This window comes from Physcomitrium patens, chromosome 10 (assembly GCF_059467195.1).
Source record: "Physcomitrium patens ecotype Gransden chromosome 10, ASM5946719v1, whole genome shotgun sequence".
Classification (NCBI taxonomy): Eukaryota; Viridiplantae; Streptophyta; class Bryopsida; order Funariales; family Funariaceae; genus Physcomitrium; species Physcomitrium patens.
Window position 1 is genome coordinate 5777171 of NC_143419.1, and position 142449 is coordinate 5919619.

General features: G+C 36.2%; 11 protein-coding genes and 1 long non-coding RNA gene across 59 annotated transcripts; 3 read left to right on the forward strand and 9 right to left on the reverse strand.

Moving 5' to 3' along the window:
• Nucleotides 1-595: 595 nt before the first annotated feature.
• LOC112287919 (AT-hook motif nuclear-localized protein 21) lies at nucleotides 596-2765 on the reverse strand. Its single transcript, XM_024531548.2, has 2 exons — nucleotides 2530-2765; nucleotides 596-2384 (listed from the first exon to the last, which is right to left on the reverse strand). Exon 2 carries the CDS (start codon nucleotides 2146-2148, stop codon nucleotides 1285-1287), a length of 864 nt encoding a protein of 287 aa, XP_024387316.1. The 5' UTR covers nucleotides 2149-2384; nucleotides 2530-2765; the 3' UTR covers nucleotides 596-1284.
• A 9259-nt stretch (nucleotides 2766-12024) lies between these two features.
• Nucleotides 12025-16906, reverse strand: LOC112287457 (uncharacterized). 19 transcript variants are annotated; one of them, XM_024530449.3, is made up of 6 exons: nucleotides 14871-16906; nucleotides 14592-14709; nucleotides 14126-14407; nucleotides 13647-13861; nucleotides 13141-13443; nucleotides 12025-12901 (listed from the first exon to the last, which is right to left on the reverse strand). In XM_024530449.3, exons 4-6 carry the CDS (start codon nucleotides 13734-13736, stop codon nucleotides 12659-12661), a joined length of 636 nt encoding a protein of 211 aa, XP_024386217.1. In that variant the 5' UTR covers nucleotides 13737-13861; nucleotides 14126-14407; nucleotides 14592-14709; nucleotides 14871-16906; the 3' UTR covers nucleotides 12025-12658. The 19 variants fall into 19 exon arrangements, with proteins under 19 accessions (XP_024386217.1, XP_024386224.1, XP_024386223.1 ...); XM_024530456.3 differs by having other exon boundaries at nucleotides 14126-15380; nucleotides 15707-16906; XM_024530455.3 differs by having other exon boundaries at nucleotides 14126-15392; nucleotides 15707-16906.
• Nucleotides 16907-17252: 346 nt separating this feature from the next.
• On the reverse strand, nucleotides 17253-23900 carry LOC112287456 (uncharacterized). Of its 4 annotated transcripts, none has more exons than XM_024530440.3 (12): nucleotides 23009-23900; nucleotides 22201-22607; nucleotides 21960-22031; nucleotides 21613-21803; nucleotides 20929-21042; nucleotides 20767-20827; nucleotides 20405-20554; nucleotides 19922-20032; nucleotides 19549-19716; nucleotides 19278-19391; nucleotides 19113-19169; nucleotides 17253-18893 (listed from the first exon to the last, which is right to left on the reverse strand). In XM_024530440.3, exons 2-12 carry the CDS (start codon nucleotides 22276-22278, stop codon nucleotides 17502-17504), a joined length of 2508 nt encoding a protein of 835 aa, XP_024386208.1. In that variant the 5' UTR covers nucleotides 22279-22607; nucleotides 23009-23900; the 3' UTR covers nucleotides 17253-17501. The 4 variants fall into 4 exon arrangements, with proteins under 4 accessions (XP_024386208.1, XP_090109696.1, XP_024386210.1 ...); XM_090253570.1 differs by having other exon boundaries at nucleotides 21951-22031; XM_024530442.3 differs by lacking the exon at nucleotides 21960-22031 and having other exon boundaries at nucleotides 23009-23899.
• Nucleotides 23901-26047: 2147 nt separating this feature from the next.
• On the reverse strand, nucleotides 26048-28043 carry LOC141045842 (uncharacterized). The gene is made up of 2 exons (XR_012218350.2): nucleotides 27494-28043; nucleotides 26048-27018 (listed from the first exon to the last, which is right to left on the reverse strand). It is a non-coding gene; the product is annotated as an uncharacterized LOC141045842 (long non-coding RNA).
• Nucleotides 28044-30190: 2147 nt separating this feature from the next.
• On the forward strand, nucleotides 30191-34102 carry LOC112287898 (phospholipase D alpha 1). Its single transcript, XM_024531502.3, has 5 exons — nucleotides 30191-30389; nucleotides 30979-31097; nucleotides 31287-32589; nucleotides 32761-33333; nucleotides 33469-34102. Exons 2-5 carry the CDS (start codon nucleotides 30990-30992, stop codon nucleotides 33897-33899), a joined length of 2415 nt encoding a protein of 804 aa, XP_024387270.1. The 5' UTR covers nucleotides 30191-30389; nucleotides 30979-30989; the 3' UTR covers nucleotides 33900-34102.
• A 15868-nt stretch (nucleotides 34103-49970) lies between these two features.
• On the reverse strand, nucleotides 49971-57143 carry LOC112288028 (kinesin-like protein KIN-14O). 15 transcript variants are annotated; one of them, XM_073536978.2, is made up of 13 exons: nucleotides 56551-57143; nucleotides 55291-55640; nucleotides 54673-54986; nucleotides 54291-54374; nucleotides 53990-54154; nucleotides 53752-53858; nucleotides 53446-53624; nucleotides 53097-53258; nucleotides 52606-52821; nucleotides 52404-52441; nucleotides 52121-52248; nucleotides 51066-51963; nucleotides 49971-50467 (listed from the first exon to the last, which is right to left on the reverse strand). In XM_073536978.2, exons 2-12 carry the CDS (start codon nucleotides 55326-55328, stop codon nucleotides 51103-51105), a joined length of 2292 nt encoding a protein of 763 aa, XP_073393079.1. In that variant the 5' UTR covers nucleotides 55329-55640; nucleotides 56551-57143; the 3' UTR covers nucleotides 49971-50467; nucleotides 51066-51102. The 15 variants fall into 15 exon arrangements, with proteins under 15 accessions (XP_073393079.1, XP_073393076.1, XP_090109715.1 ...); XM_073536975.2 differs by having other exon boundaries at nucleotides 53097-53285; XM_090253589.1 differs by lacking the exon at nucleotides 49971-50467 and having other exon boundaries at nucleotides 50748-51963; nucleotides 53097-53285; nucleotides 54673-54789.
• A 7312-nt stretch (nucleotides 57144-64455) lies between these two features.
• Nucleotides 64456-73971, reverse strand: LOC112287221 (putative acyl-activating enzyme 19). 8 transcript variants are annotated; one of them, XM_024530016.3, is made up of 19 exons: nucleotides 73179-73762; nucleotides 71926-72495; nucleotides 71584-71780; nucleotides 71250-71450; nucleotides 70096-71019; nucleotides 69219-69946; nucleotides 68929-69004; nucleotides 68722-68808; nucleotides 68399-68442; nucleotides 68041-68149; nucleotides 67673-67732; nucleotides 67308-67389; nucleotides 67119-67183; nucleotides 66847-66906; nucleotides 66697-66741; nucleotides 66194-66312; nucleotides 65788-65987; nucleotides 65430-65460; nucleotides 64836-65021 (listed from the first exon to the last, which is right to left on the reverse strand). In XM_024530016.3, exons 1-19 carry the CDS (start codon nucleotides 73612-73614, stop codon nucleotides 64976-64978), a joined length of 4080 nt encoding a protein of 1359 aa, XP_024385784.1. In that variant the 5' UTR covers nucleotides 73615-73762; the 3' UTR covers nucleotides 64836-64975. The 8 variants fall into 8 exon arrangements, 7 of the variants coding, with proteins under 7 accessions (XP_024385785.1, XP_024385784.1, XP_024385783.1 ...); XM_024530015.3 differs by having other exon boundaries at nucleotides 65430-65463; XM_024530017.3 differs by lacking the exon at nucleotides 65430-65460 and having other exon boundaries at nucleotides 64456-65021.
• A 1433-nt stretch (nucleotides 73972-75404) lies between these two features.
• Nucleotides 75405-80006, reverse strand: LOC112287222 (ubiquitin receptor RAD23b). Of its 2 annotated transcripts, XM_024530021.3 has the most exons (12): nucleotides 79831-80006; nucleotides 79090-79251; nucleotides 78904-78954; nucleotides 78687-78775; nucleotides 78478-78510; nucleotides 77998-78175; nucleotides 77502-77645; nucleotides 77037-77102; nucleotides 76855-76902; nucleotides 76626-76738; nucleotides 76245-76323; nucleotides 75405-76045 (listed from the first exon to the last, which is right to left on the reverse strand). In XM_024530021.3, the coding sequence occupies exons 1-12, from the start codon at nucleotides 79894-79896 to the stop codon at nucleotides 75926-75928; spliced, it is 1149 nt and encodes a 382-aa protein (XP_024385789.1). In that variant the 5' UTR covers nucleotides 79897-80006; the 3' UTR covers nucleotides 75405-75925. The 2 variants fall into 2 exon arrangements, with proteins under 2 accessions (XP_024385789.1, XP_024385790.1); XM_024530022.3 differs by lacking the exon at nucleotides 78478-78510.
• A 3443-nt stretch (nucleotides 80007-83449) lies between these two features.
• On the forward strand, nucleotides 83450-84605 carry LOC112287569 (large ribosomal subunit protein uL6). The gene is made up of 3 exons (XM_024530675.3): nucleotides 83450-83875; nucleotides 84151-84273; nucleotides 84433-84605. Exons 1-3 carry the CDS (start codon nucleotides 83513-83515, stop codon nucleotides 84514-84516), a joined length of 570 nt encoding a protein of 189 aa, XP_024386443.1. The 5' UTR covers nucleotides 83450-83512; the 3' UTR covers nucleotides 84517-84605.
• A 1958-nt stretch (nucleotides 84606-86563) lies between these two features.
• LOC112287567 (dol-P-Man:Man(5)GlcNAc(2)-PP-Dol alpha-1,3-mannosyltransferase) lies at nucleotides 86564-90806 on the reverse strand. The gene is made up of 13 exons (XM_024530668.3): nucleotides 90609-90806; nucleotides 90114-90148; nucleotides 89775-89912; nucleotides 89519-89587; nucleotides 89223-89380; nucleotides 89018-89084; nucleotides 88796-88849; nucleotides 88405-88493; nucleotides 88117-88233; nucleotides 87870-87988; nucleotides 87667-87745; nucleotides 87503-87559; nucleotides 86564-87310 (listed from the first exon to the last, which is right to left on the reverse strand). The coding sequence occupies exons 1-13, from the start codon at nucleotides 90757-90759 to the stop codon at nucleotides 87142-87144; spliced, it is 1302 nt and encodes a 433-aa protein (XP_024386436.1). The 5' UTR covers nucleotides 90760-90806; the 3' UTR covers nucleotides 86564-87141.
• Nucleotides 90807-91015: 209 nt separating this feature from the next.
• Nucleotides 91016-93670, forward strand: LOC112287568 (uncharacterized). 5 transcript variants are annotated; one of them, XM_024530671.3, is made up of 7 exons: nucleotides 91016-91226; nucleotides 91584-91673; nucleotides 91846-91907; nucleotides 92312-92405; nucleotides 92834-92938; nucleotides 93091-93154; nucleotides 93245-93670. In XM_024530671.3, the coding sequence occupies exons 1-7, from the start codon at nucleotides 91167-91169 to the stop codon at nucleotides 93343-93345; spliced, it is 576 nt and encodes a 191-aa protein (XP_024386439.1). In that variant the 5' UTR covers nucleotides 91016-91166; the 3' UTR covers nucleotides 93346-93670. The 5 variants fall into 5 exon arrangements, with proteins under 5 accessions (XP_024386439.1, XP_024386441.1, XP_090109718.1 ...); XM_024530673.3 differs by having other exon boundaries at nucleotides 91846-92023; nucleotides 93091-93670; XM_090253592.1 differs by having other exon boundaries at nucleotides 91846-91999; nucleotides 93091-93670.
• Nucleotides 93671-93761: 91 nt separating this feature from the next.
• LOC112287566 (serine carboxypeptidase 24) lies at nucleotides 93762-97813 on the reverse strand. The gene is made up of 11 exons (XM_024530667.3): nucleotides 97681-97813; nucleotides 97159-97577; nucleotides 96786-96893; nucleotides 96371-96466; nucleotides 96100-96192; nucleotides 95812-95897; nucleotides 95441-95716; nucleotides 95092-95219; nucleotides 94816-94917; nucleotides 94573-94678; nucleotides 93762-94212 (listed from the first exon to the last, which is right to left on the reverse strand). Exons 2-11 carry the CDS (start codon nucleotides 97406-97408, stop codon nucleotides 94057-94059), a joined length of 1401 nt encoding a protein of 466 aa, XP_024386435.1. The 5' UTR covers nucleotides 97409-97577; nucleotides 97681-97813; the 3' UTR covers nucleotides 93762-94056.
• Nucleotides 97814-142449: the final 44636 nt, after the last annotated feature.

The following is a 142449-nucleotide window of genomic DNA, read 5'->3' on the forward strand; positions in this document are numbered from 1 at the left end:
CTCGATCGGGGAACAAGAGATTTTCTCGTAATTTAAATTATCGAAATGAGGCATCATGAGAACAGGCAGACCCTGCTCCAAATGCGGCTGATGAAGCAGTATCTCACTCTAAACTGATGAAAACAGGATCTCAGCGGAAGACATTTCCCTGCAGCGTTTCCCGCGCTGCCCGCTAGCAATAGTGCCATGCATGCAAGGGCCAATTAAAAAAAACAGGAAACGAAAAAAAACAAACAAACAAACAAAAAAACCACCACAAAACAAAACACGACAAAGCAAAACAAGACTAGTGGATTCATAATGCATAAGTTATCTAAACAATGGGAACCCGTGACACATGGCCGCCTGTAACGTTGAAACCAAGAGGTGCCAAACTGGTTAATGTTATTCGACCCCAAGTCGAATATTTATACATCCTTATTCGATCGCTTAGTAGACTTAAAATACTGAATCAGCACAATTTCCGTAACCAATAACTGACCACTCTGATCAAATAAACTGACAACCACAATGCACAGTACATCGAAAAGAGGAGTTCAAACAAAAATAAGGTTGTTCGGAACTTGACGGCATGCTGCATCATGAAGATTTGGACTCAATACGCAAAAATATCATTTTCTCTATTGAATAATGCAGTTCAAAATCAACAGAAGAAAAGCCACAGGCGGGAGCACTCCACACCAAATGAAAAACCAACTGTGAAAGCAGTGAACTAGCTTCTGATCATCACTTATACTGGAATATATTTTCTACTAAGAACTAATTGAGATAGAGAGCAGAATGGTCCATGTAAGGAAAGCAAAATGGCTGTATCCACAGCATGAACAGGAGGCTCGATTGCGGCTAAAGTTCGTCATTTGTACTGCACAGAAAAGAGTGAGACAAGAACCGTGCCTACATCGACCAGCAAAAATGCTTCGACAAGTACCTAGACGTAAGCTTTTAACGAACTCCAGAGAAACCTCCTGTAACTACAGAATCAGAAAAACGACACCTGGATGCTGAAGCTGCAGCTCTGAAGGCTACGCAAAACTAGCAGAGGCTCAGGCTGAAGAGGCATTGCCGTCGTCACTCTTCGTGGACGACCACTTGATCGCACTGGTAATAGAAGGAACGGATCGGAGTGTGGCCAACAACTGAATTACATCCGAATCTATCATCAGCGGTTATGGTCTGATCATCAAAGCATCTGCCCGTGAGAGTGATAAATCTTCCAGTTGATGACTATCCGATTCCTTCCGCGGCTGTAGCGAAGACTCAATGGATTGTAGACCCTAAACCAGTTCATGAGTATTGAGAGGGTCGCTGGTGATGACCATGACCTCCGTGGCCCCCGTGCGAATGGTGAGGATGACTACTACCTCCACCTCCGGCCCAATGACCCAACACATCCTGTGTGGACAATTGTTGGGCTTGGTTGTTAAGGTTGGGGTTCTGTGGTGTGACAATGCTGTAGAGCGATTGCAATCCCGCAGGGTAATTGAGCTCCGGTGCCTGGATAGCTAACGGGTTTTGTTGAGTAGAGCTACCAGGCCCCATGGTCAATCCATCATCATCGTTATCAAGAGGAAGCCGTTCATACGTAAGGCCAATAAAAGATGCTGCAATCACAAGGACAGGTCCTGCTGCCATTAGCGTCCCTACAACGCTGCCCCCAAGCACTTGTCCGGCGGCACCAGCAAGCGAAACTGTGAGCCCAGTGGTGGGTGCTGACGACGGATGCGGTAGGAATGCACCCGACAGCGAGATGATTTCAAAACGGCCGTGAAACGTGACTGTTGCCCCGGGGGTCGTCGGTTGCCGGAGCGTCACATTCGACACGGTACCACTGGCACCCATCACACAAATCCCTCTCTGCCTTCGCCGAGAGAACGATGCCACAGAGTCTCCAACATCGCATCCCCCCGCGACTTCCAGTATGTGCGGTCGCATCGCGTTTCCATTTTCTCGTGTTATGATCACAGGGGGCTTTGGTTTGTTCTTGGATCCTGGCGGCCGCCCTCTGGGTTTCCGCCCTGGTTCCAGTATGGCCAACTGATTTCCAGTCGGTAGCTTTCCTAGCTTCCTTCCCCGCCCGCTGCTTCCACTCTGCTCGTCGTCAGAAGGGGCGCCGGATGGCCGTGCTCCCACTTCCTCCACCCCGGCCATGAACACATACCCGGCACCAACCTACCTCCTCCTTCCTCATCACCCTTCACCCCGGCCTCTTCCTCTCGGCGTCCCCCCTCCTGCTGATGCTTCCTCTTCCACCTGTTCGCAAATCCTCGAAAACCCGCTCGATGTCCTCAACCCACATCACCCTCTTTCCTGATTCCTCTCACTTTCTTCTCCACCACCATCCTGCTCATCCCCTACTCTCCTTCCTCCCTACTTCACCTTCACCACTACAATTCTCACAGGTCGTATATCGACCACAACACACAATATCAGCAGCCACAACAACAACAGCCACGACAACAACAACAACAACAACAACAACAGCAGCAGCAGCAGCAACGAGAAAACCCTCAGTACTCCGACCTCACGCACCCCTTTCTGCTCCAGCTTGCTCCACCGTCAATCTGGTCGAAATCTACGACTGGCCTAAACACACAATCCTTTGTATACTGGCTCCCTCCTGCAAGAATGGGGAGGGGGATCATGCAGGTGCCTGCGACGAATGTTGGAAACTGCCGAGCCGAAGCAGCGGGTGAGGTGGGGTGGGTCTGGGTCAGTGTGTGTGTGTGTGTAAGGGTGTGGTTTTGTCCCGAAAGGGTCCCCCGCACACTCTCTATCTCTCTCGGTGTGTCCCTAAGTAAGTGCCAAGCTTAGTTAGACAAGACAAGACGAGGCAAGGCCATTCATTCAAATCTCTATTAAAATACTCATTCTAGTGACGTCTAGTGACCGTAGGATCGATTACCAGGGCCCCCCCTTCCCCGTCCACTCCCCATGCCTTGCCTGTATGCTGTCGGAGAGCCAACACAGCCCTGCGCTCGTGATCTCCCCCCCCCCCCCCCCGTTGCCCCCTCTTGAGATCAAAACTGGGTTTAATATAATATTATCTTAATCTGTTCCCACACCCTTTGGGGGTCCGTCATGCAGTCCAGTCAAATCAGCTCACATCTACCCCCCCCCCTTTGTGAACTTTGCCCCCACTCTCTCACCCACCCCCAATGTTTTGCTGCTACAATCCCTTCAAGTCTTCCAACTCTTGCCACTTTGTTTCCATATTTTTTAATACTTTGCATCCTCCGGGGAATTAGTTGCAGGGCCATTCTCCAACCTTCTCTAATACGTGAAATTTTACTGTGTCATGGAACATAATGTGGATTCATGTGTGTGTGGGAGGGAGGGAGGGAGGGAGAGAGAAAGAGCATTGTTTGTGGTCTTTTATATTTTCACTTGCTATATGAACACACACACACACACACACACAATAATAATAATAATAATAATAATAACATGGGGCAGGGTAAGGGAAATTTTTTTTGGATCATTGTTTTGACCATGATGCTTCCAAACCATCATTGTAATTTCACTTCAGATCTGGAAGGGGGGCAAAAATGATATGGGAAAAAAGTGATAATTGTTGTGGAATTATTCAGCATCAATTTTATTTTTGTATTTTTTCAATTCTATCCTGTAGTAGTGAATAATTATTCTTTGTATCCTTCCTGTGATCTAATGTTGATTTGTTTGGAACAGATACACAGAACTACCTAAAACATGAACTAGGAATGGAGTGGCCTTGCTCAATACTAATTGACTGGCCTGGATCAATTTGAAGCTTTTTGAATATTTATTTAATTTTAAATGAGCTTTGTCATGAGTACTTGGGATACAATATTAAGAAAGCATAAACCCATCTGTCAGTATCCACTTCTTCACATTGTTCCACTGTTCAAGTTCCCCTATTCAGTAACCCTTTAAAAGCATCACAGTGCTTAGACCTGGCACTGGGTTTCAGAGAGACACTTGCAGTTTCTTTACATAAAAACAGGAGTGAGTTTGTTAGAATCCTATGAAGCTGTGTCCACAGTAATGGATAGATTTAAACATATGCCTCAGGAATCAGAGCACTAAATCCTGGATCCAAAGCCTTTACAGGCCAGATCCTCTAGCAAACTCCACCATTTTGACTATTCATCAGCCTCAAACACAAACACACATCTAGCATCATACAATATCAGATACTGGATACTATTTTGGCAATGCTGTCTTCCTTCTTCTTCTTCTGATATGCAATGCCAGTTTTGGGTTGACCACAGCCCTCATTGTTGTGCACATTTGGTTGTTAAGTTTCATCTCAGTTTCTTTGGGCTTTTTGGTGTACGGAGCACGGGGCCCAGCATGGCCACCAACAAAATTTAGACTTGCAAGCAGCTGGTGGTTTTGGGTTGAAAGATTTCATTGCATTTTCTGACAGGATTTGATCACCTGGCAAAACATAAATTTTTTACATACAAAATGACAAAGCCACTGTGCTGAAGCACATGAGCAGCCTGTTTTAGCACCATGGCTTCAAGCATTGAGTGCCTGTTTTGGCTGCCTGAACTGCCATCAGCATTGAGAGCAGAGGCTAGAATGGAAGCAGACCAAGACTAGGGAGCAGCTTGTGCAACTTATAACTACCTTCACACTAGTAATTGGCTCCAATTCTATATATATATATATATATATGTATATATACATATGAAATGTCAAATATTTCCCTAAATGAAAACCAAGCCTGTAATAGACCTATTGCTTTGTATGACCAAGCCAATGAAGAGAAGGTAAGGCTTCAATGAAAGGTATGCATAACTGATGAGATGGGCTCATATTAGAATGTGAAATCTTTGAAGCTACCATTATTTTTGTAAACAATGTGGTAGATCAGTAGAAATAATTGAGATTGTCTACACAACAAACAAGGGCTGCATGATAACCCATTGCATTTATAGCCCAACAGTCAAATAATTCTTTTGGTAGTGTAATTGTGGCAACTTGTTTGAATCCCATGCATGGAGATTTCCTTCCTTCCATCCAGAGAAAGGTCACAATAATAAATTTTTGCAGCATTGAGGCATAGATATCCTTGTACGTCAAGTGGCCCCCTAGTACAGCAGATCAAAAGACAATGAGAAAATGAGTCTGTGGCCTTCACCTCAGCATGTGTGTCCTTGCAAATTATTGATATATAGATAGATAGATAGAAGAGGAAGATGGGGAGGAGGGGGTTATAGCTGGCATGAATAGCAAGTTAGCTGTGTGTGGGGGGGGGGGTCTGTGTGGTTTTGACAAAATGGGAGTGTCCACAATGGATCTGGCTAAAATGGGTCATTGATTGATTCTCCTCCAGAGCATGGCTGGGCAACAGACACAGAGGCAGACACTCTCTATCTCTACTCTCTGTATTTACACTCTCTTTACTCTGCTGCTATTCTCCTCATTGCCTGTTCTATTCTCTGTGCAGCATCATGTGGATGATGATCAGCTAATGGACCAGTAAATGGGGTGGGGGTAGCCATCCCTAGCATCATTATTCCCCTGCAACACCCCCTGCATTATTGCTATTCCATCCCATTTATCAATCCACCTATTCATTCATTGATCCACCTATCCACCCATTTTGTGTTTACCTTGCTATCTCTCTCTGTCTCTGTCTCTCTCTCACTCCCCATAGGAGAAGGTGAGGTTTTCACTAAAGTCATGCTTGGGTGGATTCCTAATGAAATGAAACACTGAGGGGGAGATGGGGGCGGGGGAGAAGGTGCTGAGGTGACGTTCTCAGTATACTGACATAAGTCAACTTCAGAGCACCAATTGCAAATACCTTTCCTAGCAGTCTACCCAAATGGGGTCATGTACGGCCTCCTCTCCACTGCACACAAAGGCAAAGGAAGGAAGGTAGGAAGGAAGGATCAACACACATTCACATGCACACACTCAAGCCCCACCTGTTCACCACCCTGGTCTGCCCCACCCCCACTGCCCCACCCCCACTGCCCCCTCCTTTTGCATCTTTTTCTCCTCCTTGGGTATTGACTTACTTGGTGGGTGAGGGGAGCAGAGCAGAGCTCAACCTCAGGCTTGGAATGGGGGAGTGTTCAAACTGCAAAGGGGGGGGGGGACACTCCCTTGGAGGAAAACAAACACAAAGCCCACAGTAGACAACAACTTTCTGTCACAAAACCCACACACACACACACAAACTAAAACCCATCTCTCTCTCTCTCCCTCTCCCTCTCCCCCTGTGCATGTGTGTGTGAATGAGTGTGTGTCAGTCAGCCCCAGACAAGATTCTGCTGTGTGTGTTGTTTTGTTTGTTTAGTTCAAAGACTGCCATTTGAGTTGAATGTCTTGTTTGGAAGATATATCTATGAAAATAAATAAGCAGCTAACCAACCAACCAACCCGGGGGGGGGGGGGGGGGGCTCAGTGGACTTGCATTCTTTCTTGCCCTCTGGCTTGGAAGGGAAGTTGGGTCCACTAGTGGCATGGCAGCAACATCAACAACTGTGCCTCTGCCCCAGCTGTGGGCAGCTGTGTGGTTGTCATAAGGAGTAGCAGAAGCAGCAGCAGCAGCAAGGCAAAGCAAAGCAGAAGAACAACAACAGGATGTGATTCAGGCTTTTCACAAATAGTAAGTTAGTAGTTGTAGTTGAAGCAGCATGAGAGATATTTACATCTTGTGATTGTCCAATATTGTCAACAACACCCACAACAACTCCACAAGTAAATTATGTTCATGTTAAACCTCTTTTCTTTTCTTTTCTTTTTAACAGCTTCTTCATAAAATAAAAATAAAAAACTACTAGCATCATCTTCCTGTTCTAATGTTTCTGATGTTTTCACTGGTGTTATTAGATTTATTGTTTGTTTTCTATTTATATTTTTACCTCTGCTACCATAACTATTATCAGCATCACCACCATCCCTTGCCTCTGTTCATTTTCCAACCCCTTCCCTCTCATTTTCACATCCAATCTCTTATATCACCCCCATTTAGAGCACAAGATTCAAGTAGAGCACAGCACAAAAGTGCATGAATGTTGTCTAATTCTGCTTCTCTCTCTCTCTCTTTAAAGCTGTATATCAAAAGCCTCAATGAGCCTGGCCACCTCTCTCCCCTTTGATCCATCCAGGCTGGCTCCTCATTAGTATTTTGCCTTGTGAGGGGGGGTCTTATTAGTGTCTATGTCATTGTGGTGGTGGTAGACATAGTTGTTGCATCTGCTCCCCAACAACAGATAGAAAAGAAAACACTACTTTGAACCCCAATAATATACAATGCACACACACACACACACATATACATATATACATATATCAATAATACTTGTGTGCTTTGGCACACTTCTAATACCTTTTTGACTCTCTTGAACAACTCATCACATTACTGAATGCTTTGATGATTTCAAATAAATATTTTACTGTTATGCAATCACACTTTGGTATGATTAATTTACCCTTGCATTTTTGAGATGAAATGTATGAATAATTCATTAAACAAATGAAATCTTCAAACATAAATCTCAAACCTTGAAGTAAAGAAATATTCAATGGAATGTATACTTGCAATTATTGTGCAACAAATGCCATTTTAATTAAGATGCTCATAGAAATATGAAAGGAACAAAATATAAGAAACATTATTTTCAAGGACTGAATTTTTAGCTTTCTGCACCAAATTATCCAACTCAAAAAAATGAAAAACTTTATACAGTATTCACGAATTGTTTTCTAGGCTTTATCAAAAACAGTATGAGTTTAAGAACCAAGAACATTGCCAAGAGCCACATTGTCACTATCAACATACATAATGATACTTAAATTTTTAAAAATTCCATATTTGTGACAGGAGAAACACCATAGTTTAACAATATAACACTAATCAAGAAAAATAAATTATCTCATAAAAAAAGAAAAAAAGAAAAAAAACCGAACCAAACCAAATAATTATGACATACCAAATAATTATGACATATAGTATGTAGATTTCAATTAGAATTTCAAAAGTTGTAACATCATCAAATAAAACTGTAAAATTAAGAAGAAATGATATATATATATATATATATATATATATACTACTACTACTACTACTAAAACAAAGAAAAAATTGGTGTCAAAATATTTTAATTTTTTTCAGTTTGATATTTGTGTAAACGTTTTATTAATTTGGATTTTTCTGTAATTGACTCCTTTTTTAACTATGTAAATGATTCCTTTAAATAATTTAACATGAATCTTGAGGTGGATAAAAATAAATATCAAAAGATTTATTTTGAATGAGTTTTTATTGTAAACAATTAAATTGACAATGTCATACTCTTTCTGGGAAAAGTACAACTTACACCTTTAAAAAACCATTGAATAAACCCAACAAAATTCTCAAAAGAATTATGGCAACAAGTAAATGTGCGTGTATATATATATATATATATATATGTGTGTGTGTGTGTGTGTGTGAGTTTAAATACACATATTATAAAATATCTATGTCACTCACTCTTTATACATCAAGCAATCAAATGAATGTGTTCTCATGGTTACAATCTACTTAAATCTGCACAAATAAATTCAGTACTCCAGCAAATAATTTCACAATCATAAAATCTTTAGATCAAACTTTTAAAAAATTGATTAAAAAAAGTTTGAGAAATTTCACATATAATAACAAAAATATATCTCTCCAATTTATTTTTTTGAATTTACTTTTTAGCCTTTAAGTTATAGGATCTATTTCTGTGTCTGCTTCATTGCTTACAGTGGTAGTTATATAAACATTCAGGCTCTGGATTGTTTTACGCAATTTACAAAAACATCAAGAAAATTAAAGTAATGTTTTAAAATCCAATGCCATGTAACTCGCTAATGAATTTCATTAAATCATTTCTATTTTCATAACAACTAAAATTTTGAGATACACCTATGTAACTCAAAATCTACTTGTTCATGGAAATGTGCAATTGTAAAAAAACAGTTATTAAAATCTGATGATGGTATTAATATATATATATATATATATGTGTGTGTGTGTGTGTGTGAGTGTGTGGGCGAGAGAGTGTGTGTCAATCAAACAAAACCACTTTGGCTTGGAAGAACAAATTAAAATATAATAATGATGTGCCCCAAAAATGCTCTGTTGAACCAACACAATATAAAAGAAACACAATAAGATGGTTGTGCTTGTAGAGTGTAATAATAATAAAAATAATAAGCAAGCAAGCAAACAAACCATTTCTAGGTGATGGGCCAATCAATCATTCATGAACATACAGCCTCTACATTATTAATGACAAATGATAAGCAAATGAGTTTGTGAAGATAAGTCATCAACTCCTTTGTATTGTATGGTATTGTAATACAACCAGACAGTTCCCAATAGTCATAGCCTGGGAATAACTACTGTGGGCACATCAGTGCTGCTGTGTCCAACACTGTTGGTTCATGGTATAAGAATTTTAAAATAACTTAATTTAGTGGAGTAATTAAAGTATTATTTACAACTTCCATTTCTAACATTTTTATATTATTTTAAAATGTTTTTATTTTAATTTTAAACCTGGGTGGTTATTTAGGATACCTGCACCAGATTATCAATTGACAGAGAAGTCTAGCAAGGTCCCAATTTTTTTAATACATTTATTTTTGAAGACTTAGGGAACATCTGATGGTTCTTATGGGTACAGGGTGGTGAACATCATTTAGGAAGAGATCCCAAGTTTTTGTTATTATTATTGTTGTTGTTGTTGTTGTTAAATTTTATTTTTAATATGTCCTCACCATAATCACATCACTTGCCAACCCTGCAAAATGTTTATTAATTTACTAGGGGACCAGGCCATAGAAAACCTAGAATTCACACAGACTGCAAAAACATTTAATGTTCTGAAGAGTGTTTGTGCCTTTTTTTATTATTTTTAATTTGCACACAAATATTTGATGGTATTGATTTCTGGTTCAAAGCTTGAAAACCAACAATATTGAAAAGCTTGAAAAAGTAGAATAAAATAATTGAAACACTTATAAATACCAAAGAAAAAAAATGGACAGAAAGAAGGAGGAGTAAATTTTAAAATAAAAATAAAAAGAGAAGGAGAGAAGGTTACAAGATTATCTTAGACCAGCTAACAACTAGAATTTTAATAGATGGTTGTACCATTATGAGTTGAATATTAAAAAAAAAAAAAAAAAAAAAACTTTGCATTCTTCTATAACTAATGCCTGAAGAGTTCTTTGTTTATCAAAACTAATAATAGTATGTGTGTACATATAAATAGAGACATACATACATTGATAATTTTGGAAGCTTTTTTCATATAGAGATTTTTCCTAAACCAACTCTTCTTAATTTGGAAATACATTTTTTTTGGATGTCCAAAAAACTCATTTCAAAACTCATCTTTAATCAAAGATTTTCTATATATATATATATATATATATATCCTTCTCAAGTTCTAAAGTCAAGATTTCATTCCCTTATAGACCATCAAAATACAAAATCCAAGCCCTAAGTGCTGGAAGTAGAACCAACTTGGTCTCATGGGGGGAAAGAGCACCAAAGGTTCAAAACCAGCTAGTGCCAGTGCCCCATTGTTTATTACATAAATTAAGGTTATTGTGTTTCCTTGGGTTGTTTTTCAAGGTATCTGGCACAAAGGAACAAGCAATTTGCTAAAGCCTGAGCCCAATTGAAAATGAAAACCCTGGATTACTGCAATGTATAAAACTAGAGTATACAGGTGCTAAGGGATCAGGCACAATAGCCACATGACTTATCATGTGCCCAAAGTCCCCCCCCCCTTGAAGAAATCCAAGTTTTGTAGAATATTTATTTTATAACTATTATATTTATTAAGTTATGGTTTTGATTTGTGACTGCACAGCTTTCATGATTCAAGTGTTACTATAGCAGTGAACATGGAGGAAGAAAACTCTGCCAAATGTTGTAGAATCATCTCATGACTTGATTGATAGGAAAGCAGAAGTTGCCCCTTTTGAGGGTTTTGATGGGAAGGTCAATGGACAAATACATGAATATATGGATAAGCAAAAGAATATCAAATAAAATAAAATAAAATAATGCAAAGCATATTTAAATGCATAAATATGGAGTGTTAAGGGAAATTTCAATGTATTTTATACTCTTGCAGTCTATCCTCCCCACCCTTCCTCCTCTTAATATAGTATTTTACAACAATAATGAAGAGATTGGTTTTTTAGTGAGTTTAAGTATTTGCTGGTCATATTGGCCACCTGCTCAGGTGGAGACCATTGAGCTTCCCTGGCTCCACATCCACTCAATCTAGTGAAAGGAGGGCAAAGGATACACAGATGCTTCAAAATCTGTCCCATTGGTTGGGGACCCATTCTGACAGTATGTATATATATATATATATATATCTCATGAAAGTTGGTGGTTATAAAAGTCAACACAAAAGATTTACTCATCAAAAACCCAACTAACCCTTGTCTACTACTTTGCAAGTATTTATATGACCAATTCATTTGCGTGATATGTATCAATGAAGATATGCAAGTTCGCTGAAATCCTCACAACAGGAAATTAGTTGCTTGATTAGAAAAGCAGGAAAAATAAACATAAAACATCAAATCATATCATATCCGTTAAATGAAGTATCATTAAACCGACAACTGAAAATGCCAGTAAATATGTATATGCATTCTCCAAGAACCTGGTTGGGGATAGGTCGCAAAGGATTTGATAATATGCTTGGTTAGCTAAGGTTCGATGTATTTATTGAACGACTAACATTAAAGCACAGTTGAGTGTATAATTAGCAAACATGCAAAATCCAGATTTCCTATTGACATATGTGGCGGGGTGTATCAAGAGCAGATGAGATATAGATTTATCTGTAAGTTTCCACGAATCAACAAGGATTTATGGAGCTTAAAGTCTACTCTGAAAAAACAAGCCATGAGATCAGAATCTAGTTAATGAGACGAACAGGTGGAATATAAGTGCTATTTTTAAACATCTTTTTATCCTGCTTGATAAACCCTATGATCAGTAAGCAGACAATAGGAAGATTTCGCAATCTTGAACGTTCGAGATTCACGGGAAAATCCAGACAAGTCCTGGTTATAGCAGAAAAATTCATGTTTGCCAATAACCAAGAGATCAGGAAAATGTGGGTTGATTGATTAAGTGTAAACGAAACTGGCATTCTATTTGTAATCCTTCACGAAAGTGGAAATGATTAAGTGAGAGGGAGGTAACAATAAAATAGGAAACATGACCCAATAGAAACAAAATGGAAAGGAGGTGGCAAACCGAAATATAGAGAGTGGGCCAAGCTGTCATTAGTCTAACGTCTATTTTTGACCCACTTTCCTTTCCCCTGTTATCCTAATCCGCCTCGTCGGTGGGTCTGTATTCCTGTGTACCTTCTTGTTGGAGAAAGATGCTGGTATCTTGTTGCTGCTGGTGTAAATTAGGAAGTGTCCAACTTTTTCTTTTCTAGAATTTCAAGCATCTAATTGTGGCAATCTTAAAAGTTACTAATAATGGTATGACTGAGTATTCATGTTATGACTATTGAATGTGTTTTTAATTGCGAGAACCGACCAAACTTCTCAACTTCAATCGTAGGCCTTACCTGGTCACTGAGGAGCGCATGTAGACTAATGAAATTCAGCAATGTTTGCATATAACTGTGCACTGTTATCCAGAGATCAATGAAGATCTTGTCAGGCCACCACCGGAATAAGAAAAACTATGTCGTTTCGCTGAGTGGCTTCTGAGTATGAGGACCCCGGAACTCGTCCAGATGAGCTTCAGCTGATGAACAGGTGCTGGTGCTGAGCAATGTGGACCGAAAGCTGCGTCAGGAGTAAAAATGAAGTAAAAACCTGAGTGTTGACTAGGTATTGTGTTGGTGACGTTGTTTGATGCTACCCTTTCCATCTGTACAATCATGGAAATGGGATGAATCTGAAACTTCGTTATCTTCTGCTTCGATGGTACAAACAGTTTGTCTTGCAAGTTACACAACATGGGCGAGTACCCACAACACTGCGACTCAAATTCAAGATGTCAATTCCATTTCTAGGACAGGGCTCAGTTTTCCTATTGTCTGCGTCACAAGCTGCTGGCTATACTTCAAATGGATTGGTAGCTTTAATGAGTAAAGGTTGAAAGGAGACCACTGAGCAGGGCAGCGCAGCGCAGGAGAATAACACCCATGAAGAGGACGTGCACATCACAGTAACTGTGCTGGGTGATACCTGATGCGCACATCGTCGAAGCTGCCAGCTTTCCTGATCACCCAGAGAGTAACACAGAATCTCAGCAAAAAGCATGTCTAACGTTTCCTTGTGTAACCTGAACATGAGCGTTAGTGACTCATGTGTTTGAGTTCGTAGAAATCTGACAACCTGAAACCGAACCGTTCTACTTTTTAACACATAAGAGTTAAGAAATAGCCTCCACGGTGTAGCTTTGGTGGTCTGGTGCAGCCAAGCATGAGTTGAAGTTAAACTTTTTACAGATCAAAACGTAAAAGCATTCGTGGTTTTGTGCAAATGAACCAGGTCCATATATTGTACCTGGTTGCCAGATTTTGTCGGGTTTCGCAGGATACCAGATTAACTATGCACAGTTGGTTGAAAGGCTTTCAGTCAGGTAGCTACAATTTAGTTACGAGGTCTACCTGTATGTTCTTGTACAGCGCTCCCTCTCTGCAGCGTGTGAGCACCCTCATGATCGAAAATGATGCGACGCTATAACTGATGTGAGTCATTCCAACTTTTTTGCGGTCACAAATGTAGAAGGTCGTATAAGTGCTTTCAAATACGCTTCACGACATTGTTGATGAGATGCAGTAGTACTTCCGGGAAAGCCTGATAGCGTGGCTGCTGAACCCAGCTGCAGAGGACATTTGAGATCATGAGTATTAAACAGTCTAATCTCCTTGTCTTGAAAGCACAAATTGAATGAAGAGGACTGAGATACGCATATAGCTCAGTCAAACGATACATTGAGGGAGGTACGATATACTTCTAAGCTCATTAGATTATACGATGGAAATCCCATCGTTCCTATAACGAAGACCTTAGAATGATAGCCCATTGGGACATGACAATCCAGAAAGGAAATTTACAGCAATATCATGCGGTGGAGCCAGCTCACCAAATCAAACATACAGCAGCTCCCTGCAAAAAGCAATGCAAGGGTACAGGAGCGTCTCCAAGTCGACGTATAGAGGCCTCCTGAAAGGGCAACTAAATGCAGAGTAAGGCTCCTGGATATACCGCAATCTCTTGTTCATCATCGTGCTCCACGACGATTGATTGGTACACAAGTAACACCATAGTTGCAGCAGAGTTGTACTTCAAGCTCATGAGATGTCCCATCCCAGAACCAATGCACACAATGAACACGTCATTTATGCAGGGACCTTCTTTCACGGTACTGCACATTAAGATTACAAGCAACAAGTGAGCACAAAGAAGACCCCAAACCGATTGACTTCTAAAACTTTTTCGTGTAAAGGAGATGAAACAGATGATGAAAGATGCTCTATAGCGCATCATCATTTAGTGATGTCACTTGAAAATCCACCATAAATTCTGGTGGCTGACGAGATTTCACCCACATTCGAGTTTCTGTGTCCTGGTTTGCATCCACCGTATTTCAGAAGCCTGTGTCCATGTCCATAGGAACGGACTGACACTGGATTCTGACAATACTGTAAAACCACGCTACCTGGAGACCTATCATACGGAAATCCATTGCATTTCAGTTATACGACACACAATTTTCATGGCCGTCAGTGATCAAGACCCGTTAAATTCCTTCCAATTTTCACAGACTCAGCATTCCATATTTCTTCTGCTTCACGATTCTAGAATTTGACAGGAGTGAAGAAGTACACCTGATGCCTTTATTGCATCTGCAGCTTTGACTCCCAATTCGTGTGCCGGGGATGGGAGTTGAAAGATGGACGACTTGGACGGACAGAAATTTAGCAAGGTCAACGTATTGAGCAGCAGGAATTTTGCAAGAGCTGGAGGAAGCATTTGATGAGCAAAGCACTCGTTCAACAAACATTTAACCAGCAACATGAATCTGTATACCTGAGAGCAGTGTGGGAGACTAAAGATCTGAGAGAACATAACTTATGTATGAGTCGCAGTCAATTGCTCTCCATAACTAGAAAGGATGTTGAACATCATGCATCCGAAAACGTCAGGCTTGAACGGATACCCAATAATTGTTACAGCCGTCTCCAGCAGCATCGCAAGCAGAACCAAATGATAGTCACCGGATTACGTAACTTCTGTAGAAAATGAACTTATCGGGAAATACTGTCGAAGTTCTTCTCCTGCTCCAGCATGTCGACGTTGTTTCGTTTTTGATGGAAGACAACAGTGATGCATGAAAACTGCACCAAATGCTGCACTTCACAGCATCAACTAAGACTTATTGTGAAACGCTCCATTGCCACAATTGTTCTACAGACGTAATCGGAAACGGAAGGTGAATGCCTAACGTCGACGTTGTTGAAAGGCTTGATGTGATCCTACTGTTAGTATTGAAGCAGATTATCCTGCTCTAGAAAGTGGCTATAAGTACTTTGTTGCTTCGCTGACTACTTTACCGATCACTACGTAAAGGGTGCATCTGTTAGGGACAATTGCGAAATAGAGTAGAGAGTTGTAAATCAAGACATCACAAAACACTCACTTCATGAGCTGATGATTCGCTCACCGCATCTCGATAATCTTCATGTGAGAACATGTTTTCCATGCGAACCTGCCCATAACAGTGCGTAGAAACTGGTGAAATTGTCGTAGTCGGTGCCTCAGCGACAATAGCGGAGACTTCGACACAACTTCTAGGTCGTCTAGGGCTTCACCATCTTCTCCTTTTCCCTAGGAATACATTGCCCTGTTTGTAGGGCACACATATGCTATACCCTAGCACAGATTAAAATAGTATATACTATTTGTCTGCATGTTTGCTTTCGGGGTTCCGCTCGATCGGTGCTTGCATATCGGCACGTGCGATTCTCGGCAATGATAGTATCTTCAAAATTAGTAATAATATATTTGGTTTACAATAAGTGAGGGAAGTTCAATTTGAAGGTGGCCGCGTCAATAAATCGTGAACTCAGGCACATGGGTCCAGAGTCAGATACAATTCTTTGAGGAGAAAGTTACTGAAGGATCACAATTCTAAAGATATCTTATTGACCATTCACAAACTCTCTTGCTTGGCGAAACGCTTTTCATCTCCTTTTCCATAATCCTCTCGAAGTCTTGCCTAAAGAATCATTGAACACATGGAAGAACTCTTTCAGAATGGCAGCATTTCGGTACTAGAAACTGGGGTTATTTTTTCTCATTAGTCACATCCCGAGATGCATTAGACCTCCATTGTGATCGGCGACGTTGATCGTATATTCTAACGTCGAGCATTAAGTAGGCGCAGGTAGGCAGAATTGAAAAGTTGTGGGTCAGTGACAAGCCCCTGACAAACATATGAGCTCCACATGAGCGTGTCAGGTTTTAGGTTGACGAGATGCAGATGCCCTTGCGAGCAATGCGAAATACTTTAGTAGTTTCATGTTGCCTCTTACAACACATGTACACCGGTTTTCCAATCTCTCAGATTCCCATGGTGCCTGACAAAAGCAGCAAATAACATTTCGTGGAGTTAACCCGACACTGTGGATAGCCTCCTTAACTGAAAGGGCACCTCACGATGTAACTTCGAAGGCTCTTGCATGAGCCCTAATAAATAGAGGAACCCACCAAGGACAAGTGAATGACATTGCGGCACCGTTTGGGTTGCTGAAGCAGAAACACGCCCTGGTTACTGTTTGGCTAGTACATCATATACAGATGCTTTGTCATCGCAGGACACGCATGTGATTTGGTGAGGTAGATGAATTGCAACTCGGTTACATATCAACTATGTTAAGGGTTGCTCCACCCATATCAAAGGTCTTGAGCACTGGGGTTTGTGTTGTCTGAGCTGTGAGATTGTTATCTTCTAAGTTGGTCCCACAAACATTGAAGTATACAGTGGATAAGGTTGATAGAGATTCAGGAGCTCAAAATAATAGATTTGAGTTCGCTAGGTTGAGTAAAGTATGCCCTGTTGTTAGCAGTTTGTAGTACAAACATGGACCTACTTAAACCACAGCAGTTAAAAGAGCAAAACACACCTAAAAAGCTCAACATTGTATTTGAGTACACGTCGCAATTGAGTCATAAAATTAGATGAGAATACATTGCAATTGTAATCAATGTGCTTGAATTCGGAAGTCCTGTGGCTCCCAAACAATTAACATGCTTAAATATTTAGAATGATACAATTTTGTGACGTGATGTGATAGCAATGTTGTGCTATTTAAGTGCTAGCCTCCAGAAACTAAATATCTACTAGGGGATTTGACAGAAAGTCAAGCTAAATCAGTATGGCCTTGCAACAAAGCGCCGATAGTTGAAATGAGGTCTTCGTATAGGACAAATTAGAAGAATGGAGAAATCGTTGCTTGTTACCTCTCCCTGTCCCGTATGTCACTTGACCCTTCCCTATTCACAGCACCATGGCTGGAACTATTTCGTCGTTCATTACTGTTATGTTTTCCCAAAGCCACCAGTCCTCGTGAATCATCCAAGATTATAATGTCTTCATCAAAAGAAAGGGTATGTTTTGGGCCATCTATGGCCACCCCAGGCACTAGATCTGGATCCACTGTCGGGCGACCATGTTTTATCTTCTGGGTCATCTGCGCATCTGTGGCTGACGGCTGTTTCCACAAATTGTCGTTCTTTGTGGGTGATGAACTTGCAGCACCCGCCTTAACTTGCGTAGTTGATGGCTGCCTCCACGAGTTATCTGAGCTTTCTGGTGGAGTTCTACCAAGATCTGCGCTACTTTGATTTTCGTTTTCATCTATTTGTGAAATATGTGGCTGTCCCAATGGACCATCTGTGCTTGCTACGCGAACACCTCCGTGTGTTCTATTCACTTTAAGGCTTAGTGATTGCTCCTGATGGTTATAGGTACTCGTTACGGACGCAGTTCCCAGAATTTCATCAGTCAGGTCACTGCGAACATTGATATCAATCTTCACAGAGGGAGCCGTAGTTTCAGCGTCACTCACTTGATCATCAGTCCCTCCTAGCGATGCAGTCTCAACACCTTCATCGCTCACATAGTCAAGACCAACGTTGTTGGAGTACAAATGTGGCACATTCTCCTCGGACATCTCCACAAGAAGCTCACTTGCTAGAACAGGAGTCACAGCAACTGGATGTTCTGTATTGGTCATTCCGTTTTCACTCTGCTTCTGTGGTAAACTTGTGTCTAAATGGGACCTAACCAACTTTGCTTCAGTTTCTGCATGAGTTCTGTCTCTAAGAATCGCATGTCCATTGGGCCCGGCGTCTCCTGTCAAGACTGACACCTGGTGAAGACTCCCTTCACGACTTGATTCTTTTGCGTTCTGTTGTACTATAACTGGTCTCTGCAGTGATCTAACTCTAACATTTCTATCAGCTGTACCTGCGTTTTTCTTCGATTCCTTGATATCGCTGGGAGATTCTGGATTGGTTTGCTCCTCCACTGATTCATCGATTTCACTTTCACTATCTTCAAAAACGTTGGTTCGCGCTGATTTAGTGGCTCTGACAACCTGTGCGAGACGTGATATGTCACCTGAAACAGTATCTGAGCTATATTCTTCCTCGTCGTCACTTGACGCAGGTTGAGGATTCAAAAGCAGCAAAGACCGCTGTTGATTTTGATTGACATTCCGCATGTCACGGAATGGAGAGCTTTTTGCCTCATTTTCATCAACAACACGTTGCACAGAACGGATTGGAGTTGCTAGTCGTGCACTGTGATGACTCACAACTTTTAACAAATCCAAGAGTATCAACTCCTGCAAGAGCCACGGTGTCATGCACCATGAAAGTGAATAGCTATTACATATGAAGAACATAAAATGGTCAATGATTGATAAATGTCATTATATTTGAGGTAGTATAACAACATCTTAGACTGTATTTGGCAAAGAAGGGTCCAGTATAGAGTATAAGAGAAGTGCCTTTCCACAACCACAGTAGCATTCTAAAAAAAAAAAGGTAGATGCACCACCAACCTTAACTCGCAGGTATTCTTCGATATGAGAAGTCTTTACGAAGCATGACACCAAGATCTGCACATGTGGTATTTACATTGTGAGTTCTATGTAATATTAACTGGTTAAGTGAAATAACGTAAGTCAATTTGGAAATTTTAATTTTAGAAAATATTGAGCACTAACCAACAAAGCTTGGTTCTCTGGATCGATTTGGTCAAAAAAGACACGGCGATGCAGTCGGTGCTGTTCAACTTGAGGATGCTTTGCCAGCACTTTCCGCATGTCGGCCACAATGAGCTGCCAAACAAATCCCGTACTCTCATAAAGCATTCGGATAAATCATGATGAATTCACTCTGTAGTAAGTTTTGTGACCAGTCAAACAGGGAGGCACTCTAGAAGCTAAAATACAGTAACAATTGTATAACTAAAATAAGTATGAATCTTCGACTTACTGTCATTTTGCCGACGTCAAGATGTCTAATTCCCAGATGTGTTTTGATACGCCAGTGACTCTTTTGACTCAAGTTACGAACTACGCTCACACTAAACTTGTGATTTGGAATGTGAACAGCTTCACGATCATCTCCTCGAATCACAGTTGGAGACCACCATCCGACATGCTGTGTAGATTTAAAATCAATTTTAAGTAAATCGAAATAAATATTTCACTATTGGTGTCTGATCATCAATATAGTTCGAAACTTGCGAATATCATGGAATAAAATAACCATATGTAAGTAGATTCCTTCTTTCAGCACTTGACAAATAAGTTCTCAAACTTCAACACAAACTTAATATTAAGAGAATTGTATGATATGAAATCACCTCAACGGTACCAGACACCTCTTGACCTTCGATCTTCGTCTGTATCCATTCATTTTCGACAAATGGTCTAGTTGCATGTATCATGATACTAGACAGAAAGTTGGTGAATATCTGCAATACACAAAATGTCTCAGTGATTTTCTGCACCTTCCAATAAACAATCATTTAAGTGTGATCCCTAAAGGTCACTCAGACCTCAACATTACGATTCAAAATTCATATACCAAAGAGCTAGGAACTTTGAATTCTGAAGGAAAGTATATCACGTCTTGGCAAACTTTTTAAAAAGGCTGAATCCGATCAACTTCTACTGCATGACAGTATGTTCACAATGATCTACGATAATTGCTAGTCTAGGCACTTCAAACTACATGTCCATTAGATATCTAAAAACACAAAGTTCCATCTTTTATTCGCTTCAATTCCAGTCCATAGGAACATGCTCTCCTACAACAAATAGTGATAAATGTTGAAGAGAATTACCTCTCGACCAGCAAGCGTGATAAGAACAGTTCCGAATCCTCCGGCGGTAATCCATTTTTGCGTCGAGAACCCCAACAACTCCATAAATAAGCATACTGCAGCTACCCAAACAGAAGTGTATACGGTGTTGCCAATGAATTGTACACCGACCTACAGATAACATGAGCTGAAATTAGTAAAAAAACCCCAAAACTTCTTATATACCATCCGCAAGTTCTACGAAGGAGATAATCGTTCGTGTATGCAATCGTGCCTTTCCTTTATCGGAAGATTTGAAAACACATAGCATTAAAATAAAGAAGAAGACCAAATGAAAAAAGTAACATGAAAATATTCCTAAAATAGGAAATGGAGATGCTTACATTTCGAGACTCTTCTGCATCATGATTCTCCATCATGAACCTCTGTACCTGCTGTGTCAGACTGCAACAAACAAGCCCATATGAATCAGAAGAGCTCACCATAACACCCTATCAAAGTGATTGAAGGTTATGAACAAGGATTACTCGATGAGATATCTCTACCTGGCAGTACAGAAGGCGAAAGCCAAGACGGTTGAAAGTGAACGAATAAAGTTGACAAAACGCTGTTTGATTGCTTGGCTCGCCTCTGTGCCCAAGACTACTGGATCAAATGCTCTACATCATGGATAAAGAGCAATGAGTGTCTAAGTTTCCAACTTAATCACAATGTTTGCAAACAAAGTCATTACAAAATTAGGCCTGTGATGAAACAAACTGGATCTTATAGTGTCATATCACCTCCCACTAACATTGCAAATACAATCATGAAATGGCCATTGAGTGCACAAAACTACATTCAAGTCCAATCCTTTAAACAATGTCGTGCCTAGATACTTGCTAAAACAATAGCAAGAGAAGAAACTGAATGGGCACTCACATTCAAAACTAAGCTGCGCAAACTTTTACTTGGATTTTAAATTTGTATGACTCAGTTTCCACGTCTATTGTAGAGCTTCACTCCGACACTTGGAACATCATTTGCAGGACCCCAAAGTACAACCAATACACATATACTCTTATATCTTCTTTAAAATGTCATATTACAAGAATAACGGTTATCAGAATGTAGCCATCAAGGAATACATGGGTCACATAACTTGATAATAGAGCTGTTACAATGGCAACACAAAGACCCAAGACAGTCGAACGACTGATTACGAACTGTAGAGATGAGAGAACTGACACCTTTTGAGAAGCTGAGCACCATAATTGACAAACATCACAGCTATGTGGTTGATGTCCTCAGTAGGAATAGGCCGAATAAGAGATGCCGTAACTGGCAAACGCGCAGCTCGCACACGCAAGCTGCTGTTCGACATTGAAAGATGACTCCATAACGGACAACACAATGCCCCTCCTCCAAGAAGGCTGCCCGCCTGTGGCCACGATATCCAGAGGTTAACGATGGGTTCGAAAGCAAGCTGCCTTGCTTAGTGCATGTGCATCACAATAAAGGGCAATAGCAGACAGATGAATTCCAGGATGGCATCGCAGTATGTTACTGTTTCAATCAACGTTCGTACAGAAATTACCCCGGGGCGAGACGCTATCCTTAAACCAGATCCCTGAAAAAGACGACTGCTGAATGCCGTTTTCAGGCATGCCTATCACAAAAATGTCAAGATTTCAATTCTTGTGCAGCACCCACGAAACAGTGCTTCAACTACTACAATGCCAACGTTAAACACTTAATCTTATGACCCAGACGTTGATAAAACTCTGGCATAAAGACATTTCACATTCTCACAGAGCTGTCCAGAACCGTGTACTTACAGAGACGGAACAAGGACTAGCATGATAGTCCTCCACGCCAGAAAAGCGCAGAAGCTGCAGAGAAACAAGAGTCGCCATCACGAGCCAAGCGCCTTCATTACCTTTCACAACTCCTGGTCGCGATCGACCAACCAGCCACGTAACTCACAATACCTCGACAACCGTGAATGTTAAGCTAACTTCTAAACTACGCTTTCAAACAACTCGGAGCTTTTCCTCGTTTTCACATCATCAAACTCCCTGTTGTAATTCACCGTTGGCGTTCTTTTGCCAGCATGAAATTGCAGATCAGGTATGCTCGGACGTGTAGTCTTGATGAGGTTTGCAACAGTTAAAATGCTGAATAATTTGTTTCACAATCTTTTGGGTCTCTGGCTGAAAAACATCAGAGCTGTCTCAGTAGCACACTGCACATGAAAATGATGTTCATGAGCTTGCTCCGACAAAGCCCGCATTTGCAAAAACAATGAAGATACAAGACTAAAAGTTTCCTTGTTCACGAGTATCTCCATATGTTCTCCCAGCATCATCTGAAGTAACACATAAACTTGATTGATCAACAAATCCACTCCCCAGAGAGTGGATCCCTGCAAATTTATTTCTTTTTATGTGATCATCAGAACATGAGTCAGCGGACTACGCCGCTACAGAAACCTCAGCGAAGGTTCAAAAACACTTTAGTTCTTGAGTATTTCAACAATCGAACAAGCACAAAGACCGGTGTCCTTCAGTCTGTATCTAAATCTGTTCCAACCCAACCTCATGATTGAAAAACAGAAGAACTGTGTAAGATGCGTAGTTTTCTTACGTGAGATCTACTCAAAATGCATCCCTCGAAATGCAGAATACAAAAGGAGTTCCTGTACACCACAATTCACTACGATTTCTAATGGCTGCTCCAAAGCTCCTTTGTCGAAATCCACGTTTCCAGCCTACGAATGCGCAACCGAAAGACTCTGCCCGCAGCCCTCTCTGAATATCCTCCACGGAAAATCTACAGCATCCTACCTGTCCGCCAATGCACAAACCCGCAATAGCCTCAAAACAACCAAAAGTCCACTACTCTCAGTCTCAAACCTCGGCCACCGGCAGGGATCCCCCCTCACCCCATCACCTCACTCCGCAAATACTCAATTCCAGTGGCAGATCCCCACAACTAGGCTCAATTGGAGTCGCCCCAACTCTACTCCACCGAGCTTTGAAGCATAGAGCTCCTCCACCCACAAATCAGCCTAAGTTAGCCCTAACCTACAATCGTTGCGTGAAATTGCAAGAACAAGCAGCCTCGAAATCCACCCAAAACTGGAATTGACATTGCCGAACGAATGCCTGTGCAGGCGCGCACATGACACGTAATAATCCACCACCCACGGCCCAAAACCTCCGAAATTTCGCAAACAATAAAAATCAGGCAGCCGGAAAAGGCAATCTCACGCGACCGACTTCGCTTGAAATTGGGATCATCGTCTTTTCTGGCAGCGACGTCGTGATTGCACGGTGGATCGCCACTCGAAGCAGCGGTTCATAATTTCACTGCTGCTAATCGATTTTATTTATATTTTTTCTGTGGGATGCAGACCCCGCCTCGTCCTCGATCCTCCTCGATCCTCCTCCGACGGACCTCGAAATGAATCTCGCCCTCGACACCAACACCAAGCCCGCCATGTCCACGAGGCAGGCTGCTGTTGGCTTTGTGTCATTTAGTCCAGTTTCGCTTCCAATGGCTGGTATCCACGTCATCAGAAAATCTGTTAGTTAGGGATGACGTGGAAAGGATCAACTGTATGAATCACACTTAGTAAGAAACAAATACACTAAACACAAAAATAGTTGCCTCATGCATGCAATCCACTGTGTTCATGATAAGAACCCTAAAGCATAAGACTCCTATACTCCAAGGTTTATTCATGGTTTTATGATATATATATATCTTTATTTATTTATTTATAAATGAAAATAAAATAAACAAGCACGTCCACATACACCCAAAAAAAACTCTTCCCCTCTCTTGAATTCATGAGGATGAAAATGTATAAGGAAATGAAAAATATCTAGCCAGTTCCCACAGCAGAAAATGGGTTTTCACCAACTGTTCCGTGATATTCTGTGTGTGTATTTTTTTGGATGCGGAACACTTGGGGAGTTGCAGCATGGGACTGAGATGAAGTTGCACGTAATGACACGTCAGTAAATAGTTAAGGTTTTAGGGTTTTGGGGGTCCCCAGTTGTGTTGGCCCTTTGCATCCGAAAGGTGTGTGAGCTTTTTGGTGTCGGGTCAATGCATTCATTCATTCACTGTCCCTTAAGGTAGTAGAGAGTGAAATCGGGAAAATATCCTGCCTGTGGTCTTGGCCTGCTTTTCCCCTGCCCTTGAAAACACCACACGACTCTGCCCACAAAATCATGGAAAAACTATCACAACATTCGGGTTATAGCATTAAAATTAATTTCTTATTTTGGAAAATATTTGTATGTGTTCTTAGATGAATGCTTGCACAGTCTCTTTGCAATTCATATCAATATAATCTTGGGTGTGTTGTTCATTTGGATTTTGAGGTGATTCAATGGTTGAAGTGATGGTAATAAGTTGATTGTTCTGTTTTTTTAATCCTTCAAACGATGGACTTGTTGTTGGACTGTTCAGTAACGCCAAAGGTGTAACATTTTTATAAGATCATTTTCACATTATTCATTGGTGGATACACATATTTTGAAGTGATGATGAAAAAGAATGTTTTCAAAAAGGCTTTGACTAATCTCAGCACTTCTCTTTGGATTTTTGCCACGCTTTATTCTTTTCTTTTTTTAATCCTTTTAAAACAACATCATCGTCAGATTCTTTTAAAGAGTAAAACAACACTTGTGCCATACCCCAATCCCACAAGGACCCAGAGTGTGAAGCTCCATGTGAAATCCAAAGCTGGGTGGCTGTTCTATGCACAAAAATCTGTAACAAAACCACCATCGCACTGCAACAAAAACAAAGAAGTCAAAACCAAAACTATGTCGGAGCAGATCATGGTAGAAAGAAAACAAAAGAATCAAATGAAAGAATATAATAAATCCATCAAGTAAAAGATTGTTGAGCGAATTCTTCTTTGCCGCAAATGCTTCATGTTCCCAAAGTCTGAAGGAATGTGAAACAACCGTGACTCTTAGTTGTAGTTGATTCTTCATCACACAGTCAGATGCAATGTGCCAAATGTTGGCACGCAAATAATTGTGTCGTGTCATCGTCACAACCCACCAATCCTGCTTTCCGGAATTGAGCTGCAAAGAGTGTGTGATATCGATTTTGATCGTCTGGAGATGTGATACTCAACACCGCTTTTGTTAGGGTACTAGCACCAAGTTCGCTTTTGGCGACACATTTCAACAGTGATGAGATTCGTGACACACGTAAGTTGTGCCCTTCACCAGTGACTTTGAATGAAGATTTCAAAAAGCGTGTCTGGGTACCGTAATTGGTGCTGGCTGATTGTAAGAACAACCCACTGCACTGCACGATATCAAACTCAATGCCTAGATCAATTCCATTTTTTTTGACACATGGGTGCATTACGTGGTCAAGCCCTGATATGTGGTCCTCACACCTGGTGGGTGCAGGATTTTCTTTCCTAACTTTGGTCCACGCTTTATAAGACAATGGCTGGTTCCGTGATTTTGCGATGTCAAAAACAATGAGTGAGTGGCATATTTTCCATGACTTTAAGGTTGGGTGAATTTCTGTGTAGCAATCAAAAAGCCAAAAATCCCGTGCCTCTCCCTCTGGCTGTGGAAAGTACCCAAAGGCATCATCGGTGAGTGCTGGATTCTTCTCCTAACATACTGCAAGAACACAATAGGAATCGTGTAAGCTCTATCTTTTCATATTTATCGTCTGTTGAATGATCTTCGTTCAACTTCTTAAACTATGTTCTTCGTTTAGCTTCACACGACGAGAGACTACAGCAGTAATCACGACATGCACAGATATTGCATTCAAGTTCATCGTCAGGGGAACTCTACTACTGATCAACGTTTCAAAAACAAGATACGATCGCTATTGTGACATGGCAGAAGTCTCGTTGGTGTTTTAATGATGCCCTGACTGAAGCACAGGCGGCGATGATCGACAGCGGAAATAACCGCAACCAGACTCAATCATCAACGAAGCTTGACTTCATTATCCAACCTCAATGCACTACAGAAGCCGAATCGATGTGACAAGAAACTACAGACACGACAGAGGCAATTCCCTACGATGGCAAACGCGGAATTCAGGGTACTATCAGCTTGAGAATCGTTGGTCGCGAAAATCACCGCCAACACCGGGACATATTGTTCAAATTCTCAACGGTCCTACGAAAGTCGTTTCATAACCAATCACTGGAACCACAACAAGAATTCGAGAATCTCCACTTCATACCGCGTTGCCAGGTACAAGGCACTATGGTGAAGTAACCCATATCTCCATGTCCACATTTTCTGGCGAGTGAGATAGGGTAACCCATGCTTCGTGCTTGGGGGTACAGTGGGTCGGGGCAGAACGGTCAGCCCCGACGTCTCCGTGGATGATCGTTCACAAGGGACGTTCATCGATAGAGCACTCCTCAATACGAGGCACGAGGTGATGCATCGCTTCGATTATCTTCCAAAAGGAACACGAAACCGTGCCATCATCATTGAGGGTTCCGCAGACAGCTCACCGACCACGGTGCTTTACATTGTTTCTGGCTCTGTTTGAAACATTTCGGTCAACTATCACCAAACAAAGCATGAAGCCGGATGATGCGCCACTTGTGCGCCACTTTAAAGGCAGTGGGGCCTTCCGTGTCTCTACAGTACCATTGGAACACTTGCTCATGTGCTATTATTTAGCTAGTTACTGCATGAAAATCAATGAACAAAAAAAACAAATACTCGAATGCGAAGCCACATCAAGATTACCACGAGCGGATAAACTCCTTGTATTTATCCTAGTCGTAGATCACAAACCAACAGCAGAAATCAACCCGAGCACGCCACATCAGTCTCCACTTTGACCAATATCTTGTCAACAGAAACATCCTTTAGGTAGGTACAATTTCATTTGGAAGTATATTCACATCACTGCTGCCGAACATTAAAGGATTGTTTTAATGCAAGGGAAATCACCCAACGCGACGTGAACAGTAACCCTATGCAGCCTTGAAAGATTTTAAAGGTCGGATTCCCCGGAAACAATGCCCTCGTCTCGATACTTGCATCAAAGTGGATCACGCTTCGTTGTGAACACGTATCCAGATCTCATGGGGAAAAAGGCGCAACATACCGGGTCAGAATCCAAGGTTGCCACCCCATCCCGCGGGGGTTACACGAGCAACATTTCCCATCGGAAAACAGAGCACGGCCTGCCTCGTGCAGCACCCAGAAAGATGCAATAATTCCCCGTAACGGGATTCGCACCCCGAATCGGAGCACCTCCTCCACCTACCAATTGAAACCCCAGATCTCGAGGGGGAAAATCTTCACGTAGCTACCAGTCGTGATGCACACACAGGACGGAGACATGCATTCCCCTTTGAAAGACGAGAACCCTCGAGAACCCTCTCCTCCTCTGCAACTGTTCCTGAGCTACTGATGAAGGCCAGATTATGCAGCTTTTTCCCACATCTAAGTTCTCGAAAAACGCACGAGGCAGTAAAGCATGATGCAAGGTACTACGAACCTGACAGGGACAAGTGGGAAGATTATTATTAGACAAAGAAGACGAAGAAGAAGAAGCTCCGTGTGAATCCGGCACAACTTATCCATCCACGCGGCGGGGTTTCGGCGTTATCCCACGTGTTGCACACTTGAGCGGAGGTCGGTTACCGCGAATCGTCATGAAGTGGAGCCAGTAACCGTGATTGGCGCGGTGGTAGGTGGGAACTATATTGGAAAATATCAGACTGTGCCTGACTTGGCATAATGAAGCGTCGGGGCACTGACTGGTATGGGCCGAGCCTCACACACAACCCCCCCCCCGCCTTCCGCTCCGGTACCATGCCTATTCCAGGTCCGGGTGCTGGTTCCGAACCTGATCCCACACCCAAACCTCCGATTATGTTTGGAGTCCCTGACCGGGCCTGGTCAACACCGATCTCAGATCCCCCGCCCGCCCGCTCTACTTCCCTCTTTCAAAAGCGTTTCCAGAGGCTCTTTTTTTCACCAGCTCTCATTTTAAGCCTGTGTTTGGTTCTTTGGAATTTTTGTGACAATATTTTCTAACGTGTTTCATAGGTGGATTGCAACGTTCGTAATTATCATGTGTTTTTATGGAAATGCTCTTGAACATGCGAGATCGGTAATGGAAACACCTGTTGATGCTACAATTAATAGTTCTACGTGTTGTCAGTTTGAAAACTGTGCTTCATAGCTGAAGATTTTTGTGTGGCACAACAAAAAACCTCTACATGAACTTCAACATTGTAAATTTAAAAGAGTAGGTACTTTAATTTTCTGCACATAATTCTGTTAATGCACTTCACATCTTCTGCATCACTTTATTTGTTTATGTTGTCCTCGTGGTTGTGCAAATAGTTTTTTCAAGGTATAACTAAAAGAACGACAAATGGAATCTTTTATTCAGAACACTTGTTGATAATATGTTTGATATTTCACTTTATATGAATTCACCTGAAAATACAAATAAACAAGATATCGAGCTTACAAATTCGTCATAAGTTTGAAATGTAACATGTTGATCTTTTTACAATACAGACAGGATTATTTGTGGATTTATTTTATTATTTGATTTATTTTACTAAAAAATCTTGTATCTCATTTATTTCACAACAAGTTATTTCACTATGAGTTGTTCGAGTGATACAATACTTCAGCTACGTCTACCAAGAGGAGATATACAATTCTATACCGATATGTTGTAACAAAGAACAATCATAAAAAATAAAAAACTAAAAAACTAATACAGAATGCTGCCAATCATATTAATATTTATTTGCACTCTAAAAAGCAGTTCAATTCTCAAGACATCAAATGACCACAAATATCTTCAAACCTTATCTTTCTGCTCATGTTACCTGAAATCCTTGCACAAAAAAAAGCCCGCCAAGCACCTCTCTTATGCTCTACAAAAGCCAAACAAACCTTGCATAAATTGTTATCCCCTTTACCACATCGCAATGTTCCATCCAGAGTTGTTACAAAACAGAGCTTTTCAACAACAATCAGATTATATTTACCTTGCAAAATGCTGTCGGTGCTTTATGGACTTTTATGGACCTTCGTAAAACAGTGTGAAGACCCCGATGGTTTCTGAAACAGTACATGCAATTGGCATCAACAGCAGAAACTGGAATCCAGTGAGTTCCTATTGCCGTGTAGATAAAGCGGATAGGTTGGATTTGATAAAATTTAGCTGGGAACGGAAAGCGAGTCGACTAACGAACGAAAAAAGCGAACCAACGAACGAACCAACGAACCAACGAACCAACCAACGAACCAACGAACCAACGAACCAACCAACGAACCAACGAACCAACCAACGAACCAACGAACCAACCAACGAACCAACGAACCAACCAACGAACCAACGAACCAATCAACGAACCAACCAACGAACCAACGAACCAACTAACGAACCAATCAACGAACGAACCAACGAACGAACCAACGAACCAACGAACGAACCAACGAACCAACGAACCAACCAACGAACCAACGAACGAACCAACGAACCAACGAACCAACCAACGAACCAATCAACGAACAAACCAACGAATCAACGAACGAGCAGAGGTGTGGCAGGGGGGATGACAGAGCGCGAATAAAGACGGGGCCGGCAGTTTTCGAGGGGCTGTGGGGAGTGGTGGGACCTCATCGTAATTTGCGAGATGTGAGATTAACCGCCGATCTTCGCACCCATGGCCACGATCCTGGTACGGGGTGCTCTTGACACCTGATTTGCGCCCTGGGACCTGTCCTACTAGTATCTCCACCCTTCCAGGCTACTCTCACCCCTCGTGGTTCCTCTTCTTCTCTCCCCTTCCTCCCTCAAAGACCGAATCGGTGGCTACTCCTCTTTGTACATCCTCTCACCCTAGGAGAGCTGCTGCTGCTGCTGCTGCTGCGTGTGTGTGTGTGTGTGTGTTTTCTCCGGGGTTTGGAGTCGCTTTCTCGGGTGGATCCAGGGGTAGCGGAGTTTGTTTGAGAAAGCCATCTTCGAGGTATGTTTGTTCGCCATTGTTTCAGATTTTGATGGGTTTCGGTGTGTGACCGCAGTCGTGAACCATGGGAGGTTTTTTGTCTCTGCTGGACGTGGCCTCCTTGCATGCGTTGCGAAGTATCAGATCCGATCACACGTGCGATTGGCTTCTTAGTTGAGAATTGGGAGTATATGAAGCGGAATCCGTGGATCCGCCTCTAGAGTAGATAGTGCCATACTTGACGGGTTGATTTATGGGTGTTTTACGACGTAGAACCTCACTTCCGGCAATGTTTCGACACCCCTGATTTATCTGGGAGAGTGTTATTCACGGTTCCACGTTCGGAGGAAATCATGCTCCAAGCTTCATGGTGTGCTGAGATGTTTTGTGAGGCAAAGTATCTGTTCATAGATGAATTATGAGTCTTTTAGATCGTGAATCAAGTGGAGTCCTTGAGCTACTCAGATTTTTAATGAGATCTAAGTTTCGAACATGTCGGTACTTATCTCAGATGTCGATGGCAATGGAGAGGTCGCGATTTCCTCCCTTTTAAGTGCCCCTTTCTCGTAGTCTTGCGGTTTCATTAACACACTATGGTGAATCTGAGCAGATTCTACAGTTATGGCGAATGTTCTATTGCACGGAACTTTGCACGTGACTATTTATGGGTGCAAAGGCATTGCTTCCCCTGTGCACCACGGAGGAGGATTTAGCAGCTTCTTCAAAAGCGTAAGTTCACACAGGAAGATACATGTGTCACTGGGAAATGATTGTGGAACTTTCGTTTCATGTTTGTCGGATGCGGCTTGCAGATCGATCATACACGTTTATTCCTAATGTTCTGCCACGTTAAAATACCACGGAATTTCTGAAAATGTATCCGTATTATTCTGAACAATTTTATTTTCCGCTGCACAGATTGTGGGTGCTGCCCAAGATGCAATCTCGGGAGATGACGAGTATTACGCCACAGTGGATTTAGGAACCACCAGGGTTGGTCGCACGCGCGTCTTGAAGGAATCAACAAGCGAGCCAGTGTGGAACGAATCCTTCCGCATTTACTGCTGCCATTCTGTGCCCGACCTGACTATTTCGGTCAAGGATGGTGCAATTGTTGGAACAGTTGTCATTGGCCGGGCCAAAATACCTGCGGAGTCATTGCTCTCCGGGGAGCCAGTTGAGGATTGGTATCAGCTGTACAAGGGCGATGAGCAGATTAATGAGAGTCAGATTCGATTCAGGATGCAGTTCTACGAGGCGTCCCACGATCCTCATTGGGGACTTGGCATTTCAGATTCTAGGTACAAAGGTGTACCATATTGCTACTACCCACAGAGGAGGGGCTGTAAGGTGACCTTGTACCAGGACGCACACATGGAAGACGGATTCCTACCCCCAATTTACCAATCAGGGGGCCAGAAGAGGCAGCCCACGCATTGCTGGGAAGATGTTTTTGACGCCATCATGGGTGCCAGGCATCTGATCTACATTACAGGATGGTCCGTTTACTGTGAGACTGTACTTGTACGTGATCCTCGTCGGCCGAAGGAAGGTGCAATGGGCTTGACGCTTGGGGAGCTCCTGAAGAAGAAAGCTAAGGAGGGAGTGCGTGTCAACATGCTGGTGTGGGACGATAAGACTTCTGTTGAGTTTATGAAGAGGGATGGTTTGATGGCTACTCATGACGAGGACACAGAGGCCTACTTCCAAGATTCCGAAGTGAACTGTTTTCTTTGCCCTCGGAGTCCCGATGATAGTTTGAGTAAGATTCAGGGACTCACCATTGGTACAATGTTTACTCACCATCAGAAAACTATCATTGTGGATGCCCCGCTCCCGGGATCAGACACTGGTCGTAGGAGGATCATGAGTTTTGTCGGTGGCATTGACCTTTGTGATGGTCGTTACGACAACCAAAACCATTCTTTGTTCAGAACTTTGAATGATGTTAATATGAATGACTTCCATCAACCTAACTACCCGGAAACATCTGCTGCAAAGGGAGGGCCCCGTGAACCGTGGCACGATATCCATGCTAGAGTTGAAGGTCCAGTTGCTTGGGACGTGCTTTGGAACTTTGAGCAGAGATGGAGAATGCAAGCCAAGGAAGATCGGTTGATTCCAATTAAGGAAATTGATACTATTGATCCCCCGTCGGCTGTTGCTGAACAGGACGATCCTGATACTTGGAGTGTGCAATTGTTCCGATCCATCGATGCAGGTGAGTGTTGAATGATCTTGCAGAACTGTTACGCATTTTGAGATTTCATGAGAAGTTACTATTCCTTACTCCAATTGTGATAACATAGAACTATTGTGATATTGTACAATGTCAGAAATTCGAGTCGTCCTTCTGAAATGCATGTATTTAATGTTTTTTTTCACATTGCAGGTGCGGCATATGGCTTCCCTGAGGACCCAGAAACAATAGCAAGAGCAGGTTTGACAAGTGGTAAGAACAACACCATTGACCGTAGTATCCAGGATGCGTACATCAACGCCATTAGACGTGCCAAGGATTTCATCTACATTGAAAACCAGTACTTCTTAGGGAGTTGCTATGCATGGAGTGAGGACCAAGATGCCGGTGCCTTTCACACAATCCCCATGGAGCTCACAAGAAAGATCGTAAGCAAAATTGAAGATGGAGAGAGGTTTGCAGTATACGTGGTGGTACCCATGTGGCCTGAAGGTATTCCCGAAAGTGGCTCCGTGCAAGCTATCCTAGACTGGCAGAAGAAGACAATGGAGATGATGTACACGCAAATCGCCAATGCGCTTCGTGCTCAAGGTATCGACGATCAAAGTCCAAGGGATTATCTTACATTCTTCTGTCTTGCCAATAGAGAGACCAAGGTAGAGGGCGAATATGAACCTACTGAGAGCCCAGAGGAAGGAAGCAATTATGCAGCTGCTCAAGCGGCTCGCCGATTTATGATCTACGTGCATTCGAAGTTCATGATTGGTAAGTCCCATTACTCAATGCTCGATTGCCGAATTTGGAGTGCCGTTTTCCTTTAATTGTATATATAATCCTCGATGAGTACATGTCTCAGTATCTGAGAATATTTAGAATGACGATTCTTTTTTGTTGTTGCAGTGGATGATGAGTACACCATCATCGGATCAGCGAACATTAACCAGAGGTCGATGGACGGTTCTCGTGACTCTGAAATCGCCATTGGAGCCTACCAACCTTACCATTTGAGCCGTGATCGTCCCCCACGCTCTCATATCCACGGTTTCCGAATGTCTTGTTGGTACGAGCACATTGGTAAGCTGGACAATGCATTCTTAAAACCTTGGGATCTCGAATGTATTCGCAAGGTGAATCGTATTGCAGACCAACATTGGGAAATGTTCGCTGGCGACGAGATTGTTGACATGCCCGGCCATCTCTGTTCTTACCCCATAGTTGTCAACGACGACGGTACCATAACCAACATTCCCGGATTGGAACACTTTCCCGATACCCAAGCTCCAATCCTCGGTACGAAGTCTGGCAATTTGCCATCCATCCTGACCACATAAGAGGAAGATGTCAAAAGGCAACCACTCTGGGTGTTTGAACACTGTACTGTGTACATTTAGTTGTTAAACTCCTGTGTGGAACCTCTTAGACCGCAATCTGGAGTTGTGGAGGATACTGGGAAGTCCTAAGCTTTCGAAAGCTTAAAGATTGTACAGCTTGAGGTTTGGTCTCTTGATGAAGTACAAGACTGCCTTTTGGTTTATGAGTGTTGTCATAATAAGTTTGACTTGCTATTGAACTGCAGCATTTTTAACGCTGTAATCAGTACTGGTCTTGAGATTCGTACGGATGTATTTGCTCGAAAAACTGCATCCATCTTTAAGTCATAATTCCCTCCCAATACGTCATATGCACTGCTTTATCTGCTCTTTACAGTTAAAGTTCTTGTATGAGTTTTTGTTTGCGTGCCTTGATCCTGATGGGATAAATGCCCTACTTGCTGAGCAGCCAAATCAATATTCACAGTTCGATTTTTAACCATTGTTCAAATGCGCAAGTCATTGGCCGTTTTGCGACGGTTGTAATTCTATCGAACTCCTGGTTTTTTTAAGCTTGGTTTCAAATTAGACACCCATTAATGTTGTGCCATTCAGCTGCTGAGCAAGTGAGGTGGTATATTAGGATTTTGTTAGACTGTGATTTATGACAACATAGAAATTGTTCCATACAAGCTCTAGTTGTGTTGAGCAAAGTCATCTCACATTATCTGTTGTTGGACTATGTTGATTGGAATTGCAACATAATAAACATGAAGCCCAATGGATTTTAGTTCTATGCATCTACAAGGAGGTGAGAGGCAAATTACCAAAACCATGCTTAACTTTGCAAGAACTGTTAAAAAAGTACTTATTAAATAAATTTTAGAGGTGAAATTTTTTACATCAATAGAAAGATATTGTTGGAATAGAGATTGAATTTCTGTCCTTGTGATAATTCTTGGTTGTGTATTTTAAAGGATTTTTTTATACAAAATAATGAGATCGGCTAATCTAATAAATTTAAATTTTATTCAATTTAATGTTTAAGAAAATAATACAAATTAGACTAATAAAATCCTCCAATACATTTTCTATTACTAGTTTTTGAGATGAATCTAAAAGTGAGGATTCTTTATTGTCTTAGAGTATAATTTATAATTTATTTTAAAATAAACAAAAAAAAAAAAAATCATTTTTTTCATCCATGTTGTAAATCATCTTGATGTCAACGGTTGGTCCTTGGTTTTGATAGATGTTATTAATGAAAAATAAAATCTATTTTTACTACATTTGTAATATTTTTAGATAATTCAAACATGCATGTATTAATATCCTATTTGTGCCATTGTACAAAATATTCTACTCTATCTAAAAATTGCCTCAAATACAAGATATGATTACAAACAAATTCATTAGCCATTAATCATCTAATAAATTATTTTGTTAATAAATAATATTTTTATTAAATTTATTAATAATTAATTTAAAATCAGTAAAATATTTTATATTTTAAAAAAATTAATAAATATATTAACATCTAGAGTTGTATTTAAATGGTTGGAATCTAATAATAAATTGTATATATATATATATATATATATATATATATATATGTTTTTTATTAGTATATATAAATTTTTAATCTTTAATTTAATACATATGGCTTTTAAACTATCCTATATGGATGCTTTGGCAATAAAACTTTATCTTTATATATAGTATTGACTACAATATAGTAATAAAAATCTTGTTAATGTAAAGAATAAGGACAATGAAGTCCTTGTATTTAGTTATAAAGTAAATATTATTAATCAAGCATTTGTACATTAGAAGGTAAACATTGCAAACTAAAAGCATATGAATACATATGATATATTCTATAATTTGAAGGAACTAGGTCAACAAATGATGTCACTATAGTATATTTATATATTATTATATTCAAATAATACTATTATCATATTTATATAATATTTACAACCATTTATAAAACCAAGAGTTTTTTATATTTAAAAATTACAAAGTTATACATTAATATTTTACATAGTTTTTAATGAATATAAAAGTCTTTCAAAAATAAAATTTGTATTTTATTTTATTACATCATATTATATTATGGTGTTAGTGTAAAGGACATGATTTTTAAAGAAAGAAATCCTTAACATACTCTTGTATCATTGAAAAGAATTAGAAAGTCACTCAAAAATGATATAATATTGAACAAGAATGGCTATTACCAAAAACAAGAAGACTAGAAAGTCTTGAAATAAGACTAAGGAATAGAAAGCCGTTGACAAGAGTGAAAAAGGCCTCACTCTTGCCTCTATATATACTCTTAACTAGAAGCTACTTGGTGATGCCTTGTAAGACTTCTAAAACATGTTGATTTTATAAGACACATATGTTAACTTATAAGGCAAGTTTTTTATGACTGTGCCACATAGTTAGCTTATTTCAAAAGCTATTAATACATGATTAACTTATTGACCAAGTTTCTAAACTACTAATCAACTATAAATACATGTAAAGTCAAAGAAGCATCTATAAAGCTTTTAGGAAGTTTTCATGGAAAAATATTGAAATAAATTTATTTTTAAATACTTTTATTTAATCATATTAGTAAATATTAGAATAAATATGTATGTCTGTTACACTATCCCTTCTTTTAGGGATGAGTTCTACAAGGAGCGGTCTTCATATGTTGAAGAAATCCAAAATGCGACAAATTGTGTTTGCTACATACTGTGATTTTTGTTCTCTTTAAAAATAATTCATAGGTCATCTCAGCCATCAATAGTGTCCTATTCCAAGGTGGAAAGACCACCCTATTATTTGATGCTTGTTGAGGCCTTTGTAACTCCTTTCAAATAAAATATTTGGAATAACATTAGGAGTTGTTTCAACCTCTAATAAAATCACCAAACATTAGAAGTTTCTTCTAAGGTTGTGATACAAAATACATTGTATCTAACCATCTATTTAAAGAAGAACATGTTGTTCTTGAAGATCATCTCAATTACATCGTCTTGAAAGTTATGACAATTGCAATGTTTTGTCTAGTAAATTAGTAAGTGAAAGCTCTTGAATTCAATTTGTTGGTTGTTGATTCTCCATCTCTTTAGTGTCACAAAAGTATCAAACAAGAATAGAAGGTAGAATGTTATCTTCCTTGGATCTTATTTCTTATATAGCAAAGATTTTTTATTCTTTATCTTGATTTTGATAGATGTTATCGATGAAAAATTTTAACTTTTTTTTATTGCATTTGCAAGATTCTTTGTTAGTTGTCATGTATGTTTACTAATATCATATCTGTGCTCATGAACAAGATATTCTAATCTATTTTGATGCCGCCTTAAATCTAAGACTTCTTCCATTTCAAATTCTTGATTATTATCCACTTCTGTAGAAGGAGGTCACATTTATCTTCTTTTTGAGATATTCATTATCTTATATGGCTCAAGAAGAAATATATAGAATATGAGATGGATCTTTATAGACTCCAATAGATGTAATCAATAAGCAATAAGATTGACTTATTCTCTAATAAGATAATGTCTAAGCCTATGATAGTTTAACTTGTCATAAGTGTGAAGTCTTGATATTGTGACAAAATAGCCATACCTTCTCACTCACATTGAATTGTGGTTATTCTTTGGAATAGACATCCACATTAATTTTTTGACGTTCTTAAATTTTCTTTAATTATACCTTCATTATTGTATGTAGCTTTAATAAATGATTTGTAAATTCTTTTGCTACAGGATTATTAACTTTTGAAAAGTTAAAAGTATCAAATCATGGATGATAACCATAATTGGCAAAAAAAAGTATTTGTTGAGTAGAAAAATTTACCAAATTATTGTATGTAAATTGTGCTAATGGAAAAAGAGTTGTTCAATCATCTTAATGATAATTAATAGTAATTCTCAAATATTGCTTAGGAACTTGATTCATTCATTCCGTTTACTCATCAGTTTGAAGATGGAAAGTTGAATAGTGTTTTATATTCATCTTTAGAATCTAAAAAAAGATTCTTAAAAAACTTGATATAAATTGGATTTTCCTATCTAATGTAATATCTTTGGACAATCCATGATAGCAATAGATATTGTCAAAACAAAGCTTTGCCATTTCTTCACTTGTAATTGATTTTGTACATGGTACAAAATATATCATTTTAATACAACAATCAACTATCGTGAATATAGAATCATATAAAGTTGAGATTGAAAGATCCATAATAAAATCTATAGAAACAAAACACTATGATTGTTTCAGAATGGATAATGGATGAAGAAGTTTATAAGATCAATGACAAGGAATTTTGGATCTTGAACAAATATCACATGATTATACAAAGTCTTTAATTACCTTTTATATTTGAAGCTACTAAAAATCTCTAGATATTAGCTCCAAAGTCTTATTGTATCCAAAATATTTGGCTATTAGAAAGTCATGACAAGCTTGAAGAATATGTAATCATGCTTTGTCTTCTGGAATGTATAATTGTCCCTTAAAGTAGAACAGATTAGTGTTGAAGTCAAACTTAAAAGTATCAAGATTTCAAAGAATTATTCTTAATATCATAAACAAAAGAATTAAAAGACATACTTGATTGAATTTCTTTGACAAAAGTTAAATCAATAATCAATGTTGATTATATTGCTTCAAGATGAAAATACTCTAACTTTAAGAAAATCACTATTTTTTGATCAAAATTTACATCTCTTTCTTTAGATGCAAGGTAAAAATATCTAAAAATGTCATCTAATAATCCTTATTATTTTTTGGATCTATAAGTGATCTTGAAATAAAAACTTAATAAAGACATACTCCAACTAGTTTAGTGACAATTCAAAATACATGCCAATATGAAGTACTTGATGTTCTTCTGATCTATATACTGTCATAGACATAATCATGTAAGCTAATAATTACATATACAAATAAGTAGAAGTAAGTAAAAGTAGGTAAAAATAAGTTAATTCTATAGTATTTAATATGGAAGCTTCCTAGAAGCTTCATAGATACTGCTTTGACTTCATAGGTGTCTTTAATTGACTTTTTGGATTAAAAACGTGGTCAACAAGTTGGCCATGTGTCACACATGTTGTTAGCTTGAAGATCAAGCTAACTATGTGGCCCACACGTAGAAAAACTTGCCTTGTAAATCAAGGCATGTGTCCTACAAAGTCAACACATATTGGAGGTTCTATAGAACATCGCCATGTAGCCCTTAGTTAGATAGTATATATAGAGACAAGAGTGAAGGCTTCTTCACTCTTGTTAACTCCTTTCTTGCTTCTAGTCTAGTTTCAAAGGTCTCTAGTTTTCTTGTCTTTTGGCAATAGCCATTCCAGTTTCTCTTTCAATATATATACTTGTTTATATATATTTTATTACCTCTCTTTGAGTGAAGGCTCACTTGTTTGAATTGTTTTTTCATCGAGTTCTTATCCTTGACAGATTGACAAGAGTACTCCTATAATATCAGAGCTTTATCTAATCTTGATTGAGAGTGGATTACCCCTTTTTCTTGATAAGATATAAGCATATTAGAAGTTGCGGATTACCCTCTTTTAAACTGATATTGTCTTTAGTATTTTCTTTGTTCTCAAGTCCTCTCTTCTATTTGTCTTAAGCAATATTAGACATCTTCTCTCTTCTAAGTGTTATCATGGCAGAACTTCTTGAAATGAAGATCTTCTTCTCTTCTAAGAGTGCAATGGCATAAATGCAAGAGCAATTGAGGGAATTAATGCTTGCGATGCATCAACTCAATTTACCACCACAAAGAGCAACAAGATTGGCAGGAAGTGAAGATATAGAAATGATTGGAGTTGCTTCAACATCTGCACCAAACCATGTCCTTTTTCCTATGGTGGAACGCCCTTCAAATGTTAGAGAACCAAGAATTGTCCTACCCGAGAAGTTCGATGGCACCAGATCTAAGTTTCAAGGATTTATCAATCAAGTACAACTTGTGATTGAACTTCAATCCCAAAGCTATCTAACTCCAAGATCACAAGTTAGATTCATTGGTACGCTTCTTTCAGGTTCAGTACTATCATGGTTTTCATCTTTTCTTGAACGACAAGATCCAATATTAGATAATCTAGAGGCTTTTTTGGTAGAGTTTCGATCCATGTACGGAGAACATGATGCAATTCGTGTTGCAACTAATAAGATCCATATTTTACGATAAAGCAATCGATCAGTAATATTATATACTTCATAATTTAGACAACTTGCAACTGATATCAAGTGGGATGATGCTGCACTTATTAGCCAATTTCTCTACGGATTACAATATGAGGTAAAAAAATTAATGTTCAACTTACCTGATCCTCAAACACTGAGTCAAGCAATTGACTTTGCTGTGAAGTGTGACAATCACCTTTTTAAATTTCGATCTGAGAACCGTACAAGTAGACCTCAACGTTACTATAATTCAATGGCAACACCAATACCTCTTCAACACATACATTCGAAAGTAGAGGATATGTAAATTGATGTAGTACGTTTCAAACCTCTTATTGAGCAAGAAAAGACTCGTTGTCGTCAAGAAGGATTATGTTTATATTGTGGAGAATCAAAGCACACTGCTCAACATTGTCCAAAGAAATGACGCAATCACAAAATGAAGAGTATGGCTATGAAAGAAGACAATATGTTGGAAAACAAGTTTGTCCAGCTACAATAGGGATCGTGTGGCTGGAACCTTGCACAACATCTAGTAAAGGTCCTATTCTCTCCTCAAAACCCTCTCTTTGTTTTACATTAAATATTATTTTAGGACCTAAACATTATAAAGTCTCTACCTTGTTAGATTCAGGAGCCTTAGAGTGTTTTTTAGATGAAGAATTTACTAAAAGACATAGCATATCTTTAGTAAAGAAAACTAAACCTATTCATGTAGAAGTCATAGATGGTCGTCCATTGTCTTCTGGAGATATTCTCACAAAACCCTTCTTATAGAAGTAATAATCAATGGTCATAATAGTTTTGTAGTATTTAATATCATTAGATCTCCCTCTAATCCAATCATTTTAGGTTTATCGTGGTTAGAAAAATACAACCCTTCAAATAGACTTGATTTCTCGAACTCTTACTTTCTCTAAAAGTATAACTAACAGTGTAGTTAATCAAGTAGAGAGTCATAAGTCCAATTCAATTAAACCCATATTTATAGGTGCAAAAGCTTTCTTGCATGCTACTATGAAAGAATCATCATATATTATTTATGCTACACCCGTTTCTACTAGTGAAAAGACTTCAAGTGGCATTCCAAGCCAATATCAAGAATTTCAAGATGTATTTGAAAAAAAGAATGTGGATACACTCTCAGAACATCGTCCCTATGATTGCTCAATTGACCTTCAAGAAGGAGCACAACCGCCATTCGGATCAATCTACAGTTTATTACAAAATGAATTGGCTGAACTCAAGGAGTATATTGAAGAAAATCTAGCCAAGAATTTCATACGCCATTCTAAATCTCCGGTAGGAGCTCCAATTCTATTTGTGAAGAAAAAAGATGGATCATTATGGATGTGTGTTGATTATCGAGGACTCAACAAGATTACCATCAAGAACAGGTATCCACTATCTTTAATCTGGACTTCTTGATCAGCTGAATCAAGCTAAGATCTATACAAAAATAGATCTTCGGGGAGCATACAATCTAGTACGCATCAAAGAAGGAGATGAATAGAAGACTGCGTTTCGAACTAGGTATGGACATTTTGAATACAACGTCATGCCTTTTGGACTTATAAATGCATCAACAGCTTTTCAACATCTAATGAATGATGTTTTTCGAGAGTTTTTGGACGATTTTGTAGTCTGTTATCTAGACGACATCTTGATCTATTCTAAGAATCCAGAAGAACATGAACTTCATGTTCATCGTGTGTTACAAAAATTAAGAGATGCATGACTCTATGCTAAGATAGAAAAGTGTGTATTCCACACTATCCAAGTCGATTTCTTAGGTTACATCATTTCAAATGATGGACTTATGATGGATCCTAAGAAAGTTCAAACTATTATAGACTGGAAGTTTCCAAAAATGGTAAGAGATGTCCAATGTTTTTTGGGATTTGCCAACTACTATCAGATCTTCATTAAAGACTTGTCTCAAGTTGCAGCTCCACTTACACGTTTGACTTGTAAAGACAAACTCTAATGGAATCAAGAAGTGGAAGTTGCTTTTGAATCTTTGAAGACATCATTTGAATCTGCACCAATCTTGTATCGTGTTGATTTTTCCAAAGCATTCTTTATGGAAACAAATGCATCAGACTTTGCTCTGGGTGCGGTTTTATCACAAATGGGAACAAATGACAAACTTCATCTAGTAGCCTTTCATTTAAGAAAATTCTCAGCAGTAGAAATCAATTATGAGATCCATGACAAAGAACTTCTTGCAATTGTGGATTCATTTCAAGAATGACATCATTATCTAGAAGGCGCTTCTAGTCCAATCACCGTGTATACGGATCACAAGAACCTCGAATATTTTATGTCAGCACGCGTATTAAATCGTCGCCAAGCTCGTTGGAGCATGTCTTTATCAAGATTCGAGTTCATCATCACTAATCGGCCAAGAAAACAACAAGGTTTGTCTGATGCTTTGTCTAGACGTTCTTATCTTGTACCAAAAGAAGGAGATGTAGCTTTTGAGCAACAAAGAACAGTTCTCTTGAAGCCACAGCAATTTCATCTTCGAGCAATAAAATCAACATTGACTGTTGATTTAACTTTTCTTAAGCAAGTCTAGTTAAGTATGTCTTCAGACCCTCTTGTTCATGATATCAAGAATAATTCTTCTAAATCTCATGATCGCTCTAAATTTGAATTCAAGAACAACCTACTCTATTTCAAAGGACGCCTATATGTTCTAGAAGGAGAAGTTTGTTTACGTGTTCTTCAAGCTTGTTAAGACTTCCCAGCAACATGACATTTTGGATATAATAAGACTTTGGAGCTGATATCTAGGGATTTTTGGTGGCCTCAAATGTGGAAGGTAGTTAAAGATTTTGAACAATCATGTGATGTTTGCTCAAGGTCGAAAACTCCTCGTCATCGACCTTTTGGACTTCTTCAGCCATTACCCATTCTAGAACAACCATGGTCTTCTGTTTCTATGGACTTCATCACGGATCTTCCAATCTCAAGTTCTTATGACTCTATATTCGTGATAGTAGATCGTTTTATCAAGATGGCACATTTTGTACCATGTACAAAATCTATCACAAGTGAAGAAATAGCTAAGCTCTTTCTTGACAATATCTATCGCTATCATGGATTACCCAAGGATATTATATCAGATATGGGAACTCAATTTGTATCAAGATTTTGGCGGACTCTTTTCGAGATTCTTAAAGTGGATATAAAACTATCTTCAGTATTCCATACTCAAACTAATGGACAAACGGAGCGTGTTAATCAAGTTTTCGAGCAATATTTAAGATGTACCATTAATTACCAATAAGATGATTGGACAACTCTTTTGCCATTGGCAGAGTTTGCTTACAATAACACGGTACATTCTTCTACAAAACAAACACCTTTCTTTGCTAATTATGGTTATCATCCACGACTTGATACTTTTGACTTTTCAAAAGTTGATAATCCTGCTGCGAAAGATTTGGCAATTCATTTATTAGAGCTACATGCATTGATGAAGGCGCAGTTAAAAGAGGCTCAAGAACAACAAAAGGTCAATGCGGATGTCTATCGAAAGGAACAACCATCATTCGTCTTGGGTAATAAGGTATGGCTACTTCGTCATAATATCAAGACCACTCGTCTTTGTAACAAGTTGGACTATCGAAGGCTCGGACCATTTTCTATTTCTGCACAAATCAATCCAGTTGCATATCGTTTACATCTATCGAAGTCAATGAAAATCCATCTAGTATTCCATGTATCTCTTCTTGAACCATACAAGACAGTGGACATACCAAGAAGACGACAAGCTCCACCTCCTCCTATAGAAGTGGACAATAATGAAGAGTTTGAAGTAGAAGAAGACTTAGATTCAAGGTGGTGCCGAAATAAATTAGAATATCTTGTCCATTGGCGAGGATATGGTATTAGTGAATGCACATGGGAGCCAATAAAGAATCTTGCAAATGCAGCAAAGGCGGTGGAGGCTTTTCATCGACGACATCTATCAAAATCAAGATGAAAACCTTCTTTATAAAAGAAACAACATCTAGGCAAGATAACATTCTACTTTCAATTCTTGTTGATAGCTTCTTTGTAGTAGTGACGCTCAGGAGATGGAGAACCAATAACCAACGGATTCGACTCAAGAGCCTTCATTTGTTGACCTGTCGGACGAGACATTACGATTGTCACAACCTTCAAGATGACGCAATCGAGATGAAGATCTTTAAGAACGACATGTTCTTCCTCGAATAGATGGCGAGATACAACGCGTTTGGTATCACGATTTGGCAAGGGACTCCTGATGTTTGGTGATTGTGCTAGAGGTAGGAACAACTCTTGATGGTATTTCAAATATTCTATTCGAAGGAAGTTACGAAGGCCTCAACAATGATCAAATAATTGGGTGGTCTTTCTTGCCCTGGTATGGGACACTACCGATGGTTGAGAGGCCCTATCAATCATCTTCGAAGAGAACAAAGATCAGAGTATGTGGCAAACACAATTCGTCACATCATAGATTTCCTCAACATATGATGATCGCTCCTCGTAGAACTCGTCCCTAGAAGGAAGAGTAATGTCACGGACATAATCATGTAAGGTAGTAATTACATATACAAATAGGTAGAAGTAAGTAAAAGTAGGTAAAAGTAAGTTAATTCTATAGTATTTAATATGAAAGCTTCCTAGAAGCTTCATAGATACTGCTTTGACTTCATAGGTGTCTTTAATTGACTTTTTGGATTAAAAACGTGGTCAACAAGTTGGCCATGTGCCACACATGTTGTTAGCTTGAAGATCAAGCTAACTATGTAGCCCACACGTAGAAAAACTTGCCTTGTAAGTCAAGGCATGTGTCTTACAAAGTCAACACATATTGGAGGTCGTATAGAACGTCGCCACGTAGCCCTTAGTTAGATAGTATATATAGAGACAAGAGTGAAGGCTTCTTCACTCTTGTCAACTCCTTTCTTGCTTCTAGTCTAGTTTCAAGGGTTTCTAGTTTTCTTGTCTTTTGGCAATAGCCATTCCAGTTTCTCTTTCAATATATATAGTTTTTTATATATATTTTGTTACCTCTCTTTGAGTGAAGGCTCACTTGTTTGAATTGTTTTTTCATCGAGTTCTTGTCCTTGACATATACTCAATAATTGGACTAAAAGCGTCTTTTAGATAATGATGCCATTCTTGAAATGAATCCACAATTACAAAAAGCTCTTTATTGTAGATCTTGTAATTAATCTTAGCTATTAAAAATTTCTTGGAATAAAAAACTATTAGATGGAGCTTATCATATACCTCCATTTGTGATAAAACAACACTTGTGGCAAAGTCTAATGCATTTTTTCTCATGAAAAATATCTTAAAATAATTGACATAATACAAAATTGGTGCAAAAATAAATATTGTTTTCAAGGCTTCAAAAGTTGTTTCAACTTTTTTTCTCTAGTTAAGTTTGTCTTTACATGTTAGATATATAAGAAGAGCTGCAACTTGAAAAAAATTCTTGATGAAGATTTGATAATAATTGGCAAATTTCAAAAATATTGTATATTTTTAATTATTTTTGGAACCTTCTAATTTTTGATATTCAAAACTTTTTTAAGATCCATGATTAATTCTTTATTGGAAATAATGTATCCTAAAAAATCAACTTAAGTAGTATAAAATAAATACTTTTCCATCTTGGCATATAATCTTACAATTCTAAGTTTTTGTAATATACAACAAACATGAAGTTTATATTCTTGTATATTCTTAGAATAAATTAGAATATCATTTTAATAACAAACAAAAAAATCATTAAGAAATTTATAAAAGATATCATTCATGAAATGTTTAAAAGTAATTGGTGCATTTGTGAGTTTGAAAGATATGACATTATATTTGAAATGTCCATTCTTATTTTAGAAAGTAGTCTTCTACTCATCCCCTTCTTTGATGTGGACCTAGTTGTATGCTCTTTGTAGATCTACTTTTGTATAGATCTTTGCTTCATTGAATTGGTCAAGAAGTCTTCAAATGAAAAAGAAGAGATACCTATTCTTAATAGTGATCTTGTTAAATCTTTGATAATCTATATACATCCACAAAGATTTTTTTTTTTTTTTTTTTTTTTTTTCACAAATAAGATAAAAGCTACTACTTGAAATTTTAAATGGCATGTGAAGTTCTTAGCCAAGTTCTTGTTGATATATTTATTTAGCGCAGCCAACTCATTTTGTAATAAGGTGTAGATTAGTCCAAATTGTAATTGAGCTTCTTCTTGTAGATCAATTGAACAATTATAGAATTGATGTTATGAAAGAATAATTATATTTTTTTTTCAAAAATGACTTAGAAATCTTGATATTGGTTAGAAATACCACTTAATATCTTTCTACTATGAAAAATGGATATAGCATATATAGCAAAAGATGATTCTTCTTTTGCTACATGCATGAAAGCTCTTGTACTTATTAGTAAGGATTTGGATGTACTAGGTTTATCTATTTCTACTTCACTATCAAAATTTTGAATTAAATTATAGGAAAATTTAAGGTTATGAGAAATCTAATTTATTTGAGGATTATATTTTTTTAATCACAATAATCTTAAAATAATTGAATTAAAGTGAGATCTTATCACATTAAATATTACTATACTATTATAAAATTTAATTGCTATATCTAAAAGAACAGTCTTATGAGTAATATCTCTAGAAAACAACAAACAACCATCTATGACTTCTATATGTATAAATTTAATTTTCTTGATTAAAGATATTTCTTATTTCTTGACAAAGAATTTATCAATAAAAAAAGTTGAGGCTCATGAATCTAATAATACAAAGACTTTGTGATTTTTAGGTCCTAAATACATATCTATTGTAAAATAAGGTAAAGAATTTAAAGAGAGAATAAGACCTTTACTAGGTATTGTACATGATTCCAATTACAAGGTCCCTATTGTATCTAGAGAAACTTATTTTTTTGATACATTGTCTTCTTTGGCAATCATGCTCCTCATTTTGTGATTGTATTGTTTTTTTAGATAGTGTTGAGTAGTGTGTTTAGCTTCTCTTTAATATAAATACAAACCTTCTTGATGACGTTAAGTCTTTTCTTGCTCAATGAGGGATTTAAAATATACCATATCAATTTGTATTGATTTCACCTTTCAAAAATAAGTTTTTGAGAACTTAAGAGTTGCCATCATAACTTGAGTTGTTTTTCTAACTAACTCTTTGTTCTTGATATCTTTCAAATAACCAATTATTGTATGCAATGTCTTGAACAATAAATCATTTGAAAGATTTACTTTTGGCATTGTCAATAAAAAAATCTTTGATATTATCTTTCAATGCATATTGAAATTAATTGATAAGTGTTTTGTCATTCCAATCCACATTGCAAGTAAGGTTTTAGAATTTAGCAGCATATATGGAAGTTAATTATGATCCTTATTGTAAAGATAAGAGCTTGGTCTTTGCTACTCTTTCTTAATCACTTTTTCCAAATGTAGCCATAAACACTTCTAGGAATGAATTCGATTTATAAAAAAGTCATGAAACTTTTTTAATTAATAGTGCAAATTAAGAGAGACCACTTCCAAATAGAAATGCACTTATAAAACTAACTTGAATAAATCCATTTGGATATTGGAACAGATGCAACTTTGGATAGAGCTTGACTTGTTGCAAAAATCTTCAAAATTTTGATCTTGTTCCATCAAATTTAGGAAACATACTAATTTATATCCCCATCATACTTGTAGAAGCAAAACTTCTTGGATTTGGTTGTGAAGTCAATCTACTTTCTTTCTTCAATTACACAACTTCTTCACATAGATTTTAAACTTCTTTTTTAGGCATAGGATTAATGTTGTTGTGATTGAAGTTGGTGATGTGTGAAATTTCTATTCTAAAAGTATTGACAAGTTCGTAAAGATCTGCAATAGTTGCAAATCTATTCTTGCTTCTATGAAGTGTAGCATCGATGATTTTTTTATTCTATTTCAAACAACTTAACAAATCCACAAGTCAAATTAGAGGAGGATAATCCACAACCCCTAATATTGAAGGAAAATTTCTATAAAGAGGGATAATCCGATGTCTTTAAGAAAAAAATCAATGTTAAAAAACTAAATAGTTTGTTTGAAGGTGAATAATCTATAACCTTCAAAAGACAACAATAGAAGTGGAATAATCTACTCATTTCTAAAACAAAACAAAAACAATAAGTTAGCACTCTTGTCAAATTTTCAAGGACATGAATCTCAAAGGAGGAAATCTTCAATATACTCTTGTGTTACTCAAAAAGATTAGGAAATTACTAAAGAAAGTAGTATATTGAACTAGAATGGCTATTACCAAAGACAAAAAGACTATAAAGTCTTGAAACAATATTAAGGACTAAAAAGGCTTTGATAAGAATAAAAAAGGCTTTACTCTTGCCTCCATATATATTCTTAATTAGGAGCTATGTGGTAATGCCTTATAAGACTTCTAAAACATGTTGACTTTATAAGACACATATATTAACTTCCAAGACAAGTTTTTTATATGTATGCCATATAATTAGCTTATTTTATAAGCTATCAATACGTGGTTAATTTGTTGATTAAGTTTCTAACCTACCAATCAACTATAAACACATGTAAAGTCAAAGTAGCATTTATAAAACTTCTAAAAAGCTTTTAAGAAAAAATATTGAAATGAATCTATTTTTACCTACTTCTATTTAATCATATAGATAAATATTAGAGTAAATATATATATCCATGATAATTAATGAAGTTTTTTATAATTTCAACTATTTTAAAAAATTTATATAATTTTATAATTTATATTATTTAAGCAAATTGAATTAAATAGAATTAGATAAAAATATATTAGGTAGATAATATCTATTTTAAGAAATATTGAAGAAACTTTTTAGGTACAAATTAAAACTAAAAAATCTTTGAGACATACTATGTGGCAATAAAAATTAATTCCAAAAGCTTAATATCTTGAAGATGGTCTTATTGAAGCAACTTATAACTTAGATACTTAAGCCATAAATCATGTGGTTTTTAAAAAGCTTTTATATGGCCTTTGTTCTTACAAAAAAATTACTTTTATTTATTTCTTCTATTTTATTTGTATTGCCTATTTTCTCTTAATTATCTTTCATAATTATTAAAATTTATATTTTTTAACAATACATAAAGTTATTAACTAAAATGTAATTTAATATAACTTTAAAATGATAACATGTGTAAACTTGAATATGTTGTTTACACCATGTTACAAGACGACCATAATCCAAGCATTTTATATATTTAGAAAAAGACATTAGACTTGTGATTATATTCACACAAAAAATACATTATAATAATAATTATGGCTAAAAAAGTCTTGAAATCTAATGTTACACTAGCCATGAAGAAAAATTAAATAAAAAAAGAAAATACAAATAATTATTTAAAATAAATGGTCAACATTGTAGATGGTGGTGGTAGCTAATGGAACTTTATACTAAGTGATATCTTAAAAGCCTTAGAAAGATTTCAATAGCATTAGATCGAATAGTTCTTTTAAACATGTTACTTAAATAGATGCAAGCTACAAGATAGATGTAAAAATTAAAGTGGATTTAAATTACAAGGTTAGATATTATAGTTTCACATTTTTCAGAGGAATATTGATGATCATTCTCTTACAACCTTGGATTACTATACAGAAGGGAAGAAGAGATTAATAATACCACATATGTTATGCAATAACAATATTGTAACAGTATTGTTACATTTCTAATATTACACATACAATTGCAAGGAAACATTTTGTAATATGACAGGATATTATGTAATATTATGAAATTGCAAATAAGTATTATGTAATTTTACAAGACAAAGCAATAGAATATTGTGAACAAATAAAGGCACAAGTAGTCAACAGAGTGAACATGAATAACATTGACAAGAAGACGTAATAAAGTACAATGTTTCTATAGCTTCACTTCGAAATCTTTTTTTATTCTTCTAAATTGGAGAGGCGAAAACTTACCAACACATGGAGAAATCTTACTAAATGAGATGATAATTGTTTTGCTTACCTTTTAGGGCGACTTCTACTGAGCGTAGAGGACGGTGGCGTAGTCTAGAAAGGGGCACTAATTCGCACATTGCCGTCCATATCCCTCACCGTCCCTCTTTGCGTATGTACACTTTAGAGCGTTTCTCTACAGAATTTGTAGTTCACGCATTCTGACAGTAAGCTATTGCGGGGAGAAAGGAGTAAAATGAGAATGAAAATCACCGCTAGCATGAGAAAATACATTGCTCAGATGCGCCCAGAGTGAAGCCACCTGCAGATGCTTTTGAGAATATCACTATCGAAGAGGCTTTGAGCACCGTGAAAGGGCTGGGGAGCCCCCAAGTAACTCCTGCGCAAGGAGAATCAACATTTTGAAATAGTAAGTGGACAACTTGAACATTTACAAGTAGCGTGGCATGGCGTTTAAACAGAGCCATGTGCATTTTGTCGTTACAGATTCAGATTGAGTTTGATTTAGCTACACACACTTGTAATCTAGTTATGTAACCGCATCAATCCCTGTGTTAATCGGACGAGGGAAGGGATTCACTAATGGGCTGTTGTGGTGATCTGAAGTTGATCTGATGATACATGACAAAACATTGATGAAAGACTTAAGAGTGAAAAAATTCGACAAAATGATGGGCATATAGCAGAATATGTATGTCCAGCTTGGCATTAACATCCATTTTCGTATAGTCTTACGTTATATTTGCAATGTAAGCACCCGAGCCTATTAACAACGGTAACAGAGTGAAGCAGTAGCTCCGAATAAGTGGTAAATCAGCGGAGGGGAAAGCAACCTTCCAAGTAAAAGTTCAAGTGTGTCGAGGCTTTTGATAGAGTCAGGATAGTCTCTGTACCATTGGCAGCATGTGTTTGCAATTGCATTTGCAAATTAACAACTAGCCTAAACTTCAGTGCCCATCTTATGAAGGTTAAAGTACCTGGAATCTTCTTGTTGGGTGTTATAATGTTGAATTTTTAGAACACGAATCGCTTTGTGGTTCCGTTCATGCTGCTGCAATCTAAGCTTAGTCTCCTCCGGCTTCGTGGTGATGAACCACGTACCGACGATGATACCGAGACGGCAAGCTTGGAGATAGACCTTTCAGCAGCAAGAATACGAGAGTAGTGCTCCTCGGTCACTTTTGAATGAGAAATTGGTGTTAATACATCGTTTGTGGGCAGCTCTGTGAATTTCGTAGGGGTAGGGGTCTCCTTGATGCCAAAGGTCTTGTCAACAGGACCCTCCGACGTCGTCGTACATACCGAGTTGTCTGCTGATTGATCTGGTTTCTTCGCAGTCGCTGGCCATGGAGAACGCTCCATTAATTTTCTCTTTGAATTTGTGATATCGTTTCTTGTATCTATCTTCAATCCCGTCCTCGGGGAATCGGTCAGCACGCCCCTTGGAGCAACAATTCTTTTGGAGTATCCAGATGTAAAGGTCATAGGTGGCTGTTGGGTCATCATGGGGTGATCACAGAGCACAATAGGAGATTTTTTCCCACGGCTGCTTGCAGTAGGACTCATGAATCTCGGAACCTTTCGGAGAGGGGATATAGCGCAGGAGTCCGTCTCAGGCTTCTCTGAATCAATGTTACAAGGTGAGAGTGATGGTAACGTATCCCCAACCGATACACCCTGCTGTGGATTGGTAGTGAATGAAGTATCTCTGGGCAGCATCTTCTCATTTTTCACTTGTTCGAGGCTACATCGCTTTTCTCCCAAGAGGAGATTCAGTGACTTGATTTTGTTGCAAAGAAGTTGACATTCGCTTTCATGAATGCTGTTCTGTTTAGACAGCTCGGACATAGCCGCCGCTTTCAACTTCTCCGCGTCCTGAAATGCTCCAATCACAAATTACAAAATGGACGAGAATCAAGTAAGGCCACTTCTCCATCAACTTTCAATAGGAAGTGGGACACAAGAATCGAGCAACCGACATTTCAAACGAAACAAAATACAGATGAAAGCAAGGAATGAGTAAAGGACATACTGCTGATAGATCATGGCCCAGATGTGTGCCTCGAACACGCGTTGCAAAGCTGAGTGAGCAGATCGTCTCTCCCAAATCCGTCTCCGTGGGGCTCACGTGTACGAGCATCAAGGTTTTTGAATTGTCACCTTTTGAGAAAAGAAAAAAGAAAATCAAGGTTCTCAATACCGTTGCAAAATCTTAGTCAAGTTCTTGTCAATAGGTCGACTTGTAAATATCCTATGCATGGATCAAACCTTCTGATTACTGTTGGTTGAAAAGTATTAAAGGACGATGACTATACCCAAAGAATCTCGAAGAATCTGTGTAAGCTTGCTATTCCTGCAGAGCACATAACAAAAAACAATCGATCAGGCGTCTAAAATGATAATTTTTTTAACCTCTACAGATCTACTGAGACGTGAGAACTTTGAATCTGTACTCATATACAAGCGACACGTACTAAGTCATCAATGATATCCGTCTATGAACAAAGCATTTCAAACCTGTAAGGAACATGTGGTCGACGCTTATGAAGTGCACTGATCACGTCCCCTAAAGCTGAAAGTGAAATATTGATAGCGCGTCCCTCTTCCATGGTCAATCCTTGCGCATTGGTTTTCAAAAGTCGCTCACTGCCTCCGAGATCGATTAACCAGAGCTTACTCATACGTTTCTTGTTGTCATGAGGCGATTTGCAAACGATGTTGATGCGAAGCAAACTGTCATTTACACACATTTCATGCCAAGCGATCACAATAGGTTTGCGGATTCACCAAATTATGTCTACAAAATGATTGCTGGAATTATAAAGTCTTTGTATTCTGATTTGATACAAACATTTGGCCATTGAAAGCTAATCAGCCTCAGGAATGACTGGGCGTAGTGATTTGAGTTCATGCTACCTGCATCTCAAAATATTGCTCAAACAGAGTTTGAGCAATAAACAAGCACACTAAAGGCCTCGAGAGGTGCAGCAAATAAGTAAGAAATGTACCAGTGTGATCTGCTGGATGTATCATTAGCGTTTGTCCATGCTGTTGAACGTCGTCGGGAGCCTTTTAAGTATAATCGGCTTGCTTCTTTAACATCGGCGATTGGTATTTCTGTCAAGTTCTCCACTTCAATAAATCCTTTCGAGCCCATTTGGATGGACAAGCTGCAAGTTCCCATCAACTCGAGCTGGCTGTCAAAGCAAGTTCTCTTGTACCTCTTACAATTCTCATGTGGAAACTCTACTTACAATTGTTCTGCTGTAATTCAGAATCCAAGTTTGAATTCTATTCAAGAAGTAACAGCACCACCTTATCAGACTTGCTCATGACATTTAATTTGTGATGTCTTACCATTTGGTGGCATCTGTGTGCCGGGTAGGTCGAGCTACCAGCAGATCTCTTAGCGAGCCTTTGTAAACCTCAAGCATACTTAAGGAATAAGAGTATTGTATGTTTGTGTCGTATGAAGCTTCCTCAAAAAGTCGTCGAAGAGAACGTGGTACTACACCTGGGTCGTCATTGGAGCCCTCCTGCACAATCACTCAACATAAGCGAACGTTTAGAATTAAAGGCATTATTTTATCAACAGTTGTTGGCCATGATCCTCTCGGTTTAGCTCTCTAGATTTAGTACTCTGAGAAGGTCTGTGATACTGACCATTGTAAAAGTTTTCCCAGAGCCAGTTTGTCCATAGGCGAAGATGCAAACGTTGTGGCCATCTAAAGCAGACCTGATAATCGGCTCAATTTCAGCGAAAACATCATCTGATGTCACACACAAGCTTCATTAATCCACATATACACAAGTATACATATAAATTTCTGACGATTTTGTACAGTAGAGCACATGATAAAGCTTCATTACGAACTGATTTTTAAGAGCACTCGACCAATACCTTGCACAGAATTAGGTTGAAACACTTTGTCAAACTCAAATTCCTTGCGGGAGTTTCTGCCCGAAATTTTCACCCAATTCTCACTGGCGTTCGTAACGGGTCCTGGTCGCGCATGCTTCTCAGCAGGTAAAAATGGCCTTATTCGACAGAAAACTCGAATGTTCCCTAAGATGGAGGTCATTGCCAACAGTCAACTGCCTTTCACATTCGTTGTACATTTATTGAATTATTCACACGCCAGAGGTTTTGGTGTTCTGATTAGAATTAATCGTAGGTATTGGAGTGTGAAGTAGAATAATACCTTTGAGATCCAGTATACGGTTAAGGCTGCTACGGCGGAGCGAGTTGGAGACTTCCAAGGCAGTCCGTAACACACTTAACTCTTCTGCAATTATCAAGGCCGACAACAAATTCTAAGTAGGACCAGCGTCGCCAAATAGTAATATTAAACGCTCGACACACACACACACACTCACACACACACACACACACACACACAAAAAAAAAAAAAAAAAAAAAAAAACTACGATCAACTTCCAATTCAGGACACTGAAATACGAATGACCTTGCGAATATAGCCTCCGCCTAAAATAGAAGGTATTACGCGATCAGTGCTTGATGAAAGAAGCCGGTCTAAGAGGAGCAGTTGCTCTTGGTTTCTAAGAATCTCGAAGTGTCCTCACCTTCAAGTTTACCAATTTCTCGATCAAGGCACTCTTGCCGATTGTGAGCATTGTCTCCATCGGAGCTTGAAGACAATGACACCGTGCAGCTATTGCACGTCATTGGTGAACCACATGCTGAATTCATGATAGAACGCACGGAATCAGCCCACTCGGTTGTCAAGGATGACTTTGAGCCTAGAAGTGAGTCAAGACTTTGGGAGAGAGAGAGAGGCGACATCTGCTTTACATTGTCGTCCTGCTCATCTGGAATTATGATCGTCCGCATGATCTCAGTACTGCAGTCCTCCCAACAGATTTCTCCCGATAGACTGCTGTCGCCTATGTGCATTGAGGTAAGATGCATCGACAAATTCTTTGGTTTCAAAGAAACCAAGAAAAGCTGAAAAAGGAAAGTATTACGGAACACAAATAAAAGCTCACTAGTCTGCTTTCCTCTCCCAGTTCATTGTCAAATGGAGTTGATTGACGCCCACAATGCTATCATTAAATATCATGTTGGAAAAGGAATTGAGTCTGAAGGATCTACATCCGCACAAAGTACTTGGGGAGAAAAGGTACCTATCCTTCACTTATTGCTTGAGAAGTGAACTATCTGCAACTTGTTGAGGAACGCACCAAATAGATACCAGTGCTGGGAACGTTGAGTACTTCATACATCCGTGAGCTCGCAATGGACGTTAACCTGGTCAACATGCATTCCTAGTGAAACATGCGGCCATTTGAACTGATCATTCTCAGAACGTCGGTGAAAAGAATGTTAGATGCTGCGCGTGAATGAACTCCATAATCCCCATTGTACTGTCAGGCGAAAGGGAGCGCCCTCGGATGAGATGGAAAAATCGTCTGGAGGGCATAGTTCACAGTTTCAAGGCAGCCTTCTGTACACCTTGCAGCGGAGCCGCATCTACCATTAATGGAGTCGAATCCATGTGCAAGCTTCTAAACCTCTGACTTACTGACCAGCCCTGCCAAGAATATAGAAATCACTTCTTCTTAGAGGTGTGTAGTGGCGGATGTACTGACTAAGAAACGCGTATATTCAGCGACAGCGAGGGATACCCTCGCAATCCGAGCTCGAAGCTTGTGAATGAGTAAATAAGAAACTCTACTAAAAAGTGAGCCGAACCGAACAGCTCGTTAGCCCACGCCCGCAAGCATTACGTGTTAAGGAAAAGCTTCTCCGCAGCAATTCCACAACTCTACAAGACAACAGAGTTGATCGAATTTCTGCACATTGAGGCAATGAAGCGTCCTATCTCAAGTGTCCAATTGCCTAACAATTCTTGAAGGTTGCAAACTTTCACCAAGAATAATGTCTGGTGCTCTTAGAGAAGCAGCTTACCACCTCATGGTTGACAAAACCTACAGTAGTTACGTTAAGATAACTGTAAGCCTCAAACCATGCCATTGCGGGGGGGGGGGGGGGGGGGGGGGGGGGTGTGTGTGCTCTCCGGGTGAAGTGAAAGTGTTGATCATGTCGCTCATGATACTGTAGAACAGGAGACAAATACACGCACTCCAGTGACCTTTCCCTCTAACGATCTCATACTGCTAAAACAAATTCAGGCATTAGGCCTTGATAGTTACTTAATTCTTACGTTGTAAGTACTGGCGTCACTGCTCGCAGTCCTCGAGAATAACCTCAAAAAAGCAGTTTAATACATGACGCGGGTTGAGCTTTCCCCTTGCAGATTGGACTCGATCATGAGTCAACAACAAAGACTGCACGCGTTCAACACTCCATGGCCTACTCCGACAAAACTCGACCTCAGAAGTCGCCTCTCTAGCATTTCGCCGCATTGGAAGGACAAGCAGGCCATGACAAAAATTTGCTTCGAAGACAATATGATGCTCCGAGATAAGAGAAGCTCTCACCTGTGCCAGGGCGATGATGATCAAAGTCGTCGGTCGCAAGCTCTCAGGGCTGGGTGCAGGAAAACGTGCCTGATCTGGCCATGGAGGACACAAATACCAGTTGGTGAGAGGGAGAGCGGCGTCGCACACAAGTCTAGACAGGCAGGCAGGCAGCAGTGCGACAGAGGTCACCAATGGTGCAGAGCTTTGACTCTGTCTTTGAATGCGCGAAGAGGCGGCTTCATGGTAGAATTCACCGCTCCTGACACAGCTGCCATAGCAATGGACTCCCTGTCTTCCATACGTCTTCCCGCAAAAATGTACCTTCCGGCCTCAACATCAATACAGACAGAAACGCAATCAATTGTCATGAACATTGCCATACTCCTAGTTTCATATCCTGAAGGATACAAGGCAATAAACACATTACCAAGCTTTCTCTCCAATTAATCCCTCCCATTCCACCTTTACAAAGTCCATTAGTAAACTTCTAGTGCGCTTTGGATTCGACATTTCCTAAGCACAACCTGTCCAGCAACGTGGTACAAGTGTTCGTTCTATCTTCTAATAGAACGCTGTACACAGTGTGGAGCATCTCTCTTGTCCTACAGGTAGTGACAAGCCCATAGGGTCCTTGAACGTATTTGTAGTACTTGCTGTACTGAAACAGGTTAAGTCACATTAACAGGTTCTCAAGCTTGTTTTATTGTATGACTCAGAGCACACATTCCAATGGTGTTAGGCTACAAGTTCCTGGCAGGAATTGCTGCAGCTGAGGTGTTTTTTTGAAGCATTTTAGAATAAATCCTAAAATTAAGGTACATGTGTACCCAATGGTGACCTCCAGTAACATCATCACAGATCAGTAGGTGGATATACTATTACCAATCTATTCAAGGGGTGGTGGTAGCCACCACTACTCATTGATAGTAACCTTGAAGCACTTTAGGGAGGGAGATGGAGAAGGGGAAATATGTCCATTTCATTTCATATCATTTTTATGGGTGTGGTTACATATGGTACAGCATTATGGCAGTGGCACATTAGTCTTATCTTATTTGTGTGATTATTTCTACAATATTAATGAAGGCAAACATTATTCTTGGTCATTATGTTGGGTCATCCCTCTCCCTTCCTAAACAAGTTTTGTGGCAGAGCTGGCTTGTTCCCTTGCTTGACTTTTATTATTAAAAATAATACTAAGTTGACAAGTCCAGATTCAACAGATTTGTGAGATCTATTCATGTTTTTATTGTGTGTGGGGGGGGGGGTGGTGGAAATGCCAAAAGGGCTTGTGTGTGTGTGTGTGTGTGTACATATATATATATATATATATATATACTTGTGGTTTTTCTGACTGGTTGAGGCAGATTGGTCCCAATTTCCAACAAGTGCCTATGACAAGTTCCAGGCAATCCAATCCACAAAGCCATTACCATGTTCAAGTGCTTTCTCAATTGACAATCTTAATGACTGGTGATCACAAATTAATGTCAATAAAATAAAATAAAAAGTAGGCAGAATCTGTTCCTAACAATGTCAACTAGTTTTATCTACAATACAAAGAAAATCATAAAATTTTCCACACAATAGTTTAGAAATTATTAGTAGTTATAAGGTAGTATATAATACATTGTACCGTAAGAATTAGTATATTTTTTTAACTCGGTGGTGATTGATTTTAAATAATAATGTACAATAATAGTAATAATACCAATAATTTTCCAATTTTGAATTCCAAAATTGAGAATCCTGTCAAAAATTTATAAACAATCTTTACAAATATGTGTGTTTTTTAATGAATGTAACTATACAAAAATCATATCATTAATCTAACTTATTTTTACATATTTGATGAACCTTGAAGGTTGAAAAACAATTAGTGTATATATATATATATATATATAGGCTTTGAATGTGGTATCAAATAATAATTTAATGTGAGATTTCATCAAATAATAAGTCCTCTACAAAATTTGTTGGAAACTTAAGTAAGAAAATCCCAGACATGAATCAAGTAATCTCATCAAGTTCTAAAGCAAATGAAAACAAATATAAGAAATTAAATTATATATATATATATATATAGAGAGAGAGAGAGAGAGAGAATATGTAACTTTAGTATATATTATTAATGCTTATTAAGGTGTAGAATGAACTTAAAGCAAGGTTTTGGAATAGTTTAAAAATCTGTCATTATAAATTCTTATAAAGAAAAAAATGTTAGATTGTAAATCTTCAATACATATTGTATTATATAAAAGTTTTATTTTTATTCATTTTTTATTAATAAAAATTAAAAATTAAAAGATTAATAAACATATCAAAAGAAATTGGATTGACTCAAATTCAACATCAATTTTTAAATAATTTATAGAAAATTAGTATTGTATCTTTTTATAATATATAAATGTCTAATAAAAACAATACAGAAAAAAAAAACAAACAAACAAACAAACAGACAAACAAAACAAAACAAAACAAACAAACAAACAAAATTATTAGAGTGTATTGTGTTATAGATATGATTTAAGCATAGTTAGGTTTTAAAAAACATAATGCTTTTTTTAATACTTATTTAAGTAAGTTTATTTTAGAATTGTTTATCCATTCTAAATTTAAAACTAAAAAGTTAATTTGGAGATGAACTTGTAACAAATCAATTATTTTATCAAGAAAAAAAATACCAATAATTTTGAAATCGTCTTCTTTAAAAAATCATACATATATTTCAGGAAAAAATATTAATGATTTAATATATTTTTGTTAACATAAATAAGTTCTTATTAAATTTAGAATAAAAAATTAAATGCTCTATTATGTTAATAAAAATAATCACATCAAGACCCTTGCAATTGATCTTTGTTACTTGTTACATATCTTTCAAATTAATTTATTGGAACAAGTTTACCATAATTTTTTATAAAAAGGCAGATAAGTATATACATATATACATATTATTTTTATAAGATTATATTTAAGTGTATTAAAATTTTAAAAAGGAATTGAAATTCTATATAAGAAATTTCCAATTGATCTGGCATTTGTAATCACTACCATCAAAACTCAAAATCAACTATTAAACAAATCTAAAAAAATGTTAAAATCTTATTGTTCATTCATTGCCAATATATATATATATATATATATATATATATACATAAAGTAATTTTATATTATCTAGTCATTTGGAAGCATATAAATTATTCAAACAACATACTATGTTAACAATTTTTAAATAAAGAAACAAACAAACAAACAAACAAATACAAGAATCATATGGCAACTAGCCTTGGAAGAAAATCCCATGAAAATTCTAGGTAAGCAACTGACACTGGCAGAGCTCTTGACATGGGCCGGATTCGAGGAAAAAAAGGAGAAAAGAATAGAAAAAAGGAAACTTAGAAATTAAGGTAAAAGGAGAAGGAGGAAAAAAAAGGGCAGCACTGAACCTCACTCACACTTACGTAGGCAGCCTCATCACACGGTGGTAGGCGTTAGTCCTTCATAGCAAAAGCCGGCCACGAAAGTATCTTTTGTAACAGACAGACAGACAGACAGACAGAGACAGTTGATAAAGGGTGAGGGGGTGCAATTGAGAACTGTCACCACCACAACCCGAACTCACCACACTACACCACGAAATAGTGACTTCTCCCCCATGACTCCTCACTACCAGTGAGACACCAGACAAACTAACAAACTCTCATCCATCCATCCATCCATTCATACACCCATCTATCCGTCGATCCATCCATTCCTATATTCATCCATCAATATTCGTTGATGAATGAGAAAGGTCTTGTGGATGAGGGAGATTTGACGATATATATTCATCTAGGAATGAATGGATGAATATTCGTCTCACTTGTTTAGTAGTGCCCCACAACCCCATGTGTGTGTATGTTTAGGGCTAAACATTTACACACACACACACATTCCAGAAGCACTCTCCCTCTCCTTCTTGACCCTGGAAATGAAACCCTAAAACGAACAGTTCAGTGAAACCAACCCTAAAAGTAGCACAGTTCCTCCACCACAACAAAGTGAGGCTTTTTTAGTTTTTGTTTCCATTTTGTGGGGTGTGGGGTGGAGTTGGTGAGGGGGGAGGGGGTGTTGCATTAAAGAGGTGACTCACTTCACAGATGTCCATAGGGTGGGATGGATGGATCAAGGGAATGATGGAAAAGCTTGTTGTAGTAGTAGAAGTAGTAGTGAATAAGAGGAGGGAGGAGGAGGGCTATCAATAGATAACCCTCCTCTTTTGCTGCTGCTGCTTCCACCTCCCACCCTTGTACTACCCTCATTCATTTTTATTTTGGGTTTTTCTGTTTTTTAAAAATAAGATTGTATATTAAAATTAGGTTATTGTTGTGTGATGTCTGTGTTCAAATCATTGAGAAGCAGACTTTGATTGGTCCCCTCATGATTCAATCTGGTTTTCTTGTGACATTGTAGGAAGGCAGATGGACTGGTGGACTCTTTGGGTTGAGTTGCTTTGCCTTTGTTTATTTATTTATATTTTTTGTTTTTTTGTTTTTTGTTGAATATTTTCTTGGACTATTTGAATATATTTCCTATATTACTTTCTTAGATTATTGCTTTTAATTATATTTTATATTATTTTTAAATTATTAAAATTCCGAAATGAATGTGGATTTTGAGGAACAAAAAGTTATTTAATCATGTAATTTTTTTGATGAATATCAATCAATTAAATTATTTCTTAATCCAAATATACTTTTTATAAATAAATAAATAAATAAACGTAAGAATGATCCTTCTTACCCAGTAGATGATACTTGAGTTTCAACAATGATTAATTCTTAAGCTTAGATGGTATTAAATCATATTTTTTAAATTAAAAATAAAAAATTATGTTTTGATTTTTAAAAAAATATATATTTGTATAAAAAGATGGAGAGCAAGCACTTGACTGGAATAAACTACTCGTATTTAAAACTGAACTGATTCAAACCTGGTTTAACTTGAGTAGTTAAAAATTGAAGGTATTGGTTGTTGTATAATTGGAACCGGATTAAATATGATAAACTTCATATTTCATGTTGAAAGGATTTTATTTATTTATTTTTTAATAAATGCGATGTTTATCATTTATACATATTTACCGTTTAATATAATGTTGACTTTAATTTTGGTGATTTTAAGCATATCACACGTTATTTTCAGGGTTTTGTCAGATTTTTGTCATGGAATTAAGCACGGCTGTTTTAATTTAACATGTTCAGCTGGCAAATTTCATAAATTGGGATTTGGACGGGTTAAAAGAATAATGATACTGATTATGATAGATTATACAAGTCCTCAGAATTGGATAGAATTTTAATTGAGAGAAGGGTCCTGCCAAAAATATATTGATAAAATTAGTATAGTGAAATCTTATTGAATTGCTGTTATAACTGCCAATCACATTATCAACTGCATTCTTTACTTGGTTGACAAACATTTCAATGCTCTGTCAAATTCTTATTTTTATTTTTATTGGCAAACAATTGGATCAAACATAAGACCTAAGAAATTATGTTCTTAGGTCTTATGCTTGCATATATCTTTAATTCAACATCATTGAATTAAATTATTTATCTTTGATTTGAAGGCCTCACAAGAATCAAATGAAACAAATAACAACACTAGATGCAATGTATGTAGCTGGAATTGGTTCCCAAAAACATTATTAATTTAATGAGAGTTAATAATTTTCAAAGGATTAATTATTGGTGGAATATATATATATATATATATATCCATTGAAATCAAAAGTGATTGTAAGCCTTGAACAAAATGAAGATTTGGTCATCACAGTAATTCCCAAAGACATTATATAAGAAAATAAAATAAAAAACTAAAACACCCCTCCCCCTTTTCTTGAGACCAATGAGTCTATGAATACAGAAACCAAGCCTCAGAAGCTGAATGTCATGCACATGGGAATTAATCAGTAAACAAATAAAGTTATATTTATTTTTGTTTAGGTTTGGATCGAAGTCTGCCTATGTTGTAATTTTTTTCTTCTTTTTGCAGTGTTGGCATAGGATGAAGTCATATATCCTTTTTTCAGCTTTCCTCAAGTAAAGTTTGGATGAATGCTGTTCCCAAGTGTAGTTTGTTCCCATGTGCAGGTAGTTCCCATCACCAGCACAGACCCATTTTCCTGTACAAAGCTGTGCCCCATAGTGTAATCTAAAGTTGCTCAGCTAGCTCCAAACTCATCTTTTTAGGGTAAATCGCATGAATAGATTCAAGTATGTGGTATTATGAGCTTTGAGGTGTTATTATTAGGACCTTTATATATGGTTACACTTTGTATCCCATTCCTTTTACCTTTTCATTCCTTTTATCAATTAATAATAATAATAATAATAATAATTTGGCATGGTTACTTCCCATAATACATAATTTATATCCATGCTTGCACTCATTTTTTAGTCCAAATATATATATATATATATATATATATATATACAATCAAATGCTTCTCATGTAAGAATATAGTAATCCAAAATTGCTCTATAATTTTTGCTCATATAGTTTATTGTATTATTTGGTCTTGTACAAAGCTATCATAATTTTTCTTTGTATATACATATTTTCAATTTGATTGTGATTTTTTTTAATAGCATGTTGTTAATGTGCATAAAATGAACATAGCTATTGCCTTATACACAACCCTATTTTTAATTCTAATTACCTTGCAACAATCCCAGACAATGATACCACACACACAGAACAACCATCTTGTAGGGAAATTCCATCCCATCCCACCTATTGCAACATTCATGAAAAAAGCAAGCAAGTGAGTAAAAAAGCCACAAAGTGAAATAATCCTTGGTAAAGAGACCATCATTCCAATCTGCAATGGCAGAGTGTGCTTTGGGGGCAGTGTATGCTTTAGTTATTTAAATTCAAACTAGCAGAAATGCATACCATTGGGCAAGGAAAAGTTGATTACAGGTAATAAACTGGAGGTCTTTTTGTGGGTTATGTAGGGCTTTCTGCTGGTTAACAATTTCTTTTGTTTCAGCCACCAATGAGAAGGCTTCTTAATCTCTTTGTCTTGTATGTAAGCTTCCATATTATATAGATGCTGGTTTATAAAAGGGGTGTGAGGGAGTGGTCACTTCCCCACTGGTGGAAGAGAACTGTGTTTCCACACTGTCTCCACTGCCTCAGGCACAGGGACCTGCATGTGAGACAGGGTGGATATGCATGCTTGCTTGCAGCACAACCTCCTTTCCCTGCATTATTCCATGTGGGTGTGGCTTGTGGTGCAAGGAGGTGGGAGGGGGGGGGGTGTGTGGAAAATTGCACAGCACCCACCTCATCAGCAGCTCAAGGCTCTTTTCTCCCTGTGGCTCTCACAGTGCTGAGCTGTGTCAATCCACTTTCTGCATTGTAAGTCACTGGTGAGTAATGCTGAAAAATGACCCACATAACAAAAGTGTGTGGATAAAAAGATACATATATATATATATATATAGAAATAAACACCCTGAAGGACAAGTTACTTTGAGCCACACATGCAGTATGCCCCTTGACAAATTCTATATGACATGATATGTGATAAATTCACATTTTACTGGTGAAGTGAATTACCCCAGATGCATTTGAAACACTCAAAAACATATATGTATATGTTTATATATATATATATATATACATACATACGTATTAATGGAATGGAAATCGACAAGCATTGAGATTTCTGAAATGCAGGAATTAAGTCAGTTAGAATGCTGATAGGCTGGTCCCCACAACACACCCAGCTTACTGTTTTTTGTGATAATATACATACATACATACATACATACATACATTTATAAAATGCAGATTAACTAGGATTGATTGGATGGGCAATCATTAGATAACTATATGCTTGGCTCATGCACAATGATAACCAGCTTGGTTCTTAGCCCTGCACTGCCCTGTCCCGTTTCCAAGAGGAACTAGTGTTTATTACAGAATCCTCCCAATAATGAACCAGGACCGTTGTGTGTAGCTTCTGCAGAGGTGCTGCTTGCAGCAGGTCCTCTGATCTTCTTGAGTTCCGTTTTGGAAACTTGGCAGGTTGGTTTCTTGAGTGGATTCTACTGGTATGCAAGCTTGCAGCTCTGCAAATTGGATCAGAGTTGCCAATCCTATCATGTTGTGGAGATGGTTACTCAGAGTTCAGAGACAACGGAGTAATTGCACAGCTATGTGGTCTCCAGGCCCTTGTGGTACAGCTTACAAGTTGCCCTCATAAGCAGTTGATTCAGGCTCGTACACAAGCCTTGAATCAACCGAGTATTGATGATGGTGTAGAGGGCAGGTGTACAAGGACACGGTGTAATAGTATATCCTACTAGGCCGTGCTGAAAAGTGCTTAACGTTTGTACAGAATAGAAAATAACTGATCGAGGAGGAACAGAGTTGCTACTCAATGGCCTCAAGACAAGCCGATGGCGAGGTACACCCGCCCATTCTGCGTGGTCCTATTGCACAACATGTCCACTCCGTCCTTAGATCTTCAGATGGGGATATCAGAGTGAAATCAATTGCGAAGTTTGTCCAAGTTGAATAAAACATTAGACTTCTGGTACAACTCTAACAGAATGAGATGCGTGATCACGTTCCTACCTCTGCCAGCCAACTATCAGAATTAAGTATACAATAGAGTATTTTGAAGTACACCGCTCGTTACGATTGCTCAAGAAATCCTAACAGCGAATGACCAACTGGGAGAATTTGGACACATTGCTAATAAGATGGCATGTAGTCACAACCGCTGCAATTATTGGCTTTCTTAGAGAGCTCAGAGATGAGCTGCTGGAAATACGTAGAACGCAATACTAGTTCACAATTACTGCTGACGAATTGAGCATCAGGCCAGTTGAGGATACCGTGAAGTGGATACGTGCAGCCCACCAAACTCTGCTAATCCCAGTTTGAGAAAACGAGAGATCAAAATAATAGCAAAAAGAGAAGACAAAAAAGATTGAGCAAGCAATCAGACTGAGCGTTGAAAGAAAAATATGTTACTGTAATAAACATTATTCGTGGTATTTAGAAGCCATTCACTATAATTTACGTCTGTAAAAATAGGTGCCAGGACTGGCAATGAACTTTGAAAAGCAGCACCCATATTTACCCATGGTATTAAGGTAAAATATTACATCAACTCCAGACAGTAAAGAAAATCATCTCGGCAACCAATAAAAATTCGCCCACTGATCATGACTGGCGATGAGAAAACCTCACCAGGCAGTTTTATGTCAGTAACCTCCTGAATCGGGAAAATGATCTTATCGAGGGAGGGCCTTTCGTTTAAGGCTGAGAAGAGCGACGGTGACTGCGGATCACTGAAGCAACTTTTGTTTTGTACCAAGCTCCTAGACGATATAGCAGATGGTGCACGTAACACATGGACTGTGCCAGAAGTAGTGGCAACGCATATGAGGCTGCAAACATGAAATAAATACACAAAATTCATATCACCGCTGTACAAAAATCATGAAAAAAGAAATCCAAATCCCAAAGGGAAATCAATAATGAGCATTGAATTCCTAGTTAACTTGCATTCCTAAAAATCGTAAAATTTGACATCAAGCATGAGCCAAAAATCAGGTACTCAAGTTGATCTTGTAGGTTGTTCCACAGAAGGTACCTCTCCATAATCTGATGCTTCTCGCTACGGTCTTGTAGCAAAACCAGGTCCTCTTCAACATAAGCAGAAGATGTAATAGGACCGCCTACATTGTACTTCCATACAGTACTGCCATTTTGCTGTATCCAGACAGGCGTTATTGACGTAACAAAACGTCAATTTGTTTAAAATAAGCACCAGAGGTCTTTGGTCTACCACACAAAAGGAATTCTAAAAAGGATTCCCAGGAAAGTTCATGGCCTTGCTTGTTTAGAAGAAAACATTGCATGATTGGCTTTTAAAAGTAAAATTAAGAAGTTCAGATCAATATAACGCAATAACCAACTCGACGACTGTAATTACCGATACAAAATATTCAATTAATACACGATCACGAAACTAATAAACACGTTTCTTCTCCATGAAAATATTGAGATACTTATATGTTAATGATCCCTTTCTGATGTTTCCAATATGATTTAACATCGTTCACGAGCATTCACTGGAGGCTCGGAGTGACTTACGAGGTTTATGCAGTACAGATGACAGTCTCCAGAACATACTAGCACCTGAACCGAATAGTGTCATAATATCATTACACCGAAAAGAACATGAAGCACGACATTAAGCTATGTGAAAGAGAAAAAATAGAAATATTTAGAAGATAGTTTTACCTGAGAGATGAGGACACGGGAGATAGTTGCTCCAGCAAAAATTGGACCCTCAGTTTTAGCCTACAACATCGATGTTTTAGTCTTACTTTCTCAGGATTTACAAAAATGGCTTGAGGTCGACAGTAAACCAGTGTATAAAAGAGATTCCAGGAAGCACCTTTGTCTAGCTAGAAGACGCTAAGAAATGAAAAACAATGGAATTTGTACATTCAGATTAATAACCAATAACATTTAGAAGCATGATTGCAATGAGTAGAAGACTTAAAGCGAACCTGCCACGCGGGAACACCATTGGGTTTGAGCGCAATCACACGGCCACTAACACTCGTACAAATAACTGCACTAAACATGACCACAACAGTGAACTTAATGCAACTCACCAAAGCCTTGTGACCTTAAAAAATCGAAACGGGTTAGCAAAACTGCCTTAGTATATCCAACGTTCCAGGTTGATCACTTACCAAAATCTGTGGAGGGGTCTAAAGCTAAAGATCCAAAAATTGGTGCACCACATTCATAGGTCCATGAAACAAATATTGTCGGCTGCACGTAGATTAAAAAGCGTGTCAATATTCACTGGAACAAATACTACTAGTAATAGTAAGTGAAAAAGTACTCTGCATTCATGGACAAAGTAGCATGAGCAAGTTGTAAGCCTAACAAAGTAATCTTACAAAAAAAGTGATCTGAAGACTGCACTTGAGCAAATCAAGTCGGAAGAAATATAACATTGAGGACAATCATAGAAAGGGAAAAGCGATACACAACACCACATCTTGTACAATCCGTTCCATAAGATACTACCCAAAAACATAATTTAGTTCACCTTAATCTGAATGGCAATAACAGTTCCTCTGGTTGTGCCAAAATAAACAGTCATGCTACCCTGCACAAACAATAGAAGTTAGTGAGTAATAATTCAAAAGGCCACTTTGATCATGAGATGCAAGTCGGGTATAGAATATTTCAAGTTTGAAACGTTCCAATTCATTGTACCTATCAAGTTCACGAAAATAATGTGACTAATGTTCAAAACCAACATGTGAAGGGTACGAGACAAATCTTACAAAACTACTCTTCACTACACTTCACAAATGATACATGTCACACGACTTGATACGGAATAGTGAAGAACTATTCATCCCACTGAAGTTTCAAGCTAGATTGAACAGGATGCTTCCCAAAAGTAAAGACCTCGTTAAAAGCGGGTGCGCCGAATATGCTTCCTCCACAGTCATGCCGCCAGACGCACATGTGAGAGGCTGGGTCGAGTGCATATATGTGATGATCATGTGATCCGCACCTGCCAAGGTCGAACACATCAACAGAATTTTATTTTAGTCACACCTGTCTGATATATCATAGTTGCCCACTTAAGTTCGTTCTAACATAAGGACAGCGCCTTCTTACAGATCATCTGACCCGAGATAAAGGAACCCCAGTGTCTAGAATGCCTATCAAATAAAACTTTCACAGTAACAGCGTTTATCGTATTTCTCCATGTCGACGAGAACACATATTTCATGAAAAATTGCGTGCGATTTGAACATACCATATTAATCCTGTCCAGGGGTCCAAAGCTGGTTGACATTTCACCTGCCAGCAGGAGTGATGTGTAGATATTATTACTGATACTTGAAGTCGCTGGTAAGATTATGATCATATCCTCAAATAATAAGAACTTTAAATCTACCTATGGCTTTTTTCTGTGATATTAAATTCACGATATACACATCTATATATATATATATATATATATATATATATATATCCTAGAGAGTATATTTATATGAGTAACTTCATGTCGGAAATATGTAAGATAAAAGAAAAGAGAAAAGAGATAAAAGAAAAGAAGTACACATTTGTCGAATATACCTGTCCACCAGTCTTGAAGTCCCACAGTTTCTGACCATTCCAAAAATCAAGGAAGTAAATAAATCCATCATAGCAACCAACCACCACCTGCAGGATAATACAAGTACAAATTCTCAGCATGCAGTACAAAGATACGCCCTGCTTGTTATGTCCATCTTAAAGCATAACTATTAGCGGTAGTACAACGCATGAAGGTTGAGGCGGTACTTGAGATAAGTCACGAGTTACAGCAGCGCTGGATTCAACACGCCCTCCCAAAGTGGCCTCCCACTGGAGTTTACCGCTGTCGCAAAAGTCATCACATCAATTGCAACTAATATAAGGATAGATGCTGAAACTATATAGCACCAGAAGCGCTTTTCGAATTCATTCAGTACTAAACCTAGCTCTATTGAAAACTGCCAGGAGCGTCCAAATTGTACCTAGAGTTACTACAGAACATCTTCAATTCAGGCTGGACAGTGAAAAGTAAGTGCCTTAAAAACGGATGAACAAACCTGGTAGCATCAAGACTGTAGAAGCTGTGAGAATGGGAACCGATGAAAACTCGAAAAACCTCACCATGAAATACCACTAAAGGTGAAGCATCTACACAAGCTTGTAAGGAGACTCTCCAACACGAATGCATACTCCTCTCCACCTTTGTAGTTTGGCTGTGTACCGTCAGTGTCGGTTCAACTGTAGATTTCATTGCCTTGACCAATGCACGTAGATTGACAGTTCTATTACAACGCGAAAAACTCAAAGATAAACGAATCTGATTAGAGGAATTCCATGTCCAACAATCTTCCTTCGTGGCCTTTTCTGACTCAAAAATGGCTTCATCGAGCTTCCTCTTTCTTGACAACAAGCTTTGATCCAGAGACTCACAGATTATGCCTTGGACGTTTACATTTCTAGGAAATTCATGATCATCAACATATTTTAGTACAGGAAGTACTGGGTCTTTTGTATTTGAGATTCTACTAACATTCTCAGTGTTGGTCAATACAGACGATTGATAGGATCGTCCCTGAGTTTGAGTAGATACAATATCACCCAGTGTGATCTCCTTTGTGTCTTCAATAGCATTATGAAGAAGAATGGCTGATGGATACATATACAAAAGATGCATGTCTATATTAAGAAGGTACGCAACATGAGCTGCTGATATAGATGTTCCACCTGCTGAGAAGAAATCGTCAGTATCTGAGAGCTTCTCTGCCTTCAGCACACTAGTAAACACCTGCATGACAGCGGATGCAATAGAGTCAACACTAATTATATATATATATATATATATATATATATATAAGGAGAGAGAGAGAGAGAGAGAGAGAGAGAGAGAGAGAGAGAGAGAGCATACTTCAATACTGACAACCTGAAGATCCTCACCTGTCGAATATGTTCAATTCCTAGTGACTCCGTTTGTTCTGCTGACTTGCTGTTCCGTTTGGCATCTTCAACAGAACTTCCGATCAAGTCAGGAAGTGAATCATAATCTACTTTGCCCGAATTGGTCAATGGAAGGGATACTAGTGGAATAAAAATCTGAGGGATCATAACAGAAGGCAGTTTTTCTGCCAGCCAAAGCTTCAACTCATGACTCAAATTCGAAGTGATCTCTTCATAAATAAGCCTATGGTTCAGCATGTCATGATCTTTGTCTAACAAGCTTGTCATTGCCCGATCGTAAACCACATAAGCCACTAGGTCCATGTCACTCTCAAGACGAGTGTGAAGAGTGACCACACAACGACTCACTTTAGGATGCATCTCTATGTAGCCTTCGATTTCTTCCAATGATATCCTATTCCCACGAATCTTAACTTGCCGGTCTATTCTTCCAAGTAACACTACGTTACCATCAGGTAATTTCTTTACTACGTCCCCAGTTCTAAATATGCGTTCACCAAATGAGGTCCAAGGCGGTAATCTCGAAATCCCAGACGCATCAGAGCCTCTGAACTTGGACCTTTGAGATTGTAATACTTTGGGTTGCATAAGCTGTTTGATATGCCTCAGAAATAGCGTGCGATCAGATTCATCATTTTGACTCGAAAGATCTATGAACTTTTCCCTTGTGCTCTCATTGTCATTCAAGTAAGATTGTGCTACTCCCACACCTCCAACCCAGAGCTCACCTTCTTCATTAACACCTCCTAACTTTTCACCGTCCACGACAATAAAGTGGTAACAACCGTTGATAGGGTCTCCAATGGGGGTAGTGCTCAGCCTGGAGTCCTCTAGAAGCTGAATACTAGTCGATGAAGCATCCCATAAACTGGTGCAATCAAAACATGAAGAGTCACCTGACACCTGTACCCTCCCACAGACCCGTAGATCAATAATCAGTATTGGAGGTCATAACACTATGACATGTTTCAGAATGATAAGCAAACAGTAACAATGGCTAATTGGATCTAGGATTTTACGAATAAAATTGAATAAGCTTTTACAACATAATCTACAAAATCAACAATATTCTTCCCTCAATATTTATTATCTGCAGTCCAAGCTCAAATAACCTCAACGCAAGGCTGCCCCACCTCAGTACTACCATAAAGGTTCAATATAGTGGTGTTCTCCAACACACAGTGGAGTTCTTGTTGTAGCTTTAATGATAGCGACTCTCCACTAAGACTAAGGATACGCAACGAATCTGCTGCATTCCGACACGTAGATTTTAATGCTGGAAGCAACGCTCGAAAAATTGAAGGAACAGCAGTTAGTCGCGTAATTTTATAAGTCTGCATTCAATAAAGGGAAACTTTCTCGTTAAAAACCACTAAATGTTGCAAACAAATACTAAAATAGGAAGAAGCATGGCCAATACAGTCTTATATAGGATGTAAAGTTACACACAGTTCAGTTTCAACCTACCTGAATATAATTCAACAGGATAAGCAAATTTTCTTTAAGGATCTCCGGAGAAGGTATAATAATAGGGATTCCGGCAAGCAGGGGACCAAGTGCTTCTGTGAGATGATCCACGAATCCAACCGATGTTTTAAAGCATCCCACATCGGTATTCACATGCGGGTATGCAGACTCCATCCAAGAAAGCCTGTTGATCAATCCTACGCACCATAGGTACATTAACTCGCTACACAATCCATATGCACATAAGACAGAGCAATAAAGATTTGAATTAAAAGACTTACATATACCCACGTCATAAGGCATCAGAGGCCTTAAATTTGAAGATATCTACTTAAGTAATACCTTCTTCTGTTCCACAAACTCCCTTGGGAGTCCCCGACGACCCAGAAGTATGAAGGATGTAGCAAAAGTTTGTCTGTCTGGTCGCACAAACACGTTCAACCTCGTACAAAGTTTCCCTCGCCGCCGTCTTCACAAATCCTTCTGGTATCCACATTAATTGACAATTAGCTGCCTCCAACGCGCTTATCTTTGCTTGCAAAGAGTTCTGTGAAGATAAGAAAGTGTGTCTGCAACCAAGAAGTATCGCAGGCTTTGCACTCTGCAGCACAGCTTGAACCCTACTGACTGGCCAAGATGGATCCATGGGCATGAAGACACCACCCACTTTAAGAACTGCAAATACCGAAACCAGATACTCTACTGACTGTGCTATCCAGATGCCCACCACTCTTCTAGGCAAGTGCAGCTTCACAGGACCTTTTAAATTATGTGTGAATTTTATGGACGTGGGATCCACTTTCTCTTGCAGCAGATCCATATCATTAGCCGCATTGCTCTTAAAGTCCTCATTCAAATCCTCCTTACCATTACTTGATGAGGAGGTGTCAAGTGAGCTTACATCATGCTTCCCTACCACATTTAAAACAATCAGAAAATTCATAAACAAGGTTAGATCCCTTCTCCGTGCATCTGAAGAATTAAGTCGTGGATGTAAATGGACCGTTAAAAAACGCCACTTACGTCAAGGGCACTAAACGCTCGCTATACCCAGAAGTTATGCCTAACCCGAGTGCTAAACATGCAAATTGCAGGATACCATGATCATAAGATGCAAGTATTGTTTGCTACATGAGATAAGCGTTATATTTGAATTCCTTTCATCTTTCAAAAATAGAATATACTCAAGTATTATCTCAACCTTGATCGTCTTCTACCAGCAATAAATGATATAAAACAGTGTCACTTTCGAACTTTCAATTACAAAGAGTTCAATTCTACCCGCGCTTGCACTGATGCAAGCCTGCGTCAGCTGATAGGAACGCGATAATAATTCCACCACTTGGTATTCTACTAATTAGAACACCTGAAACTAAGATCATAAATTCTTCGCACACAAAAAGACATTAATCATTATTGCATTCAGCAAACTGGCTCTCCACAATCGACTGGTTAAATGCCGTTCAAATGAGGGAGACATTCTAAAGCTTCAACAGCTATATCGGAGATGCCGTCTTGTCGAGCACCCAGACCTTTGCATACAGAACCTAAGAGAAAAGCCCACAACTGGACTCTAGCAAAATTCTATGACCTACCTGCAGTGTACCCAACCGATCCTTCTTCCTCTTTGCCGAGTACAACCGTCAGGAGGCGCGCAAGTGATACAACAGCTCCTTGTAGCTCTTCAAACGAATACGGGATATCCTCGGAGTGAACAAGTAACTCGTTTGTGTTAGCAACAATCGTCTTTGAGATGTCTTGCAATCCTTTCGCACCGGAACATACACCATCTTCATGTGCAGCTAAAGCATCTACACACGTGCCATTTTTCAACCGAGAATGCAACGACTCCTCACTATGGTGAACGGAAATTGCAGGTGAGGCATGGACGACGGCAATTTTTTGGGGGTTAAGTGCAGCTACTCTTTCAAATGTGTGCACGATACAGCAAGGACTATCCAAAAGAGGGGGGATCGGAGCCTCCTCCATCATACACAAACTTATGACCCATGTAAACCCATATTCAATCATAGGCTCTTATACCCTTGCACTAGCCTCAGGCAATACTCCCTAAATCTCTCAATGATCTGCAAATTATTACCACCACCAGGTGATGATCACAAGGGTGCCCAATTTGCTGTCCCGTCATGCAAAGCTAACAAACACTCACTTTCGAAATTCTATTCTCCGTAGCACAGAGGAATCACAAACCAATCGACCATAAAATCTTTTTGCAAATCCAGGGCGTTCGTCTTCATACTCGAAGGGCTTCAGGACGCAATGTGGCTGCTGTAAAACCAATCTGTCAAGAAAACAAGACGATCTCATTTCAGCACCTAGGTTAGACCAAGAGACGCGAGACTTTTGTTTTTTCCTTGAGAACTTAAAGACAAAAAGAATGATCGGGGGAATTGGTGCCCAAACTTGTGCCCTGTGTGAGACCTAGTTAAAAGTAGACGTGCTGGTGAAATCACTCGTTCCGGAAGAGACCCAATTCTAGACAGGTATGCACCGAATCCTCGACCTCCTCTAGGCTTACGAGACTCATCACAGTAGAAGCTCATCACAGGGTTCGTACCTATATGTGCATCAAGCATCTAAGAACTGGGTCAGATCATTGAAAGCTGAGAGATGGTTATTAGGGTAAAAACAGTGAAGATGATGAAGCTAGCAAATTACATCCAGATCGCGTGAAAGTCAGAGCAATTATTCAGGTTTTTGTGGGTTTTCTATAATTTGTTCTCTGAGACTTGGAACGGTAATAACATAAATACATTCGAAGTAGAATGTTGAAATGAACAAAACACAAGATTGTCCCATAATAGTTGAGTTTGGTATGATGTGGGAAACTAGTAAGATTGTTTTTGTAACCAAGTTGTTGAAAGTGATCTGACCAAACTATATCTAAAAATGATGTGGGGGATCTGAAAATGTTCAAACCAAAGTTCTACATCCAATTTCCCCATAGTGGTTTCATCGTTCACCCATCAGGTGAGGTGTTGGGAAATAACTCAAACGGAAAAAAAATATATATATATATATATATATACAAACAAACAAAAAAAAATAAAACATGACCCGCGCATGCTAGCAGTGACGGAGAACACAATTGATTACCTCTGCTTTTCATTTCTCTTTCAGACAGCTTCACAAAAGATAGCAAAACCCACCAAATTACAATGATTACTTTCATTCGCTCGTTTTCTGTACTCAATTTAAGTTTGCCGCGTAAGGAGATGGAATTAAATATATTGAGAGAGGGTAACGTATATGCAAGTGGCATCTTTTGCGTCCACACCGTTCACAATCCACGATCGGTGTAAAGTACATTCTGATAAACCTTGCAAGTTAGAAAGCCTTACTAGTCAGTACATCTTGTTAGTTCATCGAGAAATCAGTCTGAGATTATTGCCTCAACTACATTGGTTTGGATAGCTCACAACTACTCGTAGTGCCAAGGGAAACCCAAGCTTAATCTTAGATACAACCAGGTGATCTTCTGCTAATATAGGTGGACAACCACATGAATTAATTCAGTTCACCAAGTACACGCGAGTGAATGTTTATGTAAAACCAAAGAATTTCAACACGCCTGACAGGAGATCACAGGAGAACTTCACAGATAAAAAGCTAATCGATGATAAGCACCCCCTGTTTCAAGTGCACAAGTGCTACAAATCAAGAAAATAATAGGCTTGAGAACAATGCAGCTCAAGCAAAGCATGTGGGTTGACACTTGACAAATCGCAAGCCATCTTGACAAATCCTATAACTGCGACCTGAAACTGGTTACGTAGCAGTAAGTCCAGATGCGCTTTAAGTGAATGATAGATAACACAATTAAGCTGAATTAAAAGGATGAGCTACATCTGATTAAACACACATAGAGACCTTACCAGAGCACATTATTACCATGATTAACAATGTTATGCTCAAATTAACAGATTTCCAAATAAGCTCACCCTACGCTAAATTAGCTCTGGTAAAAATATCTGGTGATTGCACTGTCCCTGTGCTCAACTTCCTATATGAAGCCTAACATTACAAGCCCCTAAAAATTTATCAAAATTTGCATCACAGGTTCAAGAACCAACCGCCTGCATATAACAGCTCACAAATGATGCTGGATATCCAGCAATTCTACTAATTCCCAACTGTCTCACTGCATAACAACATTTCGTGTCCTCGTTCAAGGACTACAGACTTAAGAAGCCATGAACCTCGAACTCGCATACAGCATCCCAAGAATGCTAATGATCATCTTGGTGTGCAGCGGAATTCAGACAAGTGCGCAGACTGAAATGAAAAGTATGCAGAGGGTAGTGCACCAATTAAAAAACACTCAAGCATCTTCATAATCACCAGCATGCTCCAATAAATAGTTAGCCGCCAATTGCTCATTCTTGTCACATGCCAAGAAGGCCTCAATAACCAGAGTTCTCTCGAATCCCATACCTTCCAACTGTACAACACGAGCAAATTACATACTGTTTCAGTTGATTTAGAAAAAACCCTTAAAACTACAATACACCAATATTATAACAAACGGCAGTTAACTTTTCCAAAATCATTTCTACGGGAACCGGAGAGAAATTTATGAAAGAAAAAAAAAAGAAAAAAAAAAGAAAAAAAGATTCCGGTGTTCTTAATAGCATACTTACCCGATCAATAGCTTCCCTCTCCTCGGGTGTGACATTTATAGATTGTGGCATGGCTCCAGCTAGTTGTCCTAGGATATCCCTATATTTATAACAATCACTACTTAGAAAACAAGAAACCAGCAACCCAGAGTTCATTCATTTCATAAATATTACAAAAGTTTCAATCCAGTATCCAGTACACGGACATAGAAAGTACCACACAAGCTCAGTATCTAACCTTACACCTAAGGTAGAATCCCTGATAAATTAAAACGACAGCTGTCTATAGCAATAACTTAGCCTAAGATAAGACAAAGTTACTGATACAAATATATACCTCATGGAGGTGGCCACAAATGTACATGTCATAACAAATTCAAGCACGATAATCTGTCAACTCACCCTTCAGCACCTTCGGCACCAGCTTCATTGATTAGACGCAAGAATTCCGCTTGATTGTCATTGATAAGACGCAGAAGAGCAGGATTCTGCTTGCCCAACTCCTGCAGCATGGGCTTCGTTCCAAAGCAACAATAACATCCAGTTTATCATTCACGGACTAATAATACTAAACAGAATTCCCTTAATAAGTAATCAAATGTGTGGTGTGCATGATTAGAAGTTGCAATACCTGAAGAATCTGAGGATTTGCTTGAACCATTGTCCTCAAGGCTTGAAACTGCCAAGTCACAGATAACCGACATCAGCGACTTCATCAAAGCCAATGTAGCTATAAGCAATAATACAGAACTTGTTCTCATTCTTTTCAAATGAAACATCTTGTTTTCATCAAAGCTCAAGAAGATGACATGCCTGTGGGTTATTTCTTAAGAAGTCCAAAGCTCCGGCACCACCTCCTCCAGCCATGCCAGGCATACCCTACAAAATTCACAAAAGGTAACACAATTATAAGTATCCAAATATTTTGGAAGCTTGTGCTCAAAAATCCAAAGAGGAAGCAAATTAGACGCCACGTTCGAAGTTTGAGCATAAATTTCTCGATTATAATGTAGAAAGGGTTCTGAAACTGACTCAAGAAATATCTTCTAATATTCACAATATTGACAACCCTTAATGTAAGGTGTGATGTATTCGGCCCCCTCATCACAACCATGTGTTGAATTATGAACAAAAAACTTCGCTAACCCTCCGTGCCCTTCATCTGTAATTTGTGAGCTGAGGGAAGGAGTTGTGCGATGAGTGGACAAAGATCACATGAGATAAATCTGTCCAAACATAATGATTACATTTCGGCAGAAACTGGAGTCAAGCACAAACCTGAGGAAAGAGGTCAAGGGGAGCCGCATTTGGTCCCCCCGCAGGAGCTGCTTGAGCTGGAGCAGCAGGGGTTGCGGCTGGAACTCCTGCTACTGCTGGTGATCGGCCCCCAACAGGTCGCATCTCAGCTGATTCCGGGATACCCTGCATACAAAAGAGGCAGTAGTAAACAGGCAGACAACAAAGGAGCTTAGAAGCAACACTGCACAGCAAACATCAAGCGCACTCTCACTGTAACATGATAAAAATACTCAAACGATGGAAACAATAGCCGGGATAGACGTGACAAGCTAATTTAATACAATATCGTTTACAAAACCTCAAACACAAGAAGATATAACAGACATACTTGAAAAGCTGTCCATTTCTAAATAAGGAAAAAGAAACCTAGAACCGATATATGACTCAATACATCTGAGGTGTGAAGTTACTCGAATATATCATTCAATATCCACAAATTTCGTTTACAGTTACAGAATGATAAGCGTGCACTTACAGAATATAAGTACTCCACAGCTCGCTCGGGATTGTTGAATGCAGCACGTAATGCACGCACTACAGTGTCACGATCCCAGCTACCCCCACCCATATCCATAATCTGTTGTACGGTGGTCTCCAGAACATTCCCAGCAACGAGATTAGAGGCAGCCTGTCCGTAAGTTGAAGCGGGAGCTCTGCATCAATTGAAAAACACCATTAAACCTACAGTATATTTAGTACGGTCATTCTTTACATGACCATCTACACCACATCCGACCCCAATTGAAAACTTCCCTCAAATTTCCCCAATATTCACACAAATGCACGATAAGTCGCTATCTCATACTCAAAACAAACAATTCTTTTTGCTAATTCGAAGCAAAAAGCAGTAACGTTAATAATACACTCGATAACTCTTCTTTAAAGTGTCCTGAAAAAGATGGTCCAAAAGAAGTCCAACAATGCAATCAGTTGTGTGATACATTGAGGAACATACGATAGGCCAGTGGTAGTTGCTGGTGCAGACGTACTGCACGACAAACATTTTAATGAGTGACGGGAGAACACGAGAAGTTTCGGGTGCTACATGGAACCAACAAGGTAACATTCATTCGGGACAATACGATTACTTCATCGAAGGAAACATGTAGCAAAAATGTAATGCTGCACAGCCGAAGCCAATGATGATGCAAAATGACGTCTTACGGAGCAGGTGTGGCCGGGGTCGGAGGTGATGGAGTGGCAGGACTCCGCGCAGGTGCAGGAGGGGTAGCAGCGGCCACGGGAGCAGGTGCCTATTCCAAACATGACCAAATCATATAACTCAATAAAAATCCCTAGCCGACAGTTTTGATGGTCAATTCCTAAGTCATCAAGAGACATAAAATCGATGGTGCACCAATAAGGCGTCCGAAAAGTGTACCTGGGTGGTTCCTGAAGAAGATGGGGGAGAAGCACCAGCCCCAGTTTTCGCCTGCCAACCAAGACAATCTGGTAAGAACAGGAAAAACTTAATAATCCATATCAAACAAACTTAAGACCCAGCTATGACGAACAAATACACAGCTCACATACAAAAAGACCACCTCCGCGTGACGAGGTCGGTTACCTTTGTCAACATGACGACAACAAAGCCGTTCTCCGAAACTTTATTTTCCTCCATAGTGGTTTCATCTTTCAACACCTTGCCTTGATGGATAAGGAGTTGCTGCGAACAAGGAAATGATTCCTTGCCCTGTGAATCTTCTATCTGTCTCTTAACATTCAAGACCTGTACAACCATGAAAGAAAAAAATAAATAAAAAAAATAAAAAACTCAGGCTGACATACGTGAGCGCGATAAATCAAAACACCTACATTACCACCAACTTTTCCGTCACTTGAATACTTAGCTCATGGATAACCAAAAAAAACCCACAGCAAAGAGGATTAAACACAGTGACCGACGGACTCAATGCACATACTACCCACACCAAGAACCCACGACACTCTGCATCGACAAACCGAGCTCAACACAATGCCAAATACTTCAATCTTTAATTACAGCCATCGTCGCTATCAAACCAACCGCAATCCAAACTTGAACGCCTCCATTGAAACCAAAATCAAAACTACGACACACCATCAAACCCTAATAATCCCCAAACAAAAACCACCCCATCTCCCCCTCCCCAACGCACATCATTCAAGAAAAAAACACCCCAATGCAATATGTTACCCCAACCAGAAACCCTAAAATTAACAACATGATACAGAAACGTTCACGCGGATACCAATGATGCCCGTTCAAATTACCAAACCCTACCACGAACGCAAGCAACACCAACTCCAAGACAGGGCAACGATTTACCGTATCCGCGGGACTAACTTCCAGATCGAAATGGTTCCCCTTGAGCGTCTTCACGGAGATCTTCATGACGAAGGAGCAGGTAATTGCCGCACTCTGAGGCGCAGAAAAAGCGAAGCAGAGGAGCAGTGTGAGAAGACAGAGAGGGAGAGGAAGAGGAAGGAAACGCAAAGAGAACAATGGCGTCGCTTCAGGGAGAAACTCCGTGTGCTCGTCTTCTTCCTCCCCCTGCCCCCTGCCCCTGCCCCTACCTCCTGCCCCTCCTGCCCCTCCTGCCCCTCCTGCCCCTCCTGCCCAGACCTCCTGCCCTGCCCAACTCTGCCCGTCATGTCCTGCTTGGGCTTCCATGAGACGCGCTCCCTCCCCCGCCCCTTCTGGGCAGGGCTGGGCTGTTCCGAAGTTCCTTCTAGGTGGTTCGGCACCCCGCTGAATTAGCCTAACCTCACCTTGAGGTGTCGCTCCCTGGATTCGGGTCCCCTTTCACGTCCGCATATTGCATGGAGCTCGGCCCAAGCCTGAACGACATGCAACCTCTGACGCCGTGTGAACGCTGTCCGTTTCGCCTCGGCTTGGATGGAAATTGCCTGGAGCTTGCTGGAATTGTCCTCCGTTCTAAAGAACCCATCGTTCGACATCTTCGAGGATATTAGAGTTAGAATAACAATTTTTGTGGGTGTGAGAGTTGGAATTTTTTTTTAAGGATTTTTAAGGATTTTTTTTATTGTGAAATACATTTCTTTACTTGTATTCTACTTGATAAAGTGGGTGATGGGGGGGGGGGGGTTTAGAACCAGGGAATTCTCTCTATATACATATGTATACACACACAGTCTAATTCTCACTCTCTCTTTCTCTGTCTATATATATATATATATATATATATACATGAATCTAATTCTATATATATATATATATACATACATACAGTCTAATTCTCTCTCTCTATATATATATTTATTTATTATATACACAAATATGAATCTAATTCTATATATATACACAATCTAATTCTTTCTCTCTCTACATATATATACACACATATACATAGTCTAATTCTCTCTCTCTATCTATCTATCTATATATATACACACACAATCTATATTTTATCTCTCTCTCTCTATATATATTTTTTTCTCTCTTTCTCTATATATATACACATGAGTCTAATAATACATATGTACATATATAGTCTCTCTTTCTTTTTTTTCACTCTCTCTTCATATATGTATATATATATATATATACACACACACAGTCTCTTTTTTTCTTTTCTTTTTTTTCTTCTCTCTCTCTATATATAAGTTTAATTCCTTATTTCAAACTTTTAATATGATCCTTCAGTATGTCAAGTAAGAATATGTTGTATCAATAATTTTCACTTGTACATTTTCAATTTTGAATTTAAACAATGAGATAGAAATTACACAAATCAGGTTAAAAAAAATTAAAAAGGAAATAGAAAAAAAAGCATTTATGATGATGGATAAATGAATGAAATAAAAGTGCAAATGCATTGTTTATAAATATTACAAAAGGTCACCTTTTATTACAATTTATTTTTTGACCTAAAAATTATGTTAAGTTTTAAAATATCAAATAATTCATCTATCTTTTGTTTCCGAAGGCTCTACAGTAATCTTTTTAGTTAATATTATTTTTTAAATATAAATAAGTAAATAACACTTCTTTACATAAATCAAGAGTTCTCCATAAATAAACCAACAACTCTTGATTTATGTTGACAGCCATTTGTTGTACAAAGTACAAATGTTTTGAATGGATGGTATTTCCTTTTTTGCATCAGATTGGATGTCTATTAATGAAATTTTCTCGATACAAGTGATAATGCACTAGCTTTTTTGAATACATCGTCCCAAAAAATAGGACCTAAATGACCTTGTGTTTGTATTATTTTCATTCTACATCCTTTGTTGAATATTATTATTTTCCAGGTATTTGAATATCTAACAAAGGAAACATCTGACAAAAAAGATATCTCGGATTACTCCAAGAAAAATTTGCAATCAATTCCAATTCCTCTTTTGATCCACTATTGAAGGATACAAAGTTTAAATATATGACAACAATATACACAACAAAAACACTTTTTCACTTGTCTCTCTTTTTCCAATCTAACAAGTACATACTTCATGCTCACTTTCGCCAAGTTTTTGGAAAAGAAAAATAAAGAAAAATAGATGAAATAAGTGGTACTTCAATACAGGCAATATAACCACATAACTCTCCAAAACTTTTCAAAGACATCATGGTGACTCATGGTAGTGAAAAGGGGTGGGTATTTCTTTTGAAAATTCTCCTTTCTCACTTCATACACACAAAGTGCTGCATGGTATAAGATGTGTTTTGAAACTATTTATTTATTGTTATTACCCGTAATAGTCTTATTATTGTTGTTATTATTACCGTTATTATTTAGGAGTTTCATTTTTCATTTTCTTTTCACATAGCATTTTGAATGAAGTTCACTGTAATTGTCATGTTTGTTGAGCATTCATTATGCATAAGTTGATGCATATAGAATCAAAGATGTATGGAAATTGTTAATACTGGTAGTATATTTGTTGGTATTTGCAATAATTTGGTTCATGATACCTGTAAATAAATAAATAATTAATTATATCCTATGTTATACAAAAACAAATTTATTATAATTCAAAATATTTACACACATCTGTCATGTGACATGTTTAAACAATTTATTGATTTTTCTTCAATTTAATGCAGTTCAATATAGAACACAATCAAAATCGATGCACTAGTGCAATTAGTATGCACTGCTTTATTGCAAGCAAATATATTTTTTTCCATTATTTATTATTTATTTGTGATGACAATTATCTACTGTGTTTGCAAAGAAATGTGTTAAAACGAAACATTGATATTATCCCAATCCACGTGTTTGTTTTGAAAATGTTTTATGCCTGATTTCAGGCAATATAGAATTTAAAAAAAAAACCATAATTGGCACTAAATAAACATAATAAACATAATAAACATTATTTAATTTTGAAATTTGTCACACTGTACAAAAATTATTCATCTCAATGGAACATAACCTAGATTCTGTCGTAGTTCAAATTCAAACAAAAAAACCCCAAAAATCAGAAGCATACAAAACCATTGCCAAACGATTTTTAAAATTAAAGTATTATTGCAAGCTTAAACGAGTCAAGCATTTCGTCCAAACAAATACAAATGTTCAAAAACCAATTTTTTTTTTTTTTTTTTTTTTTTTTTTTAAACGATTATTTGTAACATTATTTTTTGGATTTTTTTGGATGTATATGTTTTTTTTTTTTTCCACCCACATTGGTGTGATACAAATTCATGACGTCCTCCTAAGTTGGGTCAATGCTGATCCTCACCGAAGCACAAACCTATAAACCCATACAAGCAGGAGAAGCCTTTCCTCGCTCATCCACCACGTTCATCCATGTTTTTCGTGCACTATTAACGTCTACATTTATCCAACTCAACACGAAACATTCATCTTATATTTATCATCCACCCATGCGACCATCCATCCATAGCCGCCTCTGCTCGGAGGAGGCTGAGTGAACGAGGAGGCCGGGTCGGGCGAGGTTTGAGTCTTTTTCGTGCTCGTCGTGCAGCAGCAGCAGCAGATTTGCGTCGTCTCGCTTGCATCCACGCCGCTGCAGCAGCCATGAAGACCATCTTGGCCTCGGAAACCATGGACCTCCCTGAGGGGGTCAAGGTTGAAATCAAGGCCAAGCAGGTGCGCGTCTCGGGCCCCCGCGGTGTGCTCACCCGCAACTTCAAGCACTTGAACCTGGATTTCCAGCTTCAAGAGGGCGGCCGCAAGTTGAAGGTCGATGCGTGGTTCGGTAACCGCAAGACCATGGCCGCCATCCGCACTGCCATGAGCCATGTGAACAATCTGATCACTGGCGTGACTAAGGGTTACCGGTACAAGATGAGGTTTGTGTACGCCCATTTTCCCATCAATGCCAGCCTCGGTGGAGCCAAGGAAAGCATCGAGATTAGGAATTTCTTGGGAGAGAAGAAGGTACTACACTGTGCCGTACATTTTTTATCTTCATTGGGTGTTGGTCGAAGGGGTTGAGTTTAGGGTTTTGTTATGAGTTTATTTTAGGGTTTTGCAATGTGTGTTGAGGCCCGCTCATGAAGATCCTCAACTTGATAGAAGTGTGGGAGCCGGTGATAGTCGAGGGAATGTGTATCCTATTATCACACGTCTCCGGCGGCTGTCTGCGTGAGTTGTGCTCTGATATATGCAGATTAGGATTCTGAAGTGCTGTGGTGGGTGGTTTGCGAGTGCAGGTGCGTAGGGTTGAGATGTTGAATGGAGTGACTATCTCGCGGTCCGAGAAGGTGAAGGACGAGCTTGTGCTGGAAGGCAACGACATCGAGCTGGTGTCTAGGTCATGTGCTTTGATCAATCAGGTAGGGTTTAGTTTACTATGGAATTGTTTGCTATGTGTTCTTGTTTTGCATACGGTGGCTGTTCAGGCTTGTTAGCTAAGTTTTGTGAACTAGTGAGTGAGTCTAATTATTTGGTTGGTCCGGTCGTATGGGACATGTGCATGGTGTTGATTGGTGCAGAAATGCCACGTCAAGAAGAAAGATATCAGGAAGTTTTTAGATGGTATCTATGTTAGCGAGAAGGGCACCATCGACGTGGAGTAACTGGAAAATTTTGATTACTTTGTTGACATTTTGATAAATCAAGACTCTCATACAGTATTTTAATAGTGAAAGTCAGTTTTTAACACGGATTCATCTGGGTACGTTCCATCGGTTGTTGTGGTTGTGTTTGTTGTGCCAGAATCTTTGATGGTTTATGAATGCATTACCTGGTGGACGTTGTTTTTGGAGTTCTAAGTTAGATGATGTGATTTGGCTGTTCTTGAACATGTATTTACTGTTCGATCACTATGTATTTCAGTCGCTGTGTCTTTACCCTCAACTCGAGGTTAAGAAGATGCCCGTACCTCTCCCGCATTCTGACTAGTCATACACAATCTTCATCTCAAGTCTTCACAATCAGATAGAAAGTGGTTTTCTAGTTTACACAGCATATCGCCGTATTTATATTGTCGCATTCTAGTTGCCAGAGTTTGTCCGTGGTTATGAATCCCCAGAAAAGTCTTGCGGTACAGCGGCATTTCATAAACAAACGCATAAGTTTGGATCCGTGGTAGAATGCTTCTAAGCCCGTGGCTTTGGACCAGAAGAAATCTGAATTCTATACTCTGTGTGTGACCCCGAGATTAACGAGGGGTTTAGGATATCTAATATAGGGTCTGATTTGTGAAGAACAGCACACGATTAATGCTCATTATAATAGGGTTGTGTATGAAAGGAAGGGTCTGGGGATGAAGAAGTGAAGGTTGCTTCGAAAGATAGAGTAGGAGAACTTAGTCTGAATAGAGTGAATAGGGAACTCGATAATTTACCTAGATATTTGCTGCACACACAGGCGGAATTCACTGAACAAGCTTAACATGTAGTCTCCACATAATTTGTTTCCATTTGCACCCAATGAATTTATTCTTTAATCCCTCATGGGCACATGACACAATGTGTAGATAGAGTCCACCATGGCAATGTGTGACATGCCATGTAGGTCACCAATTCTACATCTGCCACAAACTTAACTTAATTCTCGATGAACAAGGTATGGGGTTTTAATGAAGTAGCTTTACAAAGGTTGCATATTGTTAATATCAATTCTCAAGTCACTTTCATGTAAGCTTAGTTTGTAGAAGATGCCCCTGAGGCTCCAGTCTAAACTACTTCATCGTGTAATTTGAGAGACATTTTTATGATGACATGAGAGTGAGGAGGAAAAGTAGTTCTTGCACTGTCATGTGTGTATGCATGTCCTCACATTAAAAGGAAAAAAGTATTGGTACAACAGAATATAATCTCTGTGACAATTAAATTGATTAAATCAATAAATTTCTGCAAAGAAATTGTAGTCATAGATATTTACTTATTTTCCATTTTTTGTTTCCTGCGTTATTTTATTTCATTATTATTTTTATTTTTGGGAAAGGAGGAGAACCATTTGTTTTATTACATGTTCAAACAATTTATGGGGTGGAACATTTGCTGTAGAGTCTGCTGTGTACAGAGAAGGTTGTGTATTATTTTAAAACAAACCTGCCTCCAATATTGGGTGGTAACAATGGCTTTGATCAACTATGTCTGTTTGACTTGTTTATTGATATTGTACAGTTTTATTATCCTTTTGCTACTTCCATTGTTTTGGTCTTGGCTATTCATCTACTTCCACTTGAGTTAGGTACCAATCAAAGAGGAAATGTTGAATTTTTTTGGACCTCCTTAAGCTTTTTATTTGGATGTGTTTTGGTGTTAAAGTTGAACACCTAATCTAGTGATAGAATCTTGGTGGTCACTAATAAAATTTTGTAGAGGAATAAATGAACCAGAATGAATTTGGAATCATGTTAGAAATTAAGGGCTCTAATGGTAATAAGTCACTGTATGAACAATTTTTTTTCTAATTTTCTCAATACTTGTGAAAATGGACATATAATCTCATTTGAAAAGACACATACAAAATCACTCTATCAGCCACACAAATTGAAATCCAATTTGAAATCAATTAAAATAGACATTTCAAATACTAGACATAAGTGTTTAATTGAAAAAACAACATGACTGACATTTTCATAAGATTATTCAATGATCCATGCTGAAAAGAAAATTATCAATCAAAATTACAAATATTTCTGCAAATTGAAAACATGCAACCATGAATATATCTAGTTACACACCAACATCCAGCCAACTATCAAATAATGGAAAATTTAATTGAACTTGTAGAAGCGGCCTAGGCAATTGCTGAAATCAGAAATGGACCATGAGTTATTTTATTTTATTTTATTGGACTAAATTCCTCATTGCCCTGGCGTCTATGGCGGGGCGGGGCAGGGCAGGAACTTGAGCTGTGGGTTGGGTCTGATCCCATGAGTCAGTGAGCAAAATTGGCCTTCATATGGGTTGTCTCTGGATGGCGATGGCAGCTGCACTGCGCTTGGTACCAATTTGTGGATTCATAGTCCACATTCCTCAACTCCAGTGAACTTCAACTTTCCTTGGATTTTAAGTTTCACAAATTCTCTGATAGAAGGGCTGGGACTTGGACTTGGACTTGGAACCAGGGAAAGGCCTCGTCCTGTTGCGGATAACTCTGATGTCCCTGAGCTACTTTCATCGCGGTGCGAGCTCATGGGGTGCTTCTTCCTGGCAAATTTTGGAACTGTCGCGCGGACAATAGAATGTCTATTCAACCTTTTTGATTTCCTTCTTAATGTTTTCGTATGGATATTCAGATGAAGAAAACCAAAGGCCTGTGAGAAGAGTGATATGACATAAACATAACACTACTGATGACAACGGTGTTGACGGATACACGTTCCAGCAGAATTCCACCCCAACAAATATTGCCAGTCTGTACACCAAAGTCAGAATAGGTCAAAAAGTACTAATGTCCTAGACACCAGTTCATGAATGTACACACTTGCGTTCTCCTGCCCATGGTTATAACGATAAAGGATAAACACAGCAACATTTAAACAGATGAAAAATTAGAATGGTTTGAAATTTTCTATCTCCATTACGAGTCGAAATCGAGGGAACGCACCGGAAAGGAGTGGGAAATTTTGTTTTCCATAGCAAAAATGGTATACTAAAGAAATACCTGCTCAAACAGTTGCTAGTGTTAGTTGGAAAAGAAGACTATGATAAATCGAACACAACCAGCACAGATACACCAAAGGAGAAAGAAATGTTTCGAACACAGTTTACCATGAGTAGAACTGGTAATGCAATGACCGTGCAAAGACAATGCCGATGAAATTCCCACTGAAGAGTACAGTGACGATATCTAAAAGCAGATTTATCAAAGAAAAACAAGGATGCGAATGATAGTTCTTGTAGATGAAACACATAAAAACTATCCAAGATACCACATAATAAACAAAATTTAACCAAATATATGGACTGGATACGGTTGTCTGAAAGCGGCCTTGAAATCCTGAAAAACCTCTTAAAAATAGTGATGCCTGACTCCCTGTTATGTTCCTTCACTTCTTTAAGGCCAGACGCTTGTAAAACACCTCCCTCATGTCTGCCCAGCGAAAAGAGACTAAAATATTAACTCTTGGACCACCCATTAAATGCATTAAAAACGAAATGAATCGCCTACAAAAGTCACACTAAAAATGCAATGAACAAAAATACGACCAAGATCTTTACCTACACCACTTGTATTGAGCAAATAAGTACAGAAAGGCGAGATGAAGTATCAAGAGCGACAGCGCAAATGGTTTGGAAATAAAAACGTCCTCTGGAAAAAACTTGAAGTTCACTGACCTGCCAATCATGTTACATGTTTAACGGCAGTCAAAAGGTTAATTTACTTGCATATAAAATAGTGAGAGCGATTCCACATTAAAAACAAGGATAAAAAATAAAATAAAGTGCAGAATCTCTGTCTTGTAGTAAGACTGATAATAATGAGGGGCGGTGAGAAAAATGTCATACCAGAAGTGGATGAAGACTCGACCAAGGTTGAAAGCTCTAGAGAGATATTCAACGGGGTATGTTAGGAGGAAAGGCATGCCCACTAAGACCTGCAAGGAGAGATCTTGGAGTCAATATATGGAATGGCAATCTTTGTTGCACTGTATTACATGTTATTACACTGCTGGTGAGAACAAACTATCACCTTGGATCAAAATATGCAAACTGACTAGTGACAACATTTCAGTAGCACAATTCAAGAACATTAAATTTTGCCAAATTATTCTTTAAAACTTTTCTCAAGAATTTAAGAATCTAGACAAGCATCCAACATATCATCAGGAAGTGCATAATAGACAACCCACTTCATACATTTTGGTTGGAACAGAAACTCGTGTATTGAATAGACAACCTGAAATAATGCGGCACATGCAAGTGATGTCAACACACCTGGAATAGTAAGGCTCTGCAAACACGACATCAAAATTATTTTGTACTCAGGGAATATTGAACTCCAACATTGGGATTAAAAGGTGAAATATTGAAGCTACAATTGAAGCTTGCTATACAACGAATTTGATTTGGCAAAAGTCTATTCATACGATGAAGGAGGAAAAAGTTATGAGATGCTCACCTTCAACAACAGGAGCAGCAAAGGCGGTGCAAATAGCAACACATTCATTTTCACGGACACCGCAGCACTGGATGGCATATAATGACGTCATTTGTTAGTTACATAGTATTTGAATGGCAAAGATTGAAGTCTGTACGTACGAATATTCCTACCCTCTAAAAGAATGCCTAGTAAATTTACTTCGAAGATGTGATTAGTTTCGAACCTGAAAACTGAGAGAGCAAGGTGCCAATGTTGCTGTAGCATGAGTGCTATAGATGCATGTGTTAAAGTAGTGGCAACACAGTCGTTGAAGAGGCGGAGAACAAATATTGAATGAACTCTCTTTGAGAGACAGAGCAATGAGAGTGCCCACCATGGTACCTGTTGTGGGGACCAGTTTCACATATAGCTGAAAGATGTGGCGTACCAAACGCTACATGAATAAGTCAAGCTTCAAAATTCAACCTTGATAAACGCACATCACCTAGTCATGTATATTAGATAGGGTTGAATACGTACCACTTGAACCCTGATATAGATCCAAAGAACAAGGCCGAGGTTTACGACATATAGCACCCCAAAAACTATCTGTAAATGAAACATACCAGAAGAAACTTCAGATAAGAAAACAGATGATGCACGTGCCATAAGTCTTATCATTAATTGATAGACGGGTGAAAAGTGGCGAAAATTAACTTGGGATATCATCATTGCTACGGCCGCGACTCATCAACTTCATCAATTTTGGAGAAGGAACGACGACGAATTGACCGACCTGTGCTGGAAAGACGGCACCACCAGTGATACGCTTGATGGCTGCATATATATACAAGAAACCTGCAGGGTACACTAATGGCCCTGTGTCGCCATGAAGCTCAGCATAATTTCTTTCACCGGCCAGGAATCCTGTTACCTGAGCCAGCGATGTCAGCTTGTGAAATTAAAAACATTCATAAGCCTAGCATACACCAAGTTCATACACAACAAGGGGATGAGTGAATGCCAGATAATTATAAAAGTAGCATTTATGGTTTTTCTCCGACTTAGCAAGTACATATACTGCCTCAAATCACTGTTAAAAGCATGTAGGACAGGGTCTCGATGCAAGACATACCTGTGACATGTAGGCATCCCAATCAATCTTCGTGTCTAAAGTCACAAGAATCATACACGAAAATACAAAGCACAAGTTCAGATCAACGTCATAAGACACGAACCAGCATCAAAAACTACTTCCTCTACACTTGCAATAACAATTTAAATTCATAAAGGATAAATTCGCTTCGATTAAAGTCGACAAGCAACAACCCATGGTTCCTTAAGTTCTTGTCGGAAGAACCAAAATCACGTAATCAAAGAAAAAGATTCTCCACATGCATGCAAATTTTACTGATACAAATTCCTTCAAATTTCCAATTTTCCTCACAACAATCCTAGCCAGTGTAACCTAAGTGTAAGCGCTTGGGATCAGTCATCATACAAACGACGTAAAACAAAATAAGAGGGAAGAAGACAAACAGCTCAGAAATGACATCGCAAGTATAATATGAATGCGGGGTATTCTACTTTGCGCGGACAACAGGCAAGGAATGAAAGAGCATAGAATTACAAGGAACGCGAGCGATGATGACTGCCGTGAGAAGCGCATCGAGGACAAGCAACCCGCACGCAGCCGGGACGAGACGAGATCGGGCGAGTGAAGAAGACGCAGGAGGCGCGCTGATCACTTCTTCACCCGTCACGGGCCCCGCCATCGCCATCGCTGATGTTGCTACAAACACTGAAAGCAAGCTCCTCTCTCTATCGACAGAAGCCGCTGCGTCGACAGCAAACAGAGCGACACTGACCCAACTGCGTGTAAGACCTCGCGCATGACGGCGTGCAATACTGCGCGTGGGACTGTGATTGGAACTGTACAATTTATGCTAAACCGCGTGTAAGATGCCGCGTAGAATGGCGCCCAGAACTGTGTTTAAAACTGCTCAGACCCCTTTTTCTTCCCTCAAGGGTTCTTTAATTTAATGTAACCTACCAGGATGTCTGTCAAGTATTCTTGGACCTGCTGCGTGTTTGTGCTGGATTCGATCGATTGCATCCTTGATTTTGACAGGTCTGTTGATATTTCCGAGTTTAGAATTGAGTGTTGAGGATCGTGGAGTGAAAACCAATGGAGATGAATGCGCAAGCGCATGGCGAGTCTCGGCAGTCGCAACAAAGTGCATCTGAGGTATGCTTGTAATGTGATTTGGAGTCCTCCTTGAGTTTACCGTATGGCAGCTGTGGCGTCGTCCTCATGGCACGTGCGTGGTAGACTGAATGAGGTTGGAAATGTTAAATGCTTAGGAATGTTGAGAGACATGTTGAGCTGAATGGCGGCCAGTACGCCAGGGTGAATGTGATGGAAGAGTGGGTGTAGGGATTTTGTGAGCGTGAATTTTTCGCTATTGTTCGTACGGGCGTGTGATGGATTCGTCTTCCCACTCGCCACTTTTGTATTGTTTTGTTTTTTTTGCAACTATTGAACTTCCATTCGTGCAGTCTGTATTGTACAAGTTCTAACAGATTTCTCTTACCGTTTTTTTAGGATTCATCATCAGTTCTGAGACAGGTAGAATCATGTGCGGCTTCTAATCTTTCATCTCATGAATCTGTGCCCAAGCCAGGTTCTCAACAGGCAAGTAGAGACAAGTTCCTGTCATGGAGTTAGTATTGTGTGGAGCTTTTGTTCGGCTTCCAGTGATAAGGATCTGGTTGGTCCTTGCGAATTTTTAGTTTTCAAGGACTATATTCCAACAAGGTTTACATATCTTAACCTCACGCGGTGACTGTGACTCTGTCTGATGCAGCTGCTGGTCGAGTTTCTGAAGGTGCAGGAGCGTCGGGCTGGACTTTACTCGACACTTCAGGCGTAAGTCTCTGAAGTAGAGGAGCCGCCTGCATGTTTAGAAGCTGGTGGAAATATCGTGTCAATGTTCTATTCAAACTCATGACAGACGTGAGGTGTGCTTGATTCATGAGCGAGTGGTATGTCTGATATGCATTAGTTTGCAGCATTTGTAGAGTTTAGACCTAGATGTAGGTATTTCAAATTTCTGCCAACCAGTTCTCTCAATGCAACTTGATAGCCATGTGAGTTTTATTGCAAATTCATATTACTAGCTCACTCAAAATGCAAGTAAATTAAATATTCTAATAGAAGACAGAATGGAAACCAGAAGTATGTCGGCGTGGCCATTGTATGCTGCTGACTCTTTGGTCCCTCTAACTTCTGCCTGAAATGAGTTTTTAAGGACGTTTTTGTTGAGTTCGCAGTGGGTTTGCGGACTATCTGAAATCGGGATCGGAGCTTTCCTTTCAGCAACTATGTGGCAGGATCACCACGGATTTTAATGATTGCTCGAGACAGGTCTGAGAATAAAATATGTAAGGTTAGAGTGCAGTGATTATGCGATTTGTAGAGATTGGAAGCCCACATAAGTAGGACAACTTATATGACAGGCATACCGGCACTTAGTTTTTAGGTCATACTGTTATTATCCAATTAGTCTACGTAGTGACATGTGTCGTTTGCAACACTGAGCTATTGATATTTATAGTCAAGGGGCTAACTTCCAGACTTTCTACTGGGCTTTGTGTCCAAATGGTTTATTGCCTTCAAAGTTGGGCCGGGTGGCATTTGCATTTTTTAGCTGACCTACTGTTTTCCTAAACTTTTGAGGCTGAGATTTATACGTTACACTTGTTGTTACTAGGACTGTGATTGAACATTCTAAACAACCTTTTATCTGGGTCTTTCTGACTTTATGATTTTCGTCTTGTTATCACTAAACTCAGGTGATTGATATTCAAGCAGCATTGCGAGGACCCGAAATTGCGAGGCAAGATCTCGCAGATATACTTCAAGATGTGCAGGCTCAAGAGAAACAGAATTTGAAGATGGTAAGTCCCTGAAATGCATGCGAAATCGAACAGTATCTCATACAACACATTCGATTACAAGTCGTAATGTCTTTGAGGTTCAGATTTCTCTTCCTGATAATTTGTTTTTTACGAAATGAGCTCCTTTTGACCCTCAATTGTGTTAAACCCAGACTGCTACACTTCAACTTTTGCGGAAAGCTGGAAGGCCATCAGATCGTGCACAGGCACACGCAGGTAAGAAAGTCCAGCATCATCTGTGTTCTCACGGCCACGAGGAAGAGAGTGCTTTGGAACTTGCTGAATCAGATGCCGAATATGATGCAGCCTACAAGGAAGCCACACAGGCTTTACAAGAAGCAAGAACAACAATACACGAATATATGGAGGAGGTTCGATATGAGCTTGCATCTAATAGTATGGCTTAGTGTTATTTTTAACAATCCCTACTTGTCAATTTTGTAGTTTCAGTTCATTATGATCTCTTCTCCACCACGCATGACGCCCACATTGTGGTGTATTGTGTGATCATAATTCCAATAGTTCGTATCCGTGGGTACGATTTAAGCATCATGTTCTTTGAATCCTGGAGTGTAGAACAACCTAATGATGGAGGTTAATGGAAGCCGTGCATTTGTGTCGGAATTGCGTTTTATTTTTCACAAATCACTCTGCTGAAGGCAGCTATATGTAATGTTGCTCACAACAAACAGATTATTCATCAATCATGATCGGATTTTCCTAGTGCTTCCAGATAGGTGTGTCAATTGTGCATCTGATATTCACGCAAGTCGGTCCTTTCCTAGCTCATGTCTTCAAATTTCTTTGTGGCACTTCTGTGATGTTCACTGAACGTATCTTTTTGAAATTAACTTTTATAATTCAGCCTTTCTAATCATCAAGGGACTGTTGAGTGTTACAGAGAAATTTCTGACTGTTTGTCAAATCATTATTGGACAATACCCATATATTGATCGTGGGGTGGTCGGCACATCGAACACTCCCACTGCCCTTCTTTTATTGTCTCGAGTGGTCAGCATTTTACTCATTAGTTCAATGAGGTAGCTATCTTTCAATTGGTAATGGTTTAAATTTATGTATGGGGCGAAGTTGCATTTTAGCAGCTATGCAATCTACGATTATTTTCTGTAGTTGAATTTTGGTAATGATTGTCCCTTCAGGAAGCACTTGAATAGTTTCAACGCCCGACCAGGTTGGTAAGTAGGAACTTCGTGGCCTGCCTCCCTGACGGTAGCAAATGTCAAGTTTTCATAAATCTGGGACCAGCCTCCGACCTGAGGTCCATCAGAATGTAAACGACTACGTTAATGACGCCATTATGCTGAAAATTAAATGGACAATCAACAGACAAAGACGTTTAGAACAAGAGTGCATTTGCATGTGGATTTGGACTGCCCCTAATAAGGAGAAGCTGAGGAGAATCTCTCTGCCAGTTGTTCCCCCAACCCTGAAATTTTTATCCCGTTACCCTCTGTTTTGAAGAAGCTCCAGCCCACATGCAAATGGGTTGTGAGGAGTGATGTAAGGATGTAACAGTTAACTCTTATGAAGCTATTCCTGAGTTCCACTTGGAGGGCGAGAGTTAAAAGCTATGGAGAGCTGTGTTTAGAAGATGCTCTGCACGCTGGTATTACCTGACTGGAGTAGTTCCAAGGGTACCAAGCCGTCTGTACAGGGAGATTCAGTTTCTTAAGCCAGTAGCGAGTCCCAGTCGTTGGTACCACCCCGTCCGTATCGCCGCTGCAATCACGAAGGTTTCAGGTAAAGAACCTTCGCCAGAGATCCATGGATTCAAAAAATTCTGCAGTTTGCAGATAACTAACGAATTCAAAGTATGCATCACGAATCAGGGGTTTATATATGTCGTCCCTGTGTACCTGTATACCCAGATCCGAATGCCCTTAGTTAGAAGCTCCCGGTAGAGGGGTAGTATAGATCTGGTGTAGTCCGGAATGGTGTAGTTTGCTCCAACTACTCGGCTGCAGCAGAGAACGAGATTCATACTACTCAACTTATGGGAAACTAAGGAGAATAGAGTCAATGGATTGATGGTTATATCCAACCATATTTTGATAATCAAAGAGGTCAACGGCAGCCCTAAATTTCTTTCTTAAGCGTACCTACAGAACCAGGACTAGTTGTGACAGGATTACCTGCATTGCGTCCAGTTGATATCATCTCTAGCATGTAAGGCAACCTTTACTTCAGGGAGATTCAGGTATGGTGTTACATTATCTGGTGCACATGGATTCACTCCTGCCAATTGAACCATGCCCATTCTCTGTAGAACCCCACTTGTTAGATGCCAATGCAGTTTCTTGTAACGTAATTGTCGTGACGTTACATTCTCTGCTCATTTAACTACGTTTTGAATGCTATCTCTAACTACAGAATTTTGAGTTGCTTCCTAACTTGACCTTAACAAAGCATTAGATTGAAGTCATTGCAGAAATAGAAGTGGCAAAAAGGTCATCCATATTCAAGATGAGAGTTAAACGGCACCTTTACGAATTGGGGACGGCCTGATTTGGCAGGTGGGTTACAATGTGGACCGTAAATGTTGTAAATGTTGATCTCTCTCATGACCACGTCGAGGGCATAACTAGAAGTATTCAAACATGTCGCATTGTGGAGAGAATAGTCAACTGGAAGGTCGAATGCAAAGTCGCAATTTTCTTTCAGTTTGTGGTATGTCTCATCGGAGATAAGATTGTGGGAATGGTAGAAATCTGTAGCTCCCAAGTTGTCAGAATAGGCGTCAGTTGCAGGATTACCCACCTACATTTTCGTTTCCACAAGTCAGGAAGTTTGACACGTTAAGTACGGAGTTTAATCTGGAGGAACAGTAAAAAACTTGTCGGTAATCACCTTACCGCAAATCCCTTGAGGTTGATTTTGAAGCCTGTCGATTTCTCATTGTAGTTCAGTATTTGCTGCGCCAGCTCTGGCACATAGTGCCCTGTTCCCAGCACACAATTGTCAATACAGAGGGATTGCATGCGGATAAACCTCTTTTTAGGCGAAGCATACATGCAGTGCCTCCCAAGTTTTCGACAGGAGTCTAGATACAAGTGAAGCAACCAACCATATCGGAGAGTAGATGCTCTGCTGAGGGTTACAGGCTCAATGTCGAAGTTGTCAATTCCGAGGAAAAGGATTACCTGCGAAGCTCTCTCCAGTCAAGTAGAGCTCATTCTTCTTATATTCGGGGAACTTGTCGTACCATCCAAGGGTGAATGCCAAGTTGTCCTGAGCTGCAAGAGTTTATTCTCTATTCAGGACCTGGCGTGTATAGTTATCTTTACTAAGTAAGTTAGTGCGAAAGGGGGTACAATCCATACGATTTTATGATTCCGATGAAACATTCTTGAACCCACCTTGACATTCACGATCAAGAATGTCAGGAGTGTCAGACGGATCCCAGCTTCTTACCAGTGAGATTGTCTGAGAAATAGGAATAGTCAGATGATGTGTTGGAGTATGAATAGCCCACAGATGCAGGTGACTCGATGAATACCATGTTAGCCACTGTAATTTCAACCTCCCAGGTACCCACCATTAGCTGATCAGATTTGTGTAAGGCTCCACGGAACTCATTAGGATTTCCTCACATGATGAATACAAAGTGCAGGAATGAAAGTATCATTATTGCTACAACGCGACAACAGGGGCTGTACAGACTTCAGTAAGTTCACAATCTCAAGCAATAACATTGTGGAATTTGAACCCACACAAGATTTTATGTTGAGGGATCTCAATGAGTATTCTACATCAAGAGTCTTGTGTTTGATTGAACTGTTGGTACATTCTCTGACCTTGAGGTTTATGAGAAGAAGCGAAAACATACATTTATTCCATGAATGCTTATTACGAACTAGTCCCGTGCCGTTGTAATTCGGGAAGAAAGGCCCTAGTTCCTCCAGCGCTCCCACTCCAACAGATGAACATCCAGGTCCTGCTTCATCTCAACCGTTTCAAAGTTAGAACTAAGTTTCCTTCTCTAGGAACTTCGTGAGGACCTCAATCTACGTGGGAAGAAAATAATGCCCGACAATCACCAAATTCTTAAAGTTCAAGTGCACTCTAATTATATTTGTGTTACGAATGTGAGGCCCGCCTAGTGCCCATCCTGTGTGAGAAGCAAATTTCAAGTTCTGAAGTTTGAAACTACCGCTACGAATTGGATTCTCTAAAACTAAAAACATCTGGCTGTAGCAGACCTCCGTTAAACCAGAATGCCAGGGGTTGAGAAGCAGCTTTCTCGTGATCAGCTTCCACAAACCAGTAGAAGAACGCTCTCTTGTGGCTCTCGCTAACTGTGATGTACCCTGCATACTGCTTGAACTTCACAGGCGGCTGGCCAGGTAGAGATTCCACTCGGTTCGAGACATCTGCACCTTGGATTCCTTTCAGATATGTGCTGGCCATGAAGCAACAAATCAATGGGAAGAAAAATTGGTATGAATTCATACTTCACTTCCGTCCCACTTCCAATTTTCGCCAGGTCCCACACAGCCCGGTGCTTGCCGGCCACTCAAGTATCTCCTTAGACGATTCAAGCGCCACTCTCAAGTGCTGCTCTCTTGAAACTTTTCTGGATTTGAAGGGGGATGGAGCGATGGCGAAGAAAACAGAAACTCTGCGAGGGTCATGTAGAAGGGCATATACCTGAGCGAAAAGTACATATCGAAAGAGGCGACGAGCGGTAGAGAAATCCTAGAAATTTTGAAGGCGCGACTTACGTAGTTCACGGGATTATTTTGCGGTTGTCACTTGCAGTTCATCTGGATAGTCGCAGAAAAACTACTATAAACCATGAAACCTTTGGGAATGATTGCAAAAGGGGCTTGTTGCGAGCCGGAGTCTTAAACCACGATGGCCAATTCACTGGAAGATGAGTACCAGGCCCTTTATCTTGAGCATGCAGGCTTTGATCGCTTCATGTCAAGCTTTATTGAGAAGATAAACATCGTCCGAATCCGTACTACATTTCCACGGTCCCCCATCTCGAAGTTCACGCATCGGAACCCTTTTCTTTTGTCTGCTCTCGGCGACGTTTATCCTCGATCATGATGAAGGCCATGCCCCGGGTCCTAGCCTCATGAACCTTTCTGCCGAAGATATTCTTCTCAAGTCGCGAGTCATTAACCTCGTCTAACTGTCGGTTTCCGGATTTCAGTGATTCCACCGGTTATTCGATCAACATCTTAGAAATTGCTCGCTCTGGCCAAGCTTCTGATCTAGAACCAAACGCTTGGCATTTCTCGCAACTGGTGTCAGACGCTGGGAATTGTGTTGTCGAATACCTACAATCAGATGTGTTGCTGCTGAGCAAGCTTTATTTGTTTCAGGTGTGCACCAATCCACGGTGTTCCACGAGACCTCCACGTCCCTCAAGGCACCATAACTTCGATCCACTCGGTAGTTGATACTCATTATGAAAGCTCAGATCGCCCTTAGACTTTGTTTCTGCAGCACCCAAATATTCATTCACGTCACTGGGAAATCGGTTGACCATCTAAGAGTCTGGCAACCAATTGTCAGTGCTCCGATCATACTGTACAGAACAGTAGCAGTAGCTTGTACGAATCTCCTTATTTGAGATCACTACCCTATTTGAGATGCTTTCAGTAAAAGAACCCGGGATTAGATAGTAACTGCATTATATAATAGATTTGGAATTCGTTGTTCACCCTTGACACCCCCCTCAGACCCTGACGTAGATCTGAGCGAATTGATTGTGCAGAGGAGGATAAGTTAGCATGACACTGCAGCTGATAAATCAGTTGGATGTGGGACCTGGCATTCTGGAATGTTTAGTGTTGCTAGTCAATGGCTGTCAGTGATATACCAATGACGCTGACGAGCTTTGCCCTATTGTACTTGTGGGACGCTGGTTTCTCAGCTGAGCATTTCTTCTAACAGCTGTACCATGAAGAGCAGTAGCAAACGCTTTCTGATGTGTTGTCTCAAGACATGGTCAGCCATTTGTACAATAAAGTTGTGTGGTAACTGTCTCTCTCTCTCTTTTGAAGTATCACAGCACTCCTGTTGTGTGTGCAATGCTAGAGTGACGAATCTATTTGTCACATTCATTGGATTTTCTTACACTTTCCAGTTCAATTTGTGTACTCTGTTGCGTTACTGGAATCACGGTGACTCAGTCTGAATGAAGATCCACGCTACACAAAACTACGGTGCACTCTTTCAACGGTGACCCAGTCTGAATGTGTCAATGCCATGGTGTCCTCAGCAGCAATTTTCTGTGCAAGCATGAAAAAAACTTGCAGTGTACTGGACGTTGTTTTCCATTGTCTTCGTACTTCAACATCACAGCTTGCTCGAGAGTGAAAAAGCACCAGCAGACAACACTAGGTGGTTGAAACACCAATTTTGCTAACACCCACTTGTCACTCACGCTTAACATTGACAGTGTTTGGATTAGGACTATGCATTTGATTGCCTTCAAATAAAACACAGCATAATGGTATTATAAAATGTGTTTTATCTGTTTGGTCTCAAGTTTGAGCAACGGTCAAAGTAAAGAAGCACGGTCTTAAATGGCCATGCCTCTACAAGGGAACACAGCCAGAATGGACTTAATTCTCATGGTTTAAATGCTACATGAGCTGTCTAGCCTGTGAACAAGTGTGAGAACTCTGCTTAATACAAATTAATGTGAGCATCCTGGTCCTCTCTGCCTCACTATCAAGCTATATTGAATGCGAGAGACTGAATCGATTTATGCTTGCAGCTGATTCAAACTCTTTTGTTTTGTTTTTATTATAATACTAAGAATGAATTATTTGTATATTTTTTAAATTATTAGCATAGTTTACTACATTTCATGATGCGGAAGTTTATACAAAGTGAATAGGATTTGATGCCCAAATGTCAAAATCTAGAGGTTGTGTGTTCAATCTAGTACAGATTCTTGAATAGTTTGATAGTGGAGTGGTTTGGAAAATTGTTTTCAGTTTTTTCAGTATTTTGCTTTATTTTTACAAATATGGTTTGAAGTCTACATTAAAATATAATGTTTCATATTTTATAACAATAATGAAACAATAACTGCAATGAGTTAATTTATTTATTTATTGGGATGATGTTATTCATTGTATTTATTATTATTATTATCATTATAATTTAATATATAGATATGTACAAATATATGCATAAATAAATATTAAATTAAAATTAAATTATATTAATTTGATTTAGTTGATTAGTTTTAAAGGAATATCTCTAATGGTTATAAAATCTATTTATTTAACTACATAATTACATTTATAAAAGAGATATAAATATTGCACTTTTATACATTATATTATTTATATTCTATTATTTATTTGTTACTCAATTTGATAAAAGACAAACTTAGCAATATGATAAAAAAAAATGAACATTTTTTTGCAATTTATGTTCTTAATAGGAATCTATATTTATTGTACCAAATTATAGTATTAATAATTTGTACTATTAAACATAATAATAAAAATACCTAATATTATTTTTTATAATTTAACAAATATCTTCAAAATATATGTGTAGTTAACTTATTTTTATATGATATCAAACTTAAAATATATAAGTTATAATTAAAACAAGAAACAAATACATAAAAAATATTTAAAAATATTTATAGATTTTTTTTTTTAATTTAATTGATTATTATTATTTATTTTTAAAAATAAAATAAATAATTTTTTAAATTTAAATAATCTAAATAAGTCTTAGAATTGAACAAAGATATAATTTGAAAAAAGTATACTAGTTACTAAATTTTTGAATAAATGATATATAATTCTAATTATAAATGAATTTCTTGTGTAGGTTTTATTTATAAAATTTTTTTCTAGTAAGAGTTCTATCTAAGTAACTAAATTACTATCCTATTGTATATATATATATATATATATATATATATATATATATATATATATATATATATATATATTTTTTTTTTTATTATTTTAAGTATATAATAAATTAAAAAATTTATGTCATATATTTTAAAAATATTCTAGAATAATTTAGATATTTGAGCTATTTTTATAAATATTTTAAAAACCTTTAGAATCTCCTGAATTCTTCAATAAGATTACTAAGTTTTTTTTGGAGTTTTTAAAAGGTTCCTACCAATCTTATATAATCTTATAAAATTTTCTAGTGAAAAATATCCAAGTAACTTATAAAAAGGATTATTATTAAATAGCTACAAAAAAAACCCAAGAATAATATACTAGATGAGTATAATAGAAAAAAAATAAAATTTTAAGAATTTTATTAAATAGTGTAATTATTTCTTTGCTTGCATCATCTAAGCTTTCTTTCTAGATATATGTAGGTCAAATTTTTGGAATTGTTTTTAACTAGCATGCATTATTTTAATTTGAATTTTTTTTAAAAAATAGATTTAGAGACATTCACAACTTTAAAATTTTTATGGTAGAAATTAATCCATTTTTTTAAAAAAATGATAAGAAAAAGGTTACAAAAAAAACAGTGTGATACTTAAATGTATTTATTTGTATGTAAAATGTTTTTTGCTACATTGATTTGAATGAAAAAATTATTAGTTAATTTTCATAAAGCTTTAAGAAAATTGAAAAAAACTATATTTTTAAATGGAAAATATTATTATTTTAAGAAAATTTATTTTACAAATTGCATATAGTAATTAACTATTTGAGAAGTGAAAACAGAAATAATTTAAACAGAAGTAATTTAAATAATGTGTTTCAAATCCTTACATCAAAAAATCATGCACTATTAGTACTTACATACAAAATTAAGGTGATCCTATAAAATTTAATGAATCTTGATTTAATTTATTGATAATAGTTAAAAAAGAATAAAAAATACTTTAATTATATATTTTTTTAAACCATTTTTTTGATAAGATTAATTAAAAATATTTAAATAAATGATTATTATATTATAACAATATCTACTTCTATCAAAATAATATAATTAGAATTTACTAACTTCTTACTATAAAAAATACTTTTTCTTCTTTTTAATTGATATCTTGTTTTATAATTCTTATATCTATTACAATATAATATAGTAATATTTTTTTATAAAATTTCTTTTGAAGAAAAGAACTTAAAGGTGTTTTTAGAATGAAATTTTTTCAAGGTACAAAATTTAATAACCGTAAAAAAATTCTTTCCAACATGTGTCATAGTTATTAATAATAAATCTTTAGATTTTAATATATTATTAAAAATATATAATCTTTGAAAGTATTTGTAGTAGAATAATTATCTTATATTGTCTTCATTGTTCTTTAATTTTTTTTCCAAATTTGTGATTTTAAATGTTTATGACTTATATTATATAATCTAATAATATATTATTACTTGTCTAAAGTAATTACACCCAATTGCAATGGTATTACTTGTCTGAAGGGCCCATACCCACTTGTGGATGAAAACTACCAAAGCACCTCAACAACACGGCATTAGAGGAGCAATAAGCAAGGAGATAAGGTGCCATTATAAGTTCATCAAAATTAATAGAGATGTAGTAAGATAGAAGAATATTTAAGGGTTAAAAAAAGTACTTAGCAAATAATTAAAAAGTAGTATAGTACTAAATAGGTTTCACTTAGTAGTACCACAAATTAAGCTACTATTAGGCCAAAGGTCGTGTAATTTTGAGTAGGCAATAAACTAGTCTTTGCCTCTTTTTTCTTGATTATTATTTGTATCAAATATAGTATTGCAAGGACATATTCCGTACTTGCTAATAACTTTGAAAGTCCAAATAACATTTGTCAAATATCTTAGAAAGCATCACATAAAAAAACCTAGAGAGGTTTTGATGGATGATGAATATGGGATCTATAAGCAAAATAAGCAAAAGAACCGGTGTCATCTTGTAATACAACTATATGATAAAATTTTAATAAAAAATAAATTTCTAATTGATATTTAATTATCTTGATTCAATAGTAATTCAAGATATTTAAACATGGCTATATAAAGTCTTCTTAGTCTATTATCTTGTTTTAATAGCTAATAGTTTAAAGATTAGTTAGTAATTTATCTTCTAGATTGTAGAGTTTCTTTTAGTACCTTAGAAGGGCCATAAATTAATAAAAATATGATAAGAGAGATAAATAATTAGTATGATTGATACTAGGATTAAATTGAAGGTAGGATTGGGCTAAAAAATCCCTAGGATAGATTGAATTGATATCTGAGGATCGACTATTTGTGGAACAGGGTCAAAATCAAACTTCTAGCCTCTAAAATAGCCGCCTAGGGCAATATATGGATTCATTTGAAGATTGGTAGTTAAAATTTGTGAGCTAAATTTAAGCTTATTTTAAATGTATAAGGCTTATTTTCATAGGATTTGAAATAACTTTGCAATAATTATTCAAAATAAAGATTTATATCAATGATTTAGAATTTATGTAATACAATTAGGACTAGTATTCTTAGCTAGTTTGTACAATTGGTGTCACATCTACAGTTTATAATTTCATAATACTTGTTTAATTAATTGTGCTAAATGTGTGTAAAATTTTGTGTTAATTTTATAGTATAATTAAAAGATATCTAGGTTTTAGTACAAGAGGATATTAAAAGTTGGCAATTTGAGGTCAGATAGGGTTTCTATAATATCTAAAGATCTACTTATTGGATCAAGGTGAAATTTGACATAATGTTAGAAGACTTTAAGATCAATGTGCACACCAATTTTGAATTGAAGTTAATAGTTGAAGAAGGAGAAATCACTATTGGAACATTTACATCAACTTTCAAGTTGGTCGCCAAGTAATATTAATACGGCTTTTGGGCTTTTTCACACCATTTATAAGTTGGATTGGATTGAATTTTCCTATGCATATAAAAGATTTATAATAATATTTGTATGCAAAACTTTGTACTAAGTGGATAGTCACATTAGGAGTTACAACTTGCCAAAGTTTATCAACTAAGGTTAAGGCTTGCAAAGAGAAATTAAAATTAGCTAATTATGAAAGTACTAAGGCAATTGGAATTTATGTATGGTTGAGGTTACTAAAAAGAAAATTTTTGATCACTTTGTAGTAGCTTTAAGCACTTTTGGATTAAAATTCGAATTACATTCTTCTTATATAGATGAAATCTATTAGAATTTCTTAGATATTTGTAAAACACTTCACCTTCTACAGCCAAGTGCTTGGTACATTCTCAAATAAGACAACACATATTATAATATAAGTAATAAATCCAACATAAAGATTTGGATTTGAAGGTGTTGGATTGCATTTGTGATTATTTAAAATTGATGGCATAAGAAAGCAAGAAGGTTGAAATTGGAATTTTTGATGGAGCTTTGGATGGAGTTTCAAGTGAATCTTTAAGTAGAACTTCAAATAGATTTTCTATTGGTGAAGAAGATATGTACTTTGATCTAAATACTACAAATCTATTTCAAGCATTTACATTATTTATGCAATAGCAACAGGGCAATGACTATAAAGTAGCTGTGGTAACCAAACTGTTACAAGTAATGGTTAATAAAATTATTCAATTTAATAGACAGAATATTTCAAAGTATTTGAGATGTTATGTACAAGAAATGGAATTGAATCAAGTTTTTGAAAAGAAGATGATTGAGCTATTTGGACTTACTATAATATTGAAGATAAAAAAATATGATAAATCAATTTTGGAGCATTTTGGAGATTCATGGAAGACATTTTTACATCCATTAAAGGACAAATATTTTTTTAAAAGACACTGATTGGATTACCAAGAAATCATTTTTGGAATGGATTAAGCAGCTTAATAAGAATTTGTAAGCTATGGAGCTATTGAAGGAGTTTAAGAGGTAATATTCATGATTATTAAAAATAGAAAAATTAATTATGGGACCAAAGAAGGTTGAATTTTTTCTTCAAGTAGCTAATGGAGAATTGTAAGAGAAGTTAGAAATTCTTCTTGAAGATAAAAAAAAAGATGAAGGATTGATAATAAAATGGAAAGAAATTGAAGATGTTATAGAATTACTTACAAAGAAGGAAAAGAGAAAGAATAGGGTTGGAATTTAAAGAGTTGGACAAGTACCTAAAAGTCAAGTATTTACTTTAGAATCAACAAAAGTTATTATTCAACCTCTAAGGACTATATCAAAAAAAGAAGATACGAGACTTGAGAAGATTATATATAAAATGTCAGATCTTTGAATCAAACTTATAAGGCTTGAAAAGTAGACTTCTACAACAAGTTCAAAGGCTATTTCTAAACAAAGATATATACAAAGATGTATTTGGTGTAATGATGATACTCATTTTTAAAAAGATTGTGGTAAATTTAATGAAATGGTGCAACAAGGTATTATTTTCTAAAAAGATGGAAAAGTAGCCTTGAAGGATATTCGTAATTTTCTTCAAATCAACTTTGATAAAGAAAGTATGAAAGAATTATTTAAGGATTATTTAGCTACACATACGGTTGTAAAAATGAAAGTTACAAGTTATGGAATTAGAATAAATGATGATGACAATTTTTTTTTTTTAGAAATATTATACCAAGTGGACTTTGGTCTTTTGTTATTTCTATAGTAAAAAAAAGAAGATGCTATGAGAGGCATTATTGAAGATTGCTACTATGTTTTGTGGAGCTACAAGTTGAGAGGATCATATAGAAGCTTTGTTAGTGCATGCCTATATTGCTAAAAATCAACATGAAGCTTTAATAAAAGAAAAGAAGAGACAAGATTCTAAGGACATAAGAGAAGGAAGTACTTCTAAGAGATAAATTTTAGAAAACAAGGTTCATGAAATAGCTTCATAAGAATTATCGACAGAAGATGGTTTAATAATATTGAAAGAAAAATTAAAAGATATAAGAAATAAAGATAAGTTATCAATATATAAACTACTCTTTAATATTGAGGCAACAATAGATTTAAAGGAGGTACATGAAGAACGTATACTCAATAATAAGGTTGAGTTTATATTGAAAGAGATTTTAAAAATTGCCAAAAAAGAATTCCATGACGTCATTTATTGACAATATTAAATGAAAGAATCAACTAATAAAAGAATCTAGATTGAATCATACTATTGATGTATGCATATGTGAAATTAAAAAAGATAAGTTTGATAATTTTTGCAAATAATTAGCAAGTGAAGAAAGGAATCATAATCAAAGAGTATCTTTTGATGATCAAAATAATAAGAATAAAGAGATTTTAAGCCATTATACTCAAAAGTATTAGACTAAAATAACTATAAAGGCATTAATAAAGGTTGGAAATATAGATGAGTTGATTGTTGCTTTGATTAACCATGGTTTGGAAATAAATCTTATATCTAAGAATCTTTATATGAAACAAAGGTCGCCAATTGATATGGAATATGGATGGATAATATGGGCAACTAATAATAAATAAGATGATTTATATGGTGCTTGCTTGGATGTAAAAATTTGAATTAGTGACATTAAAATGGAACAAAATTTCTTTATTCAAGATGAAAAATCTTATCTTCTTATTTTGAGGCAATCATATATTACTATGACTTAGATAGAAATAAAGGTATTTGATGATGGTTTAGCTTATGCACAAATTTGTAGTAAGAATGAGAGAAGGACACTACAATTTTTGACTGAGATTCTAAATCATGAACAAAATTGAGACAAATTGAAAGAAAGTCTATTGCCAAGAGTTGTTGAAGAATTTAAGGATTTTTGAAGAACACTACTATAAAATAAGATTGTAGAGATACAAAAAGAGAGGTACCCTTGTAAGATGTAGATGTTGAAGATCAGAAAGTACTTGCTTAGTTACAACCACATAAAGATTAGGCATAATATGTTGCTAATAGTAAAAAAGTAGCAAAGAGTTAAAGTAAGTTATTGTGGTGGCATCAAGGGTTTAATTGGTTGAAGAAGAAATGGATGTAATATCAAAAATATGGAAGTTGCCTCGCCGGTGAGCAAACCACCACTTATAAGTAAAGAGTGTTGGAAGTAAGAATTATCTTTCTCCATACTTCTCTTAGACTACAATCCTTGCTCATGCTAAGTGTTTGTAGCTTTTAGACTTCTTTTCTTCAATAGGTTATGGGCCCACTCACATTTGCTTGAGTGTTTTTTGAAGTTATTTGAAGTGGTTTTGTAAGTGTGGAGTAGATCAAGTTGTTGTTGCTAATGTTAGGCTTTGGAAGAACCTAACTTTCAGATTCAGATCTAGGTCTAGATCATGGTTTGCTCTTACTTGTGGTTAAGAGCATTTTGGTATTAGTGTCTTGTTTTTCACCTATACACAAATTTTGCATTGTGTTTTTGCTGAAATAGATCCTTGGTAATCTAACTTTACGATTTCATGTCCTAAAATTACTGATTGTGCTTAAAAAGCCTCTTATGGTGTATAGAGGTGATTTGTGAGCATAAGAAAGATATTAGAGTAGCAAATCAGATTTTAGACACTTAGATAAGTCATTAGACTTGTGAAAAATTTTAGAAGTGAAGTTGAGAGAGTTTTTGAGAGTTAAATTACTAGTTTGTTCACAAAGAAGGATTCTGTGATTCTAAGGCAGCAAAACCTTCTTGCTGATTTTTGAGAGCATTAGGACTTCTTCTTATAATCTTTTTTTTGATACAACTCTTCCTTAGACATGGCTTCAAGTGAGGGTGAAGGATTGAGAGTTATTGAGAAGTTTAGAGGTGACAATTTCTACCATTGGAAGGTAAAAATGGAGCTTTTGTTGGCGTCTTTGGATCTTTGGGATATTGTAGATGAAAATGAAGAGGCTCCAAGCAAAGATGCTGATATGAAGGAGAAGAAGGAGTTCAAACATCGTGAAAAGAAGGCTTTTGGATTGATTGCAACTAATGTGGATGAAGCCAACTTCTCCCACATTATCTCTTGCAAATGACCAGTGGAAGCATGGAAGACTCTTTGCAACATCTATGAGAGCAAAAACTTATCCAATATCATCTATACAAGGAGGAAGTTCTTCACTTGTAAGATGGAAGAAGGTGAAGACTTTATGGCTCATGTCAATAAGATAAAGGCTCTTACAAACCAACTAGCAATTATTGACAAGTCTTTAGAAGAAAGTGATATTGTCATGATCTTGCTAATGAGCCTTCCCGAATCCTACAACTACCTTATTGTAGCATTGGAGTCCATCAAGCTAAAAGAGCTTACAATGGATTATGTGACGACAAGACTTGTCCATGAACTAACCAAGAAGAAAGAAAAAGAGCCTCAAAATGAAGATTTAGCACTTTAGTCATGTCAAGGCAAGGCCAACTATTCAAATCAACGAAGTAATATCAAATCTTGCTTCATTTATAGCAGAGTAGGCCATTTTGCTCGAAATTGCTACAAAGGCAAAAAGATGAAGAAGGACAATGCAAATAGTATATAAGATGAGTTTGGAGGACAAGATTATGCATTCACCGCAACAAATGGGATCTTTACGGTTGCCATGTCAAGATGGATTATGGATTCAGGTTGTTTCAAGCATATGATACCTTATAAGTGTTTATTTGACACTTATGAGGCTATTCCAGTATCAAACATGGTGTTGGCAGATAGTGGTACATGTGAAGCTATTGGAATTGGCTCTATTATGGTGGAGGTGGTTGTGAATGGAAAAACCAATAAGATCAGATTCAAAAACGTCTTTCATGTACCTAAGATAAAGTAAAACCTACTTTCAGTGAATAAACTTGTAATGGAAGGTTTTAAAGTTCAATTTGACATGAATGGATATTTTGTAAGAACATTGAATGGAGACAAAGTCTGCAAAGGCTTGAAAGAAGGAAATTTGTACTACCTCATTTGTAAGAAGGTAAATGGAGTGGAGGTAGCCGCATTTGCTAAGTTTACATCAAACCAAGACAAGTTGAATACATGGCATCATCGCCTTGGCTATTTGAATGTGAAGAACATGAGAGAGTTCAAGACCATGGTAACTGGCTTAGATCTTGGTAATACAAGCCATAATGCAAAAAAACTTGCATGTGAAGGATGCATACAAGGTAAACAAGAAAGGGCCTTATTTCCAAAGAGTGTAGCAACATGTGCTACCAAGTTGTTGGAGATTGTCCATTCTGATGTATATGTATCTATGAAGAACACAAGTATTGGAGGATCAAGGTATTTTCTTACTTTCATTGATGATTATTCAAGAAAGATTTGGATCTACATTCTTAAAGCCAAGAGTGAATGCTTTTGGAGGTTTAAGGAGTTTAATGTACTTGTTGAGAAACAAAGTGAATGTAAGATCAAGGTGCTGTATACAAACAATGAAAGTGAGTACATGTTTAAGCAATTTGATGTTTATTTGAAGAATGAAGGAATTGCTAGACAAACTACAACTCCATACACTCCACAACAAAATGGTGTTGCTGAAAGGGAAAATCGAACCATTGTAGAGATGGCAAGGAGCATGCTTCATGCTTAAAACCTTGGCTATGAGTTTTGGACAGAAGCTGTGGTGAATGAAGTGTATATAAGAAATAGGTGTCCAACGAGTGCTCTTGCATCAATGGCACCACAAGAAGCTTGGAGTGGGAGACAACCTTACATTTTCCATATGAGGACCTTTGATTGTATTGCATATGCAAAAATACCAGATTTTATGAGGTCCAAACTTGATGCAAAAGGTATAAAGTGTGTGTTTTTTGGTTATTGTGAAGGTACTAAGGCATATAGGCTGATGTGCTTGGAAACCAAGAAGATCATCAAAAGTCGTGATGTTGAGTTTTTGGAATACAAGAGTGCTTGTGAGCACTTGGAGATGTGTCCAAGTGGGAGTAATGATGTGTTTGTGGACACATCTTTGAATTCAGTAAAGAAACAAGAAGATGAAAAGCCAAAGAAGGTTGAAAAGATGAAGGCTCTTACAATTGCTAGGACCAGCAATGAAAAAAATGAAGATCTTAAAGATTGGAATGATGATAATAATGAAGAGTACCAACCATTGAGTGAAAAACGACAAGATTTAAGAGTTGGAAAAGAATAAGGAGTACAAGAAGGTGAATGTTCTTCTACAAGTGAAAAGAGATATCCTTTGAGAGAAAAAAGGCAACATGGCGAATGGTGGAAGGATCACATCTTTCCTCAAGTAAGTAAAGAATATGCAAATATTTCTTTTCTTGCTGATCCATTATCTTTGTATGATACTTTGAAGTGTAAAGATGCAATCAAGTGGGAGAAGGCTATGAAAAAAGAGTACCAATATCTTATAGACAATGGTACATGGAAATTGGCACCTCTTCTAGCAAATTGATCTAGTGTTGGTTGTAAGTAGGTGTTTAGGACTAAAAGAGATGCAATGGGTGTGGTGGTGAGGCACAAGATAAGATTAGTTGCAAAAGGATACTCACAAGTTGCTGGAATTGATTACAATGAGACTTATGCACCTGTTGCCAAATTCACCACCATTAGGACCATTGTAGCAATTGGAGCAACAATAGATTTGGAAATATACCAAATGGATGTAAAGACGGCCTTTTTGAATGGAGAATTGCAAGAAGACATCTACATGGACCAACCTCAAGGATTTGTATAACAAGGCAAAGAACATCTTATGTGCAAATTAAAGAAATCCTTGTATGGATTGAAACAATTACCAAAGGCATGGTACCAATGAATTGACACTTTCTTTGTTAATGAAGGATTTGTGAGGAGTAAAGCTGATCATTCATTGTACGTGATGCAATCTAGAGAGTTTTTGCTGATTGTAATCCTTTATGTTGATGATTTGATCATTTTGGCTAATAATATAAAAAAGATGGATTGGATGAAGGCCAAATTAGAGAAAGAATATGAGATGATTGATTTGGAAGAGTTGCACTATTGCTTGGGAGTGGAATTTATAAGAGATCATAGTAATAAGACCATTACAATGAGTCAAACCAAATACATTGAAGAAGTGTTGAAACGATTCAATATAGAGGAGTGTAAGCCTATTGGAACACCCTTGGAGGCAAATTTGAAGTTGATGAAGCTCACGAATGAGGAGTTTGTACAAGTTGAACGTGAGATACAAAGTGTTCCATACAAGACAGCAGTAGGCTCACTCATGTATACAATGGTAGCCACAAGAGTGGATCTTGTATATGCGGTGAGTGTTGTAAGCCAACACATGTCTAAGGCTGGACCAATGCATTGGAAAATGGTAAAGATGATATTGAGGTACTTAAAAGGTACAAAAGACTTCAAATTGTACCCTGGTGGTAAGAACATTGACTTGTGAGATTATTGTGATGTGGATTGGACTGGAGATGCAAATGATAGAAGATCCACAACAGGATATGTATTCTTCATTGGAGTGGGAGCCATTTCATGGAATTACAAGAGACAACCTACCATTGCAAGATCAACGATGGAGGCAGAATACATGGCAGCAAGTTATTGTGCAATGGAGGCATGTTGGATAAGGCAACTCTTAGAAGTCATTGATCTAGTACAATTAGAAGCAATTCTAATTATGTGTGACAATCAAGGATGTCTTGCATTTGCCAAGAATCCAAAACACCACTCAAGGACCAAGCACATTGATGTTTAACATCATTTCATATGAGAGAAGATTGAAGATGGAATAATAGCTATGAAGTATTGTACTACAAATGACATGCTTCTTGATGTGCTTACAAAGGCATTACTAAAGGATAGACATCATGACTTGATTTAAAGATTAGGATTAAAATCCTTTTGAATATTAGCAAATACTTGCTTAGTTACAACCACATAGAGATTAAGCATAGTATGTTACTAATAGTAAAAAGGTAGCAAAGAATTAAAGTAAGTTATTGTGGTGGCACCAAGGGTTTAGTTAGATGAGGTAGAAATGGATGTAATATCAAAAAGATGGAAGTTGCCTCGTTGGTGAGCAAACCACCACCTATAAGTAAAGAGTGTTGGAAGTAAGAATTATCTTTCTCCACACTTCTCTTAGACTACAATCTTTGCTCATGTTAAGTGTTTGTAGCTTTTAGACTTCTTTTCTTCAATAGTAGATGCCTTTGATATAAGATTTATTGAAATTTTTGAAAATAAAAGTATTATATATAAGGATTGAAGATTTAAAAAGAAAAAATAGATTGTGTGTTATTGAAAAAGAATTATGTGGATTAAGAATATTTAAAGACAATGAAAAGATTATTGATATTTATGAAAAAAATGGATTAGAAGATTCCTTAAAATTGATTGCAACTATTGAATTAGGTGATAATAATAAAGTTATATAAATTCATTTGAATTTTTTAATGATATAATTGAACCTTTTCAAGTACCAAAGATCATCATTGAATCAAAATATAAGATAGTAGATAAAAAGGTAAAATTTATTGTTAAAACTTTGTCAAAAGGTTTTAAAGAACAAATGGAAGAAGCATTAAGAAAAAAGAAATTAAGGAATTCAAGGAATATTGGGCACAAATTCATTAAAGAGACTTTTAAAGAATTGAAGATTAATTTTGATGGTTTCTTATTGCCAAAATAAATTATGTACTTCAAAAAAATGTTGGCAAAACAAGGTAAATCATTTGCCTTTGAATCTCATGAAATTGGATTTGTGAATCCAAATATTGTAATATCTATGGTTATTTTCACTATACCACATGTACCTTAGAATTTGAAGCCAGTTACAGTGCCAAGGGCACATTTACTAAGCTTGGTGGAATTATTGAAAGTAAAGATGAAGATAAAGATTTTAAAGCCTTTTTTTGCACCATATTCTAGTCAATGGTTTATAATAATTAAAAAAAATGGATCATTATAACTTATTTAAGATATGTAGCCTATGAATGCAGTGACTATCAAAAATACAAGAATTAGACTAATAATAAATGAATTTGCTAAAGCATTTGTTGGTAAGGCAATCTATTCAATGAATGATTCATATTTAATCTATGACCAATTTCAACTTGTAGAAGAAAGTAGAGACATTACAATGATAAAAACACCATTTAGATTGATTAGAATATATACTATTCTTTAAGGTACTATTAACTCAATTGCACATTTGATGAATGTGATGAATAAGGTATTAAGGGATTTTATTCTTGAAAAGACTATGCTTTTTTTGAATGATGTTCCTATTAAGGGATATAAAAAAAAAAAACAATGATGAGACTTTAGATAAAAAAGGATGTCACAAGTATCCTATTGATTATATATAAGATTGTAAAAATATATTGATTCAACTTGAGAAAATTCATCTTACATTATCAAGTGTAAAATCTACATTTGGAATATAAGAGGTTGTAATTGTTGGACATTTACGTAGATTTTATAGAAGAAAATCAAATCCAACTAATGTTGATGCAATTAGAAGAATAAAAAAAGATTGTAGTTCTTCAACAGAGGTATGTAGGTTTTTGGATGCATATGTATTTTATTATTTTTTGATTCTTCACTATGCTTACATAATGGATCCATTGTATGAGCTATTATGGAAAGATTATTGATTTAAATTAAAAAAAAGCATATTAAAATAGTACAAAGATTGAAGAAATTATTGATAATACCTCTAATATTGAGAAAAATTGATTATAAGCATAATATACTAATGATTTTTATAATGGATATTAATTCAATTACTATTTGATGGACTATAGATTAAGATGACTTAAATAGACATAGATTTGTAATCTGATTTGGAACTGAGGTTTTAAGTATTTGCTAATGGGCTTATTTATAAGTAAAAAGAAAATTATGGAGGATTGTTTTAGCTATGAAAGCTCAAAAAGATTATTTAATAGGAACAATAATTATGATTGAAACAATTTTTATTCATTTACTTTGAATATTTACTAGTTGTATAATACTAGATATTATAATATTGAGATGGATTTTTTATATTAAGCATGTTGCAAGAAAAGACAATCTCATAGCAGATATGCTATCTTAAGCAAAATATAATAAAAAAGATGAGATGATTGAGGAAATTAATGATGTGGACACAAAATTTTATTTAGTTTCACAATTAAATAAGAAAGATAAGTCATTTCATGAAAAAAAATTATGAAAAAGAGTTATTAGATATTAGATATTATTTGAGTACATTAACAAAGCATGTTAATTGATCAATTAAAAAAATTTAAATAGATTAGAAAAAATACATAGAAGTTTATATTACAAGGAGGATTTTTTTGGAAGAGGCCAAAATCAAACATTAGAATGCCATAACAAGTAGTAGATACCAAGGAAGATGAACAAAAACTACTCAAGAAGTTTTATGATAGTCTTTGGGTAAGGCATAGAGGAATTTGGGCTACTTTTGTTTAATTAAAAGAACAATATTGGTAGAAGAATATGTATTAAGATATGGCTTTTTTTGTAGAATCTTGTATAACTTGTCAAATGTATTCAAATATATCACATTGAGATAGTCTACATCCAAAATATCCTTTGACTATTTATTTTAAATGAGTTGTAGATTTGATTATTATGATGATGAGACTATGAAAAATGAGGTATTTAATTTTTGCTAGTGAAGATTTATCAAATCAAGAGGAAGGCAAGGCACTAAGAACAAAGTTTGAAATTTTTTTTTGTAAGTTTTTATTTAAAGATGTTATTTGTTGCTATAGATGTGTGGAAAAGATTATTATAGATTGTGAAAAATTGGATGCACATAAAGCTTGTGAATTGTAATATCCTTCATTAAAGCTTGAAAAAAAAGAATAAAAGAATGGCCTTGATTTCTACCTTATGTATTATAACACATAATTTAGTGACAAAATATATGCGAGTGGAACTCATTGTAAATCATCAAATTAACTCATTTGTTGTTTTAAGATAAAAAAAATATGCATTTAGAATGCTTTAAATCACAATATATAGTGAGTATTATAGAAATCCTTTGAAAAATAGAAAATTAGAATGTTAGTGGTGGAGATGGAGGCTTAGTAAGTCTTGGAGGCAATTATCTTTGTTGATTTAGTATTTTTATTCATTGTTGAGTATTAAGGATTATTTATATTAAGACCAATATTTATATTAGTCTTCTATCTATATGTACTATTTATAAAAACTATAAATGTTAGTAGTTAGAAGAAGCATGAGAGAGAACCTCATATCATTTTAGTTATTGATATAAAAATAGGATTTATAGTAGATTTAAATTGATCTTTATTATTATCAAAAATCATAAAGGTAGGAAAATATAGCCTTACATGGATATTAGCATTATAGGAAAATTATAGGATTTTTCAGAATTTATTTAAAATTTATTTAGAATTTTTTAGGAATTTTTAGAGAAATATTTAAGATCTTGGTAAAAATGAGTTTTATCACTTTGGAAGCCATTATGAAGAAAGGGAGTAAGATTTGAAGGCCACATCAAGTTTCCAAGCTAATTGGGTTTTTTTAAATACCACTGCGAAGTCAAAATTACAAAAAAATGAGTTTTACTAGTAGAAAATAGGAGGACCAGGAGTTAGTCTAGTCCTTGTAGGAAGGAAGGTGTACAAGTCCCATATGGGTTGTAGCACGTTGGGTATAGGTAGGAAGATAAGACTAAGGCCTCAAGGCCACTTTAGACAACCGATATACACTACATGTGAGCCTTGATGAGGCTCGAATCCTTGACCTATAAGCAAGTTAGCCTTGAGATAAAACATTTTTACTTAACTTTTATTTATTTTCTTGTTATTTTTAAACCTTCATAACTTACTTATAGTAACTCGTATTTATATGTTTCTTACATCATTGGAAAGCTTAAAAAATTAAATTTCTAAAAATATACTTTTTATTTTTATTTTTTACTTTTTATTAGATAAAAAATCTGTGAACAAACTGTGACCGAGTTTTGGAGTGTCTATTTGCTTGTATACATTCTTTTCACTTGTTGTCTTGTTTCTTCTTTTGTTCTTATTCATTACATCTTCTACTTCATACTACCCATTACAAGCAACTCTTAATTGAGGCCATCTTGGAATTTGGGTAGAAGGATAAAATTTACACTCACATTCATGATAGATTAACAACCTATTATATTAATTGAAAAACATATACCAACTTGGATTATGTTACTTTGGAAAGATCGGTTGACAAAAGAAAATTTATTGGCTATTAGAATTGGACAACTTGAGCAAAGATTAAAATATGTAGAGCTATCATTGAGAAGATTACAAAAGATTGGGTTAGAAAACAAGGCTTGCTTTGATAAACAACATCGATTGATGCCTAGAATAATTAAAGAAGGTGATTGGATACTTATTTATGACAGTAATTTAGATAACTAAGATAATATTTTGTGAAAGTTTTTAAAATGATGGTTTAGACTATATGTGGTAGTAACAATCTATGATAATGCTACATATTCATTGAAGGAGTTAGATGGTATAAGATTAAAGATATCTATTTCTGGGAAGTGTATAAAGATATTCAAAAGGTAAGATAGAGAAATCAATGTGAAGAATCATGCTGAAGATATCAATATTTTTAAAGAAGATATTATACTAAAATAGATGGTAAAAATAATAATAAAGGAATTGATGCAAAAAATAAAGAGATGGTGTGAAGCCAATTATGACATATGATTCAATTGGAGCATATCAAAGGATGTGCAAGTTTAGAGGGAGGTGGATGTTGTATTATAACACAACTATATAGTGAAAATATAATCAAAAATAAAATTTTGATTAATATTTAATTATCATAGTTGAATATTAATTTAAGAAATTTAAACATGGCTTTATTAAATCCTTTTAGTCTATTTTCTTGTCTTAATGATTAATAGATTAAAAATTAGTTAGTAATTTTATTTTTTAGACTATAGAATTTTTTACGCCATTGTATCTTTCCAAGTGAAGTACAATCAATCCTCGAAGGTTGCCATTTAGATACTTGTGTCACGGACATACTCATGTAAGCTAGCAATTACATGTACAAATAGGTGGAAGTAAGTAAAAGTAGATAAAAGTAAGTTAATTCTATAGTATTTAATATGAAAGCTTCCTAGAGGCTTAATAGACGTTGCTTTGACTTCATAGGTGTCTTTAATTGACTTTTTGGATTAGAAACGTGGTCAAAAAGTTGGCCATGTACCATACATGTTGTTAGCTTGAAGATCAAGCTAACTATGTGGCCCACACATAGAAAAACTTACCTTGTAAGTCAAGGCATGTGTCGTACAAAGTCAACACATATTGGAGGTCCTATAGAATGTCGCCACGTAGCCCCTAGTTAGATAGTATATATAGAGACAAGAGTGAAGCCTTCTTCACTCTTGTCAATTCCTTTCTTGCTTCTAGTCTCTAATTTTTTTATCTTTTAGCAATAGCCATTCTAGTTTTTCTTTCAATATACATACTTAATTATTTATATTTTGTTACCTTTCTTTGAATGAAGGCTCAATTGTTTGAATTGCTTTTTCATCGAGTTTTTATCCTTGACAACTTGTGGTGGTCATTTTGTGAGAGACGGTATTACTCGCAAGGCTTTAATGGCCGGATATTGGTGGCCTACAATGTTTTCTGATGCACACCAATTTCTTTGTCGTTGTGATCCCTGTCAACAAATTGGTCGACCCATAGCCACTTTTGCCATGCCATTGTCAGAGTAGAGAGAGTTTACCTTAAGAAAACATTGGGCTTTTGACTATCTTTTATTATTCAATCAAGCTTGAAAATAAGGAAAGTCCTAAGTTTATATATAAATTTTCCCCTATTGAGAAATTACACCAAATACACAAGCCTCAAGTAACCAACAACATCCAAAATATGATAAAATCCTCTAAAACCTTGTATATTCTTATGTGGAGATTTTTTCAAAGTTTGTCACTTCATATCTCCTAATCCGACCGTCCAAACAAACTTATATTTTACAAGAGGTACTGATGTATTCTTATTAACTTCTACAACAATTTTCAACCACAAATTCGTTGCGGAGCTTGAGATATCTTGAAAATCCTAATAGTCACTTCAAACCCTTGTCTTTATATACCCGAGTGTAATTTTCTTTATATCTCACAAATTATAAGCTCAAATTCCACAAAATTTGTATGTATAGCTTCTTAACCCAAAAATTTACATTTTCCAAAAAGTTTGAATCATAAATTCGTCCGAATACTCAAGTTATGACTCCAACCATTACTACAAACAAAACTGCTTACTTATTGCCTTTAATTTGGAAGTGCCATCTTCAATTCCTTATAACTCATTCATATGAACTCCAAAAGCAATAATTCTTTCATAAAAGATGTAGGCCTTGAAATCACCGTTCTAGTCGCACATTACGATCTTCAAAAAATGCTGTAAAACTCCTCGTATCTTCACAAGAGTAACAATATGTCTTAAATTAATACCTTAACTTCAAACGGCTATAATTTCTTCACCCTAATTCCAAATCCTCTAATTTTTGCACACAAATTGTACCTCAAATCCTTAACTTTACAACCGTAGATCCTAATCTCCAAATGCCCTCGAAAGAGGAACCCTAATCTCTAATAAGGCCTCGGGCAGCCTCCTTGAAGCCTATTGGGCATGGCCTTCGGCCAATAGGAATGAAGTTTTCCATTCCTTGCCTTCATCCAACCATGCCTTGCTTTCATCCCTCCCATTAAGCCTCTTATTAGTTAAGATTTTTTTCTTTAGGCCCCAACCTTCTCTTAAGCTTTATACTAAATATTTAGGTCCTATATATATATATATATATTTTTTTTTAATGTTAAAATCAAAATAAGTAATAAAACAAAGTAAAGTTTCTTATACCAACTCTTTTTAATTTAATCTACTAACCACTCTAACACACATCTAGATTTATTAACATATAATATGTCTTAACTAATTTTTACATAGTATAAGCATTTACAGTACGACACTCTTAGTTCCAATCTTGGCATAGGCAATATTCGAAAAATGGAATACTGATTTTATTGGTCATATTGCACCAGCATCCAAACCTGGCCAAAAGTGGTATATTTTAGTTGCCACGGACTATGTAACCAAATGGATAGAGGCTATTGCTACCGGCAATGATAATGTCAGTATGGTGGCTACTTTTCTATATGAGAATATTATAACTTGATTTGGGTGTCTGAAGGAATTGGTTAGCGATCACGGCATCCATTTCATAAATGCTACCATAGCTGCCTTGATGAACACATATGAGATTAAGCATCGAAAAACCACTCCATATCATCCTCGTGCTAATGGGCAAATGAAAAAGACTAATGGATTTTGGTGCAAGGTCTTGACTAAGATAATTTTGGAGGTGGGTATCGATTGGGAGACCAAATTCTTTGCGGCTTTGTGGGCATATCGCACCACATATAAAGTAACTACCAACTCTACTCCATTTCAACTAGTTTAAGGTCAAGAGGCAATTTTACTCATCAAGTTGAAGGTTCAAAGTTTACGGATTATCTTGGATGAACGACTCAATGACAAAGAGTCATTACATTCTCGGTTGGTAAAATTGAAAGAATTGGACGAAATATGGGCTACAGCTTTTTTAAACATGGTAGGGATTCAAACATAGAGGAAGAGTTACTATGATAGTAAACTGCATCCGAAGATTTTTATGCCCAATGATTTGGTATTACTGTATGATAGCTGATTTAATCATTTTTTGAAAAAATTTCAAGTTTGTTGGCATAGGTCGTATCGGGTGATTGAAGGTTTTTCCAATGAGTCTGTTCAATTTGAGGATTTCATGGGCCATTGCTTCAGTACCTGCATTAATGGGAATCAATTACAGTTATATAATACATAAAAATCGGGACGGATTTTTTTTTTTTTTTGGAGGGGTAACTTCGAATGGATACAGGGTAGACCTAAGTATAGTATAAGTGTGTTAGGATGTAGAGGCAGCTGAAAAGATAGTTAGTAATTATTAATGTGTCAAATGGGATGGAGGTGAAAAATGGACAATATGGATAACATGTTGTCATTATCACCAGGTAGTAAAAAGAATAGGAGTGGGGCACCAGTTAGAGGTCATTTTGTATTGTCGTTGTTGGTTATTTTTTTTGAGATTGCTATTTCTTGTGTTCCTTACGTTTTTGAGCGTAGTAGTTCCAATTAAGAGTTTGAGAGAAGGAACATCATGGCAATTGAAAGTGCAAAGCGAGCTGCAGACAAAGACGATAGTGGATGAAATGTGATAGCTAGACATGCATCAAAACCACCTCCTATGATAATCATTACCAATATGGAGTCAATGAAGTTAGAGATTTGCTGGATGCCAGAAAAAATAATAGACTTTTGGAATGCGCAGTTATTCCAGTTTTTACACCTGTCAAATCGCTTACCTTGAATTAATGTGTTATTAGTAGAGGAATATATTGTAAACTACGAGTCGGAGGATGAATCGAGTATGGTACAAGGGCAAGTTATCGAGATTGATGGAACAATCCTAGAAAATATGTTGTTTCTTCCTATTGGAGAGATAGGGATAGGAGTTGATCACTCAAGCGACTTCAATCAAGGAAGATATTTCAAGGGAGGTATGTTGGCCTTTGAGAGGAGCCAAGGTTGACAGATTACTCAAGCAATTTCACCAAAACTCGTAAAATGGTTTTGTTTTGTAGTGAGGCAGTTAAGATTGTACCGACACCCTATATATATGTCCAAACGGTTATTGTATGCAGCAGTGTCGTACTGTAAATGCTTACAATATGTAAAAATTAGTTAAAACATATTATATGTTGATAAATCTACATGTCTGTTAGAGTAGCTAGTGGATTAAATTAAAAGGAGTTGTTATAAGAAACTTTACTTTGTTTCTTTACTTCTTTTGATTTTGATATTAAAAAATATATATATATATATATATATATATATATAGGACATAAATGTTTAGTATGAAGCCTTAGGAGAAGGTGGAAACCTAAGGATGAAAATCTAAACTAGTAGGAGGCTAATTGAAAGGGATGAAAGAAAAGCATGGTTGGATGAAGGCAAGGAATAGAGAATTTCATCCCTATTGTTGGAATACTATGCCCAATGGGCTTCAAGGAGGCTGCCCGAGGCCTTATTAGGGATTAGGGTTTCTTTTTCGAAGGCATTTGGAGATTAGAAGCTAGGGTTGTAAAGTTTAGGATTTGAGGTACAATTTGTGTACAAAAATTAGAGGATTTGGAGTTAGGGTGAAGAAGTTATAGCCATTTGAAGTTAAGGTGTTTATTTAAGACATATTGTTACTCTTTTGAAGATATGAGGAGTTTTACAGAAGCTTTTGAAGATCAGAAGGTGCGACTGGAACGGCGATTTTAAGGCCTAAATTTTTTATGAAAGAATTATTGCTTTTGGAGTTCATATGAAGGAGTTGTAAGGAGTTGAAGGCGGAGCTTCCAAATCAAAAGCAGTAAGTAAGCGGATTTATTTGTAGTATTGGTTGGAGCCATAACTTGAGTATTCGGACGAATTTTTGGCTCTTACTTTCTAGAGAATGTAAAATTTTGTGTTAAAAAGCTATAAATACAAATTTCGTGGCATTTGAGCTTATATTTTGTGAGATATGAAGAAAATTACATGCGGATGTATAAAGACAAGGGTTTGAAGCGACTGTTATGGTTTTCAAGATATCTCAAGATCTGCAACGAATTTGTGGTTGAAAATTGTTGTAAAAGTTAATAAGAATACATCAGTACCTCATGTAAAATTTGAGTTTTTTTGGACGGTCGGATTAAGAGATATGAGGTGTTGAAGTTTGGGAATATCTCCACATAAGAATAAACAAGGTTTTAGAAGATTTTATCATATTTTGGAAGTTGTGGGTTACTTGAGGATTGTGTATTTGGTGTAATTACTCAAAAGGAAAAAATTATATATAAACTTAGGGCTTCCCTTATTTTCAAGCTTGATTGAATAATTAGTGATAGCTAGAAGCCCAACATTTTCTTGAGGCAAACTCTCTCTATCCCGACAGCGGTAGGGATGCTAGAAGGGATGGTGTTCAACTGGGCAGTGTACGTAGCCACTCGTATTCATGCAGAGATAGGAGCCAAGTAGAAATTGGAGAAATTCACTTATTTACTTTGTTCCAATTATGTGTTTATGCTATAATTGCGAACAAATGCATCAAATACCACCAATAGAGGAAAGTCATGTACCAGTGCCAGTGCCTCCGCAGAGAGAACGAAATTCGTTGGTACAGAATGTCAATACAACGGATGTAATACATAAAATTGGGGAGTCAAGTCATACAGTGGCATAAGGGGTCGTTCTAGTTATTGAATCAGAATGGATTCCAATTTGTTTAGCAGTGGAGGAGAAGAATGAAATCCCAATTTCGATGGATATTAATCAGTTAGCATTTCCACAAGGTCGATTGCTCGAAAGAATATCTCTTAAGAATACTTTATTGAAGAACATTTCACAAATACATTATATGGTGCGAGCATTGGATGTAGAGGGCAGTAGCAAATGGGATTTATAGAACAGTAAGAAGGTGATGTCAGAGCAAAACCGAAGAATTGAAGAACAAGAACGTACGATAAAAGAAATTGGAAAATCCAAGCTAGTATTTGAACGGAAATAAATTCACCAATATGAGTCTTTGACAAAAAAAAAAGAACATATCTTATAGATTGTGGAAAGACAACATGACAAATTAATTTAGAATCGCAAGACTTGGGATTTAGAATGGGAAAAACTCAAAGGCCAGTTGTAGGTGGAAGGAGACAAGGTAGAGTTATTAACGAAAGAGAAAGACGCATTGAGTGACCAATCCATATGTAAAATGGAGAAGTTGAGGTCCGAAATCAAAGTTTTACAAGCTGAGGTGGCAAAATTGAAAGAAGAATTAACACTGAGAAGCCAGTCACAAGTGTCAATTGAAAATGTTCCAGAATGGATGAGTCAACAACAGTATGAATTGAAACTTCGAGATGCCCAGATCTTGAAACTAGAGACTCAAGTCTATGTATTAGATGAGTATAATGAAGATCTATCAGACCAAATGAAGAAAGAACTGATGGACAGATTGGAGGAGGAAGAAGATTTGTAATTGGAACCAAAATTGATGGAATACACATTCGATAATGCAGCAAATAATTAATTGGGTGGATTAGAAGAACTAGTAATTTTGTAGAGTTTTGTTAAGTAGTTTTTAGATAGGAATCAATTGTGTGTTTGCAAAGACACTGCAGAGATAGGAGTGGGGCTATGTAAAATAGATATTAGTTCATTTTTGTAATATATTGGTAAAATAATTAATACTCAATAAAATAGTCAGTTCAAGAGGATGGATGGTTGATTTAGTTATTAAAAGTGGTTTATTACAAGATTACAGTTAGGATCTAGAAATCAATAGCAATTATATAGGAGTTGTAGAAGTTTGTTGGAATGTCAGACAGTGATAGTCATGAACTGGGATTAAGCTTGGTGTTACCTCTTTATTTTCTTTGTTTTCTTTGTTGTTGAAGAGTAATGGATAGTTTTTGAGTACTAAGAAGTGAGTTTGTGGAATAAATCAGAGATTGATTTATGAATTATTGATTATGTAATTGGAGTATTATGTGATTGAATTATATGAGAAGTTATTGGAAGATTGATTATGATTGAAAGATTATGATTGTTGTTTATCGAGAGTTGTGTGTGTTTTGGACAGAGGAAGTCTGTGATTACAGAAATTCTGTGAATCCAAATTGGTTGGAGTGAAGTCTGTTATTCTTGGTGTTGGATAGAAATTATTGTGTTTTGAGCAGTCTTTTAAGAGTACGAGGTTGCACATTGTCGTTATTAGTTGATGAAGGAGTATTGTTCCTGGAAGGAAGTATTGTAGTATTTCTTGGTGTTTTAGTGGTCCGGATTATAGTTAATTGTGTGACCCTAACAAGTAAAGCTCATGCGCTTAGTCTTTTCTTGTGTTTGAATTTTCCTATACAGGTTTACTCTGAAAGGAATTTGTAGAATAAGTGAAATGACAATTATACCTATATTATTTAGTTTTCTAATTTATCTTATTTTTTCTTATTTATGGCCCTATAAATTAAATAAAAGCTCATTTTGTAAAAGAAAATATTAGTACTTTTTAATTTTATTATCCTTTTGATTAATATGTATATTTTAAGGATAATTTTTTATAATATTTTGAATTAAAATCTTCTATATTATAATAATTTTTATATTTTTTTACTTGTTAGCTATGTTATATCATGATAACTTTCTATAGGACATCCAAAAATGTATTGACTTTGTATGACAAGTATCTTGACTTGCAAGAATTTTTTTCTATATGAGTACTATATAGTTAGCTTTTTTTTCGATGTCATGTTGTAACATGACTATATGATGAAAGATGATAATATGGATCTTATTATAGAGGAGCCCAGTTAAAAGATAAAATAAAAAAACATGGATAATAGATAGGAAGGTAGTAAAACTTTTAATAGTAATAATATCTTTTTTATAAAAGTAACTTCTATTTACTTTATAAGGCCATAAATAAGGCAAAATAAGATAGATTGAAAAAATAAATGATATATATATCTTTAGGAAGAAGTTAAAAATAAATTCTAGCAAAAATTACCTAAAGAAATTAAATATTGATATCCAAAGAAGGTTGTTTAGCAACCTGGGTCGAAATCAGACCCTGAGGCACAAAATTAAGCACCTATGGTAACTCGAGGGTTCTTTTGTAGATCAAAGAGTGGAATTTATTAGCAAACTAAATAGGATTTCTATAAGCATTAGTTTTAGGCGATTTGGAGTTGTTATGAATTTTTAAGAGCTTTACAAAGTTAAGATTGTTTTCAGATGACTTGGGTTTTGTGAAATAAAATAGGGTTGTTGTTTCTAGTGATTTCAAGAGTTTTATAATGGATCTATGAGTGAAATTTTGTAGATTAATGGTTATATTTGTGCTTAATATGTGTTGTGAATCTTAGCTCGATCTAATAATTGAATTGAGGGTTATTGAGGTTTAAGTGGGTCAAGGTCCCAAAAAGTAGAATTTTAGGTCTAGTGAGGGTTTTTAAGATTTCTTGTAATCTACTAATTGGATTGGAGTGAAATTTATGTAAAAAGATATTAGACTTATTTTCCTATGTGTATGAGAATTTTTATATCAATCGAATGGTGAAAAGAAGAGATATTGGCTTTAAAAGATTAGCATTAAGATCAAAGAAGGAGGCCGGTCAATATCCAAAGCACGTTTTTTAGGCTACTGTCTATTTGATAATTTCGATCTCTTTCAAATTTTTTTGTGCTTGTTGTCAATTTAATTTTTAAAAAGCATGTAAATTTTGAGTTAAGATCAACGATTCATTCATTAATAATTGAGGTATAAATCTATTGTAGGAATTACTAGGATTTGATCTAGGATTTAGGATTTGGTTTAGGATTTGATTAGGGTTTGATTTAGGGTTTAGGATTTAGTTAGGATTTGATTTAGGATTTAAGATTTGATTAGGGTTTGATTTAGGATTTGATTAGGATTTTGTTTAGGATTCAAGATTCTATTAGGGTTAATTTAGGATTTAAGATTTAGTTAATTTTTGGCCTAAAGTTTGAATGAAGTCCAATAGGATTTTAACTAGGATTAAATTAAGATTGAATTGAGATGTATTTGAGATATATTTGTGATCATTTTAATATTTCTTTAAGATTTCTTATTATTTCTTTGTAATTCTTTTAAGGTTTTTTTGAATTTGATTAAAGCTTACTTAGTATTATTATGATCTAATTAGATTTTAGTTAATATTCTATTAAAGTTAGGATTTTGTTGTTACAATTTCTATTCTATCTTTTATAGCCAGGTACCCAAAGCATTCTCAAGCCAAACTACATGTATTACAATAGTGAGCTGTCACGGACATATGCATGTAAGCCAATAATTAAATGTATAAATAAGTAGAAGTAAATAAAAGTAGGTAAAAGTAAATTAATTCTATAGTATTTGATATGAAAGCTTCTTAGAAGCTTCATAGACACTGCTTTGACTTTATAGGTATCTTTAATTGACTTTTTGGGATTAAAAATATGATCAATAAGTTGGCCATGTGCCACACATGTTATTAGCTTGAAGACCAAGCTAACAATATGGTCCACTCGTAAAAAAACTTGCCTTGTAAGTCAACGCATGTATCCTACAAAATCAACACTTATTGGAGGTCTTATAGAACGTTGCCACGTAGCTCCTAGTTAGATAGTATATATAGAAACAAGCGTGAAGCCTTCTTCATTCTTATCAACTCCTTTCTTACTTCTAGTCTAGTTTCAAGGGTCTCTGATTTTCTTGTCTTTTGGCAATAGCCATTCTAGTTTCTTTTTTAATATACATACTTATTTATTTATATTTTTTTATCATATAAGCATAGGCCAAGTTTTCTTTGATGTTTTATTTTTTTGGTTAGAAAGAGATTTGAAGCAAACTGTATCAATTTGCATATCTTTTATATCCAAATGGTCATTAGAATTTGATGGTGAGGAGCTGCAAAATAATTGATATATTCATATGGTATAATTGAAGGACATTTCTTTTATTATCATTGAAATAAACAATTATCATACTTTACAACTTGACTAATGGCTTCATTGTTTGAAAATGTGACATATACAATAAGTCTTTGACATCATCTCTTAATTCCTAATAAAATTGGCTCATCAATGCATCTTCTTCCCAATTTATATTACATGCTAATTTTCAAAAATTTGAGACATACGTTGATGTAGAATATGTTCTTTGTTGAAGGCTTCAAATTTTAATTATTGAAGAACAAACCTCATCATGTTCACCAAATGCTTCTACAAATGCTACTAAAAATATTTCAAAATTGTGCAATATAGGAGAATTTTTTTCAAATAATGGAGCAAACCAAGATAAAGCTTGATTTGAGAATAAGATTCCAACCAAATCAACACGAGATACTTCACTAGAATATTGTTGAAGTTGAAGCAAGGTGATTAGTCATACTTGATTTACAAAGCCACAAAATTTTGAGTGAGTGATATTGAACTTTTTTGGAAGGCTGATCTTTGATTTTTTTATTATTATTATTAGATCATTACCTTGGATAGATGCACCTCCCATGTTTCTTTAAGTAAATATAGTCGTTTGAGAATTTAGAATCTCTTTTGCCATTTGATATAATGGTTGAGGCACACTTGCTCCTTGACCATTATATATCATCATATATAATTCTTCATTTTGTTTCAACAAAGTCTCTATCTTGATCTTCAATGCTTCAAGAACATTAATAATAGAATCTAATTTGATCTCTTTGGAGTCTATCATATTTACTTTTCCACCTTCTGCCATAAAAAATTAGAAAAATATATGTATTCAAAAGAAAAAAAACTTGATCTATGGTATAAAGAAAAAAATTACTTGAATATTAAGAAAAGAATAATATTAGTCTAAAAGAGAGTAATCCACAATCTCTAAAATGTTATAGTACTTCCAAGAAGAGGAATAATTCACTCTATGTCATAAAAGACTAAGCTTCTAATATTGTTTTATAGTAGTCTCGACAAACTATTAAAGATAATATATAAGATAAGGATTCAAGACCAAAATATGAAGTTAGCTTGATATTAGAACAATAATTTGATATAAGGCAAAAAGGTCCTGATTAGACTACAACAAGTGAATTGTTAAGATTGAGGATCCTCTCAGCCTTGACTCCTATATATATTAGGTCCTGAAAAGCTTTTTGAGAAGTTTCTATGAGGCTTAGGAACAAAGCATGCCTAAGATCCTTCTTTGGTAACTTCTTAAATCATCTAAAGCCTCATAGAACCTTTCAAGATCTCCTATGACTTTCTTAAACTTTCTTAGAATATATTGGACCTTTTGAAACCTTCTTAGAACCTTTTGGAACCTTGTAGAATCTTCTAGGATCTACAAGAACCTTTTAAAAATCTTCTAAAATCTCCTAGAACCTTCTTAGATCTATAAGAATCTTTTAAGAATCTTCTAAAACCTTCTAAAACCTTCTCGAACCTTCTTTAGTTGTATATCTGTGACATGTTCATCATGTATTATAAAAATAAAGAGATATAAGATTATATGCTAAGATGAAAAAGTATGTATTTCACATTACTCAAATTAACTTTTTAGAATACATCATTTCAAAAAATGGCTTTATGATGGATCTCTAAAAATTTTAGACTATCATAGATTAGAAGATTTCATAAACATTCAAAGATGTTCAAAGTTTTCTGAAATTTGACAATTATTATCAAATCTTTATCAAAAACTTTTCTCAAATTATGGCTCCTCTTACATTTTTGACTTATTAAGATAAACTTGAGTGGAGCCAAGAAGCAAGAATATCTTTTGAAGCCTTAAAGATAATATTTATTTTTACACCAATCTTGTATTGTATTTACTTTTTTGAGGTATTTTTTATAGAAATGAATACATTTGACTTTGTTATGGATGTAGTGTTGTTATATATAGAAGAAAATGATAAGTTCAACTAAGTAGCTTTCTATTTCAAGAAATTTTTAGCAATCAAGATTAACTATAAGATCCATAATAAAGATTTTTTTTATAATTATAAATTCATTTTAAGAATGGCATCATTATCTACAAAGTGATTCTAGTCCAATTTCCATGTATATTTTCTTGAAGCAAGAGTATTTTTATCTTTAAGCAATGAAATAAACATTGATTGTTGTTTCAACCTTTTTCAAGCAAGTTCAATTGAGTATGTCCTTTAATTTTCTTCTTCATAATATAAAGAATATTTTTTCTAAGTCTTATGATATTTTTAAGATCAAGTTCAAGAATAATTAATTTTTTTTAGAGATAATTATATGTTATAGAAAATAAACATAATTATGTATTCTTCAAGTTTTTTATGACTTTTTAAAAATCAAAATTTTTAGATACAATAAGTCTTTTGAGCTAATATCTAGAAATTTTTAGTGGTTTCAAATATGAAAAGTAGTCAAAAACTTTATACAATCATATGATATTTGTTCAAGGTTAAAAATTCCTTGATATCAATCTTATAGATTTTTTTTAACTATTACTTATTTTAAAACAATCATGGTCTTTTGTTTCTATAGATTTTATTATAGAACTTCCAATCTCAAGTTCTTATGATTCTATGTTTTTAAGAGTGGATCATTTTACCAAAATGGTATATTTATACCTTGTAAAAAATCTATCATAAGTAAAGAAACAACTAAATTTTTCTTTCATAATATCTATGGCTATCATGGATTGTCCAAGGATATTATATTGGATATAGAGACTCAATTTATATCAATATTTTAAAAAATTCTTTTCAAGATTTTAAAAATAGATACAAAATTAACTTTGGCTTTTCATCCTAAATTAATAGACAAACGGAATGAATAAACTAAATTTGAGAACAGTATTTGAGATATACCATTAACTACTAACCAAATAATTTAACAATTTTTTTACCATTGATAAAGTTTGCTTATAATAATATAGTATATTTTTATATATAATAAACATCTTTATTTATTAATTTTGATTATCATCTATAATTTGATGCTTTTAATTTTATAAAATTTGATAATCTTATAATAGAAGATTTGATAAATTATTTATGTAAGCTACATACAATAATAAAGGCATAATTAAAAGATGTTGAAGAATGACAAAAGACCAATTCCAATGCCTATTGCAAAGAATAATCTCAATTCCACATTGACAATAAAGTATGATTATTTCATTGTAATATCAAGACTAGCTACTCTTATGATAAATTGGATTATTATACACTTTGACTATTTTCTATTTGTAAAAAAATAAATCCAGTTGCTTATTGATTACATCTATCAAAGTCTATAAAAATTCATCTCATATTTTGTATATCTCTATTTAAACCATATAACATAGTAAATATCTTAAGAAGAAGATAAATTCGACTTCATCATATAGAAGTGGATAATAATCAAATTCAAGGTAGAAGAAGTCTTAAATTTAAGATAATATCAAAAAAGATTAAAATATCTTATTCATTAGTATAAGTATGATATTAATGAATGGTCATGGAAGTCAACAAAGAATCTTGCAAATCCAAAAAAGAAGGTTGATGTTTTTTTAACAACAATATCTATTAATATAAAGATAAAAAATAATAATTTTTTGGTATAAAAGAAATAAAATTTAAAAAAGATAGCATTCTATCTTCTATCTTTGATTTTAATTTATGTATATTTGTAGCACTAAAAAGATGGAAAACCAACAACTAGTAAATTTAATTTAAAAACTATTATTTGTTGACTTATCAAATGAAACATTGTAATTGTTACAACCTTTAAGATAATGTAATAAAGATGAAGATCTTTAATAACAATATGTTCTTTTCTTAAATAGATAGTAAGATATAACACATTTGATATCACAATCTTAGAAAAAACTTTCAATGTTTGGTAATTTGATTGGAGGTAAAAAAATAAAATAAAAAATCTTAATAGTATTTCAAATATTTTATTTGAAGGTAGTTACAAAGGTCTTAACAATGATTAAATAACAAGATAGTCTTTTTTTTCCAGTACGAGATATTATTGATAGTTAAAAAGACCTATCAACCTCTTTTAAAATGAAAAAAGATTAGAATATGTGGCAAATATAATTTTCCACATCTTAAACTTCTTCAACATACAATGATCTATCTTTGTAAAATTCATTTCTAAAAGAAGAGATAATATCACAAATATACATATTTATCTAAATAAAAAGTGCTAGATAAAAGATAGATATAGGTAGATTTGATATTATCTTATGGCAAAGCTTCTTAGAAGCTTCATAGATGCATATTTGACTTTATACATATTTAAAGTTGATTAAAAGATTAAAAAATTGGCCAACAAGTTAGCCATGTGTTGCACATGTATATAGCTTGTGGTACAAGCTAACAATGTGGTGTGCATATAGAAAACTTATCTTACAAATTAAGTTATGTGTTTCAAAAATTCCACATATATTAAAGATCTTATAGAACTTTGCTATATAGCTTCTAGTTGGATAATACATATAGAAGTAATAATAAAGCCCTCTTTATTCTTATCAACATTTTTTTAGTCTTTAGTCTTATTTCAAAAAAAAATTAGTCTTCTTATCTTTAGCAATAGCCATTTTAATTTAATATTATATCATCTTTGAGTGATTTTTTAGTCTTTTTGAATGACACAAGAATTTATTAATCTTTTAGTTTTTTAGAATTTATGTCTTTAATATCATAATAGCAATAAATATTATCAAAAAAAAATTTAGTTATTTCTTCATTTATGATATTTATTTTATATGGTATAAAATATGCCATCTTACTAAAATTATCTACAATCATAAATATAGAGTCATGTAAACTTGAAATTAGAAGATTTATAATAATATCTATAGAAACAAAAGACCATAGTTGTTTTAATATAAGTAATGGTTGAAGAAATCTATAAGATTGATGATAAAGAAATTTTGATCTTAAGAAAATATCATATGATTGTACAATGTTTTTAACTGTCTTTTATATTTAAATCTATAAAAGAATCTTTAGATATTAGTTCTAAAATCTTGTTGTATCCAAAATTTCATGTAATTGGAAAGTTATGATAAGTTTGAAGAATATGTAATTATGCTTTACCTTTTGAAACATATAAGCAATCCATAAAACAAAAAAATATTATTCTTAAATTTAAACTTAAAAGTATCATGAGACTTAAAAAAATTATTTTTAATATCATAAATAAATAGATCAGAGACCATATTTTATTGAACTTCCTTAAAAAAAGTTGCATCAAGAGTCAATGTTGATTTTATTGCTCAAAGATAAAATTCTTTTAATTTCAAAAGAATGATTTGTTGTTGATCAAAAGCTATATTTTTTTCTTTTGGTACAAGATAAGAATATTTAGAAAAAAAATCTAATAAAACTTATTATTTTCTTAATTGATACATGATTTTAAATTCAAATCTTAAGAAAGACATGGTCCAACAAGCTTGGCAACAATTTTAAATACATGACATAAAATTTTAGAGATTATTGTGATTGTATACATAGTGATTGAACTACAAGTATCTTGTAAAAAATAATGTCATTTTTAAAATGAATCCATAACTAAAAGGAGTTATTTTTTGTAGATCTTGTAGTTAATTTTTATTGCTAAAATATTTTTCAATGAAAAGCTACCAAATAAAGTTTGTTGTTTATATCCATTTGTAATAATATTACATTTAAAAAAAGTTTGATGTGTTTGTTTCTATAAAAAATACCTAAGAGAAGTTAAAATGATACAAGATTATTGCAAAGTAAAAATTATCTTCAAAGATTCAAATGCTACTTCCACTTCTTTATTCTACTTAAGTTTGTCTTTACAAATCAAACATATAAATAGAGCTATAATTTGAAAAAGTTCTTGATAAAGATTCAATATTATTTGACAAATCTCAAAAAAAATTAGACATCTTTTATTTTTTTTGAGACCTTTCAATCCATAAAAATTTGAACTTTTTTAAAATTCATTGCAAAGCCATTGTTTATAATGATATATCCTAAAAAGTCAACTTAAGTATTATAACATATACACTTCTCTATTTTGGCATATAATCATCGATCTCTAAGTTTTTGTATCATACAAAAAACATAAAATTTATAATTTTTTATATTTTTAGAATAAATTAAAATATCATTTAAATAGAAAAAAATCAAATCTTCAAAAAAATATTAAAAGATATTATTCATAGAATTATTTTTTTAAAATTAGAATATTTATGAATCTAAAAAGAATGATATTATATTTGAAATGTCTACACCTAATTCAAAATGTTGTCTTCTATTCATCTCTTTTTTTGATGCTTATCAAATTATATATTCTTTATAGATCAATTTTTATATAAATCTTTGTTTCATTCAATTGATCAAGAAGTTCTAATATCAATGATAGACAATATCTATTCTTTATAATGATCTTATTGAGTCTTTGATAATCCACATTCATCATTAGTGTACCATCTTTTTTCTTTATAAATAAGATAGAAACTCTTATTAGAGATTTAGAATAGTATATAAAATTATTAGCTAAGTTTTTATCAATGTATTCTTTGAATGTAACAAACTAGTTTTGTAATATGCTATAAATTGATCCAAATGGTGGTTGAGATCTTTCTTGAAGATTAATTGAATAATCATATAGATAATATTCTAAAATTATATTTTTTTTTCTTTAAAGCATCTTGATAATCTTTGTATTAGCTTAGTATGCCACTTGTAATCTTTTTAACATAAAAAATAGAGGTATTATATATAAAAAAAGGTGATCTTTCTTTTTAGCATATATGAAAGTACTTACTTCTATGAATAAGGATTTGGTTGTACTAAACTTATGACTTTTTATTTTAATAATCGAATTTTGGATTGAAATATAAGAAAAATTGAAGTTATAAGATACCTAATCTACTTGAAGATTATATTTTTTTAATTGAAATAATTCTAAAATAATTAAATTAAAAAGAGATTCAATCATATTAAATATTATTAAGTTATTATGTATATTAGTTGCTACATCTAAAAGAATAATTTCATGAATAACATCTCCAAAAGACTACAAGCAAACATCTATGATTTTTACATATATGAACTTAGTTTTTTTAACTATAGATATTTTTTATTTTTTACAAAATCTTTATCTATAAAATAAGCTAAAGCTCGTAAATCTAATAAAGCAAAGACTTTGTGGTTTTTTTAGTCCTATATTAATATCTAGCATAAAATAAGGTGAAAGATATGATGAGAGAATAAGATAATTAATAGATGTTATAGAAGGTTTTAACTTTACAGTTCCTATTGTAGATAAAAAAAACTTATTTTTCAACACATCTTTATCTTTGGCAACCATGCTCTTCATTCTATGATTGTCTTGTTTCTTTGAACAATTTTGAACAGTATACTTTGATTTTTTATAATATAATGTCATAAATGTATATCTACTATAATTATTATTTAGATAATATAAATAGATAAAATTAAATAAAAATAGATTAACTTCATAACATCTTCTAAAAAAGCTTTCTAAAAGTTTTCTAGATATTATTTTGTCTTTACATATATTTTTAGTTGATTGATAGATTAGAAACTTGGTCAACAAGCTATCCATATGCTACATATATTAGTAGCTTATAGATTAAGCTTACTATATGGCGTACATATAAGAAACTTTCCTTGTAAATCAAGTTACGTATCATGCAAAGTCAATATATTTCCAAAAGTCCTATAGAATGCCACGACTTAGTTCTTAGATAAATAATATATATAAAGGTAAGAGTGAAGGCTTCTTCACTCTTTTTAGTTCCTTTCTTATTTCTAGTCTAGTTTCAAGAGTCTGTAGTTTCTTTGTTTTCTGGCAATAGCCATTCTAGTTTTTTTTTAATATATATACTTCTTTATTTTTATTTTTGTCACTTTTCTTTTGACACAGATTTTTCAGGTTTATGCGTCTTCTTTCATTTTATGTCCTTGACATATAAGCACAAATCTTCTTGAAAATGTAAAATCTTTTCTTACTTAATAAAGAATTTAAAATGAATCATATCAATTTGCATAGGTTTTAGCCTTAATGAATAAGTTTTGAAAAACTTAAGAGTTGTTGTCATAACTTATTTTGTCTCTTTTTATTTAAATCTTTGTACTTAGCATCTTTTAAAAAAATCAATTATTATATGCAATGGCTACTATAATAAATTGTTTTAATAAATATGCTCTTAGTATTGTCAATAAAAATATTTTAGATATTATTTTTTAATATATATAAAAATTGATTAATAAGGATTTTGACATTCATATCCATGTTATAACCAAGGTTTTGGAAGTCAACAACATATATGATAGTTGAACATGATTCTTGTCATGAAAATAAGAATTCGGTCTCTACAAACATTTCTTGATTATTTTTTCTAAATATGATTATAAATACTTTCAAAAATGAATTCAAATCATAGAAGAATTATGAATATTTTTCAATCAAAGATATAAATGAAAAAAGAATAATTTTAAATACAAATTCACCTATAAATTTAACTTAAGTAAATCCTTTAGTATATTAGAAAAGATGCAATCTTAAATAGAACTTTACTTATTATAAAAATCCTTGAAATTTTAATCTTGTTCCATCAAATATCTTTAGTATGCTAATTTTTTTCTTTTTTTATATTTATGATAACAAGATTTCTTATATTTAATTATAGGATAGATCTACTTACTTCTTTCTATTACATAATTCCTTCGCAAAGACTTTAAAATTCATTATTGATTCCTTTTATAGGTATAAGAATACTACTCTATGGTTGGCATTAAAGTTAAGTGAAATTTTTATCTTAAGAATATTGGCAAGCTTCTGAAGATCTACAATAGTTGCAAATCTATTCTTACTTCCACCAAGAATAGCATCTATAATTTTTTCTTCCATAAATAACTTAAATAAATTCATAAGTCAAATTAGAAAATAATAATTTAGAACTTCTAATATCAAATGAATATTTCTACAAAGAAGGATAATTTAATCTCTTTAAGAAAAAAATTAATGTTAAAAAACTAAAAAACTAGTTTGATGGTGGATAACTATCAAGGACACACATTGAAAGAAGAATAAAGTCATAGAATCTGTATCAAAAAGAAAGTGAAAAAATAGAAGAAAGTATGTATATTCAAGGAAGAACTAGAATAGCTATTGCCATAGATTTGGAAAACATAAGACTCTTGAAACTAAACTAAAATGCAAGAAAAGAGTTGATAAGAGTGAAGAAGGCCTCACTCTTGCCTCTATATATACTACTTAAATAAGAAATATGTGGCGATATATTATAAGACCTCTAATACGCGTTCAACTTATAATATACATTTCTAATTTACAAAGCAAGTTTCTTGTGTGTGCACCATATGTCCAAATTATACTACAAGTGGTCAACATGTCGATACATGGCCTCTTTATTGGCCAAGTTTTCAACCTATTAATCACCTATACACATGTATAAAGACAAAGCAGCATCTATGAAGCTTTTTGAAAGCTTTCCACAAGATATTATCATATTTATCTACTTTGACTTACTTCTACTTATTCTTATTATTTAGATAATTATCAAGATAAATATATATGTCTGTGATATTATTCCCTCTTCTAGGGATGAATTCCACGACGAGCGGCAATTAAATGTTGATGAAGTCCAAGATGCGCCACATTATATTTGCCACATACTTTGATCTTTGTTTCTTTTGAAGGTAGTTGATAGGTCCCTTCAACCATTAATAATGTCTCATATCAGGGCAAGAAGACCACCTTGATATTTGATTATTATTGAGGCCTTTATAACTTCCTTCAAACCAAACATTATTAATACCATCAAGAGTGGTTCCTACCTCTAAAAGTATCACTAAACACATGATGTTCCTTATAAGGTCGTGGTTATTGAAGAAAAGAACTCTAAAAGCTACAAACACTTAGCATCAACAAGGATTGTAGTCTAAGAGAAGTGAGGAGAAAGATAATTCTTACTTCCAATATTCTTTACTTATAGGTGGTGGTTTGCTCACCAATGAGGCAACTTCCATCCTTTTGATATTATATCTATTTCTACCTCATCCAAGTAAATCATTGATGCCACTATAATAACTTACTTTAACTCTTTGCTACCTTTTTACTATTAGCAACATATTATGTTTAATCTCTATGTGGTTGTAACTAAGTAAGTACTTGCTGATCTTTAATACTCCCACTTTGCTAATATTTAAAAGGCTTTTAATCTTAATCTCTTAATCAAGTCAGGATGTCTATCCTTCACTAATGCCTTTGTAAGCACATTAGTAAGCATGTCATTTGTAGCACAATATTTCATACCTATTAACCATCTTCAATCTTCTCTCATATAAAATGATGTTGAACATCAATGTGCTTGGTCCTTGAGTGGTGTTTTGGATTCTTGCCAATTTTCATATACCATTGTCTATAAAAGATTGGTACTCTTCTTCTATAGCCTTCTCCCACTTGATTGCATCTTCATACTTCATACCATCACATAAAGATAATGGATTAGCAAGAAGAACAACATTTACATGTTCTTTACTTACTTAAGAAATGATGTGATCCTTCCACCATTCACCACGTTGCCTTCTTTCTCTCAAAAGATATCTCCTTTCACCTATAGAAGAACATTCACCTTCTTGCACTCCTTGTTCTTTTCCAATTCTTAAACCTTGTCATTTTTCACTCAATAGTTGGTACTCTTCTTCATTATCATCATCCCAATCTTCAACATCTTTATTTCTTTCATTGCTAGTCCTATCATTTGTAGCAGCCTTCATCTTGTCAAACTTATTTGGCTTTTCATCTTCATCTTTATTATCTTCATCTGCTTGTTTCTTTGCTGAATTCAGAGATGTGTCCACAAACACACCATTACTCCTACTTGAACACATCTCCAAGTGCTCACAAGCACTCTTGTGCTCCAAAAACTCAACATCACGACTTTTGATGATCTTCTTGGTTTCCAAGCACATTAGCCTATATGCCTTAGTACCTTCACAATAACCAAAAAATATACACTTTGTACCTTTTGCATCAAGTTTGGACCTCATATAATCTGGTGTTTTTACATATGCAATGCAATGCAAGGTCTTTATATGGAAAATGTAAGGTTGTCTCCCACTCCAAGCTTCTTGTAGTATCATTGATGCAAGTGCACTTGTTGGACACCTATTTCTTGTATACAGTGCATTCACCACAGCTTCCACCCAAAACTCATAGCCAAGGTTTTAAGCATGAAGCATGCTCCTTGCCATCTCTACAATGGTTCGATTTGACCTTTCAGTAATACCATTTTATTGAGGAGTGTATGGAGTTGTAGTTTGTCTAGCAATTCCTTCATTCTTCAAATAAACATCAAATTGCTTGGACATGTACTCACCTCCATTGTCCGTACGTAGCACCTTGATCTTGCATTCACTTTGTTTCTCAACAAGTGCTTTAAATTCCTTAAACCTCCAAAAGCATTCACTCTTAGCTTTAAGAATGTAGATCCAAATCTTTCTCGAATAATCATCAATGAAAGTAAGAAAATACCTTGATCCTCCAATACTTGTGTTCTTCATAGATCCATACACATTAAAATGGACAATCTCCAACAACTTAGTAGCACGTGTTGCTACACTCTTTGGAAATAAGGCCCTTTATTTTTGGCCTTGTATGCATCCTTCACATGCAAGTTTTTTTGCATTATGGCTTGTATTGCCAAGATCTAAGCCAATTACCATGGTCTTGAACTCTCTCATGCTCTTCACATTCAAATGGCCAAGGTAACGATGCCATATATTCAACTTATCTTGGTTTGATGTAAACTTAGCAAATGTGGCTACCTCCACTCCATTCACCTTCTTACAAATGAGGTAGTACAAATTTCCTTCTTTCAAGCCTTTGAAGACCTTGTCTCCATTCAATGTTCTTACAAAACATCCATTCTTGTCAAATTAAATTTTAAAACCTTCCATTATAAGTTTATTCACTGAAAGTAGGTTTTATTTTATCTTAGGTACATGAAAGACGTTTTTGAATCTGATCCTATTGGTTTGTCCATTCACAACCACCTCCACTATAATAGAGCCAATTCCAATGGCTTCACATGTACCACTATATGCCAACACCACGTTTGATACTGGAATAGCCTCATAAGTGTCAAATGAACACTTATAAGATGTCATATGCTTGGAACAACCTGAATCCACAATCCATCTTGACATGGCAGTTGTAGAGGTCTCATTTATTGCCGTGAATGCATAATCTTATCCTCCAAACTCATCTTGCACACTATTTACATTCTCCTTCTTCATCTTTTTGCCTTTGTAGTAATTTCGAGCAAAATGGCCTACTTTGCCACAAATGAAGCAAGATTTGATATTACCTCATTGATTTGAATAGTTGCCCTTGCCTTGACGTGACTAAAGTGCTGAGTCTTCATTTTGAGGCTCTTTTTCTTTCTTCTTGGTTAGTTCATGGACAAGTCTTGTCGTCACATAATCCATTGTAAGTTCTTTTAGCTTGATGGACTTCAATGCTACAATAAGGTAGTTGTAGGATTCAAGAAGGCTCATTAGTAAGGTCATGACAAGATCACTTTCTTCTAAAGTCTTGTCAACAATTGCTAGTTGGTTTGCAAGAGCCTTTACCTTATTGACATGAGCCATCAGGTCTTTACCTTCTTCCATCTTGCAAGTGAAGAACTTCCTCCTTGTATAGATGTGTCACGGACACAAAATACAGACTTGAAATCTAACAAGAAGTTCAAGAAGAAGTGAAGTGACAGAACTAGATTAAACAGATGAGTACAAGAACAACACCAGAAAGATGAGCTAGAACTCCAAGAGATGTGTTGTCGAGACTGAAGAACTCTTCAGCCTCGATCCCTATATATACTCCTACTTAGGAAGCTTCTCGAGCTACTTCTATTAACTAGGAAGCTTCTAGAAGGTTCCAGAGGCTTCCTTTCTAGAAGGTTCTAGAAACTTCTCGAGCTACTTCTATTAACTAGGAAGCTTCTAAAAAGTTCCAGGGGATTCTTTTCTAGAAGCTTCTAGAAACTTCTCTTCTAGAAGGTTCCAGAGACTTCTTTTCTAGAAGCTTCTTGAAACTTCTCTCTAAAAGGTTCCAGAGGCTTCTCTTCTAGAAGGTTCCAGAGGCTTGTTTTCTAGAAGGTTCTAGAAACTTCTCTCTAGAAAGTTCTAAGGAATACGTCCCTAACATCACCCCCTCCTTTAGCTTCGAGGTCTCTGAGAAGCAATGTTGTTGATCAGTACCAACGCAAGAAAATGAAGATCTGTCGCATAACTTCTGCTATGAACTCCAACTGTTGTTCACGAGGCAAGTGGTTCATCGATCCTTGAAGCCAACGGTAGTAGCCCACGCCTTCAACTTCTGACCAAGCATGAACTTCCGTGTCCTCATTGTGAAATTGTCCTGCAAACACGCCTTCTGGTTGACCATCGTAAGCAGGCTCGATCTCAAATACGATCACCAGTGATCGGTTACTCGGTATCCTCCGTCGTCGTCGTGGTAGATGTAGTTCTTCATCTCGGGGTCGCCTTTGTGAGCTACTCGGTTGCGATACTCTGACTGGCATGGTATCTATCTCTTGGCTATCCATATCAAAAGACCAAACTACGATCTATCTTGGAGAAAATAACTACATCAACTATGAATTTTGCTGGTGCTCTCCCCTTTTCTTATATTGTTGGAAGAACAAGCTTCAGAAAGAAGCTATCATCGAATTGATTTAGGTTTATCAGGATGTTGTTGATGAAACTCCTATACCTTTTGTGGCGCATTCGCAAGATTTTCAGCTGGCTCCCACGTTCGCTCATTAATGTCATAGCCGCACCAATGAACAAGATATTCTAACTTTCCCCACCTTCGCCGTGAATCAAATACCTTTTCAACCTCGTATTCTTCGTGGTTCTCGATTTCAATACTAGGTGGCGGACATTGCACTCTTCCAGGAAAAGATGACTCTCGATAAGGTTCCAATAGAGAAACATGAAAGACTGGATGTACCTTCATAGAAGCCGGTAACTTCAGCCGGTATGCCACTGGATTAATTTACTTCTGGATGATAAATGGTTCCAATCTTCGATAGTCCAACTTATCACATGATCGCTTGGTCTTGATATTTCGTCGAAGAAGCCAGGCTTTGTCTCCAACTTTGAAAGTAGGTGCTGGATTCCGAAATCTATCTGCAGATGTCTTATGGGATTCTTGAGCGGATTGTAATTGAAGCTTCAACATAGTTTGAAGCTCTGATAGTTGCTTCGCAAATCCTTCAGCTGCTGGATTGTTATTTGTTGACAGACTCAATAAATCAAGCTTCGGATGATACCCATAGTTGGAAAAGAATGGTGTTTGTTGAGTCAACGCATGGAGGGTGTTATTATATGCAAACTCGGCTAGCGGTAGATATGTAGTCCAATCGTCTTGCTGATAGTCGATGCTGCATCGTAAGTACTGCTCCAAGACTTGGTTCACCCGTTCCGTTTGGCCATCAGTTTGAGGATGAAAAGCTGAAGAAAGCTTGATATCCACCTTCAATATCCCAAAGAGAGATCTCCAAAACTTTGACACGAACTGGGTACCTCGATCTGATATGATATCATCTGGTAGTCCATGATATCGATACACATTATCAAGAAAGAGTCTTGCTGTGACTTCACTAGACGATGTCTTCTTACAAAGAACAAAGTGTGCCATCTTCGTAAGCCGATCTACCACGACAAAGATGCTGTCAAATGAGTTTGATGATGGCAAGTCCGTGATGAAGTCCATAGAAATTGAAGACCATGGTTGACATGGAATTGGCAATGGCTGTAGAAGTCCATAAGGGCGATGCCGAGGATTCTTAGATCTTGAACAGATGTCACAAGAGAGGACAAAATCTTTCACATCCTTCCACATTTGGGGCCACCAAAAATCTCGGGAAATAAGCTCCAAGGTCTTGTTGAATCCAAAATGTCCCGCAGCTGGAAAATCATGGCGAGATTGAAGAACTCAGAGTCGTGCTAGTGTTTTTGGAATGTACAATCGCTCTTTAAAGTATAAAAGATCTTCCTCCACCTTAAACTTGTCGTCATTGGTACGTTGCTTGATATCAATGGCTACTGAATCTTTAATGGTCATAGCATGTACCTGATTTAGGAAGTCAGCATCAAATGATACAATAGTAGCACAAAGTTGAAATCTCTCTGACTTCAATAACGTTGTACATTGTTGATCAAACGCTGCTTCTCCAGCCTTTGGTGCAAGATACGATCTCCTTGATAAAGCATCGGATAGTCCTTGCTGCCTTCCAGGTCGATAAGTGATAACAAAATCGAATCTAGATAGCGACATATTCTACCGAGCTTGATGCCGATTTAAAACTCGAGCCGTCATGAAATACTCCAAATTCTTGTGATCCGTATATACGGTTACTGGATGTGCAGCTCCTTCAAAAAAGTGACGCCATTCTTCGAAAGAATCCACTATAGCAAGAAGTTCTTTATCGTGGATCTCATAATTGATTTCAGTAGCAGAGAACTTTCGAGAATAGAATGCAACTGGATGGAGCTTCTTATCTTCACTCATTTGTGAAAGCTCAGCTCCCAAAGCAAAATCTGAAGCATCAGTTTCTAAATAGAAGGCCTTTGTAAAGTCTGGATGTACCAAAATTAGAGATGTAGTAAATGCTGCCTTCAAATCTTGAAACGCCTTCTCCGCCAAAGGTCCCCATTCCAACTTATCCTTGCATGTTAATCGAGTGAGAGGAGCAGCAAGTTGAGAATAATTCTTGATGAAGATCCGATAGAAGTTAGCAAAACCAAGAAAGCATTGTACGTCTTTAACCGTCTTCGGAACCTCCTAAGACATGATTGCTTCTACTTTCTTGGGGTCCATCTTCAAACCTTCTGTAGTCGCAATGAATCCCAAAAATTCTATCTCCGTCTGGTGAAATAAACACTTTTCTAATTTGGCATATAGTCCTCGCTTGCGTAGTTTCTCCAAGATCAAACGAACATGCTCCTCATGCTCATCCTCATTTTTAGAGAATATTAGAATATCATCCAAGTAGATGACAACAAAATCGTCGAGGTGTTCTCGAAAGAT

Excerpts from the sequence above, each read along its gene's own strand:
- LOC112287919 (XM_024531548.2), bottom strand. The coding sequence starts at position 2,148 with ATGGCCGGGGTGGAGGAAGTGGGAGCACGGCCATCCGGCGCCCCTTCT.
- LOC112287457 (XM_024530456.3), bottom strand. The coding sequence starts at position 13,736 with ATGACTCACATCAGTTATAGCGTCGCATCATTTTCGATCATGAGGGTG. Across the intron at positions 13,444-13,646 it reads CGCTGTACAAGAACATACAG|ACCACCAAAGCTACACCGTG; the intron begins GTAGACCTCGTA and ends TGGCTGCACCAG. Across the intron at positions 12,902-13,140 it reads CTGCGCTGCCCTGCTCAGTG|ATGGAAAGGGTAGCATCAAA; the intron begins GTCTCCTTTCAA and ends ATGATTGTACAG.
- LOC112287456 (XM_090253570.1), bottom strand. The coding sequence starts at position 22,278 with ATGGCGACTCTTGTTTCTCTGCAGCTTCTGCGCTTTTCTGGCGTGGAG. Across the intron at positions 22,032-22,200 it reads CTAGTCCTTGTTCCGTCTCT|GCATGCCTGAAAACGGCATT; the intron begins GTAAGTACACGG and ends TTTTTGTGATAG. Across the intron at positions 20,033-20,404 it reads TCACGCTTGCTGGTCGAGAG|ATATTCACCAACTTTCTGTC; the intron begins GTAATTCTCTTC and ends TGTGTATTGCAG.
- LOC112287898 (XM_024531502.3), top strand. The coding sequence starts at position 30,990 with ATGGCGAATGTTCTATTGCACGGAACTTTGCACGTGACTATTTATGGG. Across the intron at positions 32,590-32,760 it reads GTTCCGATCCATCGATGCAG|GTGCGGCATATGGCTTCCCT; the intron begins GTGAGTGTTGAA and ends TTCACATTGCAG. Across the intron at positions 33,334-33,468 it reads GCATTCGAAGTTCATGATTG|TGGATGATGAGTACACCATC; the intron begins GTAAGTCCCATT and ends TTGTTGTTGCAG.
- LOC112288028 (XM_073536975.2), bottom strand. The coding sequence starts at position 55,328 with ATGAAGTACTCAACGTTCCCAGCACTGGTATCTATTTG. Across the intron at positions 53,286-53,445 it reads CACACAGATGCCACCAAATG|CCAGCTCGAGTTGATGGGAA; the intron begins GTAAGACATCAC and ends TTGCTTTGACAG. Across the intron at positions 52,822-53,096 it reads ACATCCAGCAGATCACACTG|TTTGCTTCGCATCAACATCG; the intron begins GTACATTTCTTA and ends TGTAAATGACAG.
- LOC112287221 (XM_073536792.2), bottom strand. The coding sequence starts at position 73,614 with ATGATTGAATATGGGTTTACATGGGTCATAAGTTTGTGTATGATGGAG. Across the intron at positions 68,443-68,721 it reads ACTTCAAGACTGGTGGACAG|GTGAAATGTCAACCAGCTTT; the intron begins GTATATTCGACA and ends TCCTGCTGGCAG. Across the intron at positions 66,907-67,118 it reads ATGGTGTTCCCGCGTGGCAG|GCTAAAACTGAGGGTCCAAT; the intron begins GTTCGCTTTAAG and ends TCGATGTTGTAG.
- LOC112287222 (XM_024530021.3), bottom strand. The coding sequence starts at position 79,896 with ATGAAGATCTCCGTGAAGACGCTCAAGGGGAACCATTTCGATCTGGAA. Across the intron at positions 77,646-77,997 it reads CTGTGGAGTACTTATATTCT|GGTATCCCGGAATCAGCTGA; the intron begins GTAAGTGCACGC and ends TTTTGTATGCAG. Across the intron at positions 76,903-77,036 it reads TCTTAAGAAATAACCCACAG|TTTCAAGCCTTGAGGACAAT; the intron begins GCATGTCATCTT and ends GTGACTTGGCAG.
- LOC112287569 (XM_024530675.3), top strand. The coding sequence starts at position 83,513 with ATGAAGACCATCTTGGCCTCGGAAACCATGGACCTCCCTGAGGGGGTC. Across the intron at positions 83,876-84,150 it reads ATTTCTTGGGAGAGAAGAAG|GTGCGTAGGGTTGAGATGTT; the intron begins GTACTACACTGT and ends TTGCGAGTGCAG. Across the intron at positions 84,274-84,432 it reads CATGTGCTTTGATCAATCAG|AAATGCCACGTCAAGAAGAA; the intron begins GTAGGGTTTAGT and ends TGATTGGTGCAG.
- LOC112287567 (XM_024530668.3), bottom strand. The coding sequence starts at position 90,759 with ATGGCGATGGCGGGGCCCGTGACGGGTGAAGAAGTGATCAGCGCGCCT. Across the intron at positions 88,850-89,017 it reads TGCTGCTCCTGTTGTTGAAG|AGCCTTACTATTCCAGGTGT; the intron begins GTGAGCATCTCA and ends TCGTGTTTGCAG. Across the intron at positions 87,746-87,869 it reads AAGGCCGCTTTCAGACAACC|ATATCGTCACTGTACTCTTC; the intron begins GTATCCAGTCCA and ends ATCTGCTTTTAG.
- LOC112287568 (XM_024530669.3), top strand. The coding sequence starts at position 91,167 with ATGGAGATGAATGCGCAAGCGCATGGCGAGTCTCGGCAGTCGCAACAA. Across the intron at positions 91,674-91,845 it reads CCAAGCCAGGTTCTCAACAG|CTGCTGGTCGAGTTTCTGAA; the intron begins GCAAGTAGAGAC and ends TGTCTGATGCAG. Across the intron at positions 91,908-92,311 it reads CTTTACTCGACACTTCAGGC|TGGGTTTGCGGACTATCTGA; the intron begins GTAAGTCTCTGA and ends TTGAGTTCGCAG.
- LOC112287566 (XM_024530667.3), bottom strand. The coding sequence starts at position 97,408 with ATGAATTCATACCAATTTTTCTTCCCATTGATTTGTTGCTTCATGGCC. Across the intron at positions 96,467-96,785 it reads TAAGCATTCATGGAATAAAT|TGGCTAACATGGTATTCATC; the intron begins GTATGTTTTCGC and ends TTGAAATTACAG. Across the intron at positions 94,679-94,815 it reads ATTCGGATCTGGGTATACAG|CGGCGATACGGACGGGGTGG; the intron begins GTACACAGGGAC and ends TCGTGATTGCAG.